Here is a 144,179-nt window from a genome sequence, read left to right as displayed (position 1 = left end):
TGATGATTATAATATGATCTTTCTCCAAAACTGAACTATCTATTAATTAGCTACTAAATGTTGATTGGCCTCCCATGCATGCATAGATCTGCTCACCACCGAATTCGCCAAGAAACATCAATCTTGCATTTGCATTTCCATTTCCTAGTTTCTATCGTCTTGGATCTCCCCTGCCACATAGTACCAAGACATACATGATACCTAGGGGTGGGTAAAGAGTGTGTGTGTATATATATATATATATATATATATATATATATATATATATATACACTTTGCATTCAATACTATATATGTATATATATTTCTTTCAGATTTTAATTCCAATATCCTACTTATAACAATTAGTATATAAGATATCAACATTTTAAGTGATATTGAGATTAATTAAAGAGTTAGTTAAGTTGTAAAATCTATCACATTCTTACGTACCCGACCATATATGTTGACCGATTCTTTCTCATGAAGACGTTTGTGAGTGGGAGTCTATCATCTTAAGAGTCCTTTAAGTGGTCAAACACTCCTCCATTCAATTTAAATTGATCCCATGAAAATAGGATCACGTGGGACACGTAAACCCGAAATTTGATGGGAATTTCGGCTATAAATACATGTGTTTGGTCCCCAAACTCACTCACTCAATTCCCTTCGGTAATACACCATCTAAATAGAGTAGAGAAGAGTTTGGAAGAGCCAAACACAGTGAAAACCGAAACAAATACAGTGAATTACATCAATGGCTGGAGGTAAGATTTCTTGGCGTTAAACCCTTTAATTCTCATTTCTAAAGTGTTATTCCACATTAGAGAATTTTATTTAAGTCTAACAATATATACATCGATCTTGTCGTTTGCAAGGATATTCTTGTTTTATTATATATAAGTCGCTAGCAGTATTAATAAAAGACGACTATCGTTTGGCTTTCATTGTGGTATATTAGAAGCAAAGGAATAATACCGACGAATATCTAACAATATGTAAATCGTTACAAAAAAGTGGGGCGGTAATTTATAAGACTTTTTTTTGAACAAAATTAATTGCCCGAAAAGTCACTCTCCTTATAGTGCGATAAGGACCACCTACTATAAGAAAATTGTTTATTTACGACCAGTTAATTCTAGCGAAATGATTATTTGTAGTTAAAATTGATTGCGAAAAGTTTTTGATTATAATAAATTAATCACAAAAAACCGTTTTTCTTGTAGTGACTCGGACAAGATAGAATGAGTAGGGCAGGATGAAAATTAGTACAGGAGTTACAGGTAATTGCATGCGGAACCTCCAGGGTTGAATTTAACCTGTTTTGGATGTACAATAGTATGAATTCATGTTTCTCGTCTTCATCAAAACTTACAACGATGTGTGTGTATATATAAATATATATATATATATATATATATATTGTATAATTTAATAGAAAAAGGACAACTTTTAAGGAAAAACAGAAATTACGGAGTTTTATTACTTACAGAAATGCTAAATTGTCCTGAAGTAATTTTTTTTTTTTTACTTAGTGATTAAGAAAATATTTTTTAATGATATTGTAATTTTTTTTAAAAAAAAATATTTAAAGATGTTAAAAAAATACATGTAAAAAAGTTAGAAAAATAAAAAAATAAAATACACTTATTGGCATGGGAGCCAAATTTGGATCTGAATTCGGTAACTCTAGCTTTACTCTATTAATTATTTTAAAAAAAAAAAAAAAACCTTTACTCTATTAATTAATGCCAAAGTCAGTACCATTGATTTTGTAGGTTCATCATGTCCAATAATCGATCAGCATATACATACATATATATATATATATAGATATATACGTGTATATATATATATATATATATATATATATATATATATATTATATATAGACACACACACGTGTATGTGTTATATGCATGGAGGATCATAGCCCTAGTTTACAATATTGTGGGTAGCCGGCCCTGAATTGGGCCTGAACTCGAGTACTGGTACATCAAAGGATTGACCCGGTCGATCTGACCTTGGACCAGATTTAGAAGTGATTTAGATTTAGAGATGAGTTGAGATAGATTGAGATGGTTTATGAATAATAGAATAAAAGTTAAATTATTTCTTATATTTTGTGTATGAATTTATAAAAGTTGTTTTAGTATTTGAAAATTTTGAATTATTTATTATATTTTGTATAGAAATTTTAAAAAGTTATAATAATGAGTTAAGATGAGTTAAGGTAAGTTTTGAATGCAAACAAAGCCAATTGAACTTAGCGACGTACGGATGTATCTACTGCTTTCTAATAGTACTAAAAAAAATTATACTTGAAGTCAGTGTATAAAGTACACTTACTAAAATGTTTATATGACATAAGGGGTGGAACTACCTTAAGCCCCTCCAAAATTTTTAAAATTTGATGAAAATTAAGTTTTAGAAGGTATTTTTATAAAGTAAATTATATAAAAATTAGTATTTAGCCCCTCTCCCCCTAAAAAATTATTTTTTCTTCAGTTAGCCCCCCCCAAACTAGATTTTTTAATTCCACCCTTGCATGACATAATTTGATTTAAAAGATAAATCTTAAAAGCTCAGGCAGAAAAGCTCGGGGAGGTTTTTGTCTTATCTTCATTTTTACACCTTATTATATTTTTCCTTCCTATCTTCATTTTTAGCTCGACATTTTTTTCCATCCTGTTTTCATATTCCGCCTCAAGAACCTTTCTTCTATCCTATTTTTATTTTCGGCCTTATATCTTTTTTCTATCCTTTTTTTTTTTTTTTTTTTGGTCCTATTGTCAGAGGGCAGCATTGGGCAAGCTTTATTACTCACCCGAGTTTTAGAGCACGAGCAAGCTTAGTGTTTGCATGCTAGTTGCTCAGGGGTTAGTCTTAGTGCTCGTTGTGCTGATCTTGCTATGCTCGTGGTTCCGGGGGAGCTTCATTACTAGCCCGTGGGGGTACCTTGTTGCTCTGAAGGAGCTTTGTTGCCTCCCATGATCGGTGGGCACATAGCCCACCATGGTAGCTGCTCAGGGAGAAATGCATTGCTTTGGAAGTAAGTGATCGACACTCTTATTGTTCGAGGTGAGTGTCATTGCTTGGTTGTGAGGGTACCTTGTTGCTCGGGAAAAGCATTGTTGCTTCCTGTGATCGGGTGGGGAGCACATATCCTAGCATGCATGTTGCTCGAGGAGAAATGTAGTGCTAGGTAAGTAAGTGCCTGACACGCTTATTGCTCGGGGCAAGCTTCATTGCTTGCCCTTGAGCGTGGGTAATGCGGCGAGCAAAGTGCTCGCCTAGCTAGCTTTTTCTGTGCGGTGATCTTCATTGCTTGCCCACCATGCTTGTTCCTCAAGGCGAGTTTTATTACTTGCTCGAGGTATTCCTAACGAGGGTAGGCTGAGTGCCCTCCATGCTTGTGCTAAGGGGCAAGCTTTGGTGCTCACCCTTGCATGTCGTGTACATGGGCATGCAGTGCTTACGTGTGTAATGCACACCCCAGCACTTGCTATTTTAAACATGTAAATCCTAAAATAACAAAGTAATAGTGATAAGAGATTTATCTTCATAGATTTTTTTATGCGTAATTTTGCTAGATGCCTCCTTTATGTAGAACTAGTCTTTATTAATGGGTCATGCGACCTTTTATTTGGGGAGTGATAAATCGATCCCACAGACGACACCAAATTGTTCATACATTTTTGGCCCAGGGACAATGCCAACAATATGGTCAAATGACCTCCTTTCTCGCTTCTGATTAAGGAGGTCTCCTTTCTCGGATGACCTATTATAAATAAGTAAATCATCCCCAGACTCAACCAGATCTCAATGGACCGGAGGCACTCCAATGATAAAGTTAGTCACTAATTTCTTATAGTGAAACTCAAGAGAGAGAGAGTGGGAGTATTTTCTTCCATTTTTTTACAATTCCCTTTCCATATTAAGGAGTAACCTCTGTTAGGATTTTTAGAGCCCATAAATAATTGTCATGTGTCAATTTTGAATCGGTTAGATAGTGCGGAGTGAGTGGTTATTCCCTAAAAATGGGGCTCATGGTCATTATCTAAAAACTGGCTTTATACGGTTATGATCATGCATGGAGCTTTTTGAGTGGGGTCTACTACCTATTCTTTCTTTTTTCTTTTTTTCTTTTTTGAGAAAAACAAAACTTCATTGATATATATCTGCAATAACATAATGCAATCATTACATAGATTGTTCCATACTAACAATATGGAACAATAGCCTTAATCTGCTCAGACCCCTCTTCCATCCAAATTTGCTCATCTTCTTGCAATAAAGCAAGTTTTGCATGTTGATGTGCAGCACCATTAGCTTCTCTGTAAGTGAATAAAAGCTGGCATCCAGACCTTTGCATCAGCATTGATTGAGCATCAAACACCAAAGCTCGATAATCTGTACAAAATTCTTCATCACTATTAGTAGCCTTTACTAGAACCTGAGAGTCACCTTCAAGTTCTACCCTCGCAAACCCCAGTTTTACATAGACCTCCATTGCCTTCCTTAGGGCCATACCCTCTGCTACAACAAGTTTCATATAATATCCAAAATCTTTGCACACACAGACCATTATAGCCCCTAATTCATCCCTTATAATTATACCAAAACCTGTCTGCTTTTGCTGCAAGCTTACTGACGCATCCCAATTGACTTTAAGGTAGCTATTACTTGGTCTTTTACATCTTAATTCACTTCTAGCAGTAACCCCTTCAACTTGCTAACCCCCTTGAATTTGTGATTGTATGAAAATATCCCTATCTGAATCCAGCCTTTATCACTTGGTGTGAACTCTCAAAATCTTTTCCAAAGACTAATTAATTCCTCCTAATCTATATCCTTCTCAAAATAAAACAATAGAGCTATGTAGCTTCCACGGGCAGCTTTAAGTTCAAATCTGACCATAAAGCTTTAAAATCCATAGCTGAGCTTGACTATTTAGTAACTGGACTAAGGGATTCATCCCATACATCACTAGCTACAAAACAACTCCTTAAAGTATGAAACACTGTCTTAGTTTCCCTCTGGTAGATATGGCAAGAATCAGTTTCAACCACCTTCCTCTTCACCAGATTCGACATTGTTGGTAAAGAATCATGTGCAGCCTTTCACACAAAATGTTTAATCTTCCCTGGGACTTGAAGACTCCACATCTCTTGCCAATCAAACATACCCCTTCTTCTTGCCTTTTTATTGAAAGCTGCAAATAATATGCACTTCTTACATTGAACTTACCATTTGTCGTATATCCCCATATCAACTTATCTTGAGCACCCCTCTTACTTATTGGGGTTCTAGAAATTAGTTCCATTTCTTTAGGCTGAAAAATTTGTGAGATCAATTATTTATTTCAGCTGCTTCCACTTTCTTCTAACAATTCTGACAGTGCTGCATCACCATGCAATATAGATATAGGGGATTGTACTTGAAAAGATGTTGGTTTTGGTAACCATTTATCATTCCATATTGCACCTCCCATTACCAACCCACCACATACTTCTTGCTTTTATTAAATCCAATGAGAACCGAAGACTCTTCCATATCATAGATGGATTAGAACTCAGCTTAGCATTAAGCAACTTACCATTTTTGAAGTACTTCTGCCTCATTATTTTTGCCACAAGAGAATCTGGTTCATTCAACATTCTCCATATTTGTTTTGCCAACATAGCTTTATTAAATGATCCAAAGTCTCTAAAACCCAATCCACCTCTCTTCTTTGATTCCCATATACTCCTCCAAGTTTTCCATTGAATCTTGTTATAATTTAGATTATGATTCCACCAAAACTTCCCCATCATCGAATTTATTTCCTTCAGCAGCTTCTTAGGTAGCATGTGAAAGTTGGGATTGTTTGGATCACAACTTTTAGTAGAACTTCCTTCCCTGCTTGCGAAAGAAAAGTATTCTTCCAACTAGATATCTTTCCCCATATCCTTTCTTTATAGATCTGAAAGCCTGGTATTTTGATCTACCCACCATTATTGGAAGTCCCAAGTATTTTTCAGAGTTATTATTGATAGACACCCCAACAACAGACACTAATTGCTGCTTAGTCCCTTCCTTGGTATTGGAGCTAAAAAATGCAAATGTTTTATCTCTATTTAAATATTGCCTCGATGCCTTTTCATATATCTGCAGTAAGTCTTGTATCTTCTAGGCTAGCTCGATAAAAAAACACACTATCATCAGCAAAGAGAAGATGGTTTATTTTTAAACCACCTCTTGATGCAGCAACCCCTTTTATCACACCAGTATCCTCTGCATGATTCAGTAGAGAACTAAGCCCTTTTATAACAACATCCTTGTAGGGATTTTAACACGGACTATGAATCTTGGTAGTAGAATACTCTTCATAACTATTTCTTGAAAATAATTTTTTCGAGCATTTTGTCTATGGTTTTTTTGTCAATGTGACATCAAATAAGTCACTACAAGAAATTTGACTTTTAGGGACAAAATTTGTTAGAGACGAATTAAATTTCATCCCTAAAAGTCATTTTTGGAGACGAAATAAAAAAATGCCTGAGCTACTAAATTTGTTCGAAGGGAGAAATATCCATTCGAACAATATATTTTGTGATGAACAAAATTGTCTCAAAATAGATTCGAATATGAAATTAATGTCTGTTTAAACAGTATATAATCTGTTCGAATAATAATATTGACGGGAAATTAATTTATTTTTCCCGGGGAAAGTTAATAACCGTTCGAACTTAAATTTTTTTGTTCGAACAGACATTTTTTCAATTAATTTTTTTATTAGTATGAATTTGTGCATATATTTTTTCCATTAAAGTAATAAATATATTTTCCATTAATTTGTTATCATTTTCAAAATATAAAAAAGTGTATATATTATATATTATGATTTGCGGTGAGTTAAAATATTTATAAATTCATAAATTAATTTTATGTAATTAACTTCAAAACTTTATAATGATTTCGTTTTTGTTAAATTTATATAAATATAACTTTAAAAATAGTATCATTTTTTATATTATCATGAACGACAAGTAAAATGAAAAAAATATACAAAGTAGTAAGCACGAAAAATAAAAACCATATATTAATTACATCTCAAATATATTATATTCAATACAACATAAAAAAGTAAAATAATAACTAAAACGATCACTATTGCCTAAGTAGATCAACATTCTCTTGCAACATTTTAATACTTCCTTCCAGATCCCTAAACTTCTCCATGATGAGCTTAACGAACTCCACAAATAGAGTTCGTACCTGATCCAAAGTAGCCCCATGAGGCTGTCTCTCAACAGCGGCAATACTACTAGAATCTGGATCTTTGGGAGGACTAGGCTATTCTGGTGTAGTCTTCCGCAAGTGCCCCTTGCTCTTGCTGAATGTGATTTTGTTAAGGGGTCCTATCTGTGGCGACCTCCGCTCAGTGGCCGACACGGTAACTCCCGATCGGAGTAGGAGGTTAGATATCAGTAGTGCAAATGGTAGACTACCTCCACTGGAAAAACGTGACTCCAATCGAATGCGGGGGAATAAATACAATGCCAGATCAATGGGATTCCTCCGTGCTATTCGCAGCAAAAATCTGGCTCGATCGATCCCGAAACCAGTCTTGTGTTTTTTCGGATCGATGTTATAGCCAGCAATCAAATTAAGCATTCTAAAATATGCTATACAATCGGCCTGTCAGATCACCTTGCTCCCATCATATGGAAGAGCCGATGGGTCACGCACTAGCTGACGCACCTAATCATCTTGGAGACCATCATCAGGTAGATCCCCATCCTCACTACCATCCTCACTAGCATCCGAATCTACATTCGGGGCTAGCGTGGAGGATGTGGCCGATGTGTCAGAATCAGATGGTGCAGCCACTGGTCCCTATGTAGCCGCTGCAGGATATGCATTAGCCACGTGCAGGATGTCAGGGAACTCAGCAATAATGCGGGGAGAGAAATTAATACTCACTCCCCGGACCGATAAGGTGTAGAATAAAGCATCAGCGCTAAGTTCTCTCATGGCATGGTAGAACTCACCGACCATCTCTGGATATGTAGTCCCCCGCTTCTCACGGATCGGTATCCATCTCCGCTCGATGAAGATGGTCTGTATGCTCCGTCGTTCCCATGAAAGATCGGAGAAGTCAGACAAAATGACTGGACGCTCAACAAGTATAGGCCTCGTCCCTAAGCATGAGCTGCTCCACTACTTTGGCTCTGCTGATCTCTCGCACGTTTTCTTCCGCTTGATGCCATTTATATACTGTTTAACCATAAGGTAAGTAAGAATATAATTAACCATAATATTTAAATTATATTAATGAATAATTGTACTATATTGAACTGAATTGAAATAACTCATTCAAACGGAACATATTCTGTTCGAACTAAAACCTATTCGAATGGATTGTTCTATTCATTCGAACCGGCAATCTTTGTTCATTCGAAATAATTTATTTTGTTCAAATAGAAATAATATTGTTTGGCAACTAAGATTTCGAACGGAATAGAGTTAGTTCGAACGGAAATAAGCCAAACAGCCATGGCTGAGTCGACTCAGCCCCAAATTGAAAAACTTTCTATTTAGATGTTATCCTTTGTTTTAATCTATAAAAATGATTAAGGAGTGAAGTCCAATCATTTGTACTGATTATTTTGATGTTATTTCTACGAAATACACCAAAATGGGAGGATTTTGCATTCGAAATCCATACCCCCCAAACACAATCCATTCGTGCAAAAAACTAAACAATAGAGGTGGAGAGTTGACCCATACCTCTTAGAAGTTCAAATATGGGGTTGCTATAGTGGTTGAGTGGCGGAGATAAGGGGCGAACTCGGAAGCTCTCGGTAGTTACTGGTTCGAATGAGAGAGTTTTGTTTCATTGTAATCGAACTTGGTATACAATGACTGTGGCGTCTTGTTCGAATGGGATAAATATCCGTTCAAACTGTTATTATACTGATATATTTATAATTATATTACTAATAGTAATTTATAATAATACTAATATTACAAAGTGCAAAAGTATAAAAATAAAACTAATAATAGTATTATAATACTTTTAAGTAATATGTTTAGTATATTATTTGTAAATATATTTATTCTATTATACTAAGTACATACTAAGTACTTAATATACTTACAATGACTTAATTATATAGCTACTATATATAAGTTATGATAATTATACTCATATAGTTTATATAATTTTATAACACTAACTATAGTTACTAGTTATATCATTGCAGTGTAAGTATTATATATAGTTACTATATAGCTATAGTAGTTATTAGTTATATAGCTACTACGGTATAAGTATTATATATAGTTACTATATAGCTATAGCTATTATAAGTTATGATTACTATACAAGTTAATATAATTAATATAAATATAGCTATAGTAGTTATTAGTTATATAGCTACTACAGTATAAGTATTGTATATAGTTATTTTATAGCTATAGCTATTATAAGCTATGATAACTATACAAATTAATATAATTAATATAAATATAGATATAGTAGTTATTAGTTATATAGCTACTACAGTGTAAGTATTATATATAGTTACTATATAGGTATAGTAGTTATTAACTATAGTAGTTATTACTTATATAGCTACTACATCGTAAGTATTATATATAGTTACTATATAACTATAGCTATTATAAGTTATGATAATTATACAAGTTAGTATAGTTAATATATATATATATAGTAGCTATTAGTTATATAGCTACTACAATGTAAGTATTATAAGTTAGGAAAATTCAAAATTGTGGGGTCGTAGTCAAAAGAAGCCATGGGGATGATAACATTGACTTCTACGGAATTATGAAAGATATCATAACGTTCAAGTACGTGGGGGGATATATGGTTTTGTTGTTTAAATGTAATTGGTGGGATGTCTCAAATCCTAAGTTGTGAGTGCGTAACGATGATTATTTTGTGAGTGTTAATACATCTCGCACATGGTATGAGAACGATCCTTTCGTTCTCACTTGCCAAGCGAATCAAGTCTTTTATTTAGATGATCCGGAGTACGAAAACCCATGGCGGGTAGTGGAGAAGTTTGCACCAAGAAATGTATATGATTACATTCTAGAGGCAGACAAATCACATGAAAAAGTTGATAGTCCAGCAAATGAAGAAACATATCAAAAAAATGAAGTAGGCATCAATCTATTTGTTGATCTAAGCCAATATGATATGGTCTCATTGCGTAGAGAAGATGTTCAACCCGAAGTAATTGAGGGTGAAATATTGGAAGAAAATGAATCAACTGAAGTATCTAGTGAGGATGAGGGTGACTGGTCCAGCAAAACGAATAGTGAATGAATTTCAAACCTGAATTTTTGTAAGTAATATTAACATATAAATATCTGTAACGTTTGTTTGAATAATAATTTGTTATAATTTTAAATAGATATGCCTTCCAAGCGCAAAGCAACATGTGTGCCATCTTCATCCATTACTAGCTCCCCTTGTGGTTCACCTGTCATGAATAGTGAGTCAACATCACCAAGTCCAGAATAAGGTATTTTATCAAATTAAATATAACATTTTATGCTCAATTTAAGTAATATATCGATAAAATAAATTAATTTAATTAAAAAATTATGCTTTAATTATTGTATATATAGTTGTTGTAAGCAAGCGCCAAGGTAGAGGCACTACGAGTGGTGTCTGTATAGAGAAAGTAAGGAAAATGGATAAAATCAAGGTTGATATTCCTGATTATCATAAAATTAAGTGGCTCCGGAGATTCGACAGCGTGGCCTGCTTCTTATGTTGATACACTTACTCACACATATGCGCCGATTGCTACATCCTCTTGGTCTAAAGTTCCCCAAGATGTGAAAGACCACATAAAAAATCGTTGTTTGATAATAAGCTACATCTCAACCAACTAAGTATATAACATGTTACTCTCGAGTTAATTTGTATTTATACTAATTGTTTATAATTTTCAAAATGATTAGTTTGAGCTTAATTTTGGCTGAAGAGAGGATCGATTAACGATTGAGAAATTGATGTCGAATGCATTTCGGAAGTACAAAGGTCGATGCCATGCACATTATAAGAAGTTCAGTACTACAATATAGGCACGCCAAAATCCATTCCAAACAATTCCACCAAACGAATGGCAGAAGATTTGTGATATGTTTGAAGATCCTGCTTATTAAGTAATATCTCTATTATCTTGTTTTAATAGTATATCACAAATGTGTTAAACATATAGACTAATATTTTTCTTTTTAGCAATAGAGTACTGTGAACAAAGCAAATAGATCAAATTTAAAGATAAATCATCATGCAGATTCTCGATCTTTTCATCGTTTGTCTAACAAAATGGTAAGTTATTTTAGTTCCCGTTAAATATTAACATATAATACACCATTTCTTATTTAAGTTCTAATATAGATTTTCCTTTTGCAGAAAGAAGAAAATCTCGCTGACTTTGATTTAACCGAATTGTATGCTAAAACACATAAAAATCGTGATGGTGTTTGGGCCAGTCTCGAAGCAAAGGCAAATTGTATAAGTTTAAGTTTTTTTAATTCCATTGTCACATCATATTTTTGTTACTTATACTAACTTTAATGTTTTTTGTTTTCGTAGGACAAGATTATATCTCTTAAAGAAATTGCTCTGGATCCATCTAATGCATCATTTGTCAACGATGCTCAGATCTTTTCTCAAGTTCTTGGATCACGTTCTGGATATTTGATGGGTTTAGGATGTTGCATAAAACCATCATCATCATCATCATCATCCTATTCTCAAGCCAGATTGAATGAAGACAAGACTAAAGAATTGGAGGAAGCAGCACTTGAGATAGAGCGATTGATGTCCAAGGAAAAAGAGTTGCTAACCCGATTAGATCAAGCAGCGGATTTGGAAGCGAGATTAGAAGAGAGGATGCAATTGAATAACTAAAAAATGTTTGAACAATTCTAATCAATGATGTCCCAAAACTCTACGCCACCACCATAGTCTTAAAATTTATCTTTTCATTAATTACATTTATATTATGATGTTCCAAAACATTTAAACAATTGATATTTGAATTACAATTTGTGTAATATTATATGGTATTTTTAATTAAATTATGATCTGTATGATTAATAAAGTTGGAACGGTAAATAATCGGTTCGAACGGTAAATTATCATTTGTAATTACATTCGAACCAAAAGAGACTCATTCGAACAAAAACTAACCCATTGGAATGACAAACGAGAAATATGAACGTTTGAACAATAAATTATTTGTTCAAACAACATTAATATGCAAAACCCCGTTCAAACGGATATAATTTTCAAAAATAAAATATCTGTTCGAACATACATAATTTTTGTTCGAACACAAGTCGTTTGAAAAATTTATTAGTTCGAACGCATAAAATCTGTTCGAACACTCCATTCATTCGAACATGATCAAATATGATCATTAGTTCGAATGAATATTTCATACTATTCGAATGGATGTCTCAATTCAGATGGAGAAATATTTCATTCGAACAATTTATTGAGACAAAATCGGTTCGTCTAAAAAAAAATTATCCGTTCGAACGGTTTCGACTACATCCGTCCAATTTAATCTCTAAAAATGATTTTTTAAGACGAAATTTGATTTTCGTCTTAAAAAACTTCATGAGACGATTTTTTTGAGATAAATTAGAAACAAAATTTTTTCATCTCCAAATATAATTTGGGACAAAAGTTGTGTTTTTTGAGACAATTTTTTGCCTCAAAAAACACAATCTCTTGTAGTGAGTGATGGGTGAGTAAAAATAAAAGAAGAATAATTCCTATTCATTTGATGTTTAGTTAAATGAGTGATTGACGAATGGCCATTAAAAGAGTTTCTCTAATTTCTTTCAATTTGTTTTCCTATGCCGAGGTACATGATATAAATTGGTCCTTTGTATGTGTAGGAGTTGACAGATTTTTAACTCATAAACAGGCCGCGGGTGTGGTCTGTACGTTTTTACTTTGTCCAAATGAAGTGGGCTGAACCTGACCTGAAACATTTAGGCCCAATTTAACCTGCTGGTTTAAGACCTCTTTTCCTAATACGATAGTTATTCACAGATCGTCGCAGCTTCTAGGTTAGGTTTAAATTCTTTTACGATGATGATGATGAGCGTCACCAATAATATGATCTTACAATGACTTTATGAAACTAGATTTTGCGTCTGCAGAAGTTTGAAATTACTTATTGTTGTTGGAAGCAGATGAGACTTATTTTCTCTGAAATTGAAGGATTTTGTCAGTTACTTGCTCTTCAATTCTTTTATATTTAATTTATTCATTTAAATTATGATTTAAGTTGTTTTTTAATTTGTATGAGATTAATATTTTTTAAAATTATATATATATTTATATATATATATAGTCCTAGCAGCTAGGTAGCTACTTGAGCATGAATATTTATGTTATTATTATTGATTATCTAGCTAGCTGTTCATTTCAGTTTACTATAAAGGACATTGAGTATTGCATACATATGTCGTTGTTTATTATTATTATTATTAGAGATCATGTTTTGAGTACAAAAACACCGATCAGCTGGAAGTAGTACTGCTAATTATCATATAATGATTGTTAAAAGAAAGCGAAGAAGAGAGAATTATCCTCGATCGAATTATTAATTAATTAAACATTTCATGTGTCATTCCATATATAATATACGAAAGATTGCTTGTCCTAGATTAATACTAGAAATTAAAGATTAACTTATTATACCATGCATGCAATATAATTATACCTATTAGCTAGAGTACTACGTAAGTAGGAACGCTTTTCATGAATTTATATGTTTTCTTAATTCCCTTTATATATTTAGGGATGTAAAATCTAGCTATTTGAGAAATATATATTCCTGTCAGAAAACATTCTAATTGACAGTCGACTTATTATCAATTTATATATATAGGGCTGTTAATGCGCGTAGAATTAATGAAGTCCTTTTCATGAGATTGAAGTATTCAACCTTTTCTCTTGAAATAATCAGATAATCTGAGTCTTCTCACCATCTAAAAAAAAAAAAAAAAACCAAATTTGGAATTTATATATCCTGTCTATATAAATACCTCCTGATCATGATCTCATAAACGCATGCATGATCTTTGGAGTACTCAGTTTTCTTCAATATATATATATATAGAGAGAGAGAGAGAGAGAGACGGCTTGAGATCCAGATATTGATTGCATTTAGTCCTGGTTATACACACACACATACAGAAATTAAGGTCTATGATCTTCAACTGATGAATCTGCTCCCCGGCGTTTTAGCAACTGGCCGGAGTTAGAATTCATTAGCTAGCATTGAAACTTTTGTCAGCTGAATGACCCAGTCGAAAACCTGATCAGTTCATTATTTTAATGAATGACATTATTTTTTTATTTTATTGCCAGCGAATACAGACTCAACTAATTGACAACCTGAAGCCGAGGCAGCAGGCACATAAATCTCTCTCTCTCTCTCTCTCTCTCTCTCTCTCTCGCGCATAGTGAAGTACCCTATCGTCACACCCCATATATGAGCACAACAGCAATGGTTGACCTTGGGATGATTGGCTTGGAGGACGTACGCTCAATTTGAGTGTGTTTGCTGGAGTCTTCCAATAATGGGGAAGAGTGTTTACACAAGAAATCCCACCATCTTCGCCAGCACAATCCATTATTTTCATTAGCCAAAAAAGCATTCAGCGAGGGATTAATTGTCGCTCTCTACCCACTCTTGGCTACACGTACACATGACCGCCACTTGCAAATGATGCCCTCTTCCGGCCTCTCGCAAATTAAAGAATAGGTAGGTCTCTTTTTTTGGACTCTTTCGGCTCCAATAACTATAATTTCTTCTGCTTTCTCCTCCATCAACCAACTAATAACCCTATTATTTTAATATAGTTTTTACATTAAACAAATGCAACCATAGATCTTTTCGTAAACTCTTTGGTTGTCCGGTCCAACTTTATCATCGGAAGAATAATGGAGTAGGTTCCTGTTCCATCTTCCAATATCAAGTGAAAGTGAACTCATCCCATCCCACATGTAAAAAAAGGCACTTTAAAACAAACAAACGAGAGAAAAAGCCGTGAAAATGGTGCGCTCATGATAAGATACCTGAATGGCTCTCTCTCTCTCTCTCTCTCTCTCTCCTCGTTTTGTTAAATCTTATGTTTGCTTTAGTTCATCTTTAGTCACGAGTGATGTTCGTTCTCATCCAAATTAATGTTGTGATAAAAGCTCATCATGGCGCAGATGCTAATTTATAAGGACTCGATCGGTTACCGATTATTCTAGTAGGGGGCCGGGGGAATTTCAGAGTTCAATTGGCCGCACGGCAATTCTTATGCAAATTAACTCATGGGTACTAATACTCATGTATATAAGTTTAATTTGTGATTTATTGGCCAGTGATATATAAAAAGTCAATGAAATGTAACATCAATTTCAGACGGTTTCTTGTAACATGGAGCCATTAGTTTTCAATACAAGTACTCATATCGATGATCCTTATATACCCAATTTTTCTGGTCAAACTTTCTATTACACCAATTGAGATGTTTTGTTTTTTCCTCTCAATCTACCAATTGGTATATCATGATACGTTTAAAAGTGTTACGTACTATCGAAAATGCATGCATGTAATTGCTTTAAAAGCAACACATGAATTTGGAGCATCTCCAACAATTCGACCTAGATATAATATATATGTATCTTTACACTAGTCTTTTTTTTTTTTTTTTCCTTTTCTTTTTCTCCGGAGCAATGAATAGATCATATGAACTGGGGTATATATATGTACATTAATTTTTTTGATCAATTAAGGCCTTAATGTGTCATCACGTGGAACAAGTGGAATTAAGGAATAAAAGTACTCAGAACTGGAAAAATCATCAAGATCAGATGTTGCACATGCAAAGTACTCATTGATGCTCGGGCCTCGTGAATCGCACGTGATCACGTGGCAGATAGATCGACTTTGAGCGATTTGGGGTTTGAAGCTTTTATTAACAAATTAATTGGAAATTTGGGTCCGGTGCAGGTGATGCATGTACGTATGTGGAACCCCGGCCCGGGTCCCGTGCATCCTTATAATGTTAGGAGTACTGCAATTGTTTTGACCTGATACTTACTCATACAATTAGCTGGAAAAGATTACTCAACAATGTATACATAATTAAACATGACCCTAAGTACTTTGAGTCGAATAATACACGTGCGAACTAATTATTAATATAGCTCTAAAACATGTGTTCTTCTCATTAATTCATGATACAATTGATTTGCTTCTGTAGTACTTACAATATTGCACATGAAATTAATATTGATTTGCCATCTTCGATCCTTCCACATGTCAACTGATTTAATCTCAACTAAGGTACTGAGCATGAGCTGTTGTTTGAGAATTGAGGCCTACACATGGCACTTACATTAATCATATTAATTCGAAAAAAATTAAGATGATTAGATGAAATGAAATCAGGAGATGAAATGGTTTGTGCAACCAAATGAGACTTCTGATCACGCTTTGACGTTAACACCATATCGATCGATCGGCTTTCAAACCAGCTAGCTAGCTAGGTCGATTGAATATATTACTACTGGTTCAAACTTTTGCATGCATGCATGCAGGATCGTTGCAGGGGCATGGCGTCCATTTCTTTTGTCCTCGATCAGGCTTATCAAGTTTTAATTAATTCAGTACTAGCTCCTGTCTTTTTAGAATGAATCCACTATTTATAATTAATGCAGTAAGCATGATCATTAATAAGCATATAGTACGTACTAGTCATGATCAAGTACTGCCAATCCCTAAAATCCATGTGGCCGCCGGTTCTTAATATTTATGAATGAAATCCATATTATTTTCAGTGGTACTATTGCGTATTTTTAATCATGTTAAATACCCTCAACTCTCTTGTAATTCATGAATTGCAGACACGTATATAATTAAGTTTAGAAGCACGAATGTCTCTTACTTATCTTAAGAGACAAGTTACGGTGGTTCAGGGCTTGGTTTCCTTAGTAAAACTTGGTTTTCAATATTTCAATATTAATTCTCACACACACACGTGTACATGGTAGAAACCTATTTAACTAATTATAAATTGGCATTTCAAAGATTCGAATCAGCAAGGATCCAAGCAATATATACCTGAACTATGTACTAACAGAAGTTCATACTAAATTAGTAAACAACTATGAACCGAGTGAAATTAATGTAATTGATCAAAGGGTAATACTACAGTCACCCAAAAAAACTACTGATCAAAACTTCTACCGACTGAAATGGCATATGCCATGTGAGTGACTATTGGTAAAATAAAAAAATTGAGGAAAAACCCTGACGATATACATTAGAATTCTGCTTGGGAATGTTGGCCTTCTTGTGTTTGTAGTTGTAGTGAGGAGCTCAAAGATTTCATTTACTTGGGAAATCCGACGCAAATGTTAGGGTTTTTTTATTTTTCTATTTTCTCTTCTTATTGATGCAAATGTTATCATTTCCCTAAGGTATATATAAGTAGAAGAGACTTTCCAGTTAGAATTGGCTAAACTTTAGCTAGTTGAATGTAGGAATGTGAATTCCGTAATGTTTCCGAATTGAATATTTTATAGATAAAACTATCTTCTTCTTGTTGTTTTTAGGTTAGAATATTATGTTATATATTATTGGAAGTGTATATTATTTTATTATTGAGAGCCAATCCCTGTATAATTCAGGCAATGAGCAAGAGTGCCAATGGAGCACATTCTGGTCGAATGGCATAAGCCCTAATCCTTTAGCTTATAAGGGTGTATAATATTTTCACTTGGGCAGTGGTCTTGTATTCTACTCGAATTATTATACGCATGCTTTGGCCTTTTTTTGTGAGACTTTCGTATGCTAAATTTTTCATTCTTTAATTGAGAAGAGTTGAGTCGAATATAATTTTATCGTTGTTTGTTGATGTTGTTGTTCACTGGCCTATTTCATTGCTGCACTATGAAATCTAAGAGCAGGAGTATCAAAACTACATTGACAAAACACAAAAATTTCGCTTCGGGGTTGGAGGTTCTGAAGCTCTATGTAACTACTTCCGAGAAATGCAACAAAAAAAAAAATCTGGATTTTTACTATGAGATGACGTGGACCATGACTTGAGGTTAAAAAATGTGTTTTGGGCAGATGCCCGAAGTAAACTGCGTATGAATCATTTGAGGATGTGATTACATTTGATACATCATACCTGACTAAGGCCTATAAGATACATTTTGCACCATTTGTGGGTGTGAACCATCATGATCAGTCAATCCTATTCGGGTGCAAATTGATATCCAATGAGGACGCACATACCTTTAAGTAATTGTTTGAGTCACAGTTGGAGTGTATGAACGATCAACCACCAAATGCAATCATCATAGACCAAGACAAGGCAATGCAAATTGCAATTTTGAAAGTGTTTCCAACATCTAACCATTGCTTTTACTTGTGGCACATAATGAACAAGTTTCCTGAGAAGCTTGGATCACATTCTTGATATGAGGAGATCACAAGTACTCTATAGAAGTGTGTATATGACTATTTAAGTAAGCATGAATTCGAATAACATTGGTATGATTTGCTCGATACCTATCATCTGCTTGAAAATGCATGGTTGGATTACTATATAGTGACCGGCTTTTTTTCAATTAATACGTTAACTCTAATACCACTATGAAACAATTTGTTGACCAGTACAATTCAGCCCTTAGGAAAAAGGTAGAGAATGAAGCCATTATTGACTTCAATTCATTAACACTGAGATTCCTTGTATCAGTCGTTATCCTCTTGAGAATCAGTTTCAAAAATCATACAGAATAGCTATATTCAAATAACTACAAGACGAATTGCAAGGATTTCTATATTTGACTACCTCATGTTTGGGATGTGAGGGTCTTAGATATACGTACGTAGTTGCCAATGAGGTTCAAGTGAGTGATGACTAATTAAAACGTGCAAACTATATTGTCAAACTTGATGAAGATCCGTTTTATGTTAAATGCAATTAAAAGTTGTTTGAATTTAAGGGCATATTATGTAGACACATTATTTTTATCTTGACTCAGTTAGGCAAGAGTACAGTACTAACAAAATACATCTTAGATCGATGGAGGAATGATATAAAGCAAGAATACACCTTTGTCAAAAGTAGTTATGAGCCGAGTAACAACCACTATGGCCAAAGGTACTATAGAATCCAAAATTACTTTTATGAACTGTATTCGAATGCTTCAAAGGCTGAGAGCAGCTGTATGAAATTAATTAGCTAGCTAAAGTAGTTGAAGGTAAAGTACCCTCATCGCTGATCATGATACTATCAACACAGTTTATCCAACTACTTCTATGGAAGGCACGACAGTAGAGTTCTTAGTCCGTTGATAGCTCAAAATAAGGGAAGACCACTGTTTAGGAGAAAAGTGCACCCCGTTGAGAAGACTCTTAAGAAACCTAGTATGAGAAAGAGATTGTGCTACGGCGAAGTTGAGGTTCCTTTCTAATAATGTTGAAGTTCAATTGACTAACAAAATCTTATATAATTTCTTATAACGATACATTATTATACTTCTTCCCATGCATAGCGGAGAGTCACTTACCAGATTAATGCAATATGAGCGGCACACAACATGAGGCTCTTCAAACCCATATATTTTTCCTTGTTTATTGTTGTTACATTTTGTATGTTTAGAACTACAGTAAAGTAATATTGTGCATTGTCCACATTAAATGGCTATAGGATCAACAAAGTCAAGTTTGGACACATGCACCGATTTTTTTTTCAACTCCTTCGACTACTCCTCCCTCACAGATAATTCAAACTAAATTATGGTATAACATATCTTAAAAGCGTTGGTTCTTTTAGCATTTTTTTATGCCCATAGTATACACCTGGTCAAGTATGCACTATGAATTAGTTTGGTATTGGATCGACTGCTCCTGCATTGTAGGTAATGTTAATGTGAAATACGAGCAAGATTATGTTTTTAATTTTGAGTTGATTCTTACTACGTTTTGTTCCTTTAGGCGCAACCTTCTCGATTGCATCTCTCAAACCAGGATGATGATCTACACATTTATTTATAAATGGTGAGAGTTTATTTATAAATGGTGAGAGTCATAGTTATACTATGTTTTGGTGGAGATGACTAATTTTTGGTGAAGTTTTGTTATTGGGATAGGCCTATAATTTGTATTTTTAGAGCTCAGTATGCTCAATATCGAATTATTTCCCAATTGTTTCTTTATTAGTGTATTTGTCTCGATAAAATGCCCCACCCACTACATATTTTCAAAGATGTAGACATGCAGTGATGTTCTTTCAAGTATTGAGATCGGTAAACCTCCTCTCAAGTGTATGGTGTGATCAACGTCTCTTGCCTTTAATTGACCAATTATGTTTGTTAGGTGGGACCATATAATATAGTTCATCTAGACATCTATGAACCCTTCCGATTTATGCTCTTTAACCATATAGCTATCTCATCCAAGTACTTTTTTATCCCATAAAATTAAGTTGAATTCTCCATGAATTTAGCCAAAGACAATCCCTGATCATGATATAGCCACCACTATCTTGGTTATGGGGACAAACTTGACTTGAATTTCACCGCTCTCCACTATATCTTCATTTAGATCCCCTAGATATTAAATGCAGTTGCAAGTAAAATAACCTAGTTAGACCCTTAGGTTGCTTCACATCACTTCAATAGAATGAAGTAGAGACAACTCTTAGAAGAAAAATAATTTTAACGTTCTCAAATAAAAGCTGAATTAAGTAGCTAAAATGAAAACAGCTTCATAAAAAATGAAGCATACTTAATTACATCTTGCTCACATAACATGACGAGGATAGGACCAATATGATTGGAACAATTTGACTCTGTCATTGGGCACTATGTAATTAGCCTCCTCTTTATTCGCTCTCTTTGGGAGGATAGAGGTGGAAGGGCCTTACAGTCGCCAGAGTAGTCTAGTAGAGTAAGGAGAGGTTGTGGTTGCCTTTTTTTTCAAGAAAGAATGGAGAGATTACAAGAGTTGTGGGGTAAGTTTAAACTAAGTGAAGCGGAGGATGAAGATATTGTAATATTAGAGGAGGAGAAAACCACTGATGTAGAATGCAAAGGGGAAAGATGTTTGATAGGGAAGATTTGGAATGACAGAGTGATAGGTAAGCTCGTTGTGGAATCAACAATGGCTAAGATTTGGAGGTTGAGTAAGCCTGCCAATTTTCAAGAGGTTGGAGAGAATACGTTTGCAACCCATGCAGACAAAAGTCATGTATTGGAGGGAAGGACTTGGTTGTTTGATCATCATTTGTTCATGATTGACCAATTTGATGGTCTGACCTAATCCAGTAAGATGAGTTTCAACAAGGCAGCCTTCTGGGTGTAATTCCATAATTTACCTTTACTAGATATGAACCGTGAATGTGGTGAGAAGATAGGTAGGTCCATGGGAGTGGTGGAGGATGTGAAGGTCGAGGATGATGATGTGGGGTGGGGTTGCTTTTTTAGAGTAAGAATTTTATTGGATTTGCATAAGCCTTTAGCAAGGGGAAAAACAATTACGTTGTATGGATTGAAAAATTGGATCCCATTGCAGTATGAGAAGCTCCCACATTTTTGCTTTAAGTGTGGCAGGATTTTACAAGTTGGTGGTGTTTGTTCTTAAGCTGCTCAACTATCAAATGACACTCATCAATTTGGTGCGTGGCTACGTGCGTTTACTGATGGAAAAAGATTGCATAAATAGCAGAAGTGAGATTCAACCATGATAGAAAATCGACACAGAGGAGTGGGTGGGGAGGATAGTCTGACGGCCAGTGGTGCCTCTTTAGTGAGGAATTCGAATTCTGGGTCAACTGCTAAAGATGGGAGTGGCGACAATTCAAGAGAAATTAAGGGTGTAACGGCTGTGATTGATGGTGTCGAGAATGAAGTTATGGAGAGTGAGGGATATGCGGTAGAGGACAAAGAAAAGAATCAGGGGACCTTGATTTGAATGCAACAATTATGTTGACAAAGGAGGATGACATGTGGTCTAGAGTTATGGTTGGTGTAGAGGTTCCTAATAAGGAATTTGACACAAATTTGGAAGGAGAATGCGAGGAGCTGAGTCAACAACTGCATGGGCCTGATCTTGGTGTTCCAAGCACGTTAACTAGTTTATAGGCCCATCAACCTACTTCAGAGCCACTGCATGATACTCCCAGAACACATACGTGGAAGAAAAGAGCTCAAATGGCAGGTACACCTTCTGAGCTTGTTCTTTTTCCAAGTAGTAAGAAGAGAGAGTATGTTGATAGAGGAAGTGGGGTTACTAGGAGTCTTTCTTTGAAAAAACATAAACTCAGTAATCCTGATTTAGTAGATTTGAGTGAAGGAGATGGGAAAGTTAGAAAATCACCAATGAAGAGATCGGCAGTGGCTATGCAGCAGCCCTGCCGGGAGTCATGATTCTTCTTAGTTGGAATTCTCTTGGGCTTGGGAACCCACAGGAATTTCGTGTCCTTTGTGACATGGTCAGAAGGAAAGCTTCCAAGATTTTGTTTCTGCAAGAGACAAGGCTTGTTGATAAGATTATGGTAAGACAGAAAGTGAAGTTGGGATTTGAAAATTGCTAGGCTGTGAGTTGTGAGGGTAGAAGCAAGGGACTTGCTTTGTTCTAGAAGGAGGGAGTGAGGCTTACTATCAGGAATTACTCGAAGTTACACATTCATGCTCAGATAAATGTTGAGGGTGAGCCTGAACCTTGGTTTTTTACTCGGGTTTATGGAAACCTAGATGCTACTAAAAGACATGAAACATGGGACCTAATTAGATCATTAAAGGTGGCTCAGAATCAAGCATGGTTACTAATGGCGGACTTCAATGAGATTATGGGCAATAATGAGAATTGGGGGGGGGGGAATCAAGGCCAAAAAGACAATTGATGGCCTTTAGAGCAGTTGTGGATGAGTGTGCTTTAAAAGATCTGGGTTATTTAGGGAATCAGTTTACTTGGTGAAATAATAGAGAACTTAATCAATGTATTCATGAAAGACTTGATAAGGGCCTTTCAAATTTGAAGTATTGTTCCCTATTTCCAAATGCTTGAGTGAAGCATTGTACTGCTGTCTACTCAGACCATGTTCCAATCCTGCTGAATATGGTTTCTGAGATGCATCACAGGAGAGGCCATAAACCTTTCAGATTTGAGGCTATGTGGGTGGAAGCACCAGACTGTACAAGGGTTATTGAGGAGTCTTAGAAAGGGACTGCAGGTGGGACTGAGATGCATACTGTTATAAAGAGAATTGAGAGGTGTGGGGAAAAATTGTCAATTTGGAGCAAGCATCATTTTGGTCATGTAAGGAAGGGAATCGAGCAGGCTAGAACAAGACTAAATTTTCTGCAGAGTAATGACCCTTTGTGTCAAAATAGATTAGAATATAAAGAGGCACAAGCTAATATGCAGAAATGGCTTGAGAGATAGGAAATTATGTGGAGACAAAGGTCCAAGGCCCTATGGTTAAAAGAAGGGGATACAAATGCTAGATTTTTCCATCACAAAGCCACACAAAGGAAGAAAAAGAATACTAAAGGACTTAGAGATGGAAATGGAATATGTTAGCTGAATGGGGATAAAGATAAGCTTATCCTAGAGTATTTTAGTACTCTTTTTAAAGCATCAGCAGAGTTTGGTCAAATGGATTTCTTGGAGGGACTATAAGGAAGATTGGATACTGATATGATGAGAACTTGCTGAAGGTATTTAGTGAAGATGAAGTTACTGTGGCTCTTAGACAAATGAACCCAACCAAAGCACCGGGGCCTGATGGAATGGCTCCCATATTCTTTCAAAAATTTTGGCATGTTGTTGGGAAAGATGTCATAGAGGCAGTATTGAAAGCTCTAAAAAATGGTTAGTTTCCTACTGAAGTAAATCACACCTACATTACTCTAATTCCCAAGAAGAAACAACTTGAGTTGATTAATGATTTCAGGCCTATAAGCCTGTACAATGTGATATACAAGTTGATATAAAAAAATCTTGGCTAATAGACTTAAAATGGTGATGCCAAAACTCATTTCCTTGTCCCAAAGTGCATTTGTTCCAGGAAGATTAATAACAGACAACATTCTGGTGGCTTATGAGCTTGTGCATTTCCTGAGATAGAAAAGAGTTGGTAAGAATGGTTTTATGTCTTTGAAGCTTGATATGAGCGAGGCATACAATAGCGTAGAATTGGGGTTTTTAGAGACTCTGATGAAGAAGATGAGTTTCGATGAAAAATGGATCACCTCATTATGTTCTGTGTGAGATCAGTATCTTTCTCAATTTTGGTGAATTGTGAGCCAAAAGGTCCAATTTATCCTACACGAGGTCTGAGGTAAGGGGACCCTATCCCTCCTTACCTATTCCTCTTATGCACTAAAGCTTAATTTCTCTACTGAAGAAGACATGAGAGCATAAACAAGTGGAAGGCATATAAATTTGCAAAGACGCCCCAAAGATAAATCATCTTTTATATGCAGATGATAGTGTGCTATTTTGCAGGGCTAATTTGCAGACAAGTCTGAATATTCAACACTTACTTGAGATCTATGAGAAAGCATCTAGACAGAAGGTGAATAGAGACAAGACTTCGATGGTTTTCAGCAAGAATATCCCTATCAGACAACAAGAAGAGATTATGGTATTTTGGGGGGTTCAACAACATTATCAATATGAAAAGTATCTTGGTCTTCCTTCTATTGTGGGTAGAAATAAAAAGAAAGCTTTCCATAGTTAAAACAGAAGGTTTAGAACAAGTTAGCTGGATGGAAGGAAAAGACATTGTCCTAGGGTGGAAAAGAGGTTTTGATTAAAGCAGTTGCACTTGCTATCCCAACTTATCCAATGAGTTGCTTCAAACTCCCTGTCACTTTCTGCAATGAGCTTGAAAACATGATGGCCAAGTTCGGGTGGGGCCAACAGTAGCATAAAAATAAGGTTAGATGGGTTAGTTGGAGAAAAATGTGTGAAACTAAAGCTAATGAAGGAATGGGTTTCAAGGAGTTACAAGTTTTCAATGAGGCTTTACTTACTAAACAAGGTTGGAGGATCATGATAGAGGAATCTTCTCTTCTGCAAATAGTGGTTAAAGCCAGATATTTCCCTCAAACCAGATTCTGCGATGCAAAACTAGGATCCTCACCTTCTTATGTATGGAAAGTGATATGAGAGTCTAAAAAGAACCTCCTGAATGGGTGTAGGTAGAGAGTCGGAGAGGGAAAAGCTATAAATATATGGTCTGACTATTGGCTCCCTGGCCATAGGTTGATTCCAAGTTCATATCAAAGAAATGAAGTTGAATTCTCAAGAGTTGAGTGCCTCATTGATAAAGATAACCAGATGCTAGAATGTGGAAAGAGTCAGAAATATGCTCCCTCCTGGAGAAGCTGGTGAAGTCTTAAAAGTTTTGTTCAGTGCAGAAGGTAGACCAGATTGCATTATATGGGAACATCAAAGGCATGGAATCTTCAGTGTTAAGAGTGCTTATAGGTTCTTTCAATCCCTTGATCAAACCAGACAAGTTGGTGAATGTCCGGATGCTGAAAATCAAAAAAGGTGTGGAGGAAGATATGGAAGTTGCAGATCCCCAATAGAATTAAAGTTTTTCCTTGGAGAGCATTTAAAAATGGCCTTCCAACTCTGTAGAAATTGAAGGAGAAGAAGATCATACATGAGGCTACTTGCAAGTGGTGTGCTAAGGGGGAAGAGGATGTGAGGCATGTCTTATTCTACTGCCCTTTGTTGAAAGAACCCTGGAAGGTCTATTTACATGATCGGCTGGTGCTTGATGAGAATTTAGATTTTTTGCAGATTGTATGGCACGTCATGACACGAGGTTTGAAAGGAGATTTGTAGAAATTTTTTCCGATTGCATGGGGATTGTGTTACAGAAGGAATCAGAAAATCTTTGAGGACAAAGTGCTAGCTACTGAACAAGTAATTGAACATGCATTATCATGAGCTCATGAGTTCAAAGATGTTAAAGGTATTCATCCATCCAAACAGCTAAAAGCTTGCAGCTAGCAGCCTCCACCTCTCGGGGTGTTGAAGTTAAATATTGATGGGGCAACTTTCAATAATCAATGTAAGGTAGGGGTGGGAATGGTCTTAACAAATGATGCAGGAGGGGTGATACTTGCTGCTAGTAAGAAGAAAAATGTTGTAAATGACCCTATGGAGGTGGAATTGTTGGCTATTTTTCGTGGTCTACAAATTTGTCTCCCTCTAGGCATCCATGATCTGATTATTGAAAGTGATTCATTATTGATAGTGAATGAGATTTAGGCAGCAGAGGAGTCGAGGTCTTCATGGGGCAACTTAGTTTATGAAATCAAGACTATGATGAAGTTGATTCCAAGATGTTCAATCCAACATAAAGGAAGAATGGCTAATGAAGCAGCTCATACTTTGGCAAAATTTGCCTGGCATCTAGAAGACTTGATAGTTTGGTGGGATTCTTTTCCTGATTGTATCTCACAAATGATTTGGTTTGATTCCTTGATGTAAGTGGAGTTGGTTATGTTATTAATGAAAGTATTTTCTTATAAAAAAAACATTACATCTTGCTCACGTTGTTTTCTCATAAATTCCCAAATAAAATACTCACGACATTGAAATTACTATAAAGAAATTGGTTTTCTCTTGTACCACTCAGCTTCTATTTCTAGTCGATGTCGAGTTATTTGGATATTCATTGCTACTTATATCCTATGAAGTTTTGTTTTTAATTGGTTGCTCTCTTTCAGGTCATACTAACAAAAAACCCACAAGAATGCCCAGACTACAAATTCAACCGACACATATTAGCAAATAAGACTACCAACAAATAACACATCTCAAAGTTTTGGAAACCAAAAAATCGGGGCCCCGTATTATCCTCTGTATGAGCAGTTCTTCGACATGTTTTAATACCACAATACATATTGGATATTCATTTTAACGAGAGTTTCATGGGCATGAGATATTGTTAATACTACTACGTGACTCAAACATTGGGTAAAGTTACTGTTAATATTAACTGCAAAAATCCTTCACCCCCAACAATATCTTGAGAATTATCAACGCCAGTAGTGAGCGGTTGATATGGAAGTAGAGGTCTTAGGGTTTCATATGAAAGGGATGGGAGGGATGGAGGCGAGCGGCAACGGTAGCCTCAGTAGTGAGGGGGTTCGACTCTGGCCTTAGGGAGTTAAGAACATTGGGGCTACGGTAGAGCATTTTCCCCCATAGGGTTTTAGAATCAGAGTCAAAATGTGAATAGAGCCATCATCTCACCGGTTTTGTCTTGTTTTTTCTTTTTTAATTATTTAAAAAAAATCCCTTGATCAAAATGATCAAAGTTGAAAACCACTGAGAAAAATATGTTAATTTAGAAATCATTATCTATTGCTACTTATCCTATTTTCTGACTGTTTTTTAAACAGCAAATATAAATATATAAATATATATATAGAGAGAGAAGATATAGAAATGATATTTACAGTCATAAAATGCAAGCACTGTGCACGATCAATTGAAAAAGTGAGTAAATATGATATTCACATGAAAAAATTAATTTTGTAATTGTAGACCCTATTATTTTTCAAAAGGAGTGTACGACGCTTGCATAATTAACCTATAAATATATCTAGCATTACTCTTGACTAAAAACTTGCAAACTAAAATGCCATGGCTCATCTACACATAATTGAGTACTCATCCTCACTAGAATAGGAGTGAAAAATACTTTGTGGGTTCTACACTTTGGATAATTCGAAACATTTCATATTTGTTCAATTGATCATCATGATCTTCTCGTGAAGTACTGAAAATTTCATTCATGCCCCTGTACAATTATAGAAGACATGGTCTAGCTCTGCCCATAACACAAGGAAGGGACCTTAAAACAAGCCCGTAACACCACCATTTTAAGTCACAGCATTGCATTAAAGCATTAACATCATCAGTCAAACATTACAGAACACTGCAACAATTTCCTGAGTATAGAATAATTAAGAAATAGGAGGTAAACTACAAGTTGCTAGCCACCATGCATCAAGAACAAAACACAGCAACTGCAAATTATATGTACAGCAACAGCTTCCAGCTATCTAGCGGGTGAAACAGCCGCAGAAACTTCAATATTTGAACTCCAAAAAAAATAGTAACTTCTTTTTTGTATATTCTTGCCAATGTTTGCAAAATTTCATCTTTCTTATGCTAGCTTTGAGTTTCCTCTAAAAATAAATAGCTTTTTAATTTCTGGTGCCCGCATATATATATATATATAGGTCTGGCCAGGGCCCAAATCCTGATGATGATCATGAAGAAGGGCATATATGATATGTATATGCAGCAAGTTGATCAAAAGATAAAGCCTACCCCATATAAAATTAAAGCGAAAATGCTGTCATTATCAACCACATGGGCAGTCCATAACCATATTGCAGTACCCACGATTTTCGTTAACCTTTTCAATTAAACTAATTACATTCAAAGACCGCGGATCGAATTTATGCTCTAATGCGTGGGTTTGGACAGTTTTTGTTTTTTCTTTATTTGTAGGCCAGGACACTGAAAAGGTAACAAGCTGCTAGGCACCTATATTTTAATTACATCAATTGAATTATATTATAGTGTGTGCAAGTTGGCTTTAGTATAGATCAATTTTTCAAAAAGATTGTTTGGTTATGTTTGTCAATGTGACGTGGATGAGTTTGGAGTCCTTTCAAAAGATCTACAACTAATCTGATTATGGTGTTTGTTACCATTATGATCTTATCCGATTATGCAAACCTAAACTGATATGCGTATCTCGATCTGGATTCTATATTGATAGTGTTGAACTATTTTAAGAAAGTAGATTTGTGCAAATCTGGCACGAAACTTAGCTTTATTGGATTGGGGGTAAAATCTGTTGTTTTCCCCTAAATAATCAATTTACGTTCATTTTTGTCGTCTTAGGAAATATTTCATTTCAAGTTTTGAAAGTGGTTTTGATTTCGATTTTAGCCAAAATTTTCCAGATTTTTGTTTAATTACGTATTTAATTTTCAAGTAATAATTTAGATTTTCCATTTTAAAAAAGTTCTCATATTTTCGAATTTTGAAGCTATTTAAGCCCAACTTGAGGGGCTTCATTAAATAATTTCTAATTTTATCATTAATCAATATTTTTCAGAATTTTCTCTCTATTTTGCATCTGATCTTCACATTCTCAATCCTAGTTTCTAGCTAACATACTTACAAGATCCAGGAAATTAGATGATCATCAAGTAGAAACAATTTGTGCTATAATCCAAAAAATTAAACTATATATCAACACTAGTATATAACAGTTCTCTATTTTTATATCTGATTAGTACTGTTGGAATATATAATTTGGTAATAAAAAATTGTATTGATTTGTATAATATTCATGATACTTGGGCTCGAAATCTGAACTTTTTATGTGACATTTGAAAGTTTATGTATGATCAAAACAGACATCTGTCAGCAAACTATCTTGACATCCTCATTCAACGAATTTTAAGTAGATGAATTATGTGTTATACACACTTAAGACATATCGATCAATAGCCTAGCAATCATGTCATGAGCCGCAACTACACAATTTTTCCAAATCCGCGTTTTGTGATTGAAAACTAGGATTTTCATGAACCCTAAACCTATACAGAACTAGCTCTTTTTTTCACTTCCCAACAGACCCATTAATCAGAGCAAGTACTGTCATTAATCTCATGAGACAAGAGATTATAATTAACAAAAACCATTCATCCAGCTCGTAATTCACTTCTTGAGATTGCATCAATTTTCGTTTATATATGATTATATTGCGTAGTAATTGACTGAAATGATGATTAGAGTACTTTCACTATGTTAATTAGAGTTTAACCATGCATATAGCGAGTTCTTGGCAGAGAACCTAATGTTTGAGTTAAGTAAGTCCAATATTATTGAATGATCAAATTGACCAAATGCTAGATAAATCTCTAATTACCTCTCTCCTTTTGTAGTAAATGCATTTTAAAACCTAACCTAGCTAATTAGAGTCCTTATAGATCATCCAAATGACCTTATTTGGTCCGTGCATTGAGCATTTTTTACTACTCAGTCATCGCCGCGCATTGATGCCTCAAATCTAATGAGAGATCATCTCTATTCCGCGCGTTGTTGTCCCTGCTTAATTACCTTTCTACGTATAAAAGAGAAAAAAATTTATATGATTTCATGTCAAGATTTTGCCAATCATATTTAAATTATAAATTATAATTTTATAAGATGATTTTAAAAATTATATATTTTAAACCTAAATAATAGAATTAAAGGAAAGTGAAAACAGAAAAAATTATAAAGTAAAAGAACCACGACAACAAAAACCATATAATATGTGCGCACTAGCTAGCTAGATATCATGCATGTACTTTCGCTTGAGCACATATATATTTATGATCTGTTGATCTTGTTGCTTATTTAATTTATCATGCATGATGTCTTTTACAAACGTCTAAGATCACCAAGATCTTCATAAAATTAGAAGAAAACGAAAGAAATTGATTGCTAAAGAAGATCCTGCATGTACTACTATACGATCGATATCTAGTGAAGATTTACTTGTTTGTTTGTTGAACTAATTTAATCCCTTCAATTATTTATAAAGATAAGAATCACCATCGATCCTTCATTGTCAGTACTTGATATATATATATATATATATATATATATATATATATATATAAACACACACACACACACACATACTTTAATTCATGAAACCACCTTTTCGCGGCCCAGTTAATTAATTAATATTTGACCTGTAAATAGTAATTTTACCAAACATGTTAGTTTAATTTTGTTATTAACATTATATAAAACTTAAGGATATAATTTTTTTAAACGTGGATCGCATGTAATTATTTATCTTTTCTAATGAAAGAGAGAACTTTTACCTAAATTAATAGTTATAATAATATTCGATCATTAACTTGAATTAAAAACAAAAAACAAAAAAAGAGTATTAATTTATTATTACTTTGTTATGAATAATCGCCAAGTAGGTACTGATCTTGATCACCAGTTTTTCCGGCCTTTTATTATTTTACTTTACTACGAAAATGGATTCTTGTGTCCAAAGAAAGAAAGGAGTACTCATGATGATCATTATATAATGATTGGTCCAAAATCAATTATCCTAGGTTTAGCCATTTCATTAAAGATCATATATATATGTATTGACATAAACTATATATATATATATATATATATATAATCAAAAGTAGTACTACTTCTGTTTAAATACATAACATAACATAATATATATATATAACCTGTCAAGTCGAAAAGTCTTTCATGCTATCATGCAGGATTCTTATGATCATCTATTCAAAAGATCAAGTGATGAAATAATATAGTTTTCCTGATGATCAGACAACTTTGCAACTCAATAATAATTAAATGAAAGTAGTTAGATTTTGCAATTAGCGATTAAAAAAGGAGTTTAAACAGCTATTGGCTGGCCTCATGTATAGGCACAAATTAAGCGATCGATCAGCGCGCTTGTGACTATTATTATTAATGGTTGAAGAATAAGGACAAATAACCTGACATGAGTTGATCTTTGGTACTAGGTTAATTTATCTTGTGACATTTTTTTGAAAAGGTTAATTATTTAATGATCTTTAATTGGTAGCAAAACAAATTAATTAATTCCCACGGTGAGATCAATATCAACGGCCTACTTAATAATTGATCATTATGGACGCATCTGATCATGGCTAGCTATCATGTTCTAGTGCTTATAACTCCAGACAAGGGTTTTTTTTTTTTTTTTCTTTTTTTATTGTAAAAGTTATACTTCATTCATCTCATTATCAATTTGTACACAGTTTGTCAAACAGAAACTCCCTACACACTTCCTCTCTAAATGACAAAGACAGTTTTGCCAACTTATGAGCAACCAGCTTATTACCCTCCCTATGAACATGCATGTATAATATCCCACCCATCCCTACAAACAAAGTTAGCACTAATATCATCTATAAGATGTCCATACCAGGAACACATATCATCTCTACTATTGACAGCTTTCACCACTATATGTGCATCCCCTTCAAATATAACATGATCAGTCAAGTTTAGCTCAACACACAACTCTACTGCCCGCCACAGAGCTAGGATCTTAGCCACCACTGGTTTAGACACACCATCTTTATTCATTTGAGAAATCAATGCTTCCCCCCTTGAGTCTCGAATGATGATACTTACACCCATCCGTCTGCACTTCAAATCCAAAGCAGCATCACAATTCAGCTTGATTTTGTTATCCTCTGGTGCCTTCCACCTGATCTGATTTCTCTCCACCCTTTGGGAATCAACTTCTGATCTGGGCCCCTCTTGTGCCTTCTGAAACTCCTCTAGGTTTCTTTTTGCACCTTAGACTTGTGAAATTTTGTTCAAAAACAAACTTATTCCTTCGCATCCATATACATCTCATAGTAACAGCCACACATTCTAATACTTCTTCTTATAAGCTCTTACTTAGAGATCCCCACAGCACCATAAAATCCTCATCTGAACAATATCGTTTCTGAATTGGGCTAGGGAATTCCAACCATAAGTCTGAAGCAGCATTGCACCCCCAAAGCACATGTGCCACAGTCTCCACCTCCCTTACACAGATAGGACAAAGCTAGGACTCACATATCTTGCTCATAAACAGGTTCTTCTTAGTTGGAAGGCATTAATTCAAGGCCTTCCACAAGAAGGTCTTCACAATACCAAGAACATTCAGCCTCGACAACCTCCTCCACTCATCTTTCAAATCATCAACACCAGAGAACTCCCCTCCCCCCCCCCTCCCCCCCTCTACTTTCTTTCCATCTCTAAGTGATATGCACTTCTTACAGAGAAAACCCCATTTTTTGAGTGAAATCAAATCCTCCTATCAGGAAGACTGGTTAAGCTAACAAGGATACCACTTACTAGCTCAGCTTCCTCTTTACAAAGAATGGCTCTAACCAGACCCTCATTCCAATCTCGACCCCCCTCAACAAACAATTCATTAACCAAAGAGTCTTTGTTAAGAATTTTAACTAGAGATTGAATACAAAAAGTAGCAGGTTTTGGGACCCATCTATCCCCCAAATCCTCACACTTTGACCATTTCCCACCCTTCAAAAGAGCCCCTCCTTTAACAGATCAAATGCCCCCCCCCCCCCAACAAACTTCTCCAAATTAAATAGGGTCTATTCCCTAACCTTGCCTCTAGAAAATCATAATTCTTAAAATATTTCTCTTAAGAACCCTGGCAGCCAGAGAAAATGGATTTGAGAAAACTCTCCAGCACTGCTTAGCTAACATAGCCTGGTTAAAACCCTCTAGGTTTCTAAATCTCAGGCCACCTTTATCGTTTGCCAACCCATCTTTTCCAAACTTCTACAGTGAGTTTTTTTTTTTTTTTTTTATCATTTTGCATATGGTCCCACCAGAAGCGATCCATCATCCCAGCCAACTCCTTACACAGTCTCACAAGAAGCTTAAATGCATTCATATGATAAGTAGAAATAGTCTGCACCATTGTTTTTAAAGAACTTCTTTCCCAGGAAAGGATAAGAAATGGTTTTTCCAACGATTCAACTTCTGCCACACCTTATCTTTAATGCCTCTAAAAGCATTGTATTTGGATCTCCCTACCATAGTTGGCAACCCTAAGTACCTCTCATAACTACTGCTGCTGGTGGCTCCTACTTCCTTTAACAACTGTTGTTTCACCTCCACACTCACATTAGAACTAAAACACATAGCAGTTTTATTTCTGATAATACATTAGCCTGAGGCAGCTTCATAAATCCCCAACAAATTATTGAGCTTTCTCCATTTAGCTAAGTTAGAGCTCCCAAAGATAACAGGGTCATCAGCAAATAAGAGATGAGAAATCTGCATCCCCCCTCTAGCCACTTTTACCCCTCTAATATCACTTGCACTTTCAGCTTGCTCCAACAGTGAACTAAATCCTTCTACACACAGCAAAAACAGGTAAGGGGATAGTTGATCCCCTTGCCTAAGTCCTCTAGATGGTAGGAATTTCTCCCCCAAGTTCACCATTCACCAAAATGGCGTAAGAAACAGACTTAACACACCCCATAATCAAGGCAACCCACATCTCCTCAAAGTCCATCTTCAACATCATAGACTCCAAAACAACCCACTACACCCTATCGTATGACTTGGACATATCTAGCTTAATAGCCAAATGACCAATCTTCCTCTGCCCCCTTGCCTTCATCAAGTGTAAAACCTCATCTAATATTTGTATCAGGCCTTTTATATATGGGTTTGAGTCTTTGCACTCCTTAATATTTGTATCAGGCCCTTTATATATGTAGGGATAAACTTTAATTACCTTATCTAAAAAATAAACAAATAATTAAGATCCATTGGGCTATATTGCAATAAGGATATTACAGTTTGTGGAGGTTTATTATTATGAAGTAATATATATATATATATATATATATATATTTTTATATATAGCCCACCACAGCTAGATCAAGATATGAAAGTCTCTTAGGGATTGTAGCATAGTTTTGAATTCCATTTCGTTTTGATTGCAATGGTAGGAATTTTGATCTGTTTCAATATAGTATCTAGTGCACACACTATACATCCTAATTCTGTTTTGTTTCAAATTCATGCCCATTACAGTCAATTTCGACCATTCCATCTAGAATTTTCATTCTAGACTACATTCCGTTCTGAAGTACTATTTTAATGGCAAATTTGTGATCTTTTTCAGTTTGGATGACGTTTTTGTAAATCTCAAATCTATATGACATTAATGCAATTTTAAAACTGAGGGTCATTTATATAATTTTATTTTTTTGTAACTTTAAATATGTCACATCATTCTCTCTTTTTCAATTTTCATTATTTTTAATATATAATTTCTAGGCTCTTTTATTTTTTTCTTTATTTTCTTTTTGTGTCTCAACCCAAGTTTTCTGATTTTTTTAACATTATCTTTTAACACCTACCATTATCTCTATCTTTTTTTATTTTTGTTTTAATGTTTTCAACGTATATATATTTTATAAAATCTCCAATTTTTCTATATATATATATATATATATATATATACACACATGATACACACTTACATATACATGTTTTATTTTATTAATTATTAAGTTCTATATTTAAATATATATATATATATTTATATATATATAGTTAATCCCAAAACAGTACACCTGAACACATTGGTACCGAAATATTCAATTCAGTGCTTTAACCGGAATAATAACAGGAACGAAATTTAAAACTTTGAATTGTGCTATGGTTAATTTTCCAGTGTTACATATCATTGCTATGGTTAGTTTTGCAGTGTTACATGATCACGGCCTTGTAATATTGACGTTGTTTGTATGACTTCTTTTTTCTTTTAATTTCGCGATTTATAATATATAGTATTTAAATGGTTCAAAGTGAGAATATAATTTAATTAGGTAGCCTTTATACAAACATGAAGTTATAATGTAAACAAATTAAAAGCTGTTTGTGGGGACCTCGATCGGATTTAAGCTTACATGATATATTAGCAGAAGGAAATGAACACTAATTTGGAGTCCGGAGACATGTTAATGCACGATTATTGGTCAAGCTGATGCTATCATCAAGATTATAAAAAAGATATGAATGTTAATATTTTATATAGAAGATGACAAATTAGTACTGCGTGTATTTAGACTCGGTGGGAGAACTTGGTTGGAGGAATCATATACGATGATCAAGCTGGAGCTTATGCTTAGCTGATCTCTCTCAATTATTTGAGATTGTCAATCAATTGATGACATAAAAGCTGATAACTACGGTTTTAAACTGTTTCAAGAGTAGGACTCCATTAATCAAACCTCCTCTCGATCGTCACCTAGACGACACACGAATTATATATGCCCACGTGTCGTTCATGAAGCATATATATATAAGTTGTTCGCACATCATAAAACCTGAAGTAAGAATGATGGGGACCTAAACCTTGGATCTTTTCGAATGACAGTCAATGAAAACAACGTACTTTAAATTGATTAGGGCTACAACTTCGGTGGATTTATTAATCTATCCAAATCTGACCAAGCATGGGAGTTTGTAATGGGACATTTAAATTAAGATGTATGGGCTTTAAAAGAGCAATTTTTAGAAATTATAACCATATATAAGCTAGTCATGCGTATAGTACGTTATACGTCCATGATGTTCTATTTTTTCCATCTTTTTTGGGTCACAGCAGTCAGCAGACTAGGGGGATGGAGGGGTGGGAGGGAAGAGATGTCGGAAAATATATTATCTGATAGTTCCAAAAATTGTTGAAAAGTAACGTTAACATGCAATTAGAAGGTGCGCTTTAAAAGGATATAGTCCCTATCCAGATTAAAAAAAAAAAATGCAGTCGTGCAGATGCTTAAAATGGATATTACACTACAAGAAAATAGGTCTATTGCGACGATTTTTGATCTGCTGGGATTAATGTCGCCGCAATAAGTCTTTATTCACGGCGATTTCAGGATCGACGCGGCTTCCAAGCGGTGCGTATTATTGTTGCTTTTTTGCGGCGATTTTAATAATATTTGCGGCGAGAATTTTCGCCGTAAATATTTTTTTTGATTTTGCAGCGACTTTAGTGATACTCGTGGCGAATTATGTCGCCGCAAAATTCCAAAACATTCGGCCGATGCACAAGTTCGCTGCAAATCCCAGTTTCATGTCATCGGCGCCAATTCCTCCACAGAAAATCAGATTTCCCCCCAAATTCCTCTTTCCCCCCAATTCCCGATTTCGTTCGACCCCATTTTTTCCTAGCAGTAAGTTCGCACACCCCCTGAATCTGGACCGGGCGATTCTGGAGCTGAAGATCGCGTGCCCCTCATTCCACATTTGAAGCCTCCCCGAGGTCCGTTTCCGAGTGATTGTTTTGGGAAGGCCAATATCGGCTGTTCGGTGTCGTCCAGCGACAGGTATTCGCTGATTCCCCTTAAAGAAATACATCTCCCCCTTGATCCTCGCATTTGTTGATCGTTATATGCATTTTGTTGCTTATTCTTCTTTGATTGTAAAGTCCTCTTTTTCTTCTCAGACTACATTAATATTTGATCAAGGTGAGTAAAATTATAATAATCAGATTCCTAGGCAAAAATGTTACACAATAGGAAGATCATCAGGGTGAAAAGTTAGCGATTATATATACTCACGGAAACCAGTTATCCGAGATCGTTTCTTGGAATTAATATCGGGTGCGTTGTTATACTTGCCTTCCGGGATTGATTCTGGTAGTGGCATTTCTTGAGGTTCCTTTCTGTGCAGTGAACCATTCTGAGGAAGAACAGCTGCAGGCTTATAATTGCCTGCATATTCTTCTGCATTGCCATCACTCTTTTCTTGGTTCAAGCAGTCATCACCTTCAATGAGAAAGGAACCGGTGTTTTTCACTCCCATCATGCCAAAATCCATGGACATGGAGCTGTCATTGGACGCCAGAACTGGATGAGAATCACTCAAGTAGTAGCTTTGTTGCCTTAAACCACCAGTATTGTTGTAACTACTCCCATTTGAAAAACTGCACAAATTGGAATTAGCCATATACAAAGTACAGTAAGGACTTTCACTGAGCCCTTCAACATTCATACTTGATTCATGGCCAGGCCAAAAAGTAGAAGGGACTCCCAAGCTTGAATCCCCAATTAGCTCATTGGGTAACAAAGCATTATTATTAAGAAGCTGAGCCATGAAGTCAGCCTCCTCAGCAGTATACATGCCACTAAGAGACCCCCATTCTCCCTCACTAGAGATAGCTCCCATAGGCTCCATATTTCTTCTTTTATCAAGTTTTAGACGTTAATTAGAATTAGCTCAATTTGCTCGATGCTCGGTGCGAGAGGAGATGAAGACATATTATACCACACACGTAGTACTAATTAATTCCTGGAGGTTGACCTCTTCCCTATAGGATCTAACTCATCGATCATTACCATTGCATAGAATATTGGGGCCCAGACAACTCAGAGAGGAGAGAAATATTCCTAAAAACAATGATTAAAGAATAAAAGAACATAATGTAATTTCCTTCACGCTAAAACACCTTGAACCACAACTCAAAAAGGAGACACAACTCAAAAACCCAATTTGAACTTTAATATCATTTTGCTGCTGCAAGTTGCATATCTGGTTCTGCCACAGATATACATTTATGTATGTCTGTATAAATGGAAGCATTTATCTATTTAGGGTCTCTATGTCATCTTTAAGCTCAAACACTAATAATAATAATAATAATAATAATTTCGTTTCAATGGTAAACGTGTAATTTGCTGGTATTCAGTTCTTGTGCAAAATTAAAGTATTTGTCCATAGGTACTCAAATCCACCATCCCACCCACCAATTGGGCCAGGATTTTGTGTCTGTAAACAGACCATTAAAAGTATATGGATCATGGAAATCTGATGGATATCAGTAATTTGCTTTGATATGTTTGGATGGACTAGTTCTTAGGACTCCTTAAAATCTTTAAAGATTATTATGCTTGGATATATTGATGTGTCTTTCCTTGTAGACACAAATAATGCTTATGTTTTCCTCGAAATGCATAAAATTATGTTTTCTTAATTACATACTCCTAAGGAAGACATGAAGTTGAAAGAATGTTCTATAGTTTATAGTAAATCCCATAAGCCATCACTAAAATCCAATAAACATCAAGAAAATTTATATGTTTATATTCCAAAGAACGTACATTTTATCTCAAATTTTCTGTGTGCCTGTTACATACCCTTTGTTCCTAGAGCAGTATTATATACCAATTGGATGATGTTGGTATGCTTCTGCTCATAGGAAATACGAATTGTTTTTATCTTTAAAAAAGGTGCACACACAGACTTAAAGGATCAACTTTTAAGAAAGCAGTTGTAGTGGCGTTTGTATGTTATATTCACATTCTCATTTTATTGTTTGGGCTTTTTATTTATCAGATATTGGAATTGTATGCATTGACAAGTTAATCTTGCTTTACTACCAGTTATGTTTCCGGGGATAATACTACTTGCGCATGCTGTGACAGAGAAATAATTGTTTTTAATCATCTTTACTGTCTAGGTCACACTTATAACTTAAAAAATAATTTTCCATTTTCTACCTTTGGTCTTTAGATAATAGCAGGAACTTGGAAGGGACGACATTATTATCTCTTGAATAATTCCTAGCTAGTCTTGGAGCATGGCTACTGAGTACTCTCATCCTATCACTGGATGTCATATCATTAAAATTTAGTGTCTAGTTAAGCAGTTTTAGTAGCTTGACATTTATAATCACATCCTTCATATTCAGCAATACTAATTTTAGTTCTCAAGAAGTCAAATGTGTAGCGTTATGTAGATTTAAAATAAATTAGTGAACGACATCTTTGTAGCAAGATGCTCCTACTATAATTATATAATAATCTATTTATAGGAAACCCATACTGCAATGAGTAATATTTGGCTGCGTTTGAATGCTGAGGAGATCTTAGATGATTTGAGTTGATATGTGAATGATAGTGTTTTATGGGTTTCATTAAGATGTGTTTGAATGTAAATATGTTGAGATATGTATTTTGTGCCATGTGTTTGGATTTGCTCTGATATATATATATATATATATATATATATATATATATATATATATATATATATATATATCAGACCCTAAAACCTTAGTAAGTATGATTGGTTACCAGCTGAATATAAATTATGATCAATTTTGTAAGGGATTTTTGTCCAATATTATTGTCCTGAGACAAAAGTCACGACACTACATTTGGTCAGCATCTGATTATTTGTTCGTGCATTAGATGCAGTTTTTTAGTTAGAATTATTTTGAATTATGAGATCTTTAATCGTTTTTTGTCCCTTTTTCCTGGGTTTTTCTCTGTCTCTGTTTATATAATGGCATATGAGTTTTAATTAAGTTGTCAATTTGAAAGGAAATTTCCCTGATTTATAGGCATGAAAGATGTTATTTAATCTATCAATAAACATCTTAACTTGTTAATTTCCATATATACATGTACGTCTTATCATGCATCCATGTGACCTATTCACAAGGAAAAGTAATTATATATATATAAACATGTATTAATTCAAGAATATGACTGATAGAAGTGTACTCCGACATTAAGGCACATATATTAATTTAGCTACCTTATATATATTATATGACACGTTAAGATAGGTACTTGAGCATGATGCAGTACTAGTGTTCTTACTCCAAAGCTACTTATTAATAGTTAATCATTCACAATACCTCCCCCCCTCATACAATAAAGAGCTCAAGCTAGCAGTGCGACATAGCCCGATCTGATTTACGTAAACTTATACTTCTGGTTTCATCCCAAATTAATTTGTAGGTTTTGGGTGGAAAATGATTCAATAAAGCTAGGGATTAATGGTACATATGAAAAGGAGATGGGGGTTCAAGTATTAATCGTTCTGTCTTTGAAGTTCCATAGTATTATATGTAAACTTTATCTGTTGTAAATTTTATCTTACTATTTCCTACAAATATATTTCCCATTGTATCTCTTGTAAGTGCTTTGTTTTTCTATGCCTCAACCAGTGCTTTAGAAACCATGTTTATGATGTTTTCGCCCACATTAGCAATTGAATTGGGGAATGCATACAGAAAAGACAGTGAGATTAGAACTGTCTCGACTGGGACTAGTAGAATTAGAACTCATGGGGAATATGAAACCAAAAAAGAGGATGAGGGAGAATGAGAGAGGTGAGTTCATTCATATATTTGAAGCAGAATTTCACAAATACCTCTAATTCTTTAAAAACACGAAAACAAAATTCAACTGAACTTTATAAATACTTCATTTCAAAATAAGATTTAGAGAATACAAACATCAAGAGTAGTTGCAGAATTTGGTCCAACAATTAGATAAAAAATTAAATGTTTTCCACTAATATAATTGTAAAACTATTACTTATTTTCCTGAGGGTCTTAAAAATTATTAGTTATTGGAAACTTGGACATGAAATCCATATACTCACTAGGTGAAAAGGAAATCATGATAAATGATGTAAGGAAACAACAAACCTGAAGCTTGTTGACAGCAGACCGATCACGATATAGCAGTACACGCATACATTTCTCCAGTAACTTGACACCATCTGCAAAACTCAAGTTCTCGTGCCACTCATCACGAAGAATAGGCCGGGCAAGATCATTCCCAAACCCAGTTGCTACATGATTATCCTCAAAATTTACACCTATTATTCTAACTTGAACCAAACATTACAGTAATTTATTCGTAGATGCAGATAGTTAGCAACAGAGCATCAAACAAAATGGTAAATTAGGATTACCATGCCAAGGTACTTCTGCCCATTTTTCACTCCACCAAGAATAAGTGAGTTAGACAGTGGATTAAACTTGTTCCTCCTATTATACATCATACGGGTTAAGTAGCTGTGCACCTCTTTACGCATACAGGTTAGGCATCATATAATATGTTTTTAAACATCTCCTGCTTTAAACCTTTTTATCTTGTTAATGATCCCCTGTCGTTAATATGCCTATAATTTTGTTAAGCACTTACTTTTACATCTCAAGAAGCTGTTTCATGAAAAATAAACAACTAGTGTCAACATCTCTCTTAATTGCAATGTTTTTTGTGTCTGTGTATATGAGAATACACATACTGAACAGTGGCCTTAGGTTCTTAGTTAACAATCTGGAATAAAAGATGTTAAAATATTTATATATTTTACTATGTTTGTGAAAATTACGGGGTTCATTGTGATGACTTTCTTTATGTATATACCGTTTTGTTGTGTTTTATCTTTTTCTAAAAGTATTTTATAGTATTGCATTTTAACTGGAAAACATGCAGGCCGTCAATGTAGTTATAATTCCCAAGTATTAATAGTAGAAACATGTTAAACTTCTATGTATTTTAGGAAAATACTAAGGCCATGTTTGGGAAGTGTGAGATGAGTTGTTCTCATGATTTCAAAATATACCACTTATAATTTCATTCTCTAACATTACTTAAACATAAAAGAAGTTTCAATTTTAAGCCATTATATACGAGCTTGTAGACAAAAGCGCTGATATGAGATCCTTTAAAAAAAAATAGTCTTACGAACAACATTTTAAGTGTACTGATCATGAGTGTATGCCTTTAATTTTGCCACTAATTCATCAGTATTTTGAGCTGTCCTATAAATATACATCAAATCTTTTTGCCTCTTTTTTCTTACATATATATGGTATGCATGTTGCCTTTATTGCTTTTCATGTAGAAAGCCACGTAAAGTGGACTTAATGTTATTGATCTTGTTCATGATATTCTTTCTCTCTCAACCTCTATAGGGTAGTTGGAATTTCTTTTCTGTAAATTATACATGTAAAAACAGCTCGTGTGAGATATAATCACTACAAGAAAATGGCTCTTTTGCGGCGATATTTTAGTCTGCTGGAATTAATCTGGACTTTGAAATAAGTCATTATTCATGGTGATTTTTTGGTCGACACTGCTTCCAACCTGGGGGACTTTTTCGATGCTTTTTATCCTAGAAAAGGCTAACACTTAGACCGAGATGCTAGCATCTATAGACAAGCTGTACAACAACAAATAGGAAAGCATAACTAAACTGAAATTTTCTGTTTCATAAATCAGTCACTTCATTAATTTTTGGATATTCTTCATATTATGTGATAAATTTGTTCTCTATGAGGGAAAAAAGAAGCTGGAAGCATTTAATCAATTGCTGATAATGATTACAAGTTGTTTTGGCATGGGATCATACTTGTCATGTTTTTGTCACTTAATCTCCTAATTTGATTAATTTACATCGTAACAACTTGTAACTAACGCCATGGATTGAGTTTGATTGCGTTATCTTTTTACATTTTGCCCATTAATCTTGAAATGTATCTATCAACTTATATTGTTTTGAGTTTGATGCATATCTACTACTTCATGATGATCATGTTAGGTTACAAGACTGTTATGTACATTTTACATGATGTATTGATATTTGTGTCATATCATAAATTATACTTAATATGTATTGATATTAAGTCTGAAATCCACATGCATGATCACTTCCTCGTGAAATGTCAAAAGGTGATTTTTTGGCACCTCATAAATCCCTCTTTACACTTTCTTATTCCATATGTATATAGAACATCGTAATAACCTTTGCCATATCATCGTTCACCTAGACGAATAACCTAACATGATGAGTCTTCTTTTTATTTAGATGGACAAAAGCTGGATGAATTTGGGTGATAGACTTGTATCACCTGCATATGCTGAAGGGGTTAAAAATTTCCTCACAATGGCACGAAACCATTGTGAGGGAAGTGATCGCATTCGGTGTCCTTGCCGTATATGTTGTAATAACCTCTTCTTGCCTACATTTGTGGTGGAGTCTCACTTGTTCATAAAAGGGATCAATCCAAATTACACTCAGTGGATATTTCATGGGGAGGAGGAAACACTCCCCATCATTGACGATGGCACCGATCCCGGGGTTGGAGTTGAAGACAACTACATTGATGACATGGACCGTATGTTAGATGACATCCGGGCAGGCACATTCGGAGATGCTCCTGAAGACAACACTACATCGCCAACTCAGCCATCAATACCACATCCCTCCCCAAACTCAACTTTTGACCAACTATTAGAGGATGCTCGACGTCCTCTATTCGACGGCTGCACTAAATTCTCAAAACTCTCATTCGTTGTGAAGTTGTTACATATTAAAACGCTCGGTGGGTGGTCAATCAAGTCTTTCGATATGCTCATAAGCCTTTTGCGGTCTGCCTTTCCTGATGCTAAATTGCCTAATTCATATGAGGAGGCAAGGTCATTGGAGCGAGGGTTGGATTTCAAGTACCACAAAATACACGCATGCCCCAACGACTGCATTTTATTCTGGAAGGAATATGCTAATCTTAATGAGTGCCCTATATGTAAGGCTTCGCGTTGGATGCCAAATACACATGGGTCACGAGTGATCCCACAAAAAGTGCTTCGGCATTTTCCTTTGAAGCCAAGATTGCAGCGTCTCTTTGTGACAGACAAGATAGCATCTGATATGAGATGGCATAAAGAGCAGCGGGTACCCGATGAGGGTAGTATGAGACATCCTGCTGACTCTCAGTCCTGGCAAACATTTGATCAAGCCCATTGTTGGTTTGCTAGGGATGCTCGCAATGTTAGGCTCGGTCTGGCAAGCGACGGCTTCAATCCCTTCAACAACCTAGCAAAACCGTATAGCATTTGGCCAGTGATTCTTGTCCCGTATAACTTGCCGCCGTGGTTATGCATGAAAGACCAGTTCTTCATGACATCGCTCATTATCCCTGGCCCAAAATCACCAGGGAATGACATTGATGTGTATTTGCAACCGTTAATTGATGAGTTCCTTGAACTCTGGGAACATGGGGTACCTACATATGATGCTTCCACAAAGGAAATGTTCATGTTGCATGCTGCCTTATTGTGGACAATTAATGACTTCCCTGCTTACGGAAATCTTTCTGGGTGGTCAACAAAAGGGAAATTGGCATGTCCTTCTTGCAATGCAAGCACAGATTCTAATTGGTTGAAGTATGGCAGAAAACAGTGTTATATGGGACATCGACGTCTATTACCGGCAGGTCACGTGTGGCGGATAAGAAAATGGTTGTTCAACGGTAAAGAAGATCATCGCATGCCACCAAATTGGGTTGAAGGACATGGTCTCTTAACTCAACTACAAATGCTTGGAGATGTCCAATTTGGAAAATCTTGTAGGAAGAGAAAACGCACTGCAGAACAGTTGAACTGGACAAAGAAAAGCATATTCTTCAAACTACCTTATTGGTCAATGTTGCGGCTTCGACATAATCTAGATGTTATGCATATTGAGAAGAACATTTCCGATAGCATATTGGGCACTTTAATGGACATGCCTGGCAAAACAAAAGATAATATAAACTCTCGGCGTGATCTGGAGAACTTGGGCTTCAGAAAAGAATTGCATCTTAAGTCTGAAGGTGGACGTGTTACAATGCCACGTGCATTGTACACATTACATGGAGATGAAAGGAATAAATTATGTGAGTGGCTTGCTGGGGTTAAATTTCCAGATGGGTTTGCCTCCAATGTCACGCATTGTGTATCTGTGCGTGATTGCAAAATCAGTGGCCTCAAAAGCCATGACCATCATGTTTTCTTGCAACGACTGCTTCCTATTGCTGTTGGGGGGTTCTTAAGGAGTGATATTGCATTGGCGTTGACTGAACTTAGCAGTTTCTTCAAAGAGTTGTGTGCCCGAACCCTGGATGTGAATCGCTTATCCCAGCTTCAACTTGATATCGTCACCATTCTATGCAAATTAGAGATGATATTTCCTCCCTCTTTTTTCGATATTATGGTCCACCTAGCTGTCCATTTACCGGGTGAGGCCATACTCGGAGGTCCAGTTCAATATCGGTGGATGTATCCATTCGAAAGGTATCTCGGGAAATTCAAGCGGTATGTTAAGAATAAAGCTCGTCCAGAAGGTTCAATAGCGGAAGCCTACATTCACATCGAGTGTTTGACATTTTGCTCCATGTATCTCCAAGATGTTGAGACGAAGTTTAATCGAGCAGACCGCAACATTGATGGTGGAGAAGATGATACTATAGATGGTTTCAAAGTTTTCAACCAAAGACTTCGTCCATTGGGTATAGCTCGTAATGTGCAATTACAAGATAAACTTCGCACCTCGGCCATATGGTATGTGCTTAACAACTGTATCGAGATTGGACCTTATCTCGAGTAAGCAATCATGACTTCCTTTGTGCTTTTTCGAAACGACCTACTACTATCTTGTAGACTTTACGTAACTGGGGTTAATATTGATTGGCTGATTGTGTTCACCAAATGCAGGGAGCACTATGACAAATGTAGGGAGTCAAACCCAAATTCTGTTGATCGCACGCATCAAAATGAGTTTCCAACTTGGTTCAAGCAACGTGTAAGTTAGCACGGGCGTATATTCTATCTACTTATAATTAACCCGACCTTGCTTTTGAGTATGTATTTCAAAGTATAAGTTCAAAACTTAGCCCGATATTTGTGTAGGTTCAAGACCAACGTACGGGAAACCCACCACAGGTGTCTGCTGATTTGTATGCGTTAGCTTGTGGTCCAGACCCTTGGGTTGCATCATATGATGCCTGCATTATAAATGGTAAACGGTTCCATACGAAGCAGCTTGAACTTCGCCGACGATCACAAAATTCAAGGGTGTTGGTAACTGGTGACGAAGATACTAATAACTTAGACTTTTATGGTGTTCTTAATGATGTTGTGGAGTTACACTACATGGGAGGTCGTCGAGTGTACTTGTTCAGTTGTGATTGGTTTGATGTTGGTGATAAGAAGCGTGGGGTACGAGTAGACGATCATATAACTAGTGTCAACATGGACAGAACTTGGTATAAGAACGAACCATTTGTGTTGGCATGCCAGGCTTCCCAGTGTTTTTACATTAGAGATATAAGGTCGAAGGGAAACTGGTATGTTGTGCAGAAGTATAATAATAGGAATGTGTATGACATTCCACCAGTGCCAAGGGTTCCGGATGATATTAATAATGAATCAAGTGAGGATGATGTATATCAAGAAAATGAGCCATCATTTGATTATTCACTTTTACATTGTGATGCATATCCAGTATCAACTCCACTTAGTAGGACTGATATAGAACCTATCCACATTGATGCACGAGGCCATAAGGCGGTTGGTGGTGAATGCATCAATTCAACAGACTTTATTGATGATGGAATGATTTCATCTTGTTCCGGAGATGGTTATGGTGATTGGGAATATTCGGATGAAGATGACCTATCCACCGATGAAGAATCGGAGTCAGAATAGGCATCTGCCAACCATTGGAAACCAGGTGAACACCGCATCATCAAAAAGAGTCAACCTTCATGGCCTTGGATCGCATGCTGGAATATAAACTTGTTTTTGCCATAAATTCATATTCTTAAACCAAGATGTTGGTTTTTTTCACGCACCCTAAAATAGAAGTATTAATGAGGGTACACAAACCATTAAATATAGTGTCACAATATTTATTTTAATGCATTGTGTTATTGCATGGTTGTCGTGGTTATGTTTCCTCTAAATAACTTCATGTAATAAACGTTTGCTATTGTTTAATCTCAGGTGGACGTAAATAGGAGACATTTGGTTAGAGTGATCAAGGGAAAATCCATATTAATCTCATCTCAACCCATGGAGTTAACAAGAAGCATAAACGGTCCAGGTAGATCCTTGCCTAGTGTACGAGGAGCCCGTCCCCGGAAATATGTGCCGTATAGATGTAGTGCACGTAGGCCACGTGGAGTCCGCATTGGAGATGCTAGTTCAAATGATGAAACGCAACCTCCAAGCCATCCATTGGAGACTCCTTGTGCGAACCCATGTGTAGAGACCGAGGCAAACAGAGAACCCTCCCCGAGGGGAGCAGCGGATTCTGTTCAACATATTCAGATCGGTCTAGTTGACAATGATGTACAAGGTGATTTTAGGATACTATATCATTGTCATCTACACTTGCTTTAAACAAATGAGACCCCTAACACACCCTTATTGTTTTCATGTTATACAGGTGAGGATGTCTCGGCTGTGCCTGGAGATCAGCAGGCACAGACAAGACGTGGTCGCGGGCCAGCGAAGTGTTCTGAATTTGAAAAATTACGTAAGCATGGGAAAGTGCTACTGAAGATAAATTGTGGAGAAACAGCACCATGTTGCGAGAATGCGAACATGTTTACAACACGTTTAAGCTGGATCATTAAACATCACTGCAACATGAGTTACCCAAGATGGAGTGATGTACCCCAAGAGCATAAAGATGAATTAATCGATCGTGTTCGGGTAAGACTTTTATACACTTTGATGTTGATCATTAAAGATTTATACCATATCTAATTCACGCCATATCACCCTAAATTTTAATGGGCTATGTAGGGTGATTTTGAATTGGATTGGGACTTAGAGAACCATCAATTGGCTGTGACTAAACAGCTTCGTAAGCGCTTTAATGCCTTCCACCACCAACTGCATCAGATATATATGTCATATGGCAGCCATGACGAGGCATTGGCGACTGGGACTAGTTTGGTCACCCCCCTAGTATGGTTTAAGCTCTGTGAACGATGGGGTAGCGAGGCCTTCCAGGTATGCATCTTGCATGTTCAATCCAAACCCGTCCATGTTTTTTATATTTATTACTCTATTTACATTTGATCTCACAAAGGATTTTCATGACAGAAAATATCAAGTCAAAATCGGGACAATAGAAGGATGCTGAAAATTAACCATACAACTGGTCGCAAATCCTTTGTGAGGATGCTAGAACAAAAGGTATAAAATTTGAACAAATGTCATATCATGGCAATCATGGCAACCACACACTAACATAATGTTTAATATAGGACGTAGATTTTCGCGAAAATATATATATATATATATATCCCCATGCTTTCTCTGATATATGATCAATTTGCATTTTGTTTATCATCATTTTGGTTAGTCATGTTATTAGTGATTAAGTTATCCATGCCATATGTAATATATTATCTGATTGAATATGTTACATGCACACTTACCACACACATGTAGCGTGCTGAAAATGCAAATTTGGTGGACTTCTACAAGGAGACCCACTGGTCCAAGAAGAAAGATAAATTTGTTACACCTGCCACCGAAGACATTTATGTGAGTATATTCTACCTTGATATTTTGTATGTTAAATGCAATGATGGTTCAAAGAGTTTTGACTACTATCTTAAAAATACATTATTAGGACATAAAAGTCCATAATCGGTTCATTATGTCCTATTGCAGAAGGATATGGTAGGAAAGTTGGATAATCTAGAACCAGCTAAACGAACTGACGAAGCAGCAGCGGGTGTCTTTAGAGAGGTGCTTGGGCATCGACCGGGATATGCAAGAGGCTTGGGGGAGATGGTGATCCCCGAGGCTACAAGACAGCGGTCATTGGCACGGGAGAAAGAGTATATTGCTTTGATTGAAAAACATAAAAAAGAGGCTGAAGCATCCAAGAGTGAGATGGAGTCAATGAAGGCAAACATGGAGGTTATGATGGAGAAACAAAATGAAACCGATCGTATGTTGAGGGCCATCTTAGCTGCGAACCCGTCCCTCAGTGGGTCTCTTCGAGAGACTCACTGAGGAGATTTGTTGTGGTCAAATATGGGAAGGTTTTTTGTGGTATTTTGTGGTGCATTTTTGGACATTGATGGTGGATTGACAAGCATTATATATATAGAATATCTATCCAATGGGAGGTTATATATATATATATTTTGTGGGAGCAAGCTGGGTTGGGAAAGCACATGTTTTGTCTGATGCTTGACTGGACAATAACATCTTGCCCAAATTCACGGAAGGTCTACAAGCAGGTGATGTCTTCATTCCCCTATGCGATTTACTTCTACTATGGTTTCTACTTTTTGAATGCGTTTCTTTCTAAACATTATGTACATTGACCATAGTTTGGTTTTGCAAACTGGATTATGCAATTATGGAAAATGAAACATTTTGATGTTCGGTTAGTGTCTTAACTTGATAGACCTTGAGGGGCTGAGTTCATAAAAGAACCAAACTTTTATGATTATTGAATCTTTAACATTTGATTAGCAGTTTGTCTTCCCTATGAAACATCTGTTTTGAGTCCTAGGAAACTCAAAACATTTGTTTAAGTTTTTTCGCAGCCATAGCTAGCAGCTTGTACCATTCTTTCTGTCATTTTTTTAGTATCATGATGATGAGACCTTGCTTTTGTGAAATGCAGTACCTTTTATTATTAGATGTGTAATTATTAATATGCAATCTGAATGTAAAACAAAAATGTTAATCCAATATTATAATTTTTGTGTTCATTTTATCGGATGCAGCATGGATAGGACCATTGCAAGGTAACGCAGAGAAGTTGAATTTCCTCTATGAAGTGACCTACGCTCTGTATCAATGGAGGTACTATTATCACTATTGCATGTTAAAGTAGTACTAGCTAGGACTAGAAACTTGTTGCGTTAGTCTTGTGTTTGTGGTTGAAAGATATCTTAGCCTAGCTAAGGCGACTAAACAAAGGGTGTTGAGCTGCTAGACTGTCACATGGTGCTTGATTTTGAAGTTAAATACACAAGTGACTGAGACTACGAATGTACCGTACTATACTTCCTATTGATCATCTTTCCCTATGAAAGGCCAACAAAATTCAAGGACTCTCATTTTGGACAAGTAGAAGAAAAATGGTAAGATCAGAATATATATAAATAAATTAACTATATATATATTTACACTTTATATATATACAAATTAAGCCAGTACTGCTGATCGTAGACCGATGGTGGAGATTTTTCTATATTCTATTCTCTGTAAAACCATTTATTTTAAGTACTTCATGACTATGATCTCATGTTTTTTAAATCAATTGCAATGAACCAGACTTGAATTGTATCTGTACCATATATCCGAGATGGGGCTCGTTGATTGATTTTGTGCACTGGGGGTACTCTTCAATGTCTTCGTCTTCTCCCGTGATTTTTGGGTCTTGTTGCATTGGCCATGGATTCTTGAGGTTGTAGAGATGCTTTATCACTAATTAGCACTAGATAACTAGTCGTAAATTAGGTCTGGAAAATATTTTTCAGATGATTCGAGTATCAAAGTTTTGGTGGAAAAATTATGGTTTCAGATCATCTGATCTTGACAACTTGGATTCGGAGGTCCAGTTAATGATCTCCTTTATCATTAACTGGCCGTGCCTATGGTTAAGAAGAAGTAAAGCCTAGATTAACGGAGGATAAAATGGAGGGGAAAGTGTACGATTTTTAAAAACAAAGATGATCTGGCTGATTATCTGTAATATTTCCAAGGTAAAGCTGCACTACCAAGAGGCCGCCGATGGATCATATCCTTAGACACCAACAACTCGGTATTAATTCCCTGCACTTTTGTAAGAAACCAAAACATATAAAGGCAAGGTGGATACATATTTGTGTTAGCTTGATATGTATTGTTGGAGTTGTGTTTTTAAGTTTAAGTTTTTAGAATTATGAGACATCGTTTGGACACTTGTCTGATTCTATTTTAAGTAGTTCCAGTCATTGTCGGCTTTTATATATCAAGAGGTTAGTCAGAAAAGTATATTTTGAGTTATAAAGTCTATGATAAATGGGATAACGAAATAACTTGTCATTTTATATACCGTCCAAGTATCATTTCTCTTTTGGTTGAAAAGATGACTTAAAAGAAGAAAAAGTAAAAGATCTTCAAACTTTCTTAACTCAATCATCTGTAAATTAGAAGCGAAAAATTAAAGATGCATAGTCCGAATCATATATGCAGAACGTTTGTGTATTTTAAGCCATTTCCTTCTGCTTATCTGTCATGCATGTATCTTTGTATGTTTTAGACTTGCAAACTTTGTCTTTAAATTATGTTATAGTTTTCAAGAGTTGGGAACTTTATGATAGATGTATAAGGGTGGTGGGTGTCAAACTTAACTTTCTTTATGTTTAATAGGATGTTCGTAGAATTGATGGAGAAATTCCTTCAAAAGCATGAAGTAACTTCAGATCATAGAGGCTTCTGGACAGGTAAAAAAACACTAAGTATAGTCTTTATTCATGTTAAATTTAGTTATGTTGATAGCTTGTTTTAGAGTAGAGCTTGATAGTTTTTAAACATCTCAGCAGCTTGATAGTTGATGTTCATCCATTTTTAGAAGAAAAGAAATCGTGGAATGAAACATTAGAGGCCAGTTAATTAATGGAATTAAATGGATGAGATGTCATTCTTTAATCTTTAAAGGGATAAAAATGACAAAATGCATGATGCTAATATGATTTTCTTTTCCGGTAATCCATTTTCTATCTTAAGCATGTGAGGGGAAAAGATTCCCAGCTACTAGTTTAGTCTAATCCATTCCTTCTTAATTCATTCTAATTTCCTTTCTTTATGAACTCCCAGAACAAGAAAACTGATCTGATATATATCATTAGAAATCGTCTGATCGTACTGACAGGAAAATAGCTTGTAGATCTGGATTCTAGTTAATTATCATAGAACTTGGAGGTACAAGTTCTAAGAAATTTAGTGTCAACTAAACTTGCCATTCACATTCATTGATTAATGCAATACATGTTAATCGATCCCATTGAGGTAATGAACGTCGATCCCAAATAACAAGTGTCTGTAATTCTGAAAGAAACTGCCACATGCAGAGCTTTTGATGATCATGAAACTGCAACAACAAGATCAGCATGCATATTCAATATCTAATATCAATCTAGTTTTGAGTTCTAGCTTCTTTTGCAGTCAGTAGTACTAGTGCCATTGAAACATGATAAAGAGCAGGATTAATTAGCTGGTACTTATAATTTCACTCAAATCCAGGCCTGCATGCATCTAGGGCTTCGCATAAATTTACTTACTGATGATTGAGGGCCGGGGGCGACTAATGTATATAAAATCGAACAAGTATCTTGGGCTTGATGCTCAATATTATTGATCACTCATCCCTAGCTAGCTAGCCTCTAAATTAGTTTCAGCAAACCACCATATATATATATATATATATATATATATATATATAACAACAAATTACAAACAGCAAAATGTTTTGAGCTACTGATCTTATAAATATTGAAAACTCTATACCGTCCAAGTATACCGTCCAAGTATCATTTCATGTACACCATTTGTTTTTATATTAAAGGCAGATTTTCATTTTATGGATATTTCTTTTGTGCAGCGAATGTAGAAGGCAGTGTAAAAATTTGCAGCGATAACCCTGTTCCAGACATTTTCATCGATCTTTGCCCCTCAATATACAAGTCATTGCAAATCATCAACGATCGATATCTCAAAGTTGCGGATGAACACCACCCAAGCAAGCATATTTTTGATATTTGTTTATACTTGTATCACCTGGATTGTGGATGTTTGATCTGTACTTTAAAGTTGTAAGAGACATGCATTAGCTGCTCCCATTTGTAAGACTTTATTGCCTTCCATTAATGCACCATATGCCAGTTTATAGTAACCTTAAAGGGTATGATGTATTGATGATGTATTGGATGAGAATTTGAATTTATATTAATGTACAACATTTTATGCATATTGTGAATCAGTTGGTAATGTTGTGAATCAGTTGGAGCAGGGAATTAGGTACCCACTACAAATTTTGCATTCTGTACGTATACTGCATATTTTAGGTTCAAAAACCCTTTTGCGGCGATTTATAATTCGCCGGTATATAACGAGAAAATTCTTTTGCGGCGAAAAAACGTGGCCGCCAAAGCAACTAGATTAGAATGCGTCTCTTTTGCGGCGACTAATACTTCGTCGCAATAAGAAATTTAACTCATTTGCGGCGAACATAGTTAGACGCCAGAAACACAGTCTTATAACGTGAACATTTGCGGCGCCTAAAAGTCGCCGCAATTTGTTTTCGCGGCGAAACAAATTCGCTGTAAATAAGCTTGAGCCACAATTTGCAGTGTTTCTAAAATCGCTGTAATAAAATATGCTCTAATTACGGCGATTTTTTGGGTATTCACAACAATCTAAAGTGCTGCAAATACTTTTTCGCAGCGATAGAAGAGTGAAAACTAATCGTTATTTGCGGCGAAATTAAGAATATTTGCGGGGGAAAAAATCGCTGCAAATAGAAATTTTTTGCGACGAATTTCCCATTTCGCTGGTGAATTTTTTAAAAGGCGCAACAACTGCGACGGACGGCCGACGCAGCACAAATCACTGCAAATAAGTATTTGCAGCGATATTAGGCATTATAAGCAGCGATTTTAGGCGCCGGGAAAGGTACTGTTTCTTGTAGTGTTATATGTCGATTATTATAACATATATATCTAAATAAACCGGCATCTTCATTCTTCAATAATAGTTGCTAATTTCTTCCTTATTTTACAAAGAAGTGACCATAATTTCCATCATTTTTAAATGTCATTTTCAAACCGAATTAAGAAAGGAAGTTGGTGGGGTAAATACATTTTAAATTCAGCAATTGCGAGCATTTGTCTTCATACTCTGATCTCTCTCTCTCTCTCTCTCATACGCGCATATATATGTACAAAGCATTTTGCAAATGTTGTAGAAATGAGTTCAAAACAAGAAAGACCCTAGAGAGACGGCCCGCAAGCATGCGACGTGACCCCATGCAAGAGTGGCTCACGGCATCTTTTAGGGGCTCCAGCCCGTGAATAGGGGAAGGTGTCCTAGCAGGTGCTCATTTAGAAGGAACTCCCCCAAAGCCAACCCAATGAAGTTTGACATTTGAGAGAGAGAGATACACGGAGTTGACATGTGATATAGACGCGAAGGAGGACATGGTGGGGTTACAGAGTTGGTGGATCTTCCAAGGATGCGCGGACTGGGTCTAATCAGCACGGTCAAGAGATTAGACACCTGGCTTTTCCTTCCTCTATCTTTGACTTCTTAGATATCTTTGCCGTGGGTTTGTCTTTTATGACATCAAACTTAAGCTTGAGGTGAGAGCAAGCTAGCCTGCAGTAACGATGACTCGTGTGAGAGTGAACAGATAAAAAAGAGTACCCCAAAAAAACAAAGCTTCTTTACTTAATTACTTAAAAAAATGAACAGAATGAGAGAGAGAGAGAGTTAAAAGACTGACGAACTGAGGTACTGAAACTCTGGTGGCCTAAAATTCTGGGGGGGCTTTTCTAGGATTGGGAAGGACATGGTTTATCGCATATTACAAGCTTTATCTCTGCCCAAAGCAAGGCAGAAAGACCCTCTGAACCCCACCACCAAGGATTATTGCTCAAGACAGGAATATCAACCCTGACAGCGACATTTTCCCCCCACGTTGTAACCCGGCATGTGGGATTAACACCCTCTGTTGGGCAGGTCAAAAAATGCATACTCACCGGAGTTTGGAGAACACGCGCCACCACTACGTCTGCGTGGAGAGGAGAACTAGGGGCAGGTAAGAGGAGGACACATAATAAAGCACCCCCGGGATTTAAGGGGTTGAATCTCTGGTGTGAAAGAGAAAGAGATAGAGAGAAGGAGAGAGAGAGTCCAATTCCCAATGGCAAATGACAGAGCTGCCTCGTGGCCGACAGCTATACGGTGCCCCTAACCCCAAGCTCCGTTTTTTACCTGAGACCTCACGTGAAGCTTCTCTCTCTAGGAGTGATTGAGTGTAAGAAAATAAAGTACGAATCCTCAAAGTTGCAACTCAGGGCGAAGATTTACAGAGGGAGAAAGAGAGTATACGGCTGGATTCTGGAAAACTTTGTTGAGAACGACATCCAATATGCATGGACTGATGACTGGTGTAAAAAGAGAGCATTGTTCTCGAGAGAGGAGGAAAACGAATTACTCCGGTATTGAGAAGAGAAATTAGAATGTGAGAATTCATGTAAAGTTTCGACATACAAAGATAGTTATGGGAAAAATTAGTTTTAATATTTAGCGACAGTTTGGATGTTAAATTGAGTTGAGATGAATTGAATTGAGTTGAGTTAAATTCTTTATAAATAGTAATAAGTTGAAATTGTAGAGTGAATTTTTTTAGATTCATCCAAAATGAATTTAGATACATTTAAATATTAAAAAGAGTTTAAATGTATTTATGAGAAGTTAAAGAAGATTGTGAGTGCAACATGTAAAGACGTGCTGAGTTAAAAAAAATTATAAATCTTACGTGCATAGAAATTTTGAATTGAGTGATGTTTAATGATTTATGAATTGTGTTTAGATATTAAAATAAATCTAAAACAAAACACAACTGAGATGAGGTGAACTCAATCAATGATCCAAACGAAGCCTTAGGATATTTTTTCGAGTTTTTAAAATAACTTATAATTGATTAGTGTATCAAACATATTTAAAGGAGAAGTTTCTTTTGTTTTAAAGGTCTTAAAATCCCTTTTCATATTTTGCCTTTTAGTGTATGTCGTTAATTGGTATAAAATTATTCCATTTCGGTTAATAAATGGCTAAAAATGTTACATCAACTACCTCTTTTTTATATTTTAGAATAAAATTTATTTATTATTTTACTTTTCTGTTTTTCTTATTTTTTACACCATGCCATGTCAACATGTTTTAAATTTTATCAATAGGATTAATCTGACTAATGATCATTTTGATCAATCCTAAGATTATATTTAAATATTGAATAGATCTTAGATCATCTGTAAATAATAATTACTTCACTTATCAACTAAATGTAAATAATTCTATTGAAAAGTGTAGTGAGTGATTTGACTTTAAGGTAAACTACAAACAATCAATGATCTGGCCAAGGATACATATGCTGATGATTTTGGGACATGTTCCTGCCCATTGGTTTGAGTAGAGAAAGGAGGGAAAAGGTGGTGTCCATTCTAAGAACGGGAGGAATAAGTAAGGAAAAATATTAGTACGCTGCTCAGTTTTGTTCCTTCATTTTAATCGTTCATATATTTAATTTTTTTTATTTAATGATTAAGAAAGTGACTTTTTGTGCATTAGTATATTTTTTTTATTTTTTTAAAAATATTAAAGATGTTTAAACAATATGAAAAAAATTAAAAAAACAAAATATAGAATTTGTACTTGTAGGACATGCCCAGAGGTCAAAGCTAGGCGGCACACTAACATTACTCATAAGTAAGGAGCCTCTAGCCTCCATTCGAGCACCCTTATTACATTATGCAAATGTAAATAAAAGGAGGAATTTGGCTAATAAAGCATAAAAATGGATAGTAGTGGATTATGCAAAAAAAAAAAGAGTTTTTTTATGCTGCTCCTGTCTCTTTTTTTATCACTTTGCACTTGAAGTGTTGTTGTCCCTCATTAAACGTCTTGCATTGAATTTGTTTTACATTAAATTATTGCTCTGCTATTAATTAATTTTGTTCACCCATACTTCAAAAAAAAAAAAAAAAAAATTCCAAAGCACATATGGTTCTGGTATTTAATTATAGTTTGTCTCCACCATTCATATGTTAATTATAATTTGATTATTAATTAACCTATGAGTGGTAGAATTGTAAAATATGAAAAGAAAATTAGAAAAAAATTATTATTATTTTTTTATTATTTTAAATAATAGATGGATAATCCAATGTAAGATTACGTTTTAAATAGAATAGTCAAATGTAAAATTATATGATATTATGCAAATTATGACTTTATATTTGCATAATCCAACGAGGATGCTCTTAATAAAATAGATCATGAGACTCAAGAATGGAGAATGTTTGGACAAAAATTAAAATTGGGCTTGAAGCATTTTGTTGAGGGATGGTCAATCGTTGTATGGCTATGATGGCTATAGCGAATTTGGAAATTTGGTTAGGTTTGAATAGTGAATTGAGATGAGATAAATTGAAATGAAAGTTGAAAGTTGAATAAAATATTGTTAGAATATTATTTTTTAATATTATTATTGTTTTGAGTTTTGAAAAAGTTAAATTGTTTATTGTATTTTATGTGAAAATTTATAAAAGTTGTAATGATTAAATGAGACGGGTAGAGAGCCCCTCTCAATCCAAACCGAGCGAGTAATGACCTTTCTAAACCCCATTACAAGCTAGGTACCATGCGGTACTGCTCACCACAAATGGATCCAAGCTAGTAATAAATAAATTTAAAAACAGACTTTTTAATAGATTTTATTTATCCTTTCAACATGAAAAGCACTAAGTGTAGCCAATGAAGGACGGAATTTAATTTCAATAATCCATTTGAGATCTCTGGCAAAGGTCATATATAGGCAATGTAGAAATACCGTCAACAGATATTTTCTAGATAAATTGATCACTAATTTATTGAAGTACAGATTGGGCAGTAGGAACTTGCATGGCATAAAGTCGAGGATGTTAATTTGTTACAAGATCATTAGTTTCGAGTTAGAATCACCAGTGAAAGAAGATTGTATTAGCTCATCGAGCAATAACATATATATATATACCATGTGACGGATCGACTCATGATCATGAATATTATTATAGTAAGTTGTTGGCAACGACGATCAAGAAAAGGTTTGGAATTGAAGTATCATCAATGGGAAAGCCTTATTCGAAGATCGTATGATAAGAATCTCTTCATCTGCTAGAATGCCGATGAACATGACTGTCAATGTCCTCATACCATTGCATATTTTCCACTAATCAAGTGTGGATAACGAAGAATCCTAGAGAGGATAGCACCAAGGATGTGGCGCGCGACTAGCTATAGGAAAGTGGCGGAAAAGAACAGAAGTAACCAGCCACCACAGATGATAATTAACTATGCTTCAAGTAAAATTGGGAACAGTACACCCCTAGTCTTAGATCTAATTCCAAAGTCGACACTAGATCATGGAGACTCGTTAAGAAAGTTTGAAATGATCGATACTTACAAAAAAAAAAAAAAAAAAATCTAGTGATAATTTAAGGCATCAATAGAAGATGATTGTAGTAAGAGGAGCAAGTAGAATATGTTACTTTTGAGTTAATTTGAGAAAAGTGAAGAAAAATGGCAATCTCAACGCAAATTATGGAGCAATTCAGTCCAAACTTAGCGGATTTCTCATCAAATAAAAGGGTGTGAATGAGTTTAATTAGATATAATCAACAGTAGTACTATGAGCCAAACAATAAAATAAAATAAAAAATTCTGAATGAATAAAATTGATATATACCAATATCAAATGCACAAATATCATATAATCATTTTATAAAAAAATGAATATCACTATGAAAATGTAAGAAAAATTCACTTTTTTCGGCTCAATTTTTTATAAAATACTTGAATAAAATTTGTATATAATTTGATGTTTGAACTTAACATTAATACATGATAAATACACGTACGAGAGAGTTATAAGTCATATTAATTAAGAATAAATTTTCATAACTTTCTAACACTTTACATTTTATATTATTTTTAATTATTTTTATCAAATATTTATTATCTGAGTAATGAATAGAAAATTTGAAATAATTTAAAAAGAATAAATTTTAAAAAAATTAAAAAATATATTTAAAATTTAAAAAATTTAAAAAAATATAAAATATGAAATGTAATGAAAATTGGTTAGCAAAATTCATTAATTAAAGTCCGTTGCTCAAACTGTAATGGTCAAGACTTATTGCCCAATCAGTGCAACTTTCCAATTATTATTTGAGAAACAAAAGTAGGAGAAGAATAGCATGGATGGTACTACTTAGTACGTATATATATATATAGCTATAGCTATACTTAAACTTGTACGAAATAATGGTGTTTTAATTTTAAGTCTGCGTTGAGTTGAGGTTACGTGGATGATCCAAAGAATTTTGATATGACATTTGTGATTCGTTTCGTTGTCAAAATCTTCTTTGGGTCCTTTCAAGTACAACATCCTGAAAAAAGCAAGAAAATACTGACCAAACTTTCTCTTCGCTACCTTCATATACAGAGCGTTCCCCTAACGCGCCATAAACGCATACCTCATCGGTACGTGTTTAGCTCCAAATTAATAGGTTATTTTCAAGAAGTTTTACCATGTCCGCATCTTATTCATTTCTTTTGCAATCATTTTATACTGAATTTACTCATTTAGTGTTAATTTATGAAAAATGATTTGTAAACTATTTGAATAAAATGGACTTCGTTACAAAAGTTTTTATAATTTTTTTTATAATAATATTAAAATTTACTATTTTTTCAAATGATTGTACAGAACTAATTGCATACCTTAAATTTATATTTAACATTATTCTTAGGGCTCGTTTGGATAGTAAGATGAGATAATTTTGATAAGTTGAATAGAATATTATTATTATTTTAGGATTTGAAAAGATTGAATTATTTATTATAGTTTATGTAGAAGTTTGAAAAAATTGTAATTATGAGATAAGTTGAAATCATTTCTCAATCCAAACGGGTCGGGCCACGTCTGCATCTAATTATTCATTTCTTTTTGCAATCATTTTATACTGAATTTAGTGTTAATTTATGAAAAATGATTTGTAAACTATTTGAATAAAATGGACTTCATTACGAAAGTTTTTATAACTTTTATATATATATATATATATATAGTATTAGAGTTCACTATATTTTTTAAAATGATTGTACCAAACTTGCATATTTAAAATTTCTATTTGACATTACTCTTAATTTTGTTAGCATTTCCAATAAGAATGCATGTCATGGCCGCAGCATTGTTGTTTCACAAATAAGTGATGAGGGGAAGAGTATTAAGAAAAACATGGATAATTTAGTTTTTTTTTTTTCTTTCTTACGAGAGAGAAACAGAAAAAGCAACCAGTTGATCATATAATTAAGAAAAATACTATATAAAACCGCCCTTGGGAAACCTTTGGGGAACCGTTGCCCACGTGGAGATGACACATCCCGTTTCATTTTATGTCTCAAAATGCACCGTTGCCCAACGTCTTCTCCATGAAGCCAACCCCTTCCCCTCGTCTTTTCCACCTTCGGTTGTCTCTACGAATCCACGAAGCCACCATCAAAGACCACTTCATCATCGCCACTTAGAGCAACCCCTTTTTGGCTATGAGTTCAGCGAGGGAGATGGTCTAGCTCTTCTTCTTCTTCAACTTGGAGGTGACCAAGGTGAACAAGGATGGAAAATCGGTGCGAGGCTCGGTTGGAATTCTGGAGATGGGCTGGTTTTCATTCTGTTGTAGTTGGTGAAACTCGGCCTCGTGTTGCTCAGAGTCAAGTGCCTAGGCACAGGGCTTGACCGAATGAGACACTGTTGCCGCCATAGCTGTTCTTCCTATGCCTTTTTTTTTTTTTTAGTCAAAGATTCATCTTATGTAGCACTGCCATAAAAGAAGTTTCACCAAGTGATTCTATACCTCAATATTTTGAAGAATGGGGACAGAAACTCCTTTTAGAAAGAATGGAAATAAACCAAAAAAAGGGAAAATGGCTTTGGTGGAGAGGGCGGTTGCCCTTGTTGTACAGACCGCGGAGGTCGCTTGTTGTGCTCTGTAATTTCTATAACAAAAGTCCAACAGGAACACTTGAACAGAGGTTCGATTAAGATGCTCTCCAACTTAGAACCAGTGGACCAAGATTGAAGTTTCAGAGTCGGGTCTGAGGTTGTAGAAGCAGGAGCAGAGTTCCCCATATCCAAATGGTTCTTCTTGATTAGCTTTGGATTTTGTTGACTCTTGAACATATGTATATGACATTAGATCGTGTGGTTCTTGAGGAATTTTTTGTTCTACTCGACCATATTCATCCTTGGTGCTCTTTTCTTTTTCTATTGCATTTTCTTCTACTTTCTCTACCTCTTGATCTCCTGTTTCTTTGTTGCTTCAAGTTCAAGCCCCTTTTGACCAGCCTCCTTTCTGCAGGTTGACTAAGAATCTCGGTCTCTTTACTTTCTTCATAAACTCTCTCTTCGACAGTGTCTTTTCTGGGAATCTCTTCAACAATCTTAGTCATTTTTTATGTCTCTCACCATTTGGCAAAAATCTGAAATGGGTTTGGAAGAAATATGTTAACAATGAAATCTAAGAGATGGGATTTTTTTTCTTGGTAGAGAAAATTTTCAATGTGTCATGAATTTTGATTGTGCTCTAGTTTGCTATTGGGAAGAAGAAAATATCAGCTTTTTACTTTGCTTATCGCTTCCTTCTTTCCCTTTTTCTTCTTTGCTTTTTCCGTTTGTATTTTTGCATTCTTTTTTTTTTTCTCTTCCATGTAGGCCAGTCGGTTACCTCACGTTTACGCAGCCGGTTGTACCTAGCAATTTTGTATAATTAAACAACTGCCCGCCTACCTTATGTTCTTAATAAACAACTTTTAAACATTAATAACTTAATTTATTAATAAAAAGTGTGAGGTAAATACGATGATTATATTTTTTTTAAAAAAATTAACTTATGATCAGCTGGAGGTTATATATCCATAAATTTATTATGATAACTGACATTATTTCATATGTTATATATGTTAGATATATTTTATAATAAAAGTAATTTTATAATCTAAGTACGTATTATATCAAGTCACGTGAATTTGTAAATTTATTTTTATAAGATTTGAGCTTTATGATTAAAACATTTGATCTCTTTTAAAAATGTCCCTGAATTTGGATATTACATACAATTTTCAATCCATATATGTCCTCTTCGATACCATTTCTTAATAGGCATATATATGTCCCCTTAATAATAATTGTAGCTTTAGATATATACGATCCACCTAACTAATTAATTAAGATCACGACATGACTGTTATCATTCAGACTAGTGCATGGTAAATTTCAATGCACGCCTCCAATTGGCCGCATATTGGTTGGTTAATTAATTAGGAGGTCGCCATTGATTGGCATGCACTGAGTTAAATCTATTTGGTTCAATCCTATATATATATATATAATAATTATTCTTTAATTAGGAGGAGCAAGTTGTTTCAGTTAGGTAACTAGCCATTTGGGCAAGTAAAAGAAGTTACTCTATCTCACCGGCCCTTAAGAAAATTAACCCTTAACTTAGTTGGGGTCTTCAATTTTCTCTCTCTCTCTCTATATATATATATATATATATATGAGTAATACTACATACAATTCTCATTTGGGGACTGTTAATGCAAACTTGGATAATTTTGGCTTTAAAAGCTTTTTAAAATTACAATAATATCTCTCTTAAATTTACAATAATTTTTATTTAATGAAATATATCAATCGGTCTACACATGCAGTCATGATCACTTTGAGACTGTAAATAGAATTTTTCTTTATGTTATCATGTAGAAAATTATATATTGGCCCCTTACGCGATTGATTTGTATCTTGATTTATTTTCAGCTGAATTAATAATTAGGCTTTGATTTCGAACCTTAATTAACCAGTCTCGTTAACTTTCATCGATCAAATTAGCTAGGAAATTAACGTGCACTTGTAGTAATATTGTAGCCTCTCATTCATTTCTCCTAAAATTTATTAAGCATTTTGCTAGCTTTTCCATCCAGAAGTCAAGCTGCATGTATCAAAAGCCACAGAGATCCAAGAATGGCAAACTCTTATAATAAGGAGACCCATTAAGTATCTAGAAGGCTGCCCTCTTATAAATATATATATAGAACAAATTAAGATTCTAGATCATCCGCTTTCATCTTGACCTAGCTAGCCTTCGGCCTCTTGCTCCACTAGATCGTCTGTCTTGAAATGATCTGATGATGATTGAAACAGAGTACTAATTAAGGCCAATATACACGAATACAAAGACAAAAGAAAATTCAACATTGATCATGAGTTAAGTCCATTCACACTAATAATGTGCTTCATGAATTGGGTAATTAAATTCGGAGAGAGATAGTAATATGTGTGACGCACATTATCCACGTAGTTTGTTAAATATTGTACGATGCTTAAATATATATATATATATATTTATACCTCTCCCATGCAGCTGGTCTAATTTGGAAAATAATTGAAAATTAACAATCTCAATCCCAAATTAGAGTGAAGGAAAAAAGGGAGACAATGAGATATAAATATATTAACCTCGATAATCTAATTGATCAGATCTTCCAATTGATATATATGTATATGAGATGATCCATCTAACCAGTTAGCGGCCGGAATTATAATTATTATGCACATTATAATTATTGATGCTTCGATCCAAAGAAATTCCTATATATCTAGCTAGCTATGTTTTCCATAGATTAGAAAAATCCTATATATAAAAATAAATTAATTAAAGATCCGAATAATTAGTTCATGTTTAGTTAGATTTTCATGTTTTGAAAAGGAAAGAATAACTTTGTTTATGTTTCATTTTGTCAAATGAAATGGGGCAAATTTATTAATTATGGGAACATTGTGTGCATGTATACATACATACATACATACATATATATATATGCATATATAATCACCTACTCTTTCTTCAACTAATTAAAAAATGTAGTTTAGACAATAATTTGTAATTAAATGTGTCAAAGACCTTAAACCATTATGTTATTAGTTTATTCTTATAATTATTTATACATACATTATTTTAATTTTTAATTACAGAACCGCTTCTAAGTGGTCGGGCCATTTTTCCTCAAATAACAGCCTTCCAGTACTTATATGTTGCCACCTCAAAAATTACACCAATCTCAAGTTACACTCGTTCACATGGGAAAGAAAAGGGCAAACTAGAGATAGGAACCAGGGGTGCTTCATGATCAGAACCGAGCTCTGCTTCCAGTTTCATTGTCAAGCAGTCCTTTGTCTGCTAGCAGTCCACCTCCACGAGTCCACCACCACGAGTCTGCCACCGCCATCATGCCTGGCCACTTCATTTTCACTGACAAAGCAAGAAAGGAAAAATCAGAATAAAAAAATACTAAGAAGAAAAGGATCGCTGATAACGTTGTTAAAAACGTGAAAAAATTCCCTTCCCCTCCCCCTCTCCCTCTTCCACCGAATCCCCCTAACCTCAACCTGCCTCTAGAGGAGCAGTAGAGCATATTGCTTTCTTGGTTGGGAAATTTTGTGAAGGCTGGAATGCCCTTTCGCCCCCCCCCCCCCTCTGGTTTTCTTAGTGTCCTCCCGCGATCTGCCCTTTTGCACCCCCGTTTCGCATGGAACCCCCCTCTCATAGCAATTCAAATGCAGAAGAATGTTGGACAGTACAAAACAAACAAAGGAGTTTGAAAGGAAATAGCAGCAGCAAAATCAACAGGCAAACGATAAATAGCAAGAGAAAGCGGAGCAAAGAGTGATGTGAAAATGAAACAGGAAAAATGGTCTCTCTCATTTATTTTTCATTTTGTTTGGTATTTGGGGTTTCTCCTGTAAGATTCCCAAATTCCAACCACTCAGGTTGTGTTTGGATGTTGAAGTGAGTTGAGTTGAATTGAGTTGAGATGATAAAATATTGTTAGAATATTATTTTTTAATATTATTATTATTTTAGGATTTGAAAAAGTTGAATTGTTTATTATATTTTGTATTGGGATTTGAAAAAGTTGTAATGATGAGTTGAGATGAGTTTGGTAACCAAACTCACCCAGTCTGGATAAATTCAAAAAATAAATAAACTCACATGAAGCAACTACTTTCAATTACATTCCTTTCATTAATCCATCAACCCATTTTCCACCAAATCAATCCACATAGCATTAGTCAAAAGATTTTGCATGAAGCAGTATAAGCCCAAGTCATGGTGCCAGTTTGATTCTCAAGAGATTTGCAACATCTGAACTTCATTTTTTTCAAAATTTTTAGTTGTAAAATCCGCCCTTTCTAGAGAGAGTTCCAATCATCACTCTTAAGTTCTCATAAACTCCTTAGTTGGTCTTGACACAAATTTTGAAAGATAATCCCTCTATAGACGGAGTGGGTCACTGAATGAAGGGACGTTTTCTTTGCTACTCAAAAGATCAAGTCCAAAGCTTGTCCCAAGATGACGATTTCTTTGAGTTCTTAAGTGAGGACTTCACAGCCTCCACTTGTGTAGCAATAGCGACTAAGAACATCGTCTTCTGCGGCAAACTCATCCCCTACAAAGAACTACCCGGCCTCGAAGAAACCCAAAATCATGAAAGCATAGATACAAAAGATTTCACATGAAGAAAGACTTTCTTTGATGAAAATCACTGTCGATTTCAACAAGAGAAAAAGTTTCTCAAAATACTCGAAGCTACAAGACGGAACTATGAAATCTGATGTAGTGCATCCACAACAATGTTACAATAACATTGTTGTGGTAGAAAGCCTAGGTGTCACTATATAAATGGTGGGCTATTATTTGGGTAACATAAGCCCGACCGGTTCTAAAGATTTCTCTTTTTATTACAATAGAATATTGCTCCAACACATGGTTAGGTAGCCAATACAAATGTCAATTGAAAGTTGGCCTTAACCTTTGTCTGCACATAGAGTACAAAGCATAACAAATTATATAATTAAAGAAGAAAAAATCTATTTGTAATTAGTTTCTTTTGTTAGCATGTATACACCAGCTTACATACTAATGATCATATGGAATTCTTTTACGTGCGTATGTAGAATCCCTCATAATCAGCTAGTAATAATATAATAAAATATTTGATGTTTTAACTTTTTTTTTTTAAATTTTAATAGGTCTCACAATGTGGTGTATAATTAACGCATGAATTAACTTAATTATAAGTGGTGGAATCTATTTAATAAACATTAAAAAGAATTAATTAAGCAAACCTTACATTTGGATATATAAGTCATGTGTAGTACCATAATTTACATGATTCTAATATGCATTGTCACACTCCTGATAGAATTGTCTAATTGTAACCAATGCATTGTCTTTAACTTCAGTTTGAAAGTTCATTGGATCACCAAATAATTCTGAACACGCTAGTACTGAGCTAGGGTGATTAATAGGGATTGTTTTTTTTTTTTTAACAAATTAAACATAGTAAAAGAATAACCAATTTAAAACAAACCAATATTTTTAAGCAACCTAGAAATAAAAAATAAAAATAAAAAGTACTAATGAACACATGAAGATTTTGTTGATAAAAGATCTATATATACATCCATTGATATAAAAGTTACTATTACAAATAGTTTTAAGCACTGAATTTGAATTTATTTTTTCTTTTTATTTTAAACTTCACTTGCAATCTCACGATCAATGACTTACTAGCTAATTGCTCTCTGCAAAGCAATAATTACAAAGCTCCACCTCTTCTATAGTTTCTCCCACGAACAAATTAACTTGTTTGTTGTGCTAAACTCTATAGCACACATATATATAAACTCTGCAATCCATTAACAAAATGATCAAAAGATCATGTTGGGGGTGATCTGTTCGTAATTAGAGAGAAAAATATTTGTTTAGGATGCACATGATTATGATAGTCTCGCGCGCAAAGAGTTTTCTCTCACAAGAAATAATCAACAAAGACATTCGATAAGGAAGCACATGATAGTTTCCCAAAAAGTCTAGGGAAGTTTTAGAAGTTTTGGCTAGGCGCAACATCTCATGAGGACCTAGCAAGGATCTAGCGAGTCTAGATATATAAAGGTCTACTGAATTACAATACAACTTTTTAGTAATTTAAAAATATAATAAGAAAAAGACATTGCAAATTGGGTATAGCTTGGAATTGCAAAGCTATATATTGGATTCAATGTCAAAATGACTTAATGTACGTAGGGGTACATTCTACCATATTATACGTCAGGCCTGGTTTAGATTGTGAGTTGAGATAAGATGAGTTAAAATGATATGTGAATAATAGTAAGATGATTTATAAAAATGGTAAAATTATTTGAGTTAAAATTTTTTATAGGATTTTAATAAATAAGAGAGAAAAAGTTGAATAAAAATATTATATAGTTAAAATATTATTAGAATATAAATTTTTAACATTATTTTTGTTTTGAGATTTGAAAATATTAAATTATTTTTTATATTTTATTTAGAATTAAAAATCCAAAATTGAAAAGTATATGTGCTTATGATGTTTGAATATTGAGATGATGAGATCAGATAAAATAAGATCATAGATAAGATCATAGAAAGAATCTCTGAATACAAACCAAGGTTGAGACACGAGACACCCCAGCAGAGAGCCATTCAATCAGCGAAAGGTTGGAGGCTTCGAGCAGCTCAAAGATGAAGAATAAGGCCGTCCAGGGTGGGTGAAGAAGACAACGTTGGATGGGACCCATCCGCCGCAGCCAACATCTCCCACTTGCCCATTCCTTCCTCGTTTGTGTATTTTTTTAAAAAGAAACTTTGTCCCCTCCTCACGTTTCAACTTAACCCTAACCTGGTCAACTTGGCCCCCTCCTTTAACCATGGTTCGTTTCAAACCCACCAGGAAACTCCAAAGTCCAAACCCCACCATGACCTGCAAGCAATGTTCATCCTCTAACCCCATCCACACACTCCCCCTTCTTCTAGGGTTCATTTCCTCGTATGTTCATGTCATTGGACCATACTGTCGTCCCACGCGCCACTTTACTTCACCTCTTATTTTATTTGTTTTAATTTGTTTACATAATGAATATGATTTGAAGCCTAGTTTGTTTTTACCATTCATCTTATTTAATTATTATAATTTTTTAAATTTTTATATAAAATAAAATAAATAATTTAACTTTTTTAACTTTTTAAATAAAAATAATATTAAAAAAATATATTCTAATAATATTCATATTAACTTTTTTAAAAAAATGAGGCTTAAAAGTACTTGCACATATATTCATATTAATTTCTTTTGTTATATATATCAAAACATTTATTATTTTGAAAACTATGGCATATTATATTATAAAGAGCTAAAAAACACACACATGTGTGTGCATATATATATATATATATTGAAGTTAGAAGTCTTATATTTTTCTACTTGAAGAGTAGTATGAGCATAAAAGTTGTCTAAAAATATCATGTAAAAGTGAGCTTAAAATAAGGTTGTTTTTCAATCCCACACATGTTATGTTAAAGTTTTCCATTTAACAATCATGACCTTGAAATTAATAATCTTTATAAATTTCTTCTCTTAATTTATAAGAACACTGAGAAGTTTTATAAGAGAGTCAAACTTTGCATAGGTAACTGTTTTTTTTTTTTTTTTTTGGCTTTACTATTTCAAAAGACAACATTGTTATTTATATATAGTATTGTTGCAAATCCTTATCCATGGCATGACAACATTGATTCAAGTTTCATGTTGCGTAGAAAAATGTTTCTCCACCTTGTAGGAGATCAGAACCAAAAAGCAAGTTGAATTTAGTAGCAAAAATCAGTAATTTTTAATAAAGTAATGGAATAAGCAATTTAATTCATTAGTTTCATGGGAATGACCTACGTACTGATGATCTATTTGCAGCTCTAGGCCATTGTCAATACAATAATGGAAAATTCTTCTTATTAGTTATTATATACTATCTCATACTCTATATTTAATAAAAAATATTATCACATTCTATAAAAAAAAATTATAAATATATATTATAAAAGTGATAAATAGTGACTGATGTATAATATTTCTAATACAATAATGAGAATGACCTACGTACTGATGATCTATTTGCAACTCTAGGTCATTGTTAATACAATAATGAAAAATTCTTCTCATTAATTACTATATACTATCTCAAAATACTTTACATTTAATAAAAAATATTCTTATATTCTATAAAAAAGATTATAAATATATATTATAAAAATAATAAATAGTGACTGATGTATAACATTTTTAATACAATAATATATATCTTCTGGCTACTTGTGATCATCAGCTAGAGTACGTAGCGTTGAACTCACTCACCATAAATGCGACTCAGAGTTGCATCGGATCCTTCTCCTCTCTCAATACAAGAAAGCTATATTAAAAAATTTCCCAACTAATACCATATTTAAACTTTTCGTGTGTGAGAAATGACTGCGTTTTGAGTCTTTGTCCCCTCACCATCCCCCCATAGCTCTCTCATCTTCCTTCTTCCTCTCCCTTCTCTTTCTCTGCACTCGATCTTGCTCTTCTCTTGTCGTTGGTTTTCTTCCTTTTCTAAATTTTCTTAAAAAAGTCCTTTCAAATCTAGGCTTCGAGTTCCGGAGCTCTCTATATATCTTTTTTCCTCCGTCTCCCTTTTCTTTCTATTTCTTTTCTCTGCACTCTCTTTTTCTTAATATTTTCGCACTTCCCTTAAAATAAACAAAAGCTAAAAAAACAACAGTTTCATTTGTTTTTTAATTCTCTTATTTTTAATATTTTCCTTGTTTTCTGTTTTCCTTTTGTTTCCCTTTGATGTGCCTATGGCTGGTTTGGATTTAGGTCCTTCTTCTCGATACGTTCACCAGCTTCACAGGCCGGACTTCAACCTCCAAATACAACAGCAAAATCATCAACAACAGCAACAACCTGATTCGGATGAAGACAACAACCGCGGTGGACAGTACTCCGGAGATCATCTGGACGATGGTCCCCATCAGGGTCTTGAGCTGGTGGCCGCCAACATAGCTGGACCTGGGGATATGGTGGCTCGGCGCCCCCGAGGCCGACCCCCGGGGTCAAAGAACAAGCCTAAACCACCGGTCATAATTACCCGAGAGAGCGCGAACACGCTCAGAGCCCATATTCTTGAGGTGGGGACTGGCTGCGATGTGTTCGAGTGTGTGGCCACCTATGCGCGCCGTCGACAGCGCGGGATCTGTATTCTAAGTGGCAGCGGGACTGTAACCAATGTCAGCCTCAGGCAGCCGGCAGCGGCAGGAGCCATAGTCACGCTTCATGGGAGGTTCGAGATTCTATCCCTCTCGGGATCTTTCCTTCCACCGCCGGCTCCACCTGGCGCAACCAGCCTGACCATATTCTTAGCCGGTGGGCAGGGCCAGGTAGTGGGAGGAAGCGTGGTGGGGGAGTTGACCGCGGCGGGGCCAGTCATCGTCATCGCAGCGTCATTTACTAATGTTGCGTACGAGAGGTTGCCGCTGGATGAGGAGGAGCAGCTCCAAATACAGCCGCCAGCTCCACAGGGTTCGGGTGGTGGTGGTGGAGGTGCGGGGAACAATCCGTTTCCGGACCCTTCTGCGGGGTTTCCTTTCTTGAATTTACCGCTTAATATGCCATCGAATGTTCAGTTACCAGTTGATGGGTGGGCGGGGAACTCATCCGGCCGCAATCCGTTTTGAGGCAATGGAATTCTGGGTGTTCGCATAATGCGATCTTTCGGCCTTGATATGGGAATTTAAGAGCTTTTCTGGAGGTTTTTTGCATTGGATAAGAGAGACTTCTGGTTAAAGGTCAGGAAATTCATGGACTATCATCAACGTGGTTAAATTTCTTTTTTCTTTTTCCTTATCTTCTTCCTTTTCTGTCGATGTTGTACCCACGCTTTCTTCTTCTTCTTCTTCTTCTAGTGCCACTTCCTCGTTGGATTTTGGTCTCGTTGATATCTGGAAATAGTCTTTCTGTACTGATGGTGGAACTCTCTTTTACTTATTAATTTGAAATGGTTTGATGATTCAGCTTTCTAACAAAATTTGTCTATCACCATGTGTCATTATGTTTAGAAACTGGCAGTTACTGAACTTTACTGTTAGGAACAGATCGGATAGCTAGGTTTCTCCCTGTCTTCCCCTTTTTCTGATATGGACTAGGTTTTCTATTTTTAGGATCAACTATAATATTTTACCTTCTTTACGTCCATATACATACATATATATATATTTTTTTTTTCCACATAATCAATTTGTGAAAATGGTTCGTTACATCTTACAGGATTTGGGAACATGGGATTGTGTTCTTTGCATTGTTTTCAGAAAATAATAAATAAAACAGTGTTAAAGAACAAGGGTTTTTCCAAGGCTCCCTTGAATTCTCCTAGTTGGATGGACTTAGTGTTGGTGTCAAACCAACAGAATTAAGCTACGTTAATGTTCAACCTGACTTTCCTTATCTACTCCTCCTGGGAATGAGCTCCTTTTAGTTTTCTACTGAATTCAAAATCACCCTTCACAACCATACCTCTTGAAAATATAAAAATAATCTTCAACATCTGGGCGCGAGACATGTCTTTTATTGGCGAGTTTCTAGTGATAAAAGTACTCTTAATTCTCTCAAACATAAATAAAGTCTGCTTGGTAACTAGTGCATGATTATATATTATGCATGCATTATCCACTCCATCAAATGATCTTTCGGAGATGAAAGGTATTAATTTGGAGTTCTTTCTCAAGTACCTGGTTTGGGTTTTGCTTAATTCAAGAGGCATTATAGTTAGCATACTCGAATGAAGATCCACTTTTGTTCACTTAACCGTATGTCTCCGGCACGATCCACTTTTCCAAATCGGAGCAAACTAGCTAGTACTCTATATATAAATTAGCTAGCCTTTGGAGCCTTGATTTTGTACATGGTGATCTCCTCGGACTCTAAAACTTCGATGAATACAACTTTTAGACACTATTTGTGGTTGAAACAGCCTGTAGAGTGCAGACACTGCAAGCTGGGTTCGATGCCTTTTACAAGTTTTGAACAGCCTCCATGCTTCTGTTGAGGAGGCACTACTTAGCCAACTTATCAATAACTGAGATCGAAGTAAAAAATAACAAGTGAGAATCGATACATTTTGAAATATATATATATATATATATAAATTTCATTACCAATAACAGATCTTGACTAGTCTTAAAAGAGATTAAGTCCAGAGGCATTTTTCTCGTGTTGAAATATTCTTCGGATATTATAATTATATCTATAACCCTTATCTGTGTGAGAATATTTTAAGTTCTACGCGGTATGGCTTTTTTAATAAGGCCATCAAGTTATGATCTATTTGATATTTGAGAAACAACTTCCCAATTAAAAGTTTTCTGTTTTATTATATGCTTATCTTGGGAAATTAAATTAATTAATAAGTGCTTCAATTAATATATTCGATGAATATGAAAGGCCTTTTCTTCCCCCACCACTCCGTCTAATATATATGCCATTACACACACAATTCAATCTTTCAAAAGGTAATAATTAGAAAAATTTAATGTTCTGCAGCTACTAGTTATGAATTAGCTTCTTGTTCTTTGTAACCATATAAGTCAAGTTTATTGGAAATCTGGGGTACTCGAATTAGAAAAAATCAATTTATAATTCATTTTCACATCATCCCATGATGTTGCATTAGATGATAGGTTCACAAGTGAAATATAATAAATAGTCTCCAATCATCTAATGCCGATGAAAGGATGATGAGAATTGGGATATGAAGAGTAGCATTACTCAAACCATGATCAACAATTTTCTAGACATATAGGTTTGCGGCAGATCACTTAAATATTGTAAACTCCAGTCCTGTCAAATGACTTTAGTTATTCTCCACTCAAAACGATTATGCGAGGTGCCATTGATGCAACAAATTCTCGTGGGTCTTGTCTTTGGACAATTGCATTTGATTCCTTAACGCACTTTAGTTAAGGAATATGCTTACATGTCTTCTGGGGAATTTTCAGGGTAACATAATTAAATAGGCCTTGCAAATGTGAATCATGATGCCGACTGTCTTGCATGAATGTGAAAGGAAGTATTTATACAAATGACATCATAGTACTACTCGATCCGAAAGAGGATGAAGATTGAAGGACATGCGAGCTAGAGGGTGTGAAGAACTCGTATTAATTTGTCAGAATTTCTATAAATATTTCTTCTAGCTAGACAACATTCAGGACTTAAGTCATGCAGTACTACCTCATATATACTCTATTAAAGTATATAGATGGAACTCCACGTGAAGCGTATAGCTCAGCTGCAACTACTGTACATGGATCGAAAGAAAAACAAATTAATCATGCTACATTAATTAACTTAATTAATGTGCTGATTCGATCTCTCAAGGATTTCTTTTTTTTTCTTCCTATTTTTTTATCCAATGAGGATGATCAGTATGTTTATATAATTATTAGAATTTTTATAGCAATGTTTTTGTTGATTCAAGATCCATGTGGAGAATAAAATCCAGTACTTATAATAGCTCTAGATCATTAATTTGGAGTCAAAACTGATCAATTCAAGGGATCTTTTTTTGGAGCAGGCCTAGGAATGGTCAATCGTTTCTTTAAAGAAGTAAGAGTAGCCTTTGGAGAGCGAGCAGTTTATTTCAAATTAATTGCATCCAAGAAACATAAGAAAGTAATTATATATGAAGGTGACCTGCTACTTTACTCTAGATGGGGATATATGAACTTTACATTTACTTGTTAATCGGATACACGCGAATGAGAGTATATATGTACTCAATGGACAGCATGATGAGTGGACAACTACTCAACGAGGTACGTGTTATTTCCCAGAAACCTGAAAACAAGGTACGTAACCCGTTTTCATAGAAGAATACAGAAATTATTCATCTCTTTTGAGAAAATATGTAAAAATAACATATACGAAATGATAGAAATTCTGCTAGTTGTTGATGGGGAAAGGCAAGCCTTATTTTGATCCCCTAGTCTTCCCGTAATTGCCTGTTCGATTTTCATCATCATGAATCAACGGACAAGTTCCAACTTACTCAAGAGATCAGGAGGGCGTGCGCGTATAAGAAAAAGAAGACGATAGATGAAGAGAAGAAGAGGAAGAAGAAGATCAAGAAGAAGAAGAAGAAGAAGAAGAAATGGCTTGTGAGAGATTTGAAAGTTACTTAATTTGGACTTGGCCGGGAATAGTTAAATTAAGATCTTAGCTAATTACCAAAACTCAAAGCAGTGAAAGCTCATGTGTGGTGGAATCATTCTTTAACCAACAGATCAAATGAGTGAAAAAATTTAATTAGCTGAACAGATCACACGACAAATATCGATCGTATCAAATTCATTGTATGTGTCTATACATATAGGCTTACACAATTTAAATTATAAGCGGTGATCGGCTGTTTAAGGAATGATCAAGATCAGCAGCTGAATTTTATATTTCCAGTACCAGCAGAAATCATAATATTATGGTATTTTAATGTACGCTTCCAGTCAACAGTAATCAAGTGTAACCACATTTGTGGGAACTTTTTTAGGTTAAATTGTGTAATGTGACCGCTAAGGAGGAGACAATAATGATGAAAAAGTACTACGGATCAGTTTTAATACTTCTCTCATGGGGCATTTTGTTTTTTTATAAATAGTGATTTCATATAATTAGTATGCTTGATTTTAAATGCATACGCAAAGACAGTACTATTCAAGAGATTCAAATCATGATGGCAAGCGTCAAACTATATAGTTTTTTAATCATGTATCCTAGTCGACACAGAATGAATATTTATGATTTCAAGATGGATGTATTAAGAAATGATCATGTTGTCCTAGATGTTATAAACAGCACTCATAAGATGCAAAATACGCCATCATCATGGATATCGATCGATTGAAAGGTATGCAGTAATCAAATTGTAGACCATGAAGTCAAAAACAAACAAATCGAAGTTAAAAATTTAAAGAAAGTTGATGCGGATATGTAAATTAGAGTGATGAATTGTGTAATGTGTCATTTTCTGATGAACTTGGAGGTAATAGATCAGGTGGAGAAATACGTACAGCACTGACACCCAAGGTCAGAGTAGTCAATAAAGTCGACTTAAGTTTCTGATCGAAGGCTATGTATAATGTTCATCCCAAGAACATTCATATGGTGGGGATAATCTTTCAAGTTGATCGCGCACGCGAGCAATTCTATATCTTGGTAGTATCCTCTTGTACTTATATCAATACTATGCCTGCTGTTTATAATCTTGCTGTCCCGAAGATCTTAAGATACATGGTGATCATTACAATGTTCGCGCTACTAATTGTGCTTGATCTCTTTATGCTTGCAAACACTTCTTATCCCTGATGAAGATGCCACTATATATTCGCTAGCTGTCTAAACTCTACTGGTTTTGCTGTCCAATTCATGTGATGCTGTTATGCTGTGCTGGTTTGCTTTTGTCTTGCTGCTATTTTGCTGTTGTCCAATTGCGCTGCTGTTTTTTCTGCTAAAGTGGCAACCAATGCTCCACCAGGTTTGCTGTCCACGATTTCCTGTTTGGAAATTGGCCACGCTTGCTCTTTGGCTACAATTGCTCATGTTAATGTCCTTTCTATATGCTGGCTACATGTTGCTCTTAATAAATGTCATTGCTGTCTTATGCTGCTAGTTTGCTACTATAATAGCAACCCAAATTAGCTCCATCTGGTTTTGCTGTCCTCAGCCTATCCACTAATTGTTCTCACAGTCATGCTACATGCCAGACCATATGCACAATTTTTCTTGCTGATATAGCTGTTATGCGCAATGGGTTTGCATTATTCTTATAATTGGCTAGTGCCATGTGTTGTGTTATTTGGTCTTACCTGTTATTGCAATGTGAGTATAATTGGCTTGTCTAGCTCTACATTAATGCTGCTTGTTGGGCAATGCATGTGTAACTTCTTGTGAAGAAGTTTTCTCATTGGTTTAACGAATTTATTACTTACCCAAAAAGGAAATATGTTAGATATGTTTCCTAGTCTTCTGCACTGTAAGATGGTTGGGTACGTTGTAGTCACTATTCACACCCAAAAACATATTTCAGGTCTCTAAAGAAAATGGAGGTTTAACAGAGAATATATCTTTAATTAAATATATGCTAATTTCCCAGTCTCCATGAGCTGCCTTTGTTTTGCCATCAAAATTAACAGTCCTTAAACCTCTCCATTTTGCTGGAACCTGGCTTGACGGTTTTCCTTTGGAAACAAAAAAATGTGGTGTCTTTAGCCTCCGAATGACAATGCCGGTAAGAGAGTTCAGACGTTGTTGGAACTTTACTGCATTTTTTAACAGACGGATATTGGAGAACTTGCTTTTGATGTGTTTCGAACCATTTTGCTGCCAGTTTTAGCCGTTCACACCTATTATTGTAGTTTTCTTTTATCTCCACCAGAAAATGTTCCATCTATCACCAGGCCATCACATGTGCCAGGCCACTGTGCTCGTCAACCGTCGATCTTCAAAACCCAACTGATGCCATTCTTTATTTACTTCATGATCCTTGTTTTTTAAAAACCAGTTTTAAGTAATTAGTATAACATGAGGAGCTAGAATTGGGCCAATATTCTAGAGTCAGTAGAGAAAATTATATATCAGAAGACTTTTCCATAAAGAAATCATGTAACCGATGTTAAATCCCCAAAGATACCCAAATATTACATTTAATATTATAAATTCCCATGTGATCAATTCGATTTCTAAGATCCAAGTTTCATGACCATGTTCCTTGGGAATCACACACATACATACAGCATGTGTTTCAATTCCAACCAAGCAAGCGGAGCAAACCCATAACTCCAAACTCAGCCATAAATTATAATCAGTGATTATTGACTGAATCCTGAATTCACCAATTCAGGATTCAGCCATGCACAAAATCAGCCAACCATCATTCCCCTGATTTTTAGGAATTAGTCATTAAATTATAAATATTTCTTATTTTGGTACTTTCATTTGTTTTCATACTTAGATACCCAACATGTATCTATTTATACAGCATACACATCATTGTAAACGTAAGTGAGATATAATAGAAAAGTCCAATTTTTCATCTTCTTAACATGGTATCAGCCTAAACACGATCCCTTCTCCCATGGCTTCCTCTTCCTCTTCTTGTTTCACCTTTCCATCCCTCTACCTTTTTCATCCCTCTGATTCTCCTAGTCTCATTCTTGTTTCTGGACTCCTTACAGGAGACAATTTTCCCAAATGGCAAAAGGCCATGACCCGAGCCCTAAATGCCAAAAATAAACTTAGTTTTGTTTCAGCCCATCTCCTACCAACTCTCTCGAGTACCACACCAATCCACGTGAAGTCTGGGTTGATCTCCAATCTTGTTTCAGCCATGGCAATAACGCCCGTCTTTATCATCTCAAACACGAGCTCTTTTCCCTACAAAAAATACACATTCCATTCATGAGTATTATAACCAGATAAAACAAATCTGGGATGAACTAAGCCATCTCCAAACTAGCAATGATCTCAAAGATCTTTAACAACAAACAAAGGATGAACGAGTGTTTCAATTTCTTCTTAGCCTCAATGACTCTTTTTCTCAACTCAGGACTTAGATACTCGCCATGGAACCCATTCCCCCTATTACCAAAGTTTTTTCTATTTTGTTTCAGGAAGAACAACAGCGACTTCTTCATCTGCGACCACCAACGGCTGACTCTCTTGCCTTCATCGCTCACTCTGGCGTCTCCAAGAGTTCCCTTCGCTGCTCAGAATGTGGCAAAATGGGTCATCTGCGTGACCGTTGCTGGAGGGTCATTGGGTACCTTCATGGTCGTGACAACCGATCCAAGTCCCGCCCCTCTCTTCTCGGCAAACCACCATCTGGGATGATTCCAGTAGCCAACGCCGCCTCTTTCTCCTTTGATTCGTCACCGGTACCAGGCCTCACGCCGGAGCTCTACCAGAAATTACTCCTTCATCGCTCACTCTGGCGTCTCCAAGAGTTCCCTTCGCTGCTCAGAATGTGGCAAAATGGGTCATCTGCGTGACCGTTGCTGGAGGGTCATCGGGTACCTTCGTGGTCGTGACAACCGATCCAAGTCCCGCCCCTCTCTTCTCGGCAAACCACCATCTGGGATGATTCCAGTAGCCAACGCCGCCTCTTTCTCCTCTGATTCGTCACTGGTACCAGGCCTCATGCCGGAGCTCTACCAGAAATTACTGGATCTCCTCAACCCCGTAACCCTCCTCAGTCAATTTTGTTGGTAACGTCACTTCCTTTTCTCCCTTATTTGATAATCGTCGTGACTGGGTTATGGACAGCAAAGCTAGTGCCCACATGTGTCACGACCGAGCCACCTTCGTTGAGTTTCATGCCCCTTCTTCCCCCCACTCTATTCAGCTTCCCACCATTTCCATTGAAGGAGTTGGCACATGTATTCTATCCGAAACCCTCACTCTTTCAAATGTCTTTTTTATCCCTCAATTTCATTTTAATCTCTTATATGTCCCTCGGCTTACCTCTAACACTTCTTGCATTGTTTCTTTTTCTTCTACAATTTTTTTCTTTCAGGACCCACAGTCGACGAGGTTGATTGGAGCGGGTGATTTTTGCAATGGGCTTTATGTGTACCGGCCCAACACTATCATGGCTTTCTCCGTGCAATCCACTGCTAATAAAGAATTATAGCACCAACGCCTAGGTCACCCTTCTCGCCTTTTCATTCCTCAGTTTTTTAATTATTCATATGTTACTTCAGACTGTGATGTTTGTGCTCGTTCTAAGCACACACCATTGCCTTTTCCATCTACTGCTAATAAAAGTACTTTTACTTTCAATCGTATTTTTTGTGACATTTGGGGTGTTTATCATACGCCTTCAATTTGTGGTGCCCATTATTTTCTTACTATTGTCGATGATTTTTCCCGCACTACCTGAATCTATCTCATGCGTCATAAATCTGAGGCTTATACACATCTCATGAATTTTTTTGCTCTCATCCAAACTCAGTTCAATACAATGATTAAAATAATTCAAACTGATAATGGATAAGAATTTCTCTTGCAAAAATTTCAAATGTATCTTAACACTCATGGCATTATTCATGAGCATACTTGTGTGGAAACTTTACAACAAAATAGCGTTGTGGAACGGAAACACCGACACCTTTTAAATATTACTCGCAATCTTCGTTTTCAAGCCCATTTACCTTTAAAATTTTGGGGCGAATGTGTTCTCCCTGCGGCCTATCTCATTAACCCCACACCGAGTCACACTCTCCAAAATAAATCACCCTTTGAACTTCTCTTCAACACCATCCCCAATTACTATCATCTCCGTATTTTGGGTTGTCTCTGTTATGCCCAAACCCTTCGCGCCTCTTGAGATAAATTCTCCCCTCGTGCCTCTAAATGCGTTTTTCTTGGTTATCCCAGTAACCGCAAAGCATACAAGCTCTATAACCTAGATACTTAAACCATTTTTTGCTCTCGAGACGTCACATTCAATGAACATAAATTTCATTTTCAAGATCTTCCTGATCTTTCTGACTCATCCATTCCCATCATTCCCTTACCTGTTCCCGAGCCACTATTTCTAGATCCTACTCATATTCCTCCTTCTAGCCTTTTTGACTCTTCTCCTCCTCCTATCTCTTCTTGTCCTCGACGCGCTACTTCTCAACCCACATATCTCCATGATTATGTTTGTCCGGCTCTACACATTGAGCCCACAGCATCATCACCAGCTGCATGCACCTTAGGTACTGCTCATCCTTTACCTGCTTTTCTTTCTTATTCCCGGTTTTCCTCATCTCACCTTAATTATTTACATGCCCTCACTGCTTCTGTTGACCCTTCTTGTTATTCTGTTGTCATTCGCCATTCTCATTGGCGAGACGCTATGTTTGCTGAACTTCGTGCCCTTGAAACCAATTCCACCTGAACTCTTGAGCCTCTACCCCCTGGTAAGAAACCTATCGGTTGCAAATGGGTTTTCAAAACCAAGCTCAAAGCTGATGGTTCTTTTCAAAGATATAAAGTTCGGCCAGTTGCCAAATGTTATACGCAAGTTAAAGGTCTCAACTATCATGAGACCTTTTCACCCGTTGTAAAAATGACTAATGTTCGATGTCTGTTGGTTGTTGCGGCTACTCAACAATGGATCATCCATCAACTTGACGACAATAATGCCTTCCTACATGAAGATCTTGATAAGGAAGTGTATATGACACCACCTCCGGTTATTGTCCTCAAGGGGAGACGCATGTTTGTCGCCTTTGCAAATCCCTAAACGGCCTTAAACAAGCATCCCGAAACTGGTTTTATAAACTAATACTGTGCTTCTTGATGCATGTTTCATTCAATCTCAAGCCGATCACTCTTTATTTTCTTTGGCCACTTCCACCAATATCACTCTCGTCCTGGTTTATGTCGAAGATATTCTAGTTGCTGGCAATAATCTCTCTCAGATTGAAGTCTTCAAAAGAGTCCTTTCTACACACTTCAAAACCAAAGACCTTGGTCCCCTCAAAATTTTTCTTGGTCTCGAAGTTGCTCGATCCTCCAAAGGCATCTTCCTCAACCAACGAAAATATGCTCTTGATATTCTGAATGATAGTGGTCACCTTGGTTCTCGGATCGCTCCCTTTCCCATGGAAAATAATTTGAAACTCACCAATCATGATGGCACACTTCTTCCCGACCCTAGTATCTATCGCCGACTGGTTGGACGCCTCATTTATCTAACCATTACTCGTCCTGACATTGTCTTTGTAGTGAATATCCTCAGCCAGTTCATGCATGCTCCTCGTGCTCCTCACATGCAAGCAGCCACCTGTGTGCTCCGATACATCAAAAGATGTCCAAGCCAAGAGATTTTCTTCTAATCATCCAGCAGTTTACAGGTTACAACCTACACTGATTCAGATTGGGAGAGCTGTCCTACTACTCGTCGCTCTATCACCGGATATTTCATTCAACTTGGCACGAATCCTATCTCTTGGCGCACAAAAAAACAGATGACAGTGGCCCGCTCTTCTGCCGAAGCTGAATACCGTGCCATGGTCTACCCACTTGCGAGCTCACCTGGCTGAACAACTTCTTACTGATCTTGGTATTCCCCATCCTGAGCCTTTCCACTTACATTGTGACAATCAGCCTGCTTTTCACATTGCTCATAATCTTGTCTTTCATGAGAGTTCCAAGCATATTGAGATTGATTGTCACATTATTCGAGATAAGATCCGGTCCGGACTCCTCACTGCTATCCATACTTCATCTCATGAACAAGTTATCGACATCTTCACTAAAGCTTTAGGACGCGAGCTTTTTCATCATTTTTCACGCAAGTTGGGCATTACGGATCTCCATGCGCCAACTTGAGGGGAAGTATTGACTGAATCCATGATTACACCAAATCAGGATTCAGCCTTGCACAAAATCAGCCAACCATCATTCCCTTGATTTTTAGGAATTAGTCATTAAATTGAAAGTATTTCTTATTTCCGTATTTTCATTTGTTTCCATACTTAGATAAGCTACATGTATCTATTTATAAAGCATACACATCATTGTAAACCTAAGTGAGATATAATAGAAAAGTCCTATTTTTCATCTTCTTAACAGTGATCGTCTTTGATCAAGATCTAACTCCAAGCCCAAACTAAGAATGCCTGAATGTACTGTTAGACAAAACTAGAACCAAGAGCACATGTGTGGTTTTATATGAAGAAACTGATCGATCATTCGGGGACAAATCCTGATCATAAGTACTGCTATAAGGTATTAAGATTTAGTACCAAATTCGATTGCTACAAGTAATGAATATTTTTATTTTTATTTGTTTTGATGTAATTAAAACTCTATATGTGAATTAGCAATCCTACATACACTCACGGAGTGCGCACGTGTCGCGCAATCCTTTTAAAAAAGAGCAGGGCCCACTATTAAAAGATTAGTTTTTTTTATCATGTAGGTCTTGTTTTTACTATTTTTTTAAAGTAATTGCACGGCGCTTACATATTCCACGACTACAAATATCATTTCTCTAAATGTTATATATATATATATATATTAGGGATGTGGGCAGTTTGAGAATACTCCACTACTGTTCATTATTTTATTATTATTTTTTATCTACTTTTCACTACTATTCACAATTATTAAATATTCTATTATTACTTTTTCACTATTATTCACAGAATATCTAGGGATGCCACCTGAACATATGATGTGGGGGCACCCTTTCCCCACCCCTACCCCTCACCCCACATGGGATGGGGGTGGGATTTTTCGACCTGGCACCCGCCCCCGTGGTGCGAGGACGGGGTACCCCGTCCAAGTACCTGACTGTAAGGCAGATACCTTATCCATCTGCACCCTACACCCCCGCAGCCCCAAATGTGCCATGGGCCTAGAAGCTATTTTTGGGTCAATTTTTGTCCCATTCCAGTGTTTCTAGGCCATTTTGGGCCCAGCAATAAAAAAAATATATGATTTTAAATTTTTGAAATAGTAATAAATTGAATTTACAATAAAAAAAAAAAAATACAACTTAAGAGAAAAAAGAATTAAAGAAGTATCACTAATACTCCTAACTCCTAGGCTATTACAATTTACAATAATAGAATTTATAATAAAACTATAATAACTAAACTATTACAATAATACAAATTAAGAGAAAACAATTACAAAATTATAAACATAAAATAGACATTGTGATTGTATTAACATTACAAAGAATTGAATATGTAAAATCTAAATACAATTGTCAATTGAAATAAATGATAAAAGTGACAATGGAGAACTTTCAACTTTGACTTTGACATTTGGGGCAATTGGCCTGGGCTAAGGGTGGAAATAGAATTTAGTGTTGCCTGCTGTGAGTCATGAGATCATAAAATCTAAAACATTAACAATTGAATAGGAAAATAAATTAGAATTATAAACAAGAAAAAAATTAAAAAAATCACAAATTAAAAATCTGACTAACAAATGTGAGATGATGGGGATCAAGATGTGATATTGAGAATATATCATTGTTCTGATTAAACTCCACGGGCACAATCCGTCTTTATATTATTTATATATTTCTTACTTATATAAATTACTACTATATATTTTATTTTTTACTTACAAAATATATATTATTTGAATTTCATTTTGGAATTAGGATTGAGGCTTGAGGTGCACATATGACAGTAAGATTATAAAAAAATTAGATACCAAAAATTATATAAATACAAAATAAAATAAAATTAAGGGACAATAAAAATTGCACAAACCTATGGTAAATGGCAATGGTGGGTCGGGGTTCAATATGGTGAAGTCATACTGCAGCGGAGGTAAACGTCGTATCATATATGGCTACAACAATTAAATTTGAAATTAATACCGATGAAATGAATATAAATAAAATAAATCAAAATAATAAAATGAAACATTAAAATCAACGATTATCAGATCCAGGCTGATCACCACCCTCCTACTCGTCAGCCTCATTAAAGTAAAGAACATCCGGAACGTAAATTTGAGTCTCTTTGATTCAATTCTGTGTAAATCAATGCCTCAACAGTGGTTGGGGGCAAAGAACTCCTGAATAGATCCATAGTACGTATATTTATATTCTTAATTTAAGAACTCTGTCAACTTAAAAGCTAGCGATGATATTGATTTAAAAATAAGTACATGAGCTTCTTGTGAAATTTATCCAAAGATATTTAATTTTGAACAAGAGATCTAGCAATATCCCTCAAAACTATATATTTGATCAATAGTTGCTCAAGCCTTTAAAGACCAAAAAGTGCAGCACATTGGACAAGTGTAGATGAATGTTTGTCTTTAGTGGTGACAACTGACAAGAAAAGGAAGCAATCAAATGGGAATGAATTCTGCAAATGGGCAGTAGGATTTGGTTCCTTGACCTAAACCATGCGACCATCACAAGAAAATGGGCAAGAAACATAGTCAGATATCTATATTTTAAGCAACAAGCACAGTTGAAAATGTCAACAAATGAGTTTGAGTTCTTAAAGATTGAGGTCCTACCTCTAAACATTTTTTGTCATTTTTCTCTAAAGCATCTTTTATTTCATATTTTTAGCTTTACTATTATTTATGATAAACTTATACTTCCTTTTTGTGTTGAGTTTGATTCGTTCTTTCCTTTCAATGAAATACATTCTGAAAGTGCATATGAATTTAGGGTTCCAATCTTTGAAACCTTAATCCGAATTTCAAAACCCTAAATTAATTTAGGGTTTTGGATTGGAACACTAAACTAATTTAGGGTTCCAATCTTGAAACTCCGAATTTTGAAACATTAAATTAATTAGGAGTTTCAAAGATTGAAACCCCTAAATTAATTTAGGGTTCCATCCAAATTCTGAAACCCACAAAATCACTATCAAAGATTCAATCATTCACACACAAAAATTAACACACATCAATGATCAAAACATATGCACAATCGAGTCTCCATAGCACACAACTCACAAACACACAATCCAATCCTTTCTCCAATCTCCATTCGATAACTCAACAAAAATAAAATAAACATAATTGGAGATTCAGACTCGATTCTTACATTTGACAGTGGAGATGCAAACGGACGACGACGTAGTGGGCACAACGGTAATGTTGGACGGCGACCAAGATGTGTGTGTGTGTGTGTGTGTGTGTGTGAGAGAGAGAGAGAGAGAGAGAGAGATTTCACAAAAAGGGTCAAAGGGGGCGAGTCGCAGGGGGAGGGGGTCTTAACATATGACCAAACGATGTTATTAAGTTTTAAAAAAATCAAGGCATGAAACGACGTTGTTTTATGCCTAAAGATTTTTTTTATATGTAAATACATATATAATAATTTTTATATTATATATATATATATAAGTGGGGTTGGGCATCCGCCCTCTGTGGGTTGGGCCCCTTTTGGCCCCCTGTATCTATGGCATGGAGCCTCGCCCCGCTATACAAGGGTGGGGCAAACAGGGGTAGGGCAGTGGCGTGTGGGGCCCCACTGCCCACCTCTAAGAATATCTGAGATCATCTTACTAACCAAACACAACCTAAATTATGGCTTTGGAAGAGTCCCATGTGACAAAGAGAAAAAGAAAGGTGTGCATTTATTAATGCTTCCACTAAAAATATTGTTTCACATGCTTAGGTGTATACTTTGGTGTATGCTTGGGTGTGCTGTTAATTCTTGAATGGTTAAGATTCAAGACTTACTAGCACGAAGAGGGGGAAACTGATGAAGGTGCCTTAACAATGGAGATGCACAATGGGGAGAATGGAGGGAACAAATTGCGAGAGAGAATTTATTGAGTGAAAAGTTGAAGTGGCATGAAAGGGGCTGATCAGGGAGTGAAATGGGGAGGAGGGGAATGATTGGAAGGGGAGATTAACATACCAAAATGACACAATTTCTTCATTTCTTCAGGCAGGCTAGCTTCTTCGTGAGCCTGGGCCAGGGTGTTACATCCTCCCTCCTTTTAAAATCTCGTCTTGGAATTTGGTATGAGTTGTCAAGATTCCTCTCAAAAAAGTGTATGTACTTGACTCGCATATCTTTCTCAAACATCCACGAAGCTTATCTAATAGCATGGTTATTCCACAAAACTTTGACTAAAGAAATAGTTCAAGCTCATAGCACTTGTTCTTTCCCCTCCAAAATCGGCATTGGTTCTTGTACATTAGTCAGATTTTCCTAAATTTGAAGTGGATCATATTCAATAATGTGGGTGGGTTCAGAGATGTACTTCCTCAACATAGACACATGAAATATGTTCTGCACTTCGGAGAGTGCCGGTGGTAGGGCCACTCTATAAGCCACTGGGCCAATCTTATCAAGGATCTCAAAGGGCCCGATATACCTAGGGTTTCAACTTTCCCATTTTTCTAAATCTCATTACTCTTTTCATCGGTGCATTCCTCATAAATACTTTTTTCCCAACCTCAAACTCTAATTGGCGTGGATGATTATCTACATATCTCATTTTGCCATCTCTGAGCTGCCTTAATTCTAACCGGAATGATCTCTACCTTCTCTATTGTTTTTTGGATGATTTATGGCCCCAATATTGTTCTTTCACACCTCGTCCCAATACATGGGAGATCTACACCTCCTACCATACAGTGCTTCATAGGTTGCCATTCCAATACTTGCCTGACAGCTATTATTATAGACAAACTCATCCAAAGGTAAGTGTTGCATCCAAGTCCCATTGAAATCCATTACACACACCCTCAACATGTCTTCCAAAATTTGGATAGTTCTCTCTAACTACCCATCCTTCTAAGGGTGAAAGGCAGTGTTGAAACTCAAATTGGTTCCCATGGCCTCCTATAGGCTTCTCCAAAACTTCAAGGTGAAACAAGGATCTCTATCTAATATAGTGGATACTGGCATCCCATGTAATCTTACTATCTCCAACACATACAGCTCAGCTAGTTTTTCCTACCTACAGGAAACTTTAATGGCCAAGAAACAAGCAGACTTCGTCAAATGGTACACAATCACCCATAATGTATCTTAAGCACTTAGTGTCCGTGGTAGACCTGTCACAAAGTCTATAGAGATATGCTCCCACTTCCATTATGGAATCTAAAGTGGTTGTTGCAACCCTACTGGCCTTTGATGTTCTTCCTTCATTATTTGACATGTTAGGCACACTTCTATAAATTTGACAATTTTCCTTTTCATACCATTCCACCAAAAATATTCTCTCAAATTCTGATACATCTTGGTACTCCCTAGGTGGACCGTGTAAAGAGAATGATGTGCTTCCTCGAGAATTATCATTTTTATCTCATCACTATCAGGCACACATAATCTACCTCTGAACCTTAATACGCCATCATCATAAATATTGAACTCAGGTTTCTCTCCTTTCTAGACTTCTTCTACAAGTCTCACTATCCCCGAGGCCTCTTTTTGGGTAGTCTTAATTTTCTCTATCAAGGTTGGTTGAACCATCAAGCTAGCCATGAAAGCTTGTTGCTGCTCACTGGTGACAACTTCAATTCCTACTCTTTCCAGACCCATCAATAAATGATGTTGAGTAATGAGAGTTGCAACTACTAGCCTAGTTGATTTTCGACTTAATGCATTTGCTACTACATTGGTTTTGAGAGGGTGATAGTTGCTGGTACAATCATAATCTTTGATAACCTTGAGCCACCTTCTCTGCCTCATATTTAGATCTTTTTGGGTAAAGAAATCGTTCAAACTCTTGTGGTCAGTGTAAATCTCTCACATTTTTCCATTCAAATAATGTCTCAAAATATTAAGTGCAAATATGACTGCTGCTAACACTAAATTATGTGTGGGGTAGTTTTGTTCATATGCCTTCAATTTCTGAGAAGCATATACTATAACTTTCCCATGCTAGATTAAGACACAACCGAAACCCAACCTTGATGCGTCACTATAAATCACAAATCCTCCCCTATTAGTGGGAACTGTCAAAACTGGAGCTGTCAATTTGAGCAATCGCTCATTTTCTCTTGGATTAGTCAAGAGCCTTGACTAAAAATTTTAAATTTTAAATATTTATTTTAAATCTAATGGTTGATTTTTAAATGAGCCAAGTATCTAAAACCGTCCTAATATTTTTAAAGGTCCAAAATTATTTTAATGGAGGTATTTTTAGTGTTAATGAACTATAATTTTTAAGTAAGCCTATTTAATTTTAGAGCCTCGAAAATAATATAGTTTTAGAAAATCATTTTATTTAAATGATTTTATTTATTTAGGAATATTATTTAATATTCATCATTTTATTTTATGTTAAAAACTATATTTATTTAGATGGATTTATTTCTCTTAGAAATACTTATTAAAAATCATCATTTTATTTTGTGATGAAGAATATTATTTTTAGATCAAAAATAAAAAGTTTGGTTTTGACGTTTAGTGTATTCTACAATTTATTTTCTACTCTTTATTTTCTATTAATCCTCTTTTGTTTCCCTTGAGTTTATCTACTCCGTTGGATTGAAGTTAGCAATCCCAAGTTGTCAGTCTAGGATTGGTTTTGCCCAAACCCTAATTTGCCTCCTCTCTCTTTCTCCTTTTCTTTTATTTTCTTTCCCTATCCCCCTCTAGTGTCGTCTCCCTCCCCCTCCTCTCTCTACCTTTGCTCCAGTAACCAATTAGTTATGTTTCATTTGAAGTCTTTTGACTTTACCTTGTCAATCAAGGAATTCCACACTTTTTTAGTCACTCCAGTGTGAATGAGGGAGTTCCACTAGAATAACTCCTCATTGTAGCATTTGGGCTTGTGATAAAAATAAAAGATTCAAATGCTTAAAATATTTCATGCAACTCAATATATGTGACAAGACATGGCATGTAGCATAATAACGTGTGAGAGAGTCACATGGCATATCGTGATATGTTACAGATAACATGTATATTAATCAATGGCATGGCATGACATATAAATATTAATTGAAATGAACATTAAAATCGTGAATGATGGATTCTCTTACCACCACACATACATAGTATTACTAGAGAGTAAGTTATAAGCTAACTTATAGTGATTGTAGCATAATGTGAGTAAAAAGACGTGAACTGAAATGAGATATTTTTCTAAAGTTAGAATATCTTGCTAAAGCTCATGCAAACATAAAGACTCACTAAGTTAGGGCTAAGTTGCAAAGTTACCCCTCTACAAGTGAGAGATTATAATTTTGCATTTAAAATAAGAATTTTGCATACTAACTCCAAATCCTACCAAAATTTACATTCTTCATTTAATTATTTTCTAAATCCAAATATGCAATCATAAAAAATTAAATCAAAACACAATAGTACAAACCATGCTTGGACTGATTCAAATATAGGCCAAAAACAAGGTTTTTGTTGCATCTTGACCAAACATCAATCTAACATGCTTGAACCAAATTTTACAACACTAAAAAATAAATCCTAGATTCTAAAAGCATGCTAAGACATCAACATATATATACCATATAAATCTAAACTCATTATAGCAACACAAATGTAAAAAACATCAAGTTCTAAGTCAAATAGAATCATCTCTTGATGTTTTAGGTCTAACACTTTCCAAACAACTCCAAGGACTCCAAAATTTCATAAATAACTCTCCTAACATATTCAACATTCACAAATAAGTGATATCATGCTTAATCAATAACCGAAAATCATAAAACACTTCATAGAACAATCGGTTTGCACTAAAGCATCAAAACCGAGCATGTCATACTTTTGATCTTGAAACAAAACACTAGATCCTTGATCTTCATGCAATAAAACTTCACGAAACATAGCCATATACTCCACATTCAAGTTCTAACTTGTTTGTATCAAACAAACCTAGTATCACATGGTAAGAATCGCATCAAAATACAACCATCAACCGGAAAGCTTCAGGTTTGAGTTCTAATCAACCTTTGCTTGTAAAACAAGCTTCCGACAAAGATTTAAACCAAATTTCTAAAAAAATATTAACACATAAATGAAATTCTTAAGAACATCATATATTAATTTTATAGCCATTGGTCTCGGTTTCTAGATACAACAAACATCACAACCTCAAAACAAAACTTGTTTTGTGTGTTCCAGTTTCAACTTTAAAGATAATGTATATAACTCTTTAAATAAAAATGGTAACATGCTTTGGATCAAATCATAACATGTAGAAAAGTGCATTATAGTTTCATCATATCAAGAGATACCCCTAACTTAAACAAAAACCTGATTAAAACATCAAGCTTTCACACCATCATCCATATTGTTGCCCAGTGTGATCTTTGCACATTCAAACCAAAATTTCATCAATCAATACTCCATGAAAAATTACCCAACATATATCAATATAAAATACACTCAAATAGGAATGAATCTCATGAAGAGTGTGTATAGCAAATTGACTTACAAGGGGCTGTAGCAAGAACCACTAGGAAAAATGTCTGATGCTCGCATCCGAGTTCTCTCCAAACAAGTGAGTAAAAAATAACCAAAGGGTGAGAAAAATACATGGGCCATCCTTTATAGGGATAGAGGACTGACATGATGTCGTTTAGTGACCTCTTGGTGGGCGTTTTGCAGCCAAAACAGTGGGCAAAACCATGGGCTACTCAGTCCATGGTATTGGGTTGCTGCTGCAAGAATGATGGGGTGGTTTATAGTTGCTTTTTGGCTTCCCATCCAGGCACTATTTAGGCTGACATGTTTGCCATAGAGTTGCCTTGGGTGGTGGGGAAAGCTTGCTCAAGAATATTTGCATTGTAAATGGTGTTTTATGGGCCAAAATGGGACTAACGGAATGGGCCACAACTTAGGATATATTTGGGTTTTAGTTTAGGGTTCCGGTTGGATCAAGTCAAAATCTAATTTTTCTTATCACAATGAAATTAAAAAGGTATAAAAGAGTGAATGAGGGTGTAACAACACGTATTGGAGCGGTTAATAGCATGTGAAAGTGATTAATCACTTAAGCAAAACCAGCCACTTTAGGGTTTTAGGGTTAAGATTGGATTCCAACAGTTTGGAGTTTCACTAGGGTTGAAAACCTCTTTTGGTTGACCATATAGTGTTTGGTTGGATGGAATAGCATTTGCCTTAGTGGCATGAACAAATGGCTTGATTTGTCTTCCATTCCTTCACATCTCCATGTCATGATTCCTCCTAGTGCCTAGTGTCCTACACTATTTTACCAAGTGTGACTAGGATATTGTCAAGTATAAAATAAATAATCCTCAAGGTCGTTTTAGACATTCCACATAGCAATTTGAAAATCATTTGAATCAGGCATCATTATTCACCAAAAAAAATACGACAGTTATTATTGCATCATAAAAACCTAAATATACATATGAGTCTAGAGGTCGAATTCGTTTTGCAAAATTCCTAAGCGGGAAACATAAAATTGCACTATAAAATCTTAAATATTTATTTGAGATTAATGGTGCAATTCATTTTTCCAACTTATATTCTTCAGTGCCTTAAATAAATAAAAATGCAACTTTGTCATCATAGCGACTTGGGATCCGACTATGTTGACAAACTAAAACGTAATCGATAGCTTGGTTCGTGAAATCTTTTCAAGTTTTGATGACGTTTCTATGGTCTAAAGAAGAAACTCATCCACTAAATTTATTGTGGGTCATTACTTGACTTCCATGCATTAATGGTTCTGTTGTCCTTTGGATTTTCGAGCAGAGCAATGATGAGGAAAGAAAAAGGATATCAAAATTGGCCTATAGGGACAGAGATACTTGGCCACAACAAGAAGGTGCCACTTGGCAACCATGTATGTGTGTCCCTTGAGTTTTCAACAAGGGTCTAATGATGAGAGATATGGAAGGTTCGGCTAACCAAGAGAGGGCGCCACATGACACCCATGCATGGGTGATTTTTACAACCTATTTTTTAAAACAATTAATACTGGCATAGCTGGAAGCTAGCCAGTCCATCCCCAATACTACATCAAACCCAAACATCTAGAACAACATTAGATTTAGCTGGCATTAACCCCCCCCCCCTCCCCAATTCAGATTGGATACCATTGGAGAATCTTACTGCATATCATCGAATTTCCCTTTGGGACCAATACTACCCAACTATGACCAAACTTTTCAGCTTCTAAGGTACGAAACTTGGCATAGTCCATTGAAATAAAGGCATGTGTAGCTCCAAAATCAAACAAAACAGTAACTTTCTTGGAGGAAAGAGGAAGAATACCTGTGATTACATCCTTGGTGTCCTCAGCCTCTCTAGGCGTCAATGCAAACACTCGAGTTGGCACAGTATTACGTTGATTCTTGCCCAGTGTCCCTAATTTGGAGCACTGAAGTGGGTTAGGCTTCTTGTTGTCCTCCAGTTGTAATTGTCATTCTCTTATGTAATGACTTAATTTATCAAGTCCAAAACACAATCCCGCTTCCCTTCTGCAATCTCTAGTGTGTGCTCAATTACAAAACTTACAGAGATTATTCAGTTGATTGCCTTGCATTTTTCTCTGACTTGACTTGCTTCCTTCGTTTCACTTCTTCCACAATCCTTCATCCATGCCAGAGTAGGGCCCTTGTGGTGTAGCTCTTTTTCTCTAATCTTGAAGTTCTGCACTTCTTTTGAGGCTCTGCTCAAATATCGTTGCCTTGTCCATTGACTTTGAGAAGTTCTGAATCTGGAAGCCCACCACCCGTTCATATATTCTGTAATTCAAACCCTAAAATTTTTGGGCTTTCTTCTCTTCAATGGGGATCAAATAAAAGGCAATGCGCAAAAGCTCTACAAATTTGGCAGCATACTAGTATACCGTCATAGTCTCCTGAACTAAGTTGGCAAACTTCTTAAGTCTAGCATCTCTAACCAATCTTGGGAAGAAGTGCTCAAAGAAAATCTACTTGAAGTGGGGCTAAGTAACAATGACTTCTCTCCCATCAGCTCCTTTAATAGTTCTCTCTAACATCCACCAACGTTTTGCTTCACCAGTTAGCTTAAAGGTGGAGTACAATACTTTTTGCTCGTCTATGCAATTTAGAACTTGGAGTATTTCCTCTATGTTTTGGATCCAATCATTTGCCTTGGTCGGGTGGCCTCTTCTATCAAACAAGTGTGGGTGCATAAGATTAAACTATTCAATGATACACCCCCCCCCCCCAATTACTGGTCGGTTCCAACCTTGGGATTCTGGGTGATCTCTCTCATCACTTGATGCGCTATCGCTTGGATTACTTTAGAAGCACTTGAGTTGCCTTCTTCTTCATTATAAAATGCATTCAAATCTAAGAGGTTTTGAATACGATGACAAGGCGACATCCTAAAAATTTAGGCCTGATTTGGTCTTACAAACCTTTCAAACCATCTCATCTCAACATCCAAACACCATAAACGCAAACATTTTTCAATTTCAAATTTTTAATTTTTTCATCTAATTATTACTTAATCATGACAAAATTTTCAAACTTCCAAACAAAATACAAAAAATAATTCAATGTTTTGAAATCTTAACACAAAAATAATATTAAAAAAATATATTCTAACCCTCTTTTAATTTTATAATTTTTTTATTCAACTTTTTTTCTCTCATTTTTCAAAATTCTATAAAACTTCTTAACTCAAAGCACTTAACTACTATTCATAGATTATCTCACTATTATTCATATATTTCTCATCTCATCTCATCTGTGTAACCAAACGAGGCCTAGACTTGGTTAAATATCTCAAAGAAAATACACATATACAAATTATAGACATAAATGTAACTACAAAAATATATAAATAAAACAAATCAAATTTCTTTATTTTACCCATCCCAACCCATATCCAACAAAAATAAGCATAATCCCAAAACCTTAAGGTCTCATGTGGATATTGAGATAAGATGAGACATCTATGAATAATAATGATATAATATGTGAATAGTAGTGAAATTGTTTGAGTTAAGATGTTTTATGAGATTTTAGAAAAGTAAAGAGAAAAAGTTGAATAAAAAATTATAAGGTTAAGAAATTGTTAGAATATAATATTTTAATATTATTATTTTTTGGGATTTGAAAAAGAATTATTTTTGTGTTTTGTTTAGAAGTTTGGAAAAGTTGTAATGATTAGATATAAAAGTTAAAAAATTCAAAATTTTGAAATTGAAAAGTATTTTTGTTTGAGTGGTGTTTGGATGTTAAGAATAGATAGGATGGGATGAGTTGAGATCATCACAACATCCAAATGGGGCTAAGTCTCACTAAAATCATGCCCTAAAGTTTGCACAATATAAATCTTAGTGTGTGATCAAAACCTACATGCGTCTTTAGAATCTAAACCTCAAATATGATTAAGAAAAATTCATTCTATAAAGTCTGCAGAAATCCAAAACCTCATATTTGATCAGCTCATATATTAAAGTCTATAGAATCTAAAATCATAGATACTATCAAATCATTCTCAAAGTCTATAACATGTAAAACCTCAAATGTAACACAAATAATTTCTTATGGTCAGCAAAGTCTAAAACTTCAAATTCTACTAAAACTCATTCCATAAAGTTTGCAGATTCTAAAACCTAGGCTCTAATACAAATTGTAATGCTCCGTACCCGAAGGGTCAGGGATTTAGTTCTTGTTACCTAAAAACCATCTCCCAACACTACATGCATATACTCTAAAGGCTCTATAAAACATAAACTCATTTGTTCAAACCAAACATACATGTTCCTCTTCAAGGACATCAAGGAAACATTCCAACAAAATTAATCAATAACTTTACAAAGTCTTAATAACAGCTTCAACATCCCAAAATACTAAATCAACAGAAAAAGTAAAATTTATTGAGCAAGACTCTCCAATAATCATAGTACCCTTTGGTACTTAATCCACTATACTCAACTAATCCAGCCTATGCTTCATTTTCTGGATTCCCAGCTAAGTCATCAAAGTCATTTGAAAATAGTGATGATAATTAGATGGGTTATCATTAGTTTAGCCCAACCTCCAACACTCAATATGCCAATAGTTTAGCCCAACCTCCTCAAATTCGCTTCACATTCACAACACGCATGTCAACCAAACAGCAAACACATTCAAATCCACTTACTCTCGCTTTATAAAACAAATAACCAGCCTACATTTTCTCCCGACATGTCCAACAACCAAACACCACTCTTACTTCCAACCAACACGTCAAATAAACAACTACATTTACAAGTCCACTCCTTCAATCCACAATAGTACAATCAAGAGCACCTAACGTCAACCAACTATAAATTCACATAATATACCCTTTCTAACGTGCAAACAGAGATGATCCAACATTCATTAGGCATCCACATTTAACTCACACAATTTGTGTAATTACAAGGCAATAACTTACCCAAATTGCGTTGTGGTAGTCTATCAAACTCGAGAACGAGTGACGCTGCCTAGGAACAAATTTGGTGTCTTTTGACCTAGCATTTAGCAACCACATTATAAATTAATTTCTTAAATGGGGAGATAATTTCATGGTCGAAGAAACAAAAATTGAATGAGTGGTATAAGTGACCGAAGCATACGTATGTGGCGGGAGGTTGAGTCCATTGGTTTTCTTTTAGTCACGTCCTAAATTTAGAAAGAGAATGCGACTGTGGAAAAGGAAAGCTAATGGAGAGAGAGAGAGATAACAGAAAGCTTTATCAGCATCGAGAGGGGAAAATCACAAACAACGGTGTCTACGGGAAGCATTTATCCCGACAATTGATCACCAGAATGATGATGTGGTAACGTACGGAGGTGCAGCAAAAGGGACAAGAGGGAGATGGCAGGACAACAAGATCGAAAAGAAGAGAGATGCAGTTGGGCAGAAAAGAAACGCAGAGATAGAGGGACAAATGGAAACTTACCGGCATGAAGAGGGGCAACCGAAGACGGTTCCTTGAGAATGACGATGCACGATGGGGAAAGGGAGGGGTCGAACTGCAAGAGAGAATTTGTTGAGTGAAAAACTGAAGTGGCATGAAAGGGGGGGATCGAGGAGGAGTGAAATGGGGAGTGAAATGGGGAGGATGGGAATAACTGAAAGGGAAGATTAACTTACCAAACAATGTCTTTTCTTCAGGTAGGGTGGCTTTTTCACGGGCTTGGGCCAGGGTTTGGTTCTAGGTGTTACATAAGCTCTTCCAATGACCATTGAGTCTATAAATCCAAAATATATATCTGGTAGGCTATTTATAAGGGTCTTCTGCCATGGAAAATCTCTCCATAAGCACGATTCTCCATGCCCAATTTGGTATGTTACATTTTGGAGCACAATTTGGCCGTTGATAGTCCCTTACAGCGTGAATATCTTGCTTGAACTTATCTTTGAAGACCTGTATCTTGTCGGGGTATAATTTGCTGGGTTTTCATGTTGGTAACGCCCTTTGAGGGTTTACCTCTGTGGATTGATCACGATATTATAGGGGTACGAGCAGTTGACTTTATCTCAATGTCATGTGAGTACCGAATGACTGTGGCCTTGGTCTTCTACAGCTCTTTCCTTGCCTATAAAACATATTTAGACCCAACAATTACTTTGCAAATTCTTGTTACGCTTGTGCCGGCGGGAATTTCCCTTTTTAAAACTTTTCTCCTTTTGTATTTGATACGTCTTTATGGAGACGTGTTCCTTTCCGTATCATGTGGGCTTTGCATTTTCATTCACTGTCCAATCGTGTAGTGCTAGATTCAATGACACATATGACACGTCTCTTCATGCACCACAGAATATGAGATTTGTTAAGCTTGTCGCTTCTGCTTTTAACACATGGCACTCTTCCTTTGGCCCCAATCTTTGCACCCTTTGTCATTCCACCTTTCCATAACTGTCACCTATTTTCTTCTTTTACCTCTCTCGCTTCCGTCTTTTTTGTTTTGAAGTACCTTTGTGTTTGTTCGTTATCTTCTCTTTTACCTTTAAAGCTTCATAGTTTGTGTCTGCTTACCTTCCTTTCTCCTACCTTCGAATCTTCACATTTGTTTACTCAAATGGCCCCATAAGTGCTTCCCAGTACGCTCCTCGGTTGTCCAGACCACGTTAGTCCCTAGATGGGTCCTACGGAGCTGACTCCTCTCGGCCTGTCACCTTTAAGGGAAGTCACTGGACCACCACCACCATAGGGGCTTTTTGGTATTCTATTCCCGACGACCATGATTTCCTAGTTACTCCCACCAGATGAGAGTTGGAGTGTTTGGACCTTATCTACTAATGGGTTAGGGAAAAACCAAACTCTATTGGTTATGATGTGATCAATACTAAGGACAATGTCGATTGTTTCCTGGTGGTTCCCGATCGGTCGCATGTTGTAGGTTGTCGTATTCCTAGTTTGGTGGGTCCAATACCTTCACTAATTGCTAGTTTTGGCAAGTTCCCACTTCTGCTCTTGTTAGCCAGGCCCACTCCCCGATGTTCGCTGGGAGCAACTATGCTTCTGCTGAACTTCCGGTGAATTAACTCATGATTTCGTCGCCAAGTTCTAGGGCATCTCCTGATGCACCCCCACCAGTGGGTCCTATCGAACGGACGAACCATCCTTCACCTAGCACAATTCCTAAAATATCCGGTCCTTGGTCAAAGGTCTTTGGTCCCTCCCTAGCTCAACCTTTTCCGTCTACCTAGCAGGCAGGTGGATCTTTTGATCCTTAAGTCGCCCTAATTGCTTGAGAACTTGAGCATTTTTTTTTTCTCTAGTGCGTAACCTCATTATGGGTTTGTGTGATTTCTTCTTCATGTGTTGTTAACTAATCCAGGTTGTTCGTTGTAGGGTTTATTCACCTTGGCCCAATGAGTTGACCATCGCCAACCTGGTTTAAAGGAGCAAATCCAATCCCCTCGTTCATTTATGGAGGGAGCCCAACAAGCCATATTTGAGGCGGTGGAGGAGAAGAAACAATGGGAGGCTGCGTACTCCCAATTGGATGCTCACTCGCACGTTCAGGAGGCAAAGATCGTCGTGCTAAAGGTCGAGATATCTAGACTCCAGCGCACCTTGGCCCCAGATAAGTCTTCTTTGGAGAGAGTACAAAATGACTTGGGTTAGGCTCTATAGCATGAATGGGAGGAAGGCTGGGCAGCAATGCTTTTGGAAGACGTGCTTGAGGTGTAAAGTACAACCAGCCCAATTAGATCAAGTGTTCAATTCTCTCTCTCTCTATCAGTTTTTATTTACTCTCTCTCTCCAACAATTTTCTATGCATCCAATAAGTTGGTAGATTTCATTCATGGCATGGTTTTATTGTTTTCCAAGTACGTAGCTGTTAAAGTTTGTGACATGATGAACATAGATGAAATTATTGATACAAGATGAGATCGATTGTGGTGCTCAATTGAACATCCCAACAACTTGAAAGCATACTTCTTTAATTAGTTCCATGTGCATGCCTTATGCCTATTTCAATATTGAGGGTATGACTACATCTATTAATTAATGGACTTTGCTTAGGGAAAAAATTATAAAAAAAAAAAAACAGAAAGACACATTGGTTTTTAGCCAACAGTGATTTGGATGCCGCCATAAAGATTAAACAAAAAGAAATTGACCTGTCACCTTTACAACGACAAAAAAACAGAACTTAAAGTTTAAAAGGCTTCCACCCTTGTTCTGGATGTGTCCCCCAGATGGATCTTGTCTGCTGTTGGATCGGTCCTAAATGCCCATCAATGTGCGTTGGATGCATTTGGGCTAATGTTTAGCATAGCAGATAATTAAACCAATATAAATACTCTAGCTATAAAAATAATATAGAGAAGTAATCTCATAAATTGATTTATTAAATTATAAGATCATTTTTATTATAAAATAGATTTGACAAATCACATAAAGTCACGTTAATTTGTAAGATTACTTTTATATAATCATTTTGTAGCTCTAGCACTTCTCTTAAACTAAAGGTTATAACAGGTCAAGAAAGATATTGATACATTTTATTGTAATTCAAAAATCAATTATGTGCAGTTTATAGATAGGGATAATGATATTCTTACACATACTTTACTACTACTTTACTATTTAGTTATTTTTTTGTTCTTTTTGCTATTTGAATATGGATTAAAAATATTAGAACATGATCCTTTTTTCATAATCTAAAAGAAAATAAATTCAATCAATTAACGTAATCATGTAATTTAATTAAAAATAAATTTAATTTTATAAAAAATGACTCAAAGGGCAAAAGATGGCAATTTTTATAAAATTAAATTTATTTTTAATTTGATTATATTATTACAGATTGATTTTTTTTTTTTAGATTATGAAGTAGGTTATATTTTGAGATTTTTAATTAAAATTTAAAGAGCAAAAAAAAAAAAAAGCTTAGTAAAACAATAAGAAAAATTCTAAACATAAGCCCCACACCATGCACACTCACTTAAAAATATGTGATTTTATTTTTTTATCCTCATATTTCATATTTCATAAGAAAAATTCTAAACATGTGTAGAGTGTGAGGCTTCTGTGTAGCACAACTCAAACAATAATAATAAAAGAGGTGTAATGTATCATTATCCAACAGATACTGTCTATCTATCTCTACTTGCATTATTTGGATCAGAAAATTGTAAAGCTATGTTAAAAGGTAAAAGAAACGCAGGAACGGTGGAAAAGTACTGAAAAATCAAAGGAATATATATAAGAGATGAGAGGGTATTCATAGATATTTATGGATATCTGGAGTTATTTGGGATGGCATAATAAACTAAAGTACTGTTCCTTTACACGGGTTGATCACCAACAACTCAAAACAGTAGAGTTGCCCTGATCGATCGGATCTCTAAGAATCTTGAGCGTAGAAGTCGATTATCTCCTTGAGGTTCAGCTGAAACAGAGAAGAACAATCGTTCCGCATCAACCAAAGCATGTGCTCAAACAAGATGGCGTCCACATCCACAAAAATCACCCCTTTCTTGCTGCTTTCCCCATCGAAACTCTCCTCCTGATCATCCTTCTTCATCATCTCGATCAATACCCGAAATGGGTTTTCCTCTAACACGAACGAATCCACCAAGAACTCCCTCTTCTCCTTGCCAACCACTACGGTCACAAGCCGGCCGGAGTCGGCGAAACCATCTTGGGTCAATGGCCGGTAGCCCAACCGGGTGCCCGAGTAGCATTGCCTCAATATAGTCACAGGCAAGACCAAGCAATCCATTAGAAAACACTACCTGCGAAGACTGTATACAGAACACCGACGGAAAAAGGTCATGAACGAGTCTAAGAATATGTGGGTGAGAGTCAGAGATTATATAATAAGAGATGCGTATAGTTAGTGGGGGGGCTTTATACGGTTGTTTGGAAATAGTGAAAAGTAAGGAATTAACGAGAAAGAGATGATAGAAAGGTTGGAGTTGAATAGGCCAAAAGCAACGGCTAGAGAGAGGAAACAAAAAAAAGGGTATGTTTGATGAAGATGCTATGCAGGAGAAGAAGCCGTTGGGAGGGAGGAAAGGATGTCTGCCGAAGGTGTTGGGATTTGGAATATGACTTGCCGACTTACGCAGCATATAATATAAAAAAAAAAGAAAGATAACAAGTGTAATTTAATTTAAAACATAAATTTTAAAATTTAAATTTTATAAATTAAATCTTATTATTACATACTTACTTAATAATAAAATAACTCCATGATAGAATAACTCGAAAAGAAAATTAATTTACAATTCAGATCATGACTTAATTAAAATCATTTTTGTAGAATTGACTAATTCTTATAAATATTTAGTTTAAACAGAAATTTTATACAAAAATATTTATAAATTTGTTAGATTTAATTTAATTTATTGATCTATAATAAAAAAAAAAAAACTTTAGAATCTGACAAATCTTATGCTAATCTATAATCACTTGAGAAGAGAAACAAGCATTGACGAGTACGCGTGTGTATGCAACGTGGAAGGTGTTGTCAGGGTGGATATGGTCTGGATCGACTTCAATGTGCTATTCGAGCCACTTCAACGCGTCGGTGCAGTGTGCACCGTACATTCCATTGGGAGAGGTTAACATCAAAGACAGACCAAAGCGCGTTAGGCGACGATGGAAACTATGAACTATTACTATTAGGTGGAAAAACATAAAAGAGAAAATATAGGTTAAGCTTTGTTGGGTTTAACTATTTCAATATCTTTTTTAACGCGTTCAAGATGTTGCTTATTCAAGATATTGTTTTCACTATGTTAGGCTCGTTTTCAAATTAAAATCGTCCCATCTCATCATTAAAAAAATTTTAAAAATTTTTATATAAAATATAATAAATAATTTAATTTTTTAAAATTTTAAAATAATAATAATATTAAAAAATAATATTTTATTTAAATTTTTTTACGCACCAAAAAGAAAATTATTTAACATCAAATAATTAAAAATAATTTGTTTTTTTTTATTCATTAAAACAACTAGGTTATTTAAGAATGGAAAATTAATATCTTTTTTAGTGATAAATCGTTTATTGCTAGTTTGAGGAAAAATATATTTTTAACTTCTTAAAACATTTATAGTCAAGATTTGAGTTGGAGGGATATTTAATTAAGATTTTATTAAAGATGTAGACTAGATTTTTAGGTTTTATAGAAAAGATTCTCTATGTATATTTTTATTAGATGTTTTTGGACTTTTCTAGATATTTTATTTTGAACTTTTGTAGAATAAATCATTTTTTAAAACATCTTTTAGGAATAAGGGAGAGATAAATTTCTGGAGAATAATTCTTATAGAAATATGAGACTGTGTTTTAGACTCTTTCTTACATTTTAAGGATATTCTCTTTGTTTGGGGGAGATTTTTATTTTTATTTTTATTTTTACTTTTTTTTAGGAAGTAAGCAGTTTAAATATTTTTTGGTAGGAGTAAAGTGGGAAGACCCCGGCCATTGCCTCCGTAAGTGGAGATATCTTCATGTTTGGATGTTTAGAATATATCAGAATTTTGTGAATAGCATCAAATAGTTTGAGTGAATATATTTTACTAAAATTTGAAAAATGAGATATAAGAATTTTAATAAGAATATATTTTAAAATAATTATTGTATTGAAGTTTGTGAAAATGAATAGATAAAGTTAAAAAGTAGTTTGAATATATATTTTTAATATTATTTTTACTTTTAAGGTTTTAAAAATTATATTGATTTTTGTGTATAAGTATTTATTAGGTAATGATTAAATAAACATTTTGAAAATTTGAAATTAAAAAAATATTTTATATTTCAATGATATTTGAGAATGAAGTTATGAGAAGTTTTGGAGTTAATTTTAAGAATTTTAAGATACTTTCATGTTTAATGGAGATATTCCAAATATCACTATTCATTGATTTCTTTAATTCACTAAAAAATAATTAATCCTTTGTTAAAATTTGACCATCAAAATTATACCACACAAGAGTGTAATTTCATCTATCTTAATATCTAAAATTAATATATATATATATATATATACTCTATTATAATAATTGGTTATCAAAAGTAGGGGTGTAACCGGTCCGGTCCGGTCCGGTTTTGGATAAAATCTAGGACCGAATCGATATGTACCGGTTTTATATTTTTCAAAACCGATTACGCACCGGTTATCCTCCTAAACCGGTACTTCCGGTTTTACCGGTTTCCGGTCCGGTCCGGTCCGATTTTCTGATTTTTTAAAAATATAAATTTCACAATTTGTCATTAAAAATTTGTTTATAAAAAAAAAAATTTGATTTAAAAAAAACTGTTTTATACTTTTATTAATATATTAGATTATATAATAGTATTAATATTAAACTATTGGTATAGTTATAAGTTATATATTAGTATTAGTTATAAACTTTTAGTGATTTAGTATTAACATTTTATATAATAATTTATAAATTATAATAAGAAATTATTTCATATATGAATATATATGTTATATATAAAATTTCACATAAAAATTTATAATTATACATTATATATAAAACTTATATATATTAATATTTAATATATATAAAATATTTTGTATAAAACTTATATATAAAAATATTATTTTTTATATTTTTTAATCAACGGGTCCGGTCCGGTCCAAAAAATTCCGGAACCGGAACCGGCCGGTTTTTACGTTTTAAAAACCGGTTCCGGACCGGACCGGTTCAAAACCGGTAAAACCGGTCCGGTTCGGTCCGGTCCGGTCCGGTTTTCCGGTTTTCCGGTTTGAGTTTACACCCCTAATCAAAAGTCTCTTAAAACGCTTGATCATTCGACATGTAACTCTCTTGTAAAATTTAATGAATTGTTTTACCAAAAGGTATTTAAAATTATTGATAATTTGACGTGTAGCTCATTTTTATAATTTAATGAAGGATTATGTTTTACCAAAAGACCCTTAATAGCCTTGCGGCACAAATGAATTCACTTTTTCTTTCAAGTCCTTTTTATTCTGACAGTGTACTCATTTTCCTTTATTCTTATTTCACTTTTTTAAATAAAAAATTAATAATATTTTATTATTATATAGAGAGTAAATAGATAATCCAATATAGATGCAAACTAATGCTCATACTTTGCTAAAATTTAGATTTTTTTTAATTTTAATTTTTATCTTTATTTAATCTTGCATTTTCTTTTTACAGACAAATAAGTTATTGACTTTTTTATTTTTTTATTTATTTAAATCATTATGTTAGGTGCATCCGAGACCGTTCCGTATTATATGTATATGTATATATATATATATATATATATATATATATATATGATTTGCTGAATAAGTGATGTATATGTGTAATTGAAGAGTGTGTGACATTTAAAGTGTCAAAACGAATCCTTAATCGACAAATTGAAGGAATAAAGTTTAATATATTGTACCGCCAATGCATATGATTGTTGGTTCGAGAATTTATTAAAATTTTGAATCCAATTTGGCTGGTTTCGTGGGGCCGTCTATTTAGGTTGAAGACATATTAATGGTAGTTACAATTGCATCATTAATATTAAGTGAGGTAGAAGTAGAACCACCATAATGTTAATGTACGGTGTTTGTGTTTGTCTTAATTCCGTTAACGATTTTATTTTATTTTATTATTATATTTTTTTTAAATATTTACACAAAATATAACAAATAATTTAATTTTTTCAAATCTCAAAATAATAATAATATTAAAAAATAATATTTTATTCAACTTTTAATTTTTTTCTAAAACTATCTAACTTCATCTCATTATTCAAATTTCCCTTGAAATCTACGTCTTAATTGATTACTTGAGGTAGGCAGTCCAGCATCACGCTATTGTCCGTAGCTCCTAATTTCGTCATTATGTTAAAAAGTAGGATCGTTTGAGCGTCCATGTGGCATTCGCTGCAGATTTCCAGCCCTCGATTGGCATTCACAAGATTTTTGTCTTTCTAATTGGAACTTCGCAACACCATTTGCATTATATTTTAAACACATACAGACAAGACAGCTATACCTCAAATGATTTTTGGGGAAACAGGAGTAGAAATTATGAGTTCAGGTAAGTTCTTTCTTTTAAAACTCCGTTGGTACCTTTCAAAAATAAACAAAACATACATACACCTCATCATCCATCTCTAATCAAAATTTCATCTTCATCTGAAAAATCAAGATCACATTAGTTTGAGTATCATCAAGACCAAACCTACAGTGGTGTCTTGGGTATGAGAACTAGTGACCCACAACACTGCAAGAGTTAGCACCAGAGACCAACTGCAATAGCAGCGCGGCTCCACCATGCTTCCAGATCGACCAATCAATCGACCACAACATCAACATGGATCCAAAAAGGTCAATAGATGGACCACGGTCCCGTTGTGTGTCCAAATCCATTGGGATAGACCACACTACCATCATTCGTCTAGATCGGCACAGGGATGGACCAAAGCACCATCGTGTATCCATATCGATCGGATCAATTTGTCGGGGTGACGAGCATTATGCTTCATCTAGGGTGATCATCGAGTTGACGAGCATTTTACCTTCCGCAATACTCACTTAGGTGGCAAACACTTTTGCTCTCCATAGTACTCGTCTGAGTGGCGAGCTTTATGCTCCTCATGGTGATCGCCAAGGTGACGAGCACTTACTTCCCATGGTGCTCGCTGGGATGACACTAATGGTTGTCCTTTTGTTATTTTGATTTTTTTTATAATAAGGTTTCTTATTATAAAAATTAATTTGGTTAAAAAACTTTTGATATTTTGTTAAAAGATTCTGAAGGACATGTGGCAGTTTGTGATTGGGCCGCATGTTTTTCGTTAATGTTGATGAACAGAAAAGTTGATGGATGGACCGTCTATAATTAATTGAAACCACAAGGTGTTATTTCTAAAAGAATCACAAAGAACCAATCCAAAGTCAGGTATAACACAAAGGGTGTGTGACCAAATAATTTACCTTACATTTGTCATCTCAACATATCAAAAAGAATGCATTGTACCATTAAAATACCAAAGATACACCCTCCAACGAAATTTGATTATTAAGATTGTGCCATACCACCTATTTCACATCAATACTATTGACCAAAATTGGACAATGATACCATTTGCTAGGTTTTAGAAGTTGGAGATTGTAATGTGTCGATGTTTGTAGTTTGTGATGTAGAACAATGGAAGTTGAAATGTGCAAAGTGTATTTTTCTATCAAAATAAAGCATCTTGCATAAGACGCCTAAATTTAGAAAGGACGACCAAGTGCAAAAACAAAACATAAATTAAGGGAAAATAATAAAAAATAATAATTTCTCAAGCCGCAACCATTTTATCACCTACACCTTTGATATAAAAATCAAAAGACATAAAAATAAAAATAATTTCTTATTAAAAATGAATACAATTTAAAAAACATGAAAATTAAAAATAGCAATTCAACAATTAAAACTATAAAAAAAATGAATGAATGGATACGAAAGGAATAAAAGGGATCTCATCAAAATGAGGGATCTCATCAAAAGGGAAGACAGAAGAGGACGAGGAGGGGACATAAAGCAAGGTGTGTCACAATCTCCTATATTTTTCCTATATTTATCTCATATTCACTGCTATGGATGTACGTACGAATGTCGTAAAGTTGCACCATACTACTGTCGGGAGCTCCAATCCATGCTGATCGAGGCCCATATTGCCATTGGAGGCCGGAAATGATTCTTTGTTCCGTTCTGGCCCATTGTGCTATTTTTTGGCATCAACATTTAGTGCCGTATGTGGGATCCGAATAATTTTCTACACTAGAAGTGTGAGAATGATGATTTCTTGGCTTACAAAATCATCTCAGATGGAGCAAATGAATTTTTTTGAGATCAGTATTCCCAACTTTTCTACTTTTATTTTATCGACAAAGCTATTGCAAAAAATTGGACGAGTAAACCTTTCATCCTCATGTGGTCAAGGGCAACATAAATGTGCACAGTGTACAAAGCACATGGCCCCAGCTTCTAGCGCTCGGGAAGAAAGTTTCTTGGCCATAAAATCGTGCATGCATAGTGCACTGTGCGTGGGGGGCATGCACTCACTGTGCATGGCATGCACAATGCCATGCCCCCCAAGAGGCCCACGATAGCTAGCCATGGGCCTGGCGTGGCTTTTGGCGGTACAGTTGGTGACTGTTGACGGTTTCTATTATGGACGTGTTGACGGTCAGAAATTCTATCACTAGTGGGGTGTTCCATGGCCACAGCCCATTCCGTAGCCATAGCTAAGCCAGCCTTCTTGGCCACAAGCACGCAAGCATCCACCTATCTCGGCCATATGCACGCGGGCATCCACCTATCTCAGCCATGCATGCAATTAAGCATGCATCTTGGCCTGAGCTTAGAACTTCTCAGCCACCACTCTATTCAGCCAGAGTGCGTTACTCGGCCACAGGTCCTTTGACAACTACATCACCCAGCCACGGAGAGTCCCTCGACCATGCAGGTTCCCCAGCCATGTAGCTCCTCAGCAACAGAGTTGCTTGGACAGGAGTTCTACAACCAGAAACTCCACGGGCACGGGTTGCTCGACCACCCCCGGACAAATGTCAAAGCTTCACTGCCAAAGCTAACTCTACCGTAGTTGCCCGACTTGAGCATTGCTTGGTTAGGGCTCACTCGGCCAGAGTTGCTTGGTCGTAGTTGCTCGGCCATAGCTCCCTCACCCATGGCGAGCAACCATCCCAGCGTGAGCAAGGCCATGCACAAGGACCACTTGCTCAATCTAAACCACCAACTCTTTTCCAGCATAACTCGGTCAATGTGTGCAACTCCTCTACCTCTACTTCGACACACAATTACTTGGCCTCACCTCCTCTACCACTTGGAGTCACTTGGCCAAACTTGCTTGGACTTAGGGTCACTTAGCCTTACTTGCTCTGACTCGGAGTCACTCAGCCTCAATGGTAAGTACAACCATCAACTTCCTCGGAAACAACTCTCGGCCTTTGTAGTTCTTCGACCACACAACCCTACAGCAACAGAGCTCAAACATGAAGTCCCTCAACCGCTGTCAAAACTATATGCCGCATGAAGTTACGTAGCCAAAGAGAGATGCCGCGATGATCACACGTTGCATGTCCCATGCAACAGCCAACCCATGGGATCAAAGCCGCACAATATGCGCTGATTGAAGTTATTTGGTGCTCCACAGATTTTCAAAAAATATTTGCACACTTTAGACAATGCATCAACCATTGGGAGCCGTGGTTAAAAAAAAAGAAGAGGAAAAAAGAAGAGGAAAAATCAGCAGTGGACAAACTTAGACAAGTGAAAATCAAGAACAACTGCCTCATCACCCTGGTGTCAGCACACCCTGTGGGCATACCTTGTAGGAACTCACCCACGCAACGCGGGGTACCAAATACAAAACACTGCTTGGTATCGCGAGTACCCCAGAACTTCATCATTGCCAAAGCCTGGCTGCCCAATGGCCACGCCAGCACACCTCAAACCTTCGTCACACTCTAGCAAAGCAATTCAAGTTGCAAATCTTGCATTTTTTATTTGGATTATTTACGCTAACCGGTTTGGTTTTTCTTAGCATGGTCAAGCATCTCTGTCAAAACAAAAGAAAGGTCACACATCCTCGAGTGTCAACAAGCAAGTCCATTCATTTGACTGCCCGACCCCCCTCATGGCGAAATCACGACTGGTCCAGCCATTCGACTGCCCGACCTTATTAATATCCTGTTGAAAGTCAACAGGCGGGTTCAGACATTCAACTGCCTGACCTCCCTCACAGTGAAATCATGGTGAGTCCAGCCTTTCGACTGCTCGACCTTATTCATTTCTTATTTAGAGTCAACAGGCAAGTCGTAACACCTCACTCTCATGGTTAATAATAAAGTCACTTTTAAAGATTCTTGGGAGCCAGCGTGCTACTACTGAATCTTGACTTAAATTTTTTTTTTTTTATTTTAAAGAAAGTGCCAAGTACAAATATTCATTATAATAAATAGTTATTTTATATTAAAATACTAAAATCATAAATAAGAGTGTGCATAAGCATTTATTAAAATTTTTGAAAATCTATGCCATAAAAATCATAACTTAAAAATTCTTGTACATGATCTAGGCCACTGTCACGCCTCTTTAGACTAAGTCTTGTCTTGCAGTTCTATCGTCATAATTATCCTGGCCTACATTGTGGAAAAACAGAAAAATAAACTAAAATGAGTCGATGACTCAATGAGAAACCCATTATAACGTAAATATATTAAACATAAGATTTTTCATAAAATATTTCATTCTGAGAACTTAAAATCATAATTGATCATGCTTATGCTTATGCTATGCAAAATTGTACACTAACTTCTCCTACTACAACAAAAGAAGCTGATTGTGCAGTACTCTAGAGTACTACGGTGGACCATGCTTGAGTCTGTGGCTTGCATGTCGACCATGAAACTGCATTGGTACCATGCATCTGAATGGCCATCTGATTAATGGTTATGAGCTTATCTTACACTTAATCTTATGAAAGTTTACGTGTCTTATGCAACGTGAGATGCATGAGATGCATAATACATACATAACTATAATATGCAGAATGAAATATGATGAATAACGTGCTTGCAAATATCATGATATGCGCGGTATGTAAACACTGGCTTCAAAATAATTGGCTTTAATAATAATATATATAACTAGCTACCGTATGCTAATCCTAATTTATGATCAAACTACTTATCTTGTAGTGTTGCTTCCTAAAATTTTTTACACAAAATTGATCACGGTGCTGACTGGGAGGTTTATGGGTTTTTTTCCCAAATAACACCCAGAAGGGAGATATTTATAGAGAGATTTAGGAGAAGGTGAAAACCAATTTGAGTTGGACTCAGTTAAAAAGTTTTAACGTGAATATGACTTGTAGAGTTGTATCCCTGTGAGAATAAGATGCCGACGATTTCGAGCTCAAGTGGGACTCGATCACAATCATTTAAGAAGAGAGTTTGAATTTAAAAACATGATCTAGTAGTTCATTCAATGTGAGATTGATAGTGATTGAGACTGTGTAGGGGACTTCAATCTATGATGATTTGAAATTGAAATAAATCTCTAATGGCCAATCTTTGAATTCTAAAAGAAGTCTAACTTGTTTAATAAATGATAAATTAGATTTAACCTAATTGTTTGGCTTAATTAAAACTCCAAATCAACCTTAATAATTTATCACCCGTGTGTATATCCAATATGGCTCATTAAATATAATTTAGGCCCAATAAAAATTTTAAATATCTCAACTTTAAAATTATTGGGCCAAGTCGTTACACAGGTCTAGTCATTCGACTGCCCGACCTCCCTCACGGCGAAATCACAACGGGTTCAGCCTTTCAACTGCCTAGCCTTATTCATTTCTCGTTGAGAGTCAACAAGTAGGTCCAGCCATTCGACTGCCTGAACTCCCTTACAGCCGGTCCAGCTTTTAGATTGCCCGACCTCCCTCCTCTAGACAATAATACCGACACAATGTTTTCTCCAAGAAACACCGAGTGTTTACACTCATGCCATAACTTCTGCCAGCAGGTTACCTCTGGGAAAAAGCCATCAGGAACGAATTGACGAACTCGGCAACTACATAAGGGGGATCCAGAGGGTCGACGAGTTCCCTGAACACTAGTGTGAGTTACTACAAACAAACTCTAGCATCAATACTAAAATGGAAACGTCAACAACAATTCAAATCAAGGGGCGAAAACCTGTTAACGCCATAAAAAACAAAAACGTCAGAAGGATAGGCACTCTTTGCTAACGATAAAGTTCATACAAACGAGCTCAAAGCCAACTCATACCTCGTCAAGAGTCAATAGGCGGGTCCAACCACTCGACTGCTCGACCTCCCTCGTGACGAGTCAACAGGCAGGTCCATCAACTCAGCTTCAGCTTCTTCAACTTGACGACAAGAGCTCAAAGAGAATATCTCTACTCGAAAATAGATCTTCAACTTCCATTGTATAGTGAGGATGAGAGAACATGAGAGACTGTAAATCTATCATATTATAGTGGATTTTCCCTCCAAACGACTCATGGGTGTGGGCCCAGTGTCAAACCACGTAAATATGTGTCTCCATCTCTTTCATTTTTCCTGCATTTATCTCTTATTCATTGCTATGGATGTACTAGGGATGTCATGCACCCGCAGCTGCATCAGACTGCAGGTGGGGACTCCAAATCACACCAATCGAGACATGTATGTCCATCGTGGGTCGAGAATGACTTTTTCTCTCCTTCCGGCCCGTTTTACTATTTTTCAGTATTAACAAACTGAATGGGATAAAATATCACAAGCCTAATACGATCTACCAAGTCTAGCCCCAAGAAGGAATCTCATCAAAAGGGAAGAGAGAAGAGGACAATGAGGGGATAAAGGCTTGCAAAAATAAGGTGTGTCAGGGGGAACGTGGGATGTGATATAAAGAGAGGGAAGGAAGGGACATAAAGCAAGGATGGGCAAAGGATAAAAAGGGGGTCAGACCAAACAAGGGGGAGACGGCTTCAACTTAAGCTTCTTCAACCTGACGACGAGAGCTCTAGATAGAAGATCTCCACCAGAAAATAGATCTTCAACTTCTATTGTACAACAAGGATGAGATGCCATGAGAGACTGTAAATCTTTCATTTTTATAGTGGATTTTCCCTCCAAACAACCCTTGGACATAAGTCTAGTGTCGAACCACATAAATCTGTATGTTATCATCTCTTTTATTTTTCCTACATTTATCTCTTATTCACTACTATGGATGTATGCACGGATATCATATAGCTGCACTGGACTACCGTCGAAGGCTCCAAACCACACCGATCGAGGCTCGCATCGCCCTTGTGGGTCGAGAAATACTATTTCTCTCCTCCAGCCCATTCTGCTATTTTTCGGCAGCAACAGGATAGTTTGAGAAAAGTCATAATGGTTGAAAGCATAAAAATTGAAATTTGGAAATTTTAATTAATTTTTTTAAAAACATTATATTTTATAAAAAAATTATTATATATCTTAATTTATTAGGGATTTTATATTTGTATTAGAGTTTTAAAGAATAATTGTCATTTTATGGGAAAGTGGGATGTTTTGTAATTTTGATAATTTAGTGAGATTGCCAAATTGATAGTGTGAGAGATCATTACAAATTGCCAAATTGGGATGTAGTGGGAAGGAACTTTTTATTTTACACTTGGGAGATGATTACAATTGTACCTGCTTTCACATTTTCCATTGACTTCTTTCTTGGGTAAGTTTTAGGTCCTTATGCATCACTTCATTCTTAAACTTAATTTAGATAAAAAAAAAATTTTATTCATCATCCTTATACCACACACGAGGGCTAGGCTCCGACTCCGATGGAGTCGGAGTTGTCATTTCCGACCTCCGACTCCGACAAGAGTCGGAGCCCAATTGTTACTCTGATTCCAACTCCGAACTGGAGTCGGAGTCCGACTCTGATCGGAGCTCCAACTCTGATCGGAGCTCCGACTGCAAATCGGAGCTCCGAATTCCGTTCGGAGTCGGACCGTTTATTTCTCTGCATTTCTAACAGAGAGGTTCACTCGATGTGCGCTCAACGTGGCGCTCGAGCGGAATCCATACAGAAAGATTCGCTCGTATTGCGCTCGACTCAGCGCTCGAGCAGAACTCATCCAGAGAGGTTCGCTCGACGTGCGCTCGACGTGACGCTCGAGCATAACTCTTCCAGAGAGGTTTGCTCGATTTGCACTCGACTCAGTGCTCGAGCAGAACTCTTCCAGAGAGATTCGCTCGAAGTGTGCTCGACATGGCGCTCGAGCAGAACTCTTCTAGAGAGATTCGCTCGACTTGCGCTCGACGGAGCTCCGGAGCTCCTATTCCAACTCCGACTCCAACTATCTATTTGGAGCTACTCCGAATTCCGACGACTCCGACTCCGTCGGAGTCGAAGTTGGAGCGGAAGTCAGGCGAAGTCGAAATTTTTGGAATTTCGCACACCCCTACCACACACTATGTATGATTTTTTTATTTTTTATTTTCTTACCAAATATATAGTATATGGATGATGAATAGAATAACTTAATTATTTTAGTAGGAATAAAAAAAAATACACAGGACTGTTTATCTAAGTCGGATTTTTTTCCAACCCAGTTTGAAACCCGGAAAATCGAATTTCGGTTCTAAGTTCTGGCCCAGAACAAATCTAGGCTGGAACCCAGGTTGCAAAATTCGGATACACCCAATCCGGATACTGGATTTTAAAACCTGAAAGCCAAGTTTACAACCTGGTATCAATTTTTTTTTTTTTTTTCCGTTATAATCACAATATTATGACATGTGGCCAAAGACTTCTGAAACTGTTAAATTTTTAATGTATTTTTCAGTACTAGCTTTGGATGAAACGATTTGGGCCCCAAGTGTGAAGTATAACCAGCATTTGAAGTTGCTGGGAAGGAACATGCACAGATGTGGTCGTTGCCGCGTGGCTTAGGCTCCATTAGTAAGATAATAAAATTGTCACGTAGACTCGTACCGCGCATGCATCACCCATGGTGGGTAAACCAGAGACTGGGTTCTTTTATGTTTAGTCTTTTACTCTTTCAAGGTACTTGTGTTTTTTTTTTTTTTAATCTAAGGTACTTGTGTTTGGTATCAGTCTACGCGCCTTGTTTGACTTTATAGTTCATCTCAATTCATCTCATCACATCATTATAATTTTTTAAAATTTTCACACAAAATAAAATAAACAATTCAATTTTTTTAAATCTCAAAATAAAAATAATATTAAAAAAATATATTCTAATAATATTTTATTTAACTTTTTAACTTTATTTTCAACTCATCTCATCTTATTTTATCTACGAAAACAAACGAGGTAAAATGGCAAATCTAGTACTGAAAAACACATTAAAAATCCAACAGTTTCAGGAAAAAAAGAAAGGTTGAACCCAGGTTCCAGGTTTTCGGCTCGGGTTTGAAACCCGGATTCCGGTACGGATATTTTCAGATGCATGGAATGCAAAATTCATGGGGTATTTTATTGATGGTCAACACAACAAAGGCATAAAAGGCCCTTACAGAAACCGGGATTGTATAAGGCAAAGCTTACTGAATTGCAGCACCAGAAGGATGCCCCATGGCTAAAACAAACTGAGCTTCTTCCCATTCTCCTCCTCCAAAACTCGCAAGCCTAGGCCTTGAACAAATGTATCAATCTGATTTTACTATGTATTCTCTTCGATTATACTTGATGCTTCATTAAGTCTGAAAGAACTACAAGTAACCAGGATAGTCACAATACCATTTAATTCACATACTAACAAAGCCATTTTCTTAGTATATAGTATATGTTACAGGAAAAAATGAGACACTTCATAAAAGAAACACAACTTCATAAAAGAAACACATTATTAAAAAGCCACCAATCAAATACTTCACAACAGGCTGACAATATTTCAATCTCAACCATTTTAAGTCATCAAAAACCTTACATCATTTTCCAGCTTCTAGCACCTAATCTCATAAGAACCGGCCTTGGTAATATATCGGACCCACTCAACAGTGTTGTAGCCATTCTTTTCCCATACCTGCAGAAAATATCAAGTAGAACTATAAATAACGTAAATGCTGCATTTTGTAGACATGTATGACATTCTGACAAACCAGAAAAATTACCTTCAGGAATCGAACACGTAAACCAGATGCTGTGAACATGGGAACCTGCATAAACGATGTTTAAAGCACTCAGTTGTCCACCTTTGCGCAGAGTGCAATGGCATGTGTATCTTCATGTACATGCAGATGATGCTTGACACTTAAAACCCAAAGGATGGAAATGTGTCATATTTGTTGTTAGCCCCCCATACTCTCATTGTCCCATACTTTTTGGCAATATTATAGAACCAAAATGCAATATTGCAGAACACTAGGAAGATTCAAGCTCACTAGAAGTCCAAAGCCCAATACCATATTTCAATCTGGTAATGCAAAATGTACATGTAACATGAGCAATCCCTCTCATGTTAGGTTGACAAATTTTAAATGATGACATAGTATAATAATTTCAAAGCAAGCCCAAAAATGATTAAATATCAGATGTCAAATTCTACATTTCTTCTTTTCTCAACCTCATTACAGATCTCAAGAAAGCCATATACAACTTTAATGTTGCACACCCATTGGCTTCTTTCAAATGCATTTTATGACCCATCTATTAAAAGAGCCCGTCCTCATTATTTTACTTATGATTGTCATATAATATCTTTTTTTTTGATAGGTAAACAAGAATTATTATTTCAATAAAGGCAACAAAGTGCCAGTTACAAATGTCTTTATCCTATCTACGTAGGCGCATTAGAAACTAAGAAATCAGTCATATAATATCTCAGGAAACATATTTTAAGAGTAGTGGAAAAAAGGAGCCCCCACAACTTCCATTTGTCACTGGTGGATTTAAAAAGATAGTAATAATCACAGAAAGACATTCGAAGTTTCATTTAGTAGTTTATAACTAATTGGCTGGTTATTCTCTTTCCTAATCCAATATTCTTCTTGTCAAATGTAGAAAGATTATTCTTCCCATTCTTATGCTTATTTTAACAAGAAAAAATATTTGCAACCGTGAATTGTGCAACCGCCACGTAATCGCTTTGAAAAAAGTAAATAAAATATGAGACCCACATGAAAAAAATTAATTTTTTAATAATGGATCCCACTCTTTTTCAAAGTGATTGCACGGCGTTTACACACTTTATAGTTGTATGTAGAATTACTCTATTTTAACATGGGAATTAAGACAGACAAAAAATTAGAAATGGCAACCGATTAAGCACCTGGAACTCCATCTGGATTGGTGGCCTTGTCCAAGATTTCTTTTCTGCGATTGTTGAAATTAACTCAACTTCTGCACTCATGGTTGGCTCAGTTTGACCAGGAAATTTTCTTATTCTACAAAGTTTCAAAAATATTGAAGTGAGTAACATCAATTGAACTAAAACTAGAGATGAAGCATCCAGACATGGCACATAAATAATGAATGAAAGTGACAAGCTAATTCAACTAATAAAACTGTCGCAGGTACTGAGTAACAGATATTTTCAGTTATAATTTTTTTCCTCCCTTTTTTGGGTTGGGAAGAGGCAGGGCTTAGAGACAGAACCAGAGGGGTCATGCTTCTCTAATATTTTATATTTTTTTTATAAGTAAATATTGTATATATTAATAGTTCTGATTTCACCTCAATCATATTTCTCCCACCCAACGTGGGACTAAGTGGGACATAAAAATCCTCCCACTCAAATGCTCAACATTCTTCTCTGGTACCATGTTGCTCTAAGAACCAAACACCACGTGCTGTTAGTAGGTCAGCTTTAATAGCCTATGTATGGTCTCTCATCTGTCTCACTGAGCTCAACTCAATATATGGTTCCACATTCTTTCTTTCCTTTTTTCTCTGGAGTGCAGTAAGAGTCAGCAGAGAATCATCCTTGCAAAAATTTGCACCTTCCAGTCACCATCCCCTTTTCTGTTCTTTTTTTCTTTCCGTATAAAAACACATTAAAAAGCACCAAGGGTGTGCAAACCAGTTACAAAAAAGGCAATCCTCCCAGAGCTAAAAGTGTCAAATCTTAGGCTTTGGGAAAAAATGTAAAAGGAAAAGAGGTGAAGTACAGTAGGAACAAACAGAAACAGCTAAAAAAGAGTACTTTTTACATTGAAGAAAATATTTAATAATTCCCAGTCTGCATCAGAATTTTTTGGGGGCGCTTCCATGTTTAATATGAGAAGAATGCATGCAGCAATCTTCTACATACAACAGTTTAATAAAATTATACCATGTTGCAAAGCTGAAATATATTAAAAGGAACTGAAACTTTAAACTTTCAGAAGGTATCGGACTAAGACACTCACTTCCAAACCAAGCAATCAATAGCTGCATTGTACTTTGCTCGACCTGATGTCACTTGAAAACTTGTTTTTGCAGTTTGTTTTGGTACAGGAATTTTGATGACCACGCCAAGGGCAAACATTTTTGCACCAAAGACACTCTTTACCTGAATATAAACATATATAAGCTAATGGGGAAACCATTCACAGTTTCAGAGACTGGAAACCTGGACAACTAAAAATTACAAACCTTAACATTTACTTCCATGCGTGTTCTACCAAGTTCCTTAATTGTTGGCAATACTCGGAATGGAAGATTAACACCCTCAGTAATACGATACCTATGGTAGATATAATGACAGAGATAGGCAGTAATTAAAACCCAATAAATGGACCCTCAATAAGGAAATATAAAATAACAAAAACTTGGATAATAGGAGGCTAATCACATAAAAATTGTGAGACACCAAGTTATAGAAGCAGTTGAAAACAAAAATCCTGAATTGTAGAAATATATGAGTCTCGAGTACATTAAAAAGTATCTTAATTCTTCTAATCCTCCACCCCCCCAAAAGGAAAAAAGAAAGGGTATGTCATATCTAAGGGTTATGCAAAAGCCCTTCCAATGTGAAAGCAACAGAACCAGAAAGGTGAAGCAAGATGGATAACTTTAATTTTGAGACAGAACAGCAGATGAGATTAAATTGTAAGCTAGGTGAGGACCAAGAGATGTTTTTGACACATAATATTAAAAAGATCATAAAGCCTAAAATAATGGCAAAAGTGGATCTTTAAGAAAAAGGGCACACATTTGGGAACAGTAGAGAATGAAGTTTGACATGATGTATAGACCCAAATCGCAAATAGCATACTAGTTCGTGCAGCTTATTGGCATTTCATTTCTGATCTCCAAAAGTTAGGGTGCGACTAATGTGATATCACGCTTGATAGCATCAGGTTGTTTTACCATTGACAACGTCATCAGTAAACTTAATGCTATAAAACAAAAAAGAAAGTTGGTAATCTCTCAGGCTACCAGATTCATAGATAGTTGAAATATAATTAAATATTCCATTATTACAACTTACAAGAGATCACTAATAATAAAAAATCAGAATTGCCCACCCTTTTTATTGATTGAAAAAAAAAAAATCTTACATAGAGCAGATAACAGATGACATAAATTGGATAAGCACGTCAGCAAGTTTACAAAAGAGAATTTCAAAGGGGGAAGGGGTGGAGGGAAGTGCATCTAGTTGCATACATTACTGCATATCAAAGATAGTGCACAGATTATATAACATATTGTTAAGTGAGAATATTTTTGAGCTTACTTCATCAATTCAAATTCACCATCTGGTGGCACAAAACTCACAGTCTTCTCTGAGTTAAACCTTGTCAAATTCACACATTGATGGAAAGTAACATCATCGAGCTCTATTGTTTTACCACTGCAAAATATAGCATTGTCAAAGAACCAACAATAAAGTGATCAGACAAAAACTATAAAAATACTGTCCAGAGCAATCCAGCACTGCATAAAAACTAGTAATTTGAAGTATATTTCTGCAAGGCCAAAATGCATGTGCAATAACAGATCAAATGTTTTCCTAAAAGGAAAATGATAAACTTACAATTAGTTTACAACTATTTTACCACTCTACTTAAAATGAAGGGCAGTTATGTAAAATTGAAATTCTTTTTTAAAGAAATGTCACAATTATATTGGCTGTTTTAAAATGAATTGTAAGCTAATTGTAAACTACCAACCATTAAATTAAACCCTCTTAGTTTTATTTTTTTGATAAGTAATCAATAATTATACTGATATAAAATTAAGGCATATCCCGAGTACACACAATGTGTTCATGAGAGATTCCTTAATAGAAAAGAGAAATATACTGAACCAGTCGGTCACTGTCCAACATTTAGGAAATGTTTAATCTTTGGCCCGGTCTCAGGGTGGGGTTTTCCACCCCGAACCGTATCAGACCAACGAAAATATATGATTTTTTATATCTTTTTATATCTTTTTATATAATATATTATACATATTATAATACAATTTTTATGTGATAAATCGTATACTGTAACCAAGTAAATTATTTATTTATTTATTTATTTTGATAAGTGAAAAAAGTATTTATTAACAAGAATGGGCAATAACTGCCAGTTACAAAAAAGTATGCCCTATTTACGAAGGCACGTTAGAAACTAAGAAATCATGAAGTTCCATGCCATTAAAGTCCACAGCAATGGCCCAAGTACAAAGAGTCCTAAAAAAGAAAATTTTTAGCTCCTCCATCGATCTCTCCTTGTCTTCAAACGTCCTCTCATTTTGCTCCTAACCAAGTAAATTATGTAACCGTGCTTTGGGACTTTTTTTTGTTGGGAAAAAAAATAACAAACCGACGCAAATAGGCAAATTGCTTCAAATACCCTTTTTCAGCTCAGTTTTTGTCAACTGGACCTTAACAGCAAATTCGCCCAAAATGAACAAGGCCCAGACTGAATGCCATAAGACCAACTGGACAGATAGAGATTGGTTTGGTCCGGTGAATCGGTCCGGTACAAAAAATGCCTCCAAGACCAATCAGATTGTACCAATTATCATCTCCACCACCCCTAAAAAAAAAAGAAAAACAGAAGAAAAGAGGAGGACAAGGAGCCAATGAGGAAAGGAAGAAACAATGTAATGACAAATCTGATTTTTAATGGCAATCACACATTGTAACTATCGAGATAACAAACGGATGAGGCACAAGTAGAAGTCAAGTCAAGTAAACAAATAAAATTAAGGCAAAATAAAATTTTGTGAAGGGAACAAATAAGTAGATAATATGAGTAATAGAACAATAAAAAGGCATTTTTAGGAAGAATAGGGAAGATTTAGACAGGTGTCATCCAATTACCTTTTGGTAGGACGGGATTTAAGCTGTGACTCTTTCTCAAGGCCAATTTTATCATTTAAGCCCAACTTAAGATCAGGCATTCCAGACAGGAAGCACTTCATAAGAATCTTCCCCGTTACATCACAACGCAGAACACTACCTATATTGAACAAACTGATTATAAGTGACAAAATTAAGAAAGGCCATGCAAAATACCACAAAAAACCACTACCCACCTTTCGAAGACATAAGAAGATTTACACTTTCCACAATATCCAGAAAGACCTGTACAGGATAAATCTTGAAAGAATCCGGCATGGCTTTATTGAATGCAAAAAATAAATGAAAATATTAATCACCTCATTCTTCTTATAAACTAGGCCTTCTCTTCGCCAACCAACAGCACCCGTAACTTGTAAGGTTGCATTGGGAACAGGTTTATCTGTAGGCTTTTTTGAGCATATGGTAGAAAAAAATTATCAAAGCATATTTTTACAAGCATATCAGACATGCAATGTAATGTACCTAAAACATAAAAGTGACTCAAACAAATTCCTAGAAGATTCCTAATAGGCATTGATGGGGGACCAAATCCCGGAATATATAACTAACAACTAACCTTGGATGAGAATGGTGAGCGCACTCCTTCCTGAGTGATGTAAAGCTTTAAAATCTCAGGAGATAGATTTTGTGGGTAACCAAAATCCATAATTTCTGCAATTATAGTGACATTGATCATTAGCAAACTGACAAAATTTTATTTATTCTGATTAACATATGGCCTTTCATCTGCCAAATGATGATTTACAAACATAAGTAAATTCTTTAAAAAGCAATAGAATAGACACACTGTGTATACATGCACAAATCATAGTTGACTAATGCTAGAAAAACAACACACCCACAATCGAGAATGATTAATACAGGATTTAATACCATCCTTCGCAATTAATTATCCAGTAGTTACATCCATCTAAATTTTCCAATGTGTGTATGCAACCAAAATCATATGGAGAAAAATACATAAATATAAAGAAGATGTTATAAACGGGAGAATCATTGTAGCCTGATAATAATTGGTTATTTATCTATACTACCTTTTAAGTGGTATTAAGTTCAATTAATGCCACATATGTTTTCCTAATGAAAAACAAGTTTATGCTGCAAACTAAAACCAAACAGGTTCATAGCAAACCAGTCAGGTCTCAGGTCACACGTATCATTAAAATACCCACCAGGTAAAATGGCTTTGACTGGTTTATGGTCACACCTCATGCAACAGACAAAATGGACTGATCTAAGTTCCATGTGACCAGTTCACCAGCACAAAACATCCAGGTCAATCCGTCCAATAACCATGAGTAACATTACACATATGGAAATAATGGAGTGTCATTGCCTCTCAAGTTACATACCATCTAATAACTCATAAATAAGAACAAAATTATTACGGATCGCATCTTCATCAAAAGCCCCACCAAAATAAGATTTGAAAAGTGAAACAGCCTGCAACAGAGCGAATCATTAGCATAAGCAACCATATATCTTATGAAAATTGGAAATATGTTGAAAACATTATTAACCGCTAGCATAAAGGCTGAAGACCTTAACCATCAGCTAACAACAAAGTGAGCATAACAAGACATATTTCCTGTCTCAGATAGATGATTAGAAATACGAGCATGTCTATAGACATTGGAAGATGAATGCCGCTACATTATTTTTTGGACTATGTTCCCTTCAAGGTGCAGCCTGGTGGTTAAAAGATGGGCTTGGGATGAGCTGTAGACTCAAACATCCTGGATTTGATTTTGCACAAGGAGTTCTCTTGGATTACATGATACACGGTTTTAGCAGGTGGAGTCGTGTATTCAGGTTTACTCCTTAGGCGTGGGTTTTGGTGGGTTCCATGTCATTGAAAAAAAGGATTATGTTACCCCCTCACACCCAATGAGACTTGAACTCATAACCTCACTATCCACCCTATTCAACACACTCGTTTAAATATGACCAGCTTCTTTTAAAGAGTATATATAACTGGCTTTTATCCACACAATAATGCATATATGAGGTACTTCCAGAAGCTGCAAAAAACCTGGCAGAAAACAAATATAAAAAAAACTTACATGTGGGCAACAAAATCTTGAATTACTAATTCCGAAAAAACACCACAACCAAGAATGTTAACAAAAAGAAGAAGCTGACTACCTCAACGACAAACTTGAAAGCACAAGCTACATTAGCATTGCTGCTGACAACGATCACAATGTAGACATTGCTGATTCTCATGTAAAAGAAGGAGCAACCACCAATCTGCCGCACAGGACATGTACCAAGTTCTTTCGTTTGCATTATATGCACCCGGAAAGCATCAACCATATTTCCCCTAACATAACAAAATTAGGGTTGGTATATAGAAAACAAACAATAAAGCCATGAAATAAATTTTAACTTATGGGGCAAGAAATAAATTTTTTTTTTTTTTATGTCGGGGAACCTCTCCAAGGCAGGGCCCTTCAGACCCACCCCTGCAGAGTAAACCCCGGTCCCGGGCCCCGCATCCTCGAAAGTTTCCCTACACGGAACTGGTTAAATCGCTGGCTTTTCAACAGAGGGTGCAGCCCCTAGAGAATGTTTGCACTCAAGGGGATTTGAACCTTGGACCTGGGGGGGAGCATACCCCCAAGCCCAAGGCCTTTACCACTTGAGCCAACCCCTAGGGGTTGGGCAAGAAATAAAATGTTAAAAGGGAATTACTTAGAAAATGACAAACTTAAACAAGATATTTGATTTCACTAATACCCAAATTAAACGGCAAGTGCCAAATTTCTACATGAAGCTTCAATGTCACAACTGGTCAGCATAACAGTTTCAACTAATATAACATCAATTTTCACCAAGGATACATTCTTGTTACAACTAGACAAAATGCAGTTAGTCAATGTACACAGCATAGTTTATACAACTATTTCAAAAAGCAAAACACACAATCAGTTTGTGAGAAAGTTGGAACACAAGGGTACCAATCTGTTACGCATATTTGAAACAAATCCAAAAATTAGACTTTGTAACATTTTCCCATTATTTCTAACAAGAGTTCATGCCTAAACTGATTAAAAACATGAAAGGAAGCAGACCACCTAGGCCAGCAAATCATATGACGCAAACGTGTAATGTGCCATTTCCATAAGCTAGACCTGCTAGAAGAAGACTCTTATCACTACTACTCCACAAGAAAATACTCCAATATTTCTTAAGTTGCTTAGACACAGAGAAGCGGAAAAAGTATATACCAGTGCCTGAACCAAAAAGGCCTTTCCAAATTGCTATCCTCTTCAAAATCCTATGTGAGTAGTTAAACAGACCACAAAAACTAAGGTAATTTTTATTCAAGCCCAGGAAAAAAAAAAAAAAAAAAAAAACCTACTCCAGATCACCAATTCTGGCCGCATGAATTGCAAGATCACAGCGCCTACACAGTTGTATAGTATGCAGAACAAATTACGGACTTTGTCCAAAATCCGATCAATATTTCGTACAATTTGATTTCTTATTTGGGACCTAATGAAAGCACAGCATACCCATTAACCAGATACATTGAAACACCCAAAAACAGAAAGAAGAATTAGGCAATACCCAGATAGTTAAACCCCGAAATAAAGCTAACCCATTGTTCAGAACCTTATTCGAATACAAAACCAACTATCAGCATGAACATATGGTCACATCGAAGCCTCACATTATTGAATTAAAAAAATATTAGAACCCATCAAAGTATACATCCATAGCACCAAGAATTAATGAGAGAGTAGAGAGAGAGAGAGTGTGTGTGTGTGTGTGTGTGTGTGTGTGTGTGTGATTACCCGACGTCGTCGCGGTAGAGGCGGTTGATGAGAACATCCCCTCTGAGGTTCAGGAAGTATATAGCCGAAGCGGCCACCGGCATGTCTGATCCAGTGGATCGCGTCCAAAATCAAGATACAAAACACTAAGATGGACGCTGATGAGGTGAGAGTGGGATCTCAGATCTGCAAAACGGACAGCGTTGGCTGCGAGACTACTGCACCGTAAATGATCGCGCTTTGGGATAGAGAGTCGAGACGACGATGACGATGAAGAACGCAAATATGAAATAACTGTTATTCTTCTTTCCTATTTCGTTTCTTCCAAATGAAAAGTCTCAAGCCGCAGGGCAGCTGAGGTCACTGGTCAGCGTATACCATTGGGTCTTCGTTTGTACAGGCACGTGTGGTTCAAAGGAAAATAAAGCCTTCTATTTTTGTTTTCGACAGAAAATAAGCCTTCTTTTTATTGCGTGTGTATTCTCATATTCTGTGTTTAATTATTTCTTTCATTATTATTGTAAACAGATCATTCATCTTTCAGAGACAGACAGATCTTTGGGGCATTATAGTAAGGTGAATTCCAGAAAGGTCATTTTCTATTCTTTAAAAAGGAGGCTTTGGATGTTTGGATGATGCGTGGAATGACAATCCAAAAGACTGCAATTGACCCTGAATCCTCCCTCCATCTCCAACTCCCCATTTCAATCCTTCGAGCGCCATCCATTTACTTCTCTAAACAAATAAGGATTTGGTGAAGATTTGACTTGCATACAAAAAAATCATTACGGGGGGAGCATCTTTCCCAGAAAATGCATGCTGGCAAACAAAGAAGTAGGGCACTGAGTGAGAAGTCTTCATGCATGTTTTTCCATTAGAGAAATTTTACATGGAAATCTTTTACCACACGTGACTTTCACCTAATTAACATGTGATTTGTCATATTTGTCATTCTATCTTACTGTTTAAATATGTACGTGTCTAAATAGAAAAACATAAATAACAAGTCATATATTGATTATGTATATGTGTGTAGTGTAAGGCTTCCTTATAACATTTATTCTTGTCATTATTGCCATATGTAGACTTTCAATATCCCGAATGTCGAGTCCACCCTATGACTTCTCATTGCCCATTCTAATGACATACAGTATGTTGAAAGAATAATGATAGCCATCCAACTCATTAACAGCCAGTTTAAAATAATATTTGCTTGACAAAAAGCCAAACTATCATTTAAAAAAAAAAAAAAGCTTAATCTTCAGTGATATATCTTCCTATTGCAATTGTTACTTTTGAAATCAATCCCTTCTTATCTGCATTATGAATGTAAATATGGAGAGATAATGCTTATCGTAACCACAAGAGTATGGAGAAAGAAATTGTAGATATACATACATTTCTTTATTAAACTAATGAATCATCCATCAAAGCCCATTTTACATATAATTGTCTTTAGGTTGTTCCATCAAAGGATGTTCCATTTAACTTTATCATACGTTTTACCCTGCCTAACTTCAAAGCAATGTAGCCGTTTTTAGGTTTTAAACCGGAATTTATGGTATGCAAAGCAATGTACACATTTTGATTAAGCGATATTACATGGGGTAGAAGTACCCTTTCGAGTTTGTTTGCTAGCTACAACCTTCAAAATAATATTATATAGAACATTAGAAAAGGCTTATTGGTGGAGATATATCAATTATTATTCTAGGGTCCATTTTTTTAAATAAAGGAAGTATATGTATGATTAATTGAGTCGACATTCCAAAATGAGTTTAGGCAAGTGAGGGTTGCTTCACATTACTAGCTTGTTACCCACAATGTGCAAATATCTCTAGTAGAAACATGCTAAAGAATCATTTGGGCCAAATGATTTTATTAGAGCCTTTTGAAAGTGGCCAAATGGGCTTCAACATGAGGAAAATGTGAGGCATCAGTAGAGCTCTTGAAAAAGGAAAACTTTCAAACGGGATGTGGTGAGAAGTACAATTTTACACTCCCCAATGAGAGGGGGACATGTCTACTTTCTAATATCCTTACTGTAGACTCAAATACAGTTGATAAAACTCACTTGTTACATCATCCCCCTTAGTCCTTTGTCAACTCTCTCTCTCTCTCTCTCTCTCTCTCTCTCTCCTCAAGCCTGTCAACAGATCTCCGTCGTGGTGCATGGCCATCGAAGTCCGGTATGGTTGTCTCTCTCTATTGATCTCCGTCGTGGTGCAAAGCCATCTAAGTCCGTTGTGATCTCTCTCTCTCTCTCTCTCTCTCTCTATATATATATATATATATATATGTGAACAATATGATGTAAGATAGGGGAACCCATAGTGGGGCACCACTTCCCCTTCTCTTAAGGGTTATGAAGTGGCTCTTAAGCCACTTCATGAGCCTTGATGGTTAGCCCTTAATTGCCAGCCAGGAGTTACACTTAGAATGACTATTTACATAGTCAATTTCCCCTTGTGGATTACTCACTTGTATCACAAACAATCTTTCTCTCAAAAGTATTCTTTCTAGTCAAGACATTTTTAGGCTATGAAATTTGTGAGTGTTGCTATGGTATTACCACGAGCACACTCCACCATTGATGTGAAAATCGTGGATGAACAACAACACTAGATAATCTGTAAAATAATTGCACTAGGATATACAATTTACCAATGATGTAATATCGTTTCCATTGTTTACTTTGATATAGTATTTCTAACATTGGTATCAGAGCCAAAATTAGTAGTTCCCGATTTTTATTTGACATGCATATTGTGATTTCTTTTACGAAATTTTTTTCTCGCACGATAGTTTTTTTCTTCTTCCTGTAACTATGGCTACCGTGAATAGTCATAACAACAAGAGGTGGTTGTGCACCTTAGTGTATCTCACAAGTTGCAGAGCTGCTCCACTAGTAGCAGCTGCAACTACCTGCATAGTGCAAACCATAGGTGATGGGAGCATTTTGGTGCTATATGCATGCTAGATGGCAGTGGCGTGCACCTAAGGTGCTACAACACCACATGCTGATGTCGCAGACCAAACATGCTTAGTACACCGCTCTGCAGTGGTGCATCGCACCCATGAGTGTGCAACGATGCCTCTCAACGTGCTCTGCTTGTAGTAGAGCTGTGCGCATTATGGTGGTGTAGCGGACAAAATGGCATGCACCCGAAGGGCTGCAACATGCAACTGCTTCAACGAACTTGCCATGGGGTGCAGAGCACCTGGAGGTACGAGAAGCACCTAGGAGTGGCATGGCGGCCTCTGCTACATGCACAATTGTGTGCACCTCGACGGAGGCTTTGTCCTCTGCTGTGTGTAGAGCAGCGCACACCATGGTGGTGTTGCAAGCTCTGCTGCGTACAGAGGAGTAAATTGATACCCACAGCACTACAAGGTGCAGCACTGCCATGGAACCATGATGCCACGGTACCTAGAAAACCTAGAGTGGTGGGGAGCAACTAGATGAGGTGGGGCCTTTACTACACGTAGAGCCTTGCACCATGGTGGTGGTGCAGGCTCTGCTGCGGGCAGAATCACATGTAGAGCCGCACATAGTGCTAAGTGCTCTGCACGGCATCGCACCTTGACGTCACGCACCTAGAAGTGCAAGCACCTTAATGCAGTGCGGCCGCCGCTGTGCACCTGGCCAGTGCGACAAACTCTGCTATAGGAACAGCTACACACGAGGTTGTTTAGGCAAGCTCTATTATGCGCAAAGCCACTCAAAACGACGATGTAACAATCCATGCAGATGCTGCAGGCACCAGTTGGGTGCAATCCACAACACAGACGATGGAGGAGTAGCGCCGCATGCTATGTCGCATGAGGAAGTGCTGCTACGGTGCACAGCTTCACCATTAATTCCAGCCACGCTACAATAGGCAGCAGTTACAAGCAGCTAAAATCTTTTTTCTTTCAGTTCAAGAACACTGTAACCATTGGGTGGAGGAAGATGAACAATGATTATTTTTTTTATGATTTTAGTTCTTGGACTGAAAATTGAGTATAGGCCACCTATCTTGTAATTTATTTTGGACCTCGCCCATTTCTTTCTCAGTTTATTAAAAACAAAAGCTAGTTTTTTTAGTACTGGGACTTCACCCAGAAAGCAATTAGGACCTGCATGGTTGTTGGTCATCTAGTTGAGCAAACCGTGGGCTTTCTGGTTTGGCTCGGTGTGCTATGCTTTATTTTTTGAAAAATATCTTGAGGCGAACTAAGGTGGGTGCACAATCCATCCAAAAGTTTTGTGTTTTTTTGGGTCAAGAGATAAAAGGATCTTATGGTGTTTTGAACCCTAAGACCTCCCACGCAAAGACAATGAGCACAATAATTGGGCTAAAGCTTACTGTTACTGTGTATGCTGATTTTATTTATTTAAATCAACATGTAATTGTGGCACATGAATATTATTCTGGAATATTTTTTGCATGTGATTATTGAATACATACATGCCATGATATTATGATTAATTTATCACATTTGTTAGGTATTTTATTTTACGTTATAAATTGCCTAGATTATTATTAGTTTTTGTGAATAAAGATTATTTAGATGAAATGTGATTTTTTTTTTTTTGTACATGTACTGTAATTGCATGTAATTGTGTGCTTATTTTATCACTTTTATTGTTAGGCTAATTTTAGGAATTAATCTTCAAATTGTTAGAATGTGATAAAATAGATGATGAAGTAGCCTGTGTATGAATAGTCCATGTTTACAATTAGCCCAAAATGAAATTCTTCGATCTGAGAAGAAATTGTTTTTGCATGTGACTAACTCGGTTGATTGCTTATCTTAGTGGGAGTACAATTTAGATTGATTTGGAATTAATCTCCTATACGATATAAATTTGCACAAAAATTAACTTAGAAATTAATAATTAGTCATTGTGGCGCAAGAGATGATTAGGAAGTTTAACAAATTTTTGATCTTGCAATTTGTGTTAATTATTTTTGTTCTGACTTAGATTAACGCGATAAATTTTTTAGATGTGTGTACTATTAAATGCGCATAGGTTAGTAACTTTGAGATAATCGAAAAAAAGCCTAAAGATTATGTATGCGACTTAATTGTCACATTAGTCTCCTCCATAAGCAATAGTTGGAAACAAATGAAGATTATCATGAGTGTTAGATAGTCTTAGACCATCATTATTATATAAACCTCTGCGTCTAGAGTAAAATTGGAAGTGTACGTGGGACGCATGCACTACAATTTTCATAGAAGTTGAAGGGATCAATTATAAGATAGAGCTAAACCACTATTTTGCCTTTGAAAATCTTGTGGGTAATAATAGAAGTTGCGCGTTATTTTTATAACGTATAAAGATTAATTGCTTTTATATTTGAGGTTGAACATTATAATCTTAAAGCAACTTAGATTAACTCAACTTAGATTAACTCATAGATAAGCATATACTCTCTAAAACTATATAGTATGCTTGACAAGTAAGGACATTAAAATATGAGTGTGAAAAAGTGTTGAGGACATTCTTGATTAGCACATTCATTTTAAAGATTTTATCAGTGCATCTCTCTATGATATTAGCACTGGTAATCTTGTTTAAGTTTTCTTTTTCTTTAGCGAGAACAAATAGGTTCTTGCAGATATATGAACTTGGGAGCACCCTTTGAGTAATGTAATACCAAGCACCTTGGAGGTTTGCATGGTAACTACGGCAAAAGTCTGAATAATTAGGTATGATTTAATTAAGCCTAAAAATCTTGCTCGTAGTTGCACTGATGAAATATAGGTTTTAGGCTAAGATAATTTCTTACAAAATTTTTCCTTTCTCTCTTCTTGTGGGTTGGAGAATATGAAAAATGTCGAGTAAGCAAGAAGTTGGGATATATCGCTAGTTAGCGGATAAAATGTCACATACTGTATTTGTTGTAATATTAGAAATGTCTAGACCTAATTTGATTTAAGAATAAATTATGGTTATCTCACATGCTTTTGTTAAGTACAAGAGATTTATATGAAACCTTGAAGTTTCAAATTAAGTTTGCTAAATGACATTTGTGGTCATCTTATAGATTCCTAAAAATCTCAGTTGGACTTGCTGACTAGAATCTAAGATTTATACTGTGAGTTTGACCTAATTGAGATTCGCGATGAGTCTGTTATGTTACGAGGTTAATGTTTTAGATCTGCTACTTTGGCATGTTATCTATGACCATGAATGATACGTTCTAAAGAGACATTGCTTGAAAAGTGACTGGACTGAAACTAAATGACATTATCAGTGCAAAGGGAAGACTATTTGGTAACACATCGATATTGGTATGTACTTACTGCCGTACAACTGGCTCAACGACAACTACATGTCCCTCTCCAAGTACGTGAAGAACAAGTCGTCCCAGCTCGAGTCCAATACCAATAAGATGACAGACGTGGAGGTTGATGTGGCCATTGTCCGAGCCATGACACATGAAGAGAAAAAGTGGGCATAGGAGTTGAAGGCTAAGTTGGCCATGGAAGAGGGCCAGTTGGCTGCCCACGACGTTTCGTTATCCATGACTTAAGGTCAGACCTGGATGATGTCCAAGATGTTTTCCCCACCTGGATAACAGCTGTCTTTGGCCAGGCTTGTGGAACCAAGCTTGGTCCTATGGCTACACGGAGGGCCTGGCGAGGATGCAGGACCATGTGCTAGTGAACTTGCAAGATGATCTGATGTCCCTTAATTTAGCATCTCTCCCCTCGGACCCAACGACGCTAAGGCATGACACCTCCATATGCAAGAACTTAATTTTGGATGCCTTTCCTAACGACCCTGCCTGCTAACATTGTTCTTTTTGTTTCCTTGTAATTATATTCTTTATTTTTTGTGTAAAGATACACCTCTAAAAGGCTTATTTTTCTGTATAGGTACACTTGTATGCTTCCATTGTATAATATATATACTGATGATGTTCTTTTAGGGCGACCATTTTGTCTTCTTCTCTACATTATTTTCTTTTTTACTTTTTTGTTGGTGCGTGCAAAAGATCTGGAACTAGTGAGGCGTTAACGTGGCAAAGAGTTGACTGACCCCTAGTCTTTAGGAGTTAATGTGGCTATTGCCTTTGTTGTTTCTATCTTTTTCATGACCTTTCAACTGGGGTGGGCGGGCAGTCGAAAGGTTAGACCCACCTGCCACCTCTCAATGGGAAGGTAAGGAGGTTGAGTAGTCAAGAGACTAGACCTACCATGACATTACCGTGAGGGAGATCGTGACTTATCCTTTGTTTGGAAGAAGTGCATGACTATGCTAAGACAAAACGAATTAGACTATAAATACGAGACTTGCAAACTTGAATTGCCTAAATCGCTGGGCGAAGGTCTGAGGTGTGTTGTGACTTCCCCTTGAGGAATGTCGAGTTAGTTGAGAGACTAGACCCGTATGTTGACACTCAGTGGGAAGGTTAGTAGTCGAGCAGCCAAGCTGAACCCGCGCTTTACCGTGAGGGAGGTCGAATCAGTCTAAACACTGGACCTGATTCTTGGTCCCCAACAAGAAGGTAAGTAATTGAGCAGCCAAGGGTTGTACCCATGCTTTGTCGTGAGGAAGATCAAATTGTCTAGGGCTGGAGCCACCTATTGACGCTCAGGGGGAATGTAAGTAGTCGAATAGCTAAGGGTTGGACTCGTGCTTCACCGTGAGATATGTGGGGCAATCTGGGGTTGGACCCACCTATTGACGCTCACAGTGAAGGTAAGTAGTCAGGCAGCTAAGCTGAACTCACGCTTTGCCGTGAGAGAGGTCGGATCAGTTTAAAGGCTAGACCCGCCTCTTGATCCCCAACGGGAAGGTAAGTAGTCAAACAACCAAGAGCTAGGTTTGTGCTTTACTGTGAGAGAGGTCAGGCAGTTTGGGACTGAACCCACCTGTTGGCACTCACGAGGAAGGTAAGTATCCGAACAGCTAAGTTGAACCCACACTTTTCCATGAGGAAGATCAGATCAATCTAAAGACTGGACCTACCTTTTGATCCCAATGAGAAGTAAGTAGTCGGGCAGCCAAGGGCTGGACCCTCCTGTTGACGCTCACTAGGAATGTAAGTAGTCGGGCAACTATGCTGAACCCGCGCATCGCCTTTAGGGAGGTTGGATCAGTCCAAAGGCTAGACCCGCCTTTTGATCCCCAATGAAAATGTAAGTAGTCAGGTAGCGAAGGGCTGGACCCGAGTTTCGCTATGAGGGAAGTCAGGTAGTTTAAGGCTAGACCCGCCTGTTGACGCTCACGAGGAAGGTATATAGTTGGGTAGCCAAGGGCTAGATTCGCCTGTTGATGCTCATGGGGAGGGTAAGTAGTCTGGCAGCTAAGTCGAACTTGTGCTTTGCAGTGAGGGAGGTCGGACAGTCTAGGGCTGAACCTGCTCGTTGACACTCATGGAGAAGGTAAGTAGTCCAACAGCCAAGGGCTAGAGTCATGCTTCCGGCAATCTGAGGTTGAACCCGCCTCCTGATATCCAATGGGAAGGTAAGTGGTCATTCAAGACAAAACACAATTTTGAGAGAAAAATATAATTTCATTCATCATTTGTATATACGTTTACATATTGAATAGAAGAACCTCCGTAGGTGTTCTGCATTCCACAGGTGTGGTAGCTTTTTCCCTTGGGAGTCAATAGGAGCCTGGGCAGTTGTTTGCAGCAACGACGTACGGACATTCCCATCGCGACCCTAGCTTTTCTTTTTCGTGGGTAGTTGGTCTACTTTCCTCCTGTACAGACAGTGTGACCATATCATATTGAGGTCCCATGCCTCTCAGGGGGGTTGTCCCATTCCACTTCTTGTCTTGTTATCCCCTCTTGATCTTCTCAAGGGTCTTGAATTTGGCCAATGCCTTGGCCTTCCTGTCACCTTGTTCCAGTTCTGTCTTCTTGGGCTCTGTCAGGGCCCAAAGTGTGTCTTTGGCGTTGATGAAGCTATCGGCCTGGTCTATGAATTCTTGTAGCGTGAAGGGAGTTCTTCTTGCCAACTCTGTCGTGAATGGGTTCCAGGGCGATACAACTCCCAAGAGCGCCGCTAGGGTGATTTTCTCATCCTAATCATCCTTAGTCATACACTCTCTGTTAAATATGTACACTTTTAGGTTTTCTTCATATCTTTGTTTGACGATTAGGAGGTACATTGTTGGGCTCCTTTTCCTCCTGCTGGCCATAAACTGCGTGAGGAACAAGCAGGCCAGTTCTCTAAAGCTGTTGACTGACTCGGGTGCCAACGACCCAAACCATTCTCTCGAAGCCCCCTTCAAGGTCAACGGAAAGGCCATGCAAGAAATGTCCTAGGGAAACCATACAGGATTATATGAGCCTTGAAGGTTTCCAGGTGCTGTAGGGGGTCCCTAGACTAGTCTTACATTTCCATTTGAGAGACTCTGAACTTTGGTGATAGGGTGTAGCCATCACCTCAGCACTGTAAGGTAAGTCTGTGCTGGTAAGCAACTAATCCATCGATGAGGAGGCGCCCATCTTCCATGCCATCTCCTCATACTTGTCCATGAGGCTTCATAGCTCGTGATGCATCTTCCTTCTTTCTTTTTCACTGACTTCTACCCCGCCAACGCTTTGGGACTCTTCCTACTCGTTTCAACTCAGCCCCGCCTCATCTTGCAGCTCAATGTTGTTTCTCCTCAAATCTTCATTTTATTTGCGAAGATTCTCAACTTCTTCATTCATCTTCCTCATGCATTCCTCCATTTCTACAAAACTTCCTTTCATGTTCGTTGATGTTGCTTCTTGTCCGTGGGTTGTTTGTGAATGCATTGTAGCTAGCATACGAATGACACGTTACATCTACAGAGATCCCACAGACGGTGCCAATGTTAATGTTGTGTTTCATACACCTGGGCTAAGCTCCAACAACCCAGGTCGAGGTCTTTCTACCTATAAACACAGAGACAAAGGTGGGCTCAGTCGTGGTCTGGGGAGCCTCTGATTCTAAAGTCAGTACTTATTCTGGGAGAATTGTAGGAGAATTAGAGAGTTCATAGAGATTTATTCGTACCTTAAGTGTGGTTTTTATACAAGTTTTCAAGGAACATTCCATACCCTATGTCAGGGGTTTGCGTCATGCCCATAGTTGCCCAAGGGCCTTTAATGCGGCGTGGCATATGAGGTAGCGCCATTAATGCGGTATGGCTCCCCAAGTGGCATCTCGACGTTTGGCGATCGGTGCAATCACTTCTTGTTTCTATCGTCAGAGAATGAAGGGTTGTCTATGTTCTCCATTCACTTGCTGGCGTAGATCTTTTAATATTAGGTGTCATAAGCGAGTATCAAGGTCAACGCGTCCGCCTATCCCCCCTTGACTTGTTTCTCACTCGATGCATCCCCTTTTTTCTAATATAGTTTGTGGGTTGGGTTCTTTTGGTGATTATTGAGCTGTAGGAGGGGAGGATCTAGGTTGAGATGGGCTTCGGTGTCTTGCCCAGGCCTAACCAAGTGGGCCGGGAGGGGAATATCCCTTCCATCCTCGATTCATTTGGTTTGTCTATTAAATTTTTTGAGCTAGTTTCACTCGTCTATACCCATGAAGTAGACTTGTACTCCTAAGTGTAAGAAGCTCATGATTATGTTGGAGCACAAACTTGGACACAATCCATTTTTCTCCATCATTTCTTATTGTCATCATCGTCTTACACCCAATCTTTGTTTCTATAGCCTCAGGTTTTGTTCTTTATTTCAATTTTAAATTATGGCGAATTAGCCTTCTCTCGAACAAACATATTCTACCTCAATTAATGACATGTCTTCTTTCAACAACCGAGTATAGTTTGTTCGAATGCTAAAACCATTCGTCTAGAATAGACTTTATAGCAAGTATGTGCATCTTCTAGATCACTTAACTGTAGCCCAACGTATGGCTCCACATATGAAGATGACCACATTCTTAGCTCCTTAGGCAATTTCCTATATGCTTCAACCTCAACAACCAAATCTTCAATCATCTCAACTTCCCGAGAATTAGAATTGGAATATAAAATTATAACAGCATCCTTGTAAATACTTATCATTCAAGTTCCTAGTCAACCTCATAGCATGAAACAACAATCTTTTAGAACCTGAAACACTACAAACTCTAGAGTTAAATATAACATGGCATACTTGTATAAACAAGGCAATCTCCAACAGCCTGAGATATCTGAAATGAACTTGATTTTTTTTATTAAAACAAATGCATGAAATAAACATAGAGTTTAATCTTTATTCAACCAGGAGGTTGGAGCAAGTAGTTTCTGGAAGAAGTAAAAGAAATCTCAAATCCATTTTATTAATAGGGCAATCTCCAATGCATGATTTTTTGCGTGTCTTAGAACAACAATCTCTATTCCATGTTAAGCTATGAGATTTACAAATAGTAAAATGAACAAACATGAACGTGATTGTAAAATGAAGAAAGGAACTAATTAAAATGAACAAAAATTCACCTGGAAAACCTCAAAACAAAGGAGCATCTAGCTTGAGAACAGAGTGACGAATTGGGGGGCTTGCCAGCTTGAGGCTTGAGAGAGCGACGAGCTTGAGGAGAGAGAGAGAGGGAGAGGGAGAGGGAGAGAGAGAGAGAGGAAAGATGTAACAAGTAGGGGTGGGTAGCGGGGCCCCACTCCCGCTGACTTGCCTAGCTTCCGCCCCGCCCCGCATGGAGAGGGCCTAGCGGGTCATCCCGCCCCCCGCCCCTGCTCCACATATATATATTTTATTTATATATATAAATAAATATATTGTATATAGATATATACAATTTATTAAAGACTTAAAATTATATTCAAGTCATTAGATTGTCTTGGCCTCCTAGGCCAACCTTTATATAAGAGGCCAATGCAATACAATAGTTATTCTTAAGCAATTGTATTGACTTGTCCTCCTATATAAAGGTTGTCCTAGGAGGCCAAATCAATACAAAATCTAACTCTAATGAGTTTAAGTTTTTTTTATATTTATAAATTTTAATTATATTATAATTTGGGTCTAAAAAAATATTTTTAGACTAAATTTTTTTTTTTAAACACAATGGGGTAGCCTAAGAGAAGGGCAAGGAAGATGGGATTTTTTTCCCCCGGCCCCCAGCACCAGGGCGGGGGAAAAATCCCCAACCCCCTCATGGTGCGGGGGAGGGTACCCCTTGCCCCGCACCATGCGGGTATCACCCCTAGTAACAAGTGAGTTTTATCAACTGTATTGTGGTCTATGGTAAGGATATTAGAAAGCTGACATATCCCCCTCCCATTGGAGGGCGTAAAATTGAGCTTCTCACCGTATCCGACCCGAAGAGTCTCTTATCGGGAAATTCTATCCAATGACAACGTTTTTTGGACTAGAACTTTGGACAAAAAATACACTCCCAAGAGCAACCTTCTTCTTGCCCCATTTTACAAAAATAAAATATGAATAATACATACAGTCGTGGAGTGCGCAAGCGTTGTGCAGTCACTTTGAAAAAAGTGAATAAATATAGGACCTACATGAAAAGAAATTAATTTTTTAATAGTAGACTCCACTCTTTTTCAAAGTGACTACACGGCATTTGCACACTCACAATTGTAAGTATCATTTCTCATAAAAGATATCCTCTATTTTCACTTAAAAAAGTAAAAGATATCCTCTATTTTCACTTGTAATAACCCTATCCCAAACAACAAATTATCCAACTCTTTTAACTTTCAAAACCCATGAAGATTATCCAAACGGATTCCACCACTCAAAAATTATGCAAAATTCAATATTGATGTTGTCTTTTGTGATTCAATATGGGCAAAGAAAATAAACGACGAGGGCGAAGTTATGGCAATACTATTTTCGACAGAACAAGCAGAGAAAACTCAAACTTAAAACCCATAATGTTTTAAACAAATTCGATTCACAAGTAGCAACTTAGCCATTCCCACAATGTTTTCACAACTATTCTCATCTCATCTCATCCAATCATTACAATTTTTTCAAATTTACATACAAAATAAAATAAATAATTCAATTTTTTCAAATCTTAAAACAAAAATAATATTAAAAAATACATTTTAACAGTATTTTATTCAACTTTCAACTTTTATCTCAACTCATCTCATCTGTGAAAATAAGCGAGACCACATGCCTCTACTATTGAGAAGCACCCTCAACCCATGATCTCATCATTTCAACTTTTACAAATTTCCATATAAAATAAAATAAATAATTCAACTTTTTTAAATTTTAAAATAATAATAATATTTTAATAATATTTTATTCAACTTTCAACTTTTATCTCAACTCGCTATCCAAACCTAACCTAAACTTTCAATGAATATTCTCAATATTGGCAAACTGCCCCTACTATTGAATACACAAGGTATAATGTTTAAGGCAAATAACATATTGTTGACTTTATAAATAATAGTAAAATAATTTATAAATATTAGCGATACGGTTTGAATGTTTGCAAATTTTTGGCTGCATGAAATAGCTTGACGGTTTCGCCATTTAAGAAGAAAGTATGCATTATTTGAAGAAATGTTCAGTCAGCAAAAATATTTTATAAAAAAAAAAACTTATAAATTATGTAACTTGATATAATACGTTAAAATATAGAACACTTATTATTTTAAAATACATTTCCTTCTAGGAATTTTTAAAATATCTTTTTTTAGATTTAATATTTTTCTTTCTTTTAAATGAACTAATGCAAACTATAAGCCTTCAGATGAAAAAGGTCATTAATCTTACTACCCATTTAATTTTAATAAAAATACTATTTTGCTAGAAAAGATTATTGTGATCCATTCAAAGAATAGATGTTGTTTGGAAATAGACATTATTTCATCTCATTCTATCTTATATAAAAATTTATCATTTCATTTCCTTCTCAAACATTATTCAAATACAAACGCTTTTCAATTTCAAATCTTCAACTCTTTTATCTAATCATTACAATTTTTTAAAATTTTAAATAAAATACAAAAATAATTCAATTTTTTTCAAACTTAAAAACAAAAACTATATTAAAAAATTATATTATAACAATATTTTAACGTTATAATATTTTTTTCAAATAATTTCATTACTATTTATAAATTTTTCATTCATCTTATTCCTAAGCATCCCATAAAAGTTTTGTAAAAAATGTTTGATTTTTGAATTTTCTTTTCTTGTAAAAATGATGAGGTCTAATAATGATTGTAGTACTTTTTTAATTTATAATATCTTTAAAAAATGATTTGTATAATTTCAAATTAACAAGACTCTTATGAGTCCTTCTAAAAAAATAAATTCTATTTAAAAATTTATAAAAAAATTATATTTTTATTAATGGGACCTACTTGTTATGAAAAATTTATATGAGACTTATCTATTTTTATACCTGATATTTCTCAATATCTTGTAGATGAAAAGTTAAAGAAAATTGAAAGCTTTTTTAAATGAATTACGACACTTAAGCATCCATATAAAAAGATGACGATTAAAAATATAATTAATAATATTTTTTATTTTTTATATTAAATTAAATTATTTTTTAAATTTAAGTATGAAAAGTAATTATAATAAAAGAAATTTTATAAAATTAAATTCACAAATTGAATTTTATATTATAAATTATATTTACTTTACAATCTGACGTAATACATTAAGACATGTCAGTTTGGTACGTCAAGACATATCAATTTATATATTTATTTTTATATAAAAAAAAATTATAACTAAAGTATATATTTTATAAAAATTTCTTTATAACTAAAACATATAATGGTAATAAATTGCATGAACGGCCTTCAAACAAATAGTGTCTATTAAAAACTCCAAATCCAAATGAATGGAAGATGCTATACAAATTCTTTTCATTTTTATTTTTATTCTATTCACATTTTTTAATTTTCCCTCCCCAAACGATAGGAAGAAAAACAAAACGAAAAAAAAAAAAAAATTCAATTCCCGGAAAACTCATTCCCAAATTCAGTGCAAACAAACAGCTAAGGAGATAATCAGTTGAAAGCAGCCAGAACCCCCAAAAAACCACCTACTTCCCTTTCTTCCCACTTTCCCAAACCCTTCCTATCTCTCTATTCCAAGATCATCATCTTCAAAAAAGGCTATATTTTTCCTTTTTATTTTGAATACTTTTCTTCTACCCATAATACTGGACCACCGTTCGATCAGTCTTTTCTGTATCTCTCAGTTGATTCCTCCCGATGGGATTTTTAAGGAAAATAGCTGGCTTTCTAGGGTTTGGTAAGGACAATGGCCACGAACCCAAAGATGAAGAGGACGATAACAACAATCCCGATACTCAGACCCATGATCGGGCCCATTTCCAAGAAACCGGGCTTCCTCGCAGAGGCTTCGGTGTGCCGGTCCAGGTCGTCGTCGATCGGCCCCAGGTTGGCCCTGTCCTCACCCCCTGTAATCCTGGTGATGGCGGTGTCCAGGTAAATCATTTCATTCCTTTTCCCATTTCGATATTCAATTGCTTAGTTCTCTTAATTCTGATTATTTACCGGTTTACTTTAGTTTGTGCACAATTTAAGTTACATAGAGATTATTAGTTTCTATTATTCTGCTGCTTTAGATTTAGTTGCTTAATGGTTTTCATGTAGGTGGTACAACCGTACAAAGCAGGAAGATTAAGTAATTTTTTTTCTCTATTGTCACGCACACTTAGTTGGTTTGCATCACTCTTTTTGCTAAATGTCCAAAATCTAAAAAATCCAAATTGTATGGATAATAAGTGCTTGGTTGTGTGTAAAACTTGGCCGTTGAAGAGACTGAAGCTGGATGAGTTATTGTTGCACTTCAATTGGTATATTGTCAATGTTGAATGAGTGCCTCATTGAATTATTGAATTTTTCCATAGCCATGTGATGCGTTAACGATTTTGTTTCTAATGGCAGGAAAGAATATAGAGTGGAATTAACTGTGATTGTAATCATTCCAATTAAATGATTATCAAATCATCATTCACTAAGTACTTGCCTTCCTCCTATAAAAGAAGAAACCTCATGTAAGAAGCAAGAACTGATGGCGAATATACCAATTGCAGATTTGATACTATCTTTCCCATGTGCTTTGAACCTTAAAGTATGCTCATCTAGAAGAAAAAACTAGAGGCATTGGTATAAATCCATACAGCCTTGGGAATTGGGAAATCCAAATGCAAAATTGATCTTTTTTATGCATCTACTACTCAATATGAAACCTATGGTATCTGGTATGGAATTTAATATTCAATACATTAGTCAGATGCATTTGTTTGTTAATGCCACCAACTCTTGGTGAAATTCAGCCTGTATCATTATCCCCATGTTGAAGCAGTGTTTGTGAAAGAGCCAGGCACATTAAAGCATTTGCGCCACCTTCAGTCTAAGCGCAGATTACCTATAAAAAAATTATTTTTCTATAAAATAAGAGAGTTTTTCTTTAACCCATGTGATTCCTAGACCAGTTCTTTGGGTTTTACGGAAGATTTGTGTGTTCTCAGTGATTTGGATTCAGAGATAGTTGAGATGGGTTGAGATTATTTGTGAATAGTAGAATAAAAGTTGAATTATTTATTATATTTTGTGTGGGAATTTGGAAAAGTTGTTTTGAGATTTGAAAAAGTTGAATTGTTTATTATATTTTGTGTGGGAATTTGAGAAAGTTGTAATGATGAGATGAGATGAGTTGAGGTGAGTTTTGAATGCAAACGAGACCTTAGTTTGATGTGCTTCTGATGGATAGTTTTCATTTTAAAGGTTACCACCTCAAAGCTTAAGTATTTAGTTCTAATCAAGGGAAAACAGATGGTTTTTGCATATTTGGTGAGAGCTCAAATTTTGTGCTGTTAGTCAGCAGGTTGAAACTTAAATTTACCAAAAACATTGAATAACTGAGACCATATTCTTCGGTTTTATTGCTGAAACATCTAGACCATGGCAATATTCTATTCAATTTTGCCTTTGGATACTTATTCTATTTGATGTGTCTCTGTGTTGAATTCTTGTGGGTTATTCATAGCTGTCCAGAGTTTGTTTAGCCAAAATGAAAGATGATCACAAAGAGTAATGCAGGCTAAGGAAAGAAAAGAAATAGATTGGATGTGACTAATTAAAGTAGTTGTGAGTGCATATCTCTTTTGAACTATGGGTTCAGCATGGTCATAGATGTTCCTTTCTTGGGGTATGAGTAAAGGCCTTGTTGTTATGGGAGTTTTGTTTCTACATTCAGTCATAAAGACGAATATATGCTCAGCATGCTCTACAACAAAACACTGATAATCAATGAGGAAAAGGGATGGTTTCTCTTTTGATTTGTTTCTTCTATACGGCTATCTCATCAGGAATTTAGTGGAAGTTTATGATTAGAGCATGGGATCTTTTGCTTGCTCATATCAGCATGTATTGAGTAAAGTGATGGGTGGTCCCTTGGTTAGACATTGCAAATTGGCCTCTCCCCAGTTTAATAGCCTTTTCATCATTCAGTCATTCCCCAACTTGTTTTTTCTTTAAGGCATTAGAGCGGGTGCTCCTCTAGGATTGTTTTCTAAACCCTGCTTAATTCTCCATTGTTGTTGCAAGGAACTCAGGTCTCCATTGTTTGTGTGCCTCTTACCGTTCTAGCTTAGATTTTGCAATGGCCCGGTGAGGTTTGGATGCGTTGTATTAGAACCTTATACTTCATTGTTGCCATGGATGGCTGCAGTTATGCACTGCAGTGATGTCATGAATGTCGTCCTGTTTATTGTGGTGACGTAGGGCTTGTAAATTCTGAGGGACAAGTCTCCTGAGTTCTAATGCAATTACCATTGCTTTCTACAATATATTGTATTATTTTTACTTGAGACCAAAGCTTGTCCTTGTGATCTGCATATTTTCGAAGAATCCATTTTCCCGTGTGAGGAAGCACCAAATCTGGCTGCCCTTAGTCCGATGAAAGCCAGTTCGTTGTTTCAATATAGAATTCACCACCCCTTTTGCTGGGGGTTCTTTTCATATGTCTGGTTGGAGAATACAAACATATTAGTGACAGTCTTTCCATTCCCATGCGAATATGGTCTAACACTGACAATGTATTTGCCAAACTTGAATTTGTAGTTGGTGTAGGAAATGGACAGAAGTTCTGGCTTCCCTCAACTGTTGGCATTTGGTTTTCAGAAAATAATTTGGATTCATATGGGGATGCACTTGCCCTCGCACATGTTAACATCATATATTTCCTTTCTTAATGTTTTGGTGTCATGTTGTAGTTAAATTTATAATTTCTTATCCTTTGGGATTCAGGGTCTGAGATGGTATGCAAAGCGGCTGAGAATAGATGAAGATGGAGATGTAGCAGATGAATTCCTTGAAGAGGTCCTGCTGGAGACGTCAACTAACATAGAAGATCATCAAAGTCCATTTCCAAGGTTTGAAGTGAAGTATAGTTCAAGGCCGGCTAAAGTGAAGAACCTGGTCATGTCACCTGATGGGAGAATTCAGTGTGTGGAACACCAGGGCAGATTACAGTGGGTATGAAGTACATTTAAACTAAAACCAAGCTTCTGGGTGGTAGGGTTTGTTCTTGCACAAGCATGTTGTCAATTTGTTGCTTTAGAAAAGATCTTAAAATTGTTTTTGTTATTGCACTGTGGAACCTTGCTACCCTTCTTATCAATGTCTGGGTTTAACTTCCTAAAGTATTTTGTCAGAATCTTCCTGATCGATCACTAATCGTATGAACTGATGTGTCTGGCCATAGATGTGAAACGTGAAACCTCAAATCAAGGTATAACATTTATGTCTGTTTGTATACACTCGAGATTAAATTGATAAATTGTAACCATTCGGTTATGATTTAATAGGAGTGTAATTGCTGTAAAATATTATATATAGAAAGTAAGCTTATGATTGATTTGATCAACTATTGCTGATATATATGCAGCTTTAATTTTGGCTGCCATAAATTGATGAATACTTGTGACTCGTTAGTTGAATTGCAGTGAGCTAAAAAATTTTTAGCACTATGTTTTCCACCACCCATGCCTCATTTGAAACCCCGACTCTTTGAGATTGTGGATGCCCGAGCTTGTTTATTTCAGGATGCATTCTTTTGAGGGAACTCGTCAATAATAGAATTGGAGCCAAAAAGCAAATTTAATTGGTGTTAGAAATTGTAAAGAAAATGCTTCAGTCTAGGAAACAATAACCAATTCTATCAATTCGGATTGGCAAGAAGTTGGGCCAAACTTGGTCGTGTGCTTGTGAACAATGTGTTTATGGTGAAGTTTGGAGATGCTTCGGTGCAGCTCTTATGCCGGAAATCTTCCGATCATTCGCCCATTTGCAACTATCCTCGGGTTTTGGAGGTATGTGCCAGCTCCTTTTCGCTTTCAAAATATGTGGATTTTGCATTCGGATTTTTTAAAGGTGATAGAAAGTTCTTGGAAGGAACTGATTTTGTGTAGTAGTGGTCTGTTTGTTTTGGCTGAAAAATTGAAGAGATTTTTTTTTTGATAAGTAATAAATTATTTCATTGATAAAGAAAGTAGGCATAGCCCAGGTACACTGGAAGTATACATGTGAATACACCTATTTAAGAACTAGAAATAGTTACAAGGAAATCATGGAAGCTGAGGCCATCTAAAAGAGCAATGGCCCACAAAAATAAAGTCTTCCAAAAAAAATTCCTAAACTCTTCCATGGAGCGCTCATTATCCTCAAAAAGCCTCTCGTTTCTTTCACACCAAATACACCAAAACATACAAATGGGAGTCATCTTCCACACAGCCTTGATCTGTGGTGTTCCAGTGATCCCTCTCCAGCTTGCTAACAGTTCCACCACCCTACCCGACATTACCCAAGCTATTCCCATTTTGCTGAAGAAATAACTCCATATATCTCGAGTAAAATCACAATGTAAGAGTAGATGGTCTGTCGTTTCACCACTATTTCTGCACAAACAGCACCAGTTCGTGATGATAAGGCCACGACGTCTAAGATTATCTATGGTCATAATCTTTCCTAGAGCTGCTGTCCAAACAAAGAATGCTGCCTTGGTTGGTGCTTTACTCCTCCATATGATCTTCCATGGAAAATTATGCCTTTGTTGCATAGTAATAGAATCATAGAAAGAGCGTACCGAAAACTTCCCTTTCCTAGAAGGTCTCCATTCCAACAAATCCTCAGTTGTGGCCGCAATAGGAGTGCTGTACAGCAAGTTCAGAAACTCCACCAAACAAGTCACTTCCCAATCATTAGCATCCCGAGTAAGGCTAATATTCCACTCTTGTGAACCTTGATTAATTACCCGCAAATCAGCTACCATAGCTTCCTTCTCCCTTGCAATACTGAAAATTATGGGATAAGCCTCCTTCAAGGCCGTATCTCCCACCCACACATCCTTCCAAAAGCTAATCCTACTCCCATTCCCCAAACACAACCGAGTATGACTAGCAAAGGAGCACCAACCTTTCCGTATATACTTCCATAGCCCCACTCCATAAGACCCCCTACCTTCTTTAGAAACCCAACCCCCTCGTTCACTACCATACTTGATGGGAGAACTTGGGGATTTTTTCTTTAGTACTTTGAGTTTGTGGGCTAAAACTCTTGTAATGGCAGATGTAAACTTTCTAGATTTGTATTAGCTTTTCTTTTGTTTTTAGAGAGATGTAGGTTTTTCCTTTGTATACATCTTGTGTACTTGGGCTTTGCCTACTCTTGAGAATAAAGTTTCTTATTAATTATAAGAAAAAAAGTATTTACACATTCTTTATTTTTTTTAAATGTAACAACTGTTTTCATATGTATTTAGAATAATAATTGATGCAATGACCATTTTGAGAATTGTTGATGTCAATGTATTTAGCTGTTGTGTGCTTAAGTTCCCATTTTGACCAAAAAGAAAAAGCATTTGCTCCGCTTGAAGTGAGCTTGAAGTGAATTTGAGTTTTCGACTAATTTGAAGGTGATTTGAGCAATACTCTTGGATATCCTATTTTCGTTATCTTAAGTTTTTGGAGAGAAGTGTTTGGTAAGTTTTTTTCTAAATATTATTTGTTCATAAATGGGAAGGGATCCAATGGTTAGTTGAAGTTATCGGGGATTGAACTCTGAGGTGGGTAGGGCTGTAAATGAATCGGTCCGTACGATTGCTTGCCTAATACTTGCTCGGTGAAACTTGAATCGAGCTCGACTCGTGAAAAAAAAGCTCGATCATGAAAGTAGAAATCTGCTCGATTAGTTAATGACACATACTCGATAAACTCAACTTGACTCGGTTAAGGTTTGCTTGTTTATGCCCGACTCGGCTTGATTAGAGCTCATCCATATATCATTGAAGATATGTATATAATTTATTTCTATATATTAGTATTCTTATACACACACAAACCCACACACACACACACACACACACACACACACACATGTACACTTCTATACACATTAAATTTAATAATATAAGCATAGTTACCTTTATAATTATGAACTGTGTTGAATATAGTTCATAATTATATGTTAGTTAATTAAGACTTAAGTGATTAATTATAGTATATATATATTTTATAATATGTGTAATAGTTAGTATGTTGGACTTTGTAGTTTCATATGCTACAATGTACAAACCATATAAGAAATGTATTCATAAAAATGTTATAATTTTATAATTTAAGGTTTATATATATTAGTTGTAAAAATTTCACTAGATTTAATAT

The 144,179-nt window shown here is 35.9% G+C and overlaps 6 protein-coding genes and 1 long non-coding RNA gene across 7 annotated transcripts; 4 read left to right on the top strand and 3 right to left on the bottom strand.

The window, feature by feature from the left end:
* Positions 1 to 37,262: 37,262 nt before the first annotated feature.
* On the bottom strand, positions 37,263 to 37,892 carry LOC108994014. Its single transcript, XM_035687713.1, has one exon. The coding sequence runs from the start codon at positions 37,890 to 37,892 to the stop codon at positions 37,263 to 37,265; it is 630 nt and encodes a 209-aa protein (XP_035543606.1).
* Positions 37,893 to 43,871: 5,979 nt separating this feature from the next.
* On the top strand, positions 43,872 to 46,987 carry LOC108994013. Its single transcript, XM_035687712.1, has 4 exons — positions 43,872 to 45,537; positions 45,688 to 45,883; positions 45,995 to 46,082; positions 46,190 to 46,987. Exons 1-4 carry the CDS (start codon positions 43,872 to 43,874, stop codon positions 46,985 to 46,987), a joined length of 2,748 nt encoding a protein of 915 aa, XP_035543605.1.
* A 987-nt stretch (positions 46,988 to 47,974) lies between these two features.
* LOC108994042 lies at positions 47,975 to 48,442 on the top strand. The gene is made up of 3 exons (XR_001996624.2): positions 47,975 to 47,998; positions 48,092 to 48,301; positions 48,395 to 48,442. It is a non-coding gene; the product is annotated as an uncharacterized LOC108994042 (long non-coding RNA).
* Positions 48,443 to 69,489: 21,047 nt separating this feature from the next.
* LOC108994023 (AT-hook motif nuclear-localized protein 23) lies at positions 69,490 to 71,104 on the top strand. Its single transcript, XM_018969096.2, has one exon. The coding sequence runs from the start codon at positions 69,883 to 69,885 to the stop codon at positions 70,756 to 70,758; it is 876 nt and encodes a 291-aa protein (XP_018824641.1). The 5' UTR covers positions 69,490 to 69,882; the 3' UTR covers positions 70,759 to 71,104.
* A 27,945-nt stretch (positions 71,105 to 99,049) lies between these two features.
* Positions 99,050 to 99,999, bottom strand: LOC108994012 (auxin-responsive protein SAUR76-like). The gene has a single exon (XM_035687748.1). The coding sequence runs from the start codon at positions 99,692 to 99,694 to the stop codon at positions 99,317 to 99,319; it is 378 nt and encodes a 125-aa protein (XP_035543641.1). The 5' UTR covers positions 99,695 to 99,999; the 3' UTR covers positions 99,050 to 99,316.
* A 13,225-nt stretch (positions 100,000 to 113,224) lies between these two features.
* LOC108979524 (AP-2 complex subunit mu-like) lies at positions 113,225 to 122,999 on the bottom strand. Its single transcript, XM_035687771.1, has 13 exons — positions 122,574 to 122,999; positions 120,919 to 121,096; positions 120,126 to 120,216; positions 119,330 to 119,424; positions 119,070 to 119,159; positions 118,947 to 118,995; positions 118,732 to 118,870; positions 117,154 to 117,270; positions 116,070 to 116,160; positions 115,844 to 115,986; positions 114,766 to 114,880; positions 113,609 to 113,653; positions 113,225 to 113,520 (listed from the first exon to the last, which is right to left on the bottom strand). Exons 1-13 carry the CDS (start codon positions 122,654 to 122,656, stop codon positions 113,440 to 113,442), a joined length of 1,317 nt encoding a protein of 438 aa, XP_035543664.1. The 5' UTR covers positions 122,657 to 122,999; the 3' UTR covers positions 113,225 to 113,439.
* Positions 123,000 to 137,351: 14,352 nt separating this feature from the next.
* Positions 137,352 to 141,385, top strand: LOC118345779. Its single transcript, XM_035687028.1, has 2 exons — positions 137,352 to 137,937; positions 140,767 to 141,385. Exons 1-2 carry the CDS (start codon positions 137,701 to 137,703, stop codon positions 140,998 to 141,000), a joined length of 471 nt encoding a protein of 156 aa, XP_035542921.1. The 5' UTR covers positions 137,352 to 137,700; the 3' UTR covers positions 141,001 to 141,385.
* Positions 141,386 to 144,179: the final 2,794 nt, after the last annotated feature.

This window comes from Juglans regia, chromosome 2 (genome assembly GCF_001411555.2).
Source record: "Juglans regia cultivar Chandler chromosome 2, Walnut 2.0, whole genome shotgun sequence".
In the NCBI taxonomy this organism is placed as follows: domain Eukaryota; kingdom Viridiplantae; phylum Streptophyta; class Magnoliopsida; order Fagales; family Juglandaceae; genus Juglans; species Juglans regia.
The sequence above is the reverse complement of the archived record's forward strand: the minus strand, read 5'-3'. Positions and strand labels throughout refer to the sequence as shown.

Excerpts from the sequence above, each read along its gene's own strand:
- LOC108994014 (XM_035687713.1), bottom strand. The coding sequence starts at position 37,892 with ATGGAGCCTATGGGAGCTATCTCTAGTGAGGGAGAATGGGGGTCTCTT.
- LOC108994013 (XM_035687712.1), top strand. The coding sequence starts at position 43,872 with ATGCTCATAAGCCTTTTGCGGTCTGCCTTTCCTGATGCTAAATTGCCT. Across the intron at positions 45,538-45,687 it reads GGGTGAGGCCATACTCGGAG|ATGTTGAGACGAAGTTTAAT; the intron begins GTCCAGTTCAAT and ends TGTATCTCCAAG. Across the intron at positions 46,083-46,189 it reads CAACTTGGTTCAAGCAACGT|GTTCAAGACCAACGTACGGG; the intron begins GTAAGTTAGCAC and ends ATATTTGTGTAG.
- LOC108994023 (XM_018969096.2), top strand. The coding sequence starts at position 69,883 with ATGGCTGGTTTGGATTTAGGTCCTTCTTCTCGATACGTTCACCAGCTT.
- LOC108994012 (XM_035687748.1), bottom strand. The coding sequence starts at position 99,694 with ATGGATTGCTTGGTCTTGCCTGTGACTATATTGAGGCAATGCTACTCG.
- LOC108979524 (XM_035687771.1), bottom strand. The coding sequence starts at position 122,656 with ATGCCGGTGGCCGCTTCGGCTATATACTTCCTGAACCTCAGAGGGGAT. Across the intron at positions 120,217-120,918 it reads CTTTCAAGTTTGTCGTTGAG|GCTGTTTCACTTTTCAAATC; the intron begins GTAGTCAGCTTC and ends GCTCTGTTGCAG. Across the intron at positions 113,521-113,608 it reads TACGTGTTCGATTCCTGAAG|GTATGGGAAAAGAATGGCTA; the intron begins GTAATTTTTCTG and ends TATTTTCTGCAG.
- LOC118345779 (XM_035687028.1), top strand. The coding sequence starts at position 137,701 with ATGGGATTTTTAAGGAAAATAGCTGGCTTTCTAGGGTTTGGTAAGGAC. Across the intron at positions 137,938-140,766 it reads CTGGTGATGGCGGTGTCCAG|GGTCTGAGATGGTATGCAAA; the intron begins GTAAATCATTTC and ends TTTGGGATTCAG.